The sequence below is a fragment of the Gopherus flavomarginatus genome, chromosome 7, assembly GCF_025201925.1.
Source record: "Gopherus flavomarginatus isolate rGopFla2 chromosome 7, rGopFla2.mat.asm, whole genome shotgun sequence".
NCBI classification, from domain to species: Eukaryota; Metazoa; Chordata; order Testudines; family Testudinidae; genus Gopherus; species Gopherus flavomarginatus.
In genome coordinates this window covers 80,483,298-80,627,476 of record NC_066623.1, presented here as the reverse complement: position 1 = coordinate 80,627,476, position 144,179 = coordinate 80,483,298, and the positions used below count along the sequence as shown (strand labels likewise).

The window sequence follows — 144,179 nt, the reverse complement described above, 5'->3', positions numbered from 1 at the left end:
AGTATGCAATAGTTACATGAAATGAAAATACTTTCCCAGTTGAAAATGCAGAGGGAATTTAGGCAGGCAGAATGTGCTTACCTAAACAGAATTAACAAGCCACATATTGTGCTGCACCTGGGAAGGGGGAGGGGCACTATCAAAGACCTGCTTATGTTTCCCTGAGTCTCTGCCAGGCTCGGAGCCCCACACTGGTGTGTGTGTGTGAGGGCTTCTCTAACCTGCACCAAATAGCAACGCTCCTCAAAGGATTAGCTTCCTGCTGGCAATGTGCTCTATCCCTTCCCCTTCCTATTCCAGTGGCTACAGAAACAATCAGGGTTGCACCCAGCCTCCACTTTTGCAGAGCTTATCTCAAGGCTGACAGAGTACCACTGGATCTTTCATGACCACAAGTGGTTGAGATCTTGGTTTTATGTCTCACATGAAAGGTAGCATTCTCATGAGCACACTGCTCTCTGAACACCATGCTTGGGCACTGTGTCAGTATTGACTCGGTGTGAAGAGTGCCATCTACTGAATCCTCAGCACCACTTCCTAAAACACTCAACGTTCCTTGGTGGTCTCTCATGATCAATGTACTAGCCCAGCCTCTTTAACTGGTGGTTAGTTTCTGGGTTCCATTATTACACAATTGAAAAACAAGTAGTCTGTTCTTTAAATGTATAAGATATTAGGAACTCTTTCCTTAGAAAGTTTAGCTACTTTATGAAAAAGCTATCCCTTTGCTTCTTGGAATTATCAGAATAGATAGAATATGGAGAGCAAGGATCTTTACAGATCTACGGAATAATTTTGAATAAACTCAACAAGAGGATAATTTTGAAATCCATAAATGAGAATAATTGGATTGAGTTCCTACACACACTAATATGGACACTGAATTTGAGGTGGAGAGACAAATCTCTTATTATAAACAATAAAACATTGGAAGTTGTCATTTTACACTTTTGCTGACTTTACAGAGCTGCAGCTGTCTTATGGAAAGCATTGGTAGACACTTTATTGTGGTGAAACAATTCTGCTTAGCCTATATTTTTCGTATTTATTTATCCTTATTCTGTATAAGCAGAGACATTTGCATTAAAAAAGTGTCTTTGTTTAAGCGTTCATCTGCTTTGCTGCTTATCATGCACACACTGAGAAAATGGGAATAGTGACAAAACACATTTCCCTCAGGTTAAGAATGCCCTCTGCCATAATAAACAGGATCAACCTGGTGATCACATCTGACCTAGTGCCCCACCTCCTCCTTATTGAGGCAGATTCAGTCAAAGATGTTGCATGAGATTGACAGGATATGACCTTGGGGGAGGGGGAACCCAGGAGAATTCAGGACAAATTGGAATTCTAAGTAATTTATTTGGCGTTAAAAAATATTACTCCAGTTCATAAAAATCTTCCCTCACAAGAGGTCCTCACACCAACACTGGAAATATTAATCTCCAATAACTGCACCAAAAAAAAACACAACACCTGATAGCATTAGATTAAAATATAATTTATTTGGGATGGATATTACAATTGTATACTTAAAGGGGAACCTCTACTACATGATCTTTGTGTTAGGAACCCAGACTTTGAAATTCTACTAGTGATTGCTGCACAGTATTTCTTTTTAGTTATTGAATAGATTGTACTGAATTAATTAAGAACCATTAAGTAAATATTATTTGTGTTGCGGTGACATCCTAAGTGCTGTCAACGCATAAAACAGCCCATGCCCCAAAGAATTTACAGTCTAAGAATTAATTCAATCTAATGTACTAGTTGTAAATAACAACTGTGCAATTTTTTTAAAGCTGACACTGGGTCTGATTTTCAGAGGTTATAAGCGCTTGCACAATTGCAGTTGAAATCAATGAGAACAGCTGGTGCTCATTATCCCAGGCCCACTGAATTTAGTACTTGCATTGCCCAAAGCACATCTTCAAAGTGTTTTAACTATTCTTCACAGCACACATGTGAGTCAGATAAACACTATTTCCATTTTACAAAGAGGACTGCATTGGAGCAAATTCAGCTTTGGTTTAAGTAGATACAACAACTGTTAAAGTTACTAGGTGCTGCATCTGCTTAAGCCAGAGCTGAATTTGGTCTAAACAAGTTACATGACTGGCCCTAGGTCACACAGCCACTTAGTTTTTAGATCTAGGGCTTGAACCTCATCTCTGAGTGGTGTATTAACCTAATTGTATTGCTGTTTGTTTAATACTTGGTCCACCAAGACTTCTAATACAACCCCCAAGAGATGTGTGACTCCATGTAAAAGGCTAGCGGTCTCTGCCCAGAACACTGAACCCTGTTAACATTCCCTTGCGGCATCAACATATTTTAAGTGGGTGTGACACTGACAGACCAGTTCAAATCAAAGCCAAAATCCAAGTCACTTGTGTGTGGATGTAAAAGAGATGTTAATGTTGTTGTCTTCACTTACCTATAACCAATTGTTTACTGTTGCATTATATTATGTATTCCCCATACTTAATTAACCCTAGATGTTTTTTCTGTGAGATCAAGAGTATCCATTGACCTTGGGTAATTGACTAATTCTTTGGGATTGAGAGTAACCTAATGTGAGGTGATTTTTGGTTTTAATAACCTTTCATCACAAAGTCTAGTTTCTCTGGGTGGGAAAAAATGCACCACAGAGCCTAAGGGAACTGTCTGTGGCTCCATGGTAAGACTAATATAGTAATCTAGGAGTGCAAGTGTGTTACTGGTTTGGTGAAATCTAATTATAAAACATACCACTAGTCTGGGATGTCTGCCCTTGTGTTTTTTGACAGTTTGATCTGAGATTGGCAATCTCAGATGTGAGCTACTCTAGATAGCATGACAGTCGGTTGTGCTGACTCATTGGTGCAAGTTGCTCACTACCTTCCCCAGGTGTAATGGAGGGCAGAGTGACTAAAGAGAGAGGATCGAGAGCAGGGGTCAGCAACCTTTCAGAAGTGGTGTGCCAAGTCTTCATTTATTCACTGTAATTTAAGGTTTCACATGCCAGTAATACATTTTAACATTTTTAGAAGGTCTCTCTCTGTCTATATAATATAACTAAACTATTGTTGTATGTAAAGTAAATAAGGTTTTTAAAATGTTTAAGAAGCTTCATTTAAAATTAAATTAAAATGCAGATCTTATCAGTTCAGTGTGATCCTTGCCTTTGCTTTTCCTTGCTGAGTTTTCCAATGTGTGCCACGCATTTGGATACTTTAAACTGCACACAGGCTTCTGAATGATCAGTTGTTAACCTCTCCAAACATTGGTGGAGCTGGGCCCCCAGACCCTGAATATTCCTGGAGTCTGGGCACCATGGGCCCATACAACTCACTGCCCCTGCCTTCCTCTGCTACAGGCTTCCTGTGTGAACTTGGGCCAGTCACTCAGCCTGTTTGGATATGTCTGCACTGCAGTAAATGGGCAGCAGACGGCTCTGGCTTGCAGGGCTGAAGAGTGATGTAGATGCTCAGGCTCAGAGAACCCAGAGAGAGTCTCACAGCAGCTACATTGCTATTTTAGTCCTGCAAGCCTGAGTCAGCTGACCCAGGCTGAGACTTTGTGCGGCAAGTTTTTTTTATCACAGTGTGGATGTCTCCTTTGTGCCTTAATTTTCCCCCTGTACAATGGGAACTGCCCTGCCCCGCATGGCTGCTGGGAGGGTAAGTGTCTTTAAAAATAGTGAATTGCTCAGCTACTGCAGTGATGGGGGCCAGAGAGTCCAGGGCTGGGCAGGACCACCAGCTTATATAGCCTGGTCTCCTGCATGTCATAAGTCATCAGCAACTGAAATTAGACCAAAGCTACAGAAGGAAGTTACAAGATTGCACAGTGCACTGCAAAAAAATGGAAAGCCATTTACAGATGGAACCCCAGGCCGGCAGCCGAGTTCCACTGAAAATCGGCTCGTGTGCTGCTTTTGGCACGTGTGCCATAGGTTGCTGACCCCAATCTAGGGCATGAGCTGAGTAGTCAGGAGGGGGGAACCTTAAGAGCAGCCAAACCTGAGGAGACAGCTTGAGCTAAACTTCATCTGTTAATTTCTTTTTTAATAAAGCCAAACTGCAGAAAGAGGTAGACTTTGTTTTAGAGCAGAATGGGAAAGCCACATACCCAATTCGCTATTAAGATTTCTAGTCTCTTGGTAGTTTAGCAAAAGGTGAAATAGGAGGCAATATTAATAATAAACCATGAATTCCTGAAGGACAGATATCTTCTCAACTAGGTCCTGATTCTATTCTCATTTTAGTCAATTGCATGACTATTCATTATAGTGAGAGCTAGGTTGATAATGCTTCAGAACAGTAGAGAGGAGGGTAACCAGAAATATAAATGCTATACGCCAAAGAGCATAATTTAAGGGCTAAAATAGCATTTAAGATCAACTTTTATATGCATACACACACCACGTTAGCGTCTGTCAAACTGCTACCTTAGTTCTGCATTTCTTGGCTTGTGCATATTCATAAATCTGAGTGCATAAAATGCAGAAGCTATATATATAAATGGTAGTGCATGATCAAAACTAAAGATAATGCTGAAATGTTAGCCCTAAATCATAGTAAGGTGTAATGACTCATAGTACACTAATAAACAATTTTCATAATGGCAGTCCATGCAACCAGTGCAAATGGAAAGAAGGGGATTTTGTGCATGACAATGACTTGTTGCAATCTTTGAAAATGAAGCCTGTGGCATTCAAAAACAATTAAAAGAAAACTAACGCTTTGCTCATCCCAGAAGTCTTCTTTCAAATGACAGTGCCAATTGAGCTTTCATATGTATTCCTCAATTCACCTGTGCAGGGGAGGACTTCTGCAATTTGGAAATGTGAGGCTACAAGTCACTTATGGCCAAATATGCATGCGAAGCCCACTCCCACCGGCCATGAGGCTGAACTTGTAAGATATATGAAGGGGCAGCAAGAGGCATCTTGGCTCTTAAACCACACAACTGCTCCAAGGAAGATACTTCAGCCATGTAGCAGGAACAGATATGAATGTCCCTTCCTAGCCCCACACAGCAGTATAGACGATCTGCTGCTTTGCAGATCCTCATCCCTTACTCTTCTAGGGAACATGGGCTGTATTTGGATTTAAGCTTCAGTAACTTTGGTTGGCCAAATGTTTAATGAAAGTTAGTATTAAAAGATGTTTGGAGCAGCTTTCTGGCTGTAGGACAATGGATATTAGGGTATGGTCATCCGCTTGCCCGGAGCTCTGCCCCCATTTCTCAGAGTTGCTTTCCTATTGTCGTCATTAACTCATTGTCATGAGGAAGTGCAGGAATGATTGGATGTGCAAGTGGTGCTGAGTCATTAATTATTTAATTAAACAATGGAGATACCTCAAGATATCCGTATGCTTACCAGCTCCTTATCACATGATAGTTCTTCTATCCTTTTGTTGAGAGACATCTGTTTGCTGTTATCAATTAATGGTTACAAGACACATTAAAGCTAATCTGGAATCTTCAATGTGACTTCAAGATGCCAGATCACTGGCTCTCGGGAGGGGGAGGGGCATGGATCAGTGTACATGTCATGCTCCCCATCAGTGCCTGTCCTGGGCCGTGTAAGCTAATGATCCACCCAACAGACCAAATTTGGTGACGAACTCTGGTCACATGCCACCTGAGGCATGTTGTGCATATGCTAAGAGTGGTTCCCTCAAATTACAGCTATCAGGCTGTAACACCTAATATGTCTTTGAAGATATCAGGATATCCCCCGAGGAGGAATAAAAGGAAACAGATCCCCACAAAGACTCTAATTATGGAATTGATGTGTCTTGCATTGATAACACTCAAAGTTGTATCGTGCCATCTGCCCTTGACCAGCCATCCAAAGAAGGAGAGGTGAAAGACTCCAATCACTGGCTAAGCCAAGCCTAAAGCCTTCACATGCAGGAGAGAAGCTTGGTTTCTTCTCTGAGTTGTAAAGCTTTAAAGTGCATCCTATCATTGATAGAAATACTGGTAAACATCGATTTTAATTCCAAATTAAGATCAAGTATGTGAGCTAAGATGTTGAGGAAAAGAGGTGAAAACCCTTCTGTAGAGCAATTTGAGGACACCTATTAGATTAGGGTGACCATATGTCCCATTTTCACTGGGACAGTCCCTTTTTTAAGCCCTGTCCTGGCCATCCCATTTTTTTGGCAAAAGTGGGCATTTGTCCTGTTTGCTCTTGCTGACATGATTGGCAAGAGCAAATGGGACAAATGCCCACTTTTGTCAAAGTGGAGTGCCCTGCAGGGTGGGCAAATGGTGATTCCCACCCCAGGTCGGAATGAGGGAGGCAGGGCTTGGGTGAGCAGCGACACCAGCCCTAGCCTTGTGTAGGGGAGCGAGCAGTTCAGGCCAGCTCCATTTGGGGGAGGAGTGGGGGCTTGGGGGAGCAAATTGGGCCAGCGCTGCACGGGGTGGGGGAGAGGCAAGTGACTTGGGCCAGCCTGTGCAGTGGTGGGTCGGGGGCTTGGGCTAGCTCCACTCAATGTCCCGTTTTCCCTTTGGGAAATATGGTCACCCTATTTTAGACAGACAGTGCGTAAGGATGTCTGTCCCTAACTGTTCCCCAAAGTAGACACTGACACAGAAGCTTATTGGTGGTTCATTACTCTGTATCTGCAACGCTTGTCAGGCTTTTGACATACTCACTGCACCTAACACACTGTTGTCATAATCTGTATCTAAAAGGTGTAAAGTAAAGTATCCATAGTGGTCCTGCAAATGATTGTGTGGTGTATATATGGGGTGTGGACAAAGTTATAAATATGTGCTAGAATTATGTTCTGAAGTGTCTGGGAAAACAATGCATAAGTCGAGTCTGCCCTAGCCAAAGACTGTGTATTGGTGTGTCTGACCAGCCTGGCAATCGGGCGAAAATAATGAAGAGAAATCTATTATAAGATAAACAAAGCTAACAAGCCAGGGAAAAGATAGCAGGAGAGAGACTTTGTCTGGGCTTAATTCTCAAAAAAACATCTCAAAGGTTTACTGGACCTATCAGAAGGGGAGAGAACCCTAAGTTGTCCTTCACTTGAAGGAACCCAAAGCACTGGGCTTCATGTGTTGGGTCCTGGCTAAAGGTCTTGCCAACCATGTTGCAAGACTATGGTGAGAAACCACTTTGAACAAAGGGCACTAGTTTGTCAAGTTTTAGTCTCAGAAACATATTTTTACTTTTGTTAGTAACTGTTTCTAACCTTACTCCTTATACTTACTGTCACTTAAACCTATGTCCTTTTCGTTAATAAACTTGTTTTTCTTTTACCATAAACCAGCTCAGTGCTTTGATCGAAGTAGATGGTGTATCAACCCCCGTTAAGCTAACATGCTACTGTCTCTTTAAAGGAGCAGCAAACTTGATAAGGTTTTGAGGGTGCCAAATGGGGCTGAGCACTACAGAGAAAGAAATCTCTGAGGAACTCAGGAATTGGGGTTCACAGTTACCTGGTGGGCAAGGTTTGGACTGGCAGAGTCCAGAAGAGTTTGTTGACAAGTCAAACAAGCTAGTGTGTGAGCTTTCTGGCATGTAGCTTAGCAACAACAAAGCTCTCATTTGCTCAGACTGAGAGGGGTAACAGAGTGGCTCACAGTTCTGGGACCCCCAGCAGATTGTCACAAACACTGAACCCTTAAATCTCTTGTCTGAACAGTACAATCTCTAAGTTAAATGAACATTCCCAAGTTGTTATAACTTGAGATTCTATAAATCCATTTTAAATCAGTGCAAAACTGCGAGTAAGATGCAGGCATGTTTAAATGGGGTAGGGAAATAGATTAGATAAGGTTCACTGTACACGTAAATTGCATCAAACTTTTGTTTCAGGGACAGAGCAGTCAAAGGATAATGCTGTCAAGAAATTCTTTTAAGAGCTGTACTTTCTCAAAAACAAGGCAAGGAATAGCCTCTGCCTCTAGCAGACTTTCAACTAAATACTTAAATAGATTCTCTCCTTAACGTTAAGTTAATTGTTTAACTTGTTTGTCATATGATTTAATTTCCAATTGTAGTAACTAGAGAGCCAGAAACATTGAACTGTTGACTTATTGATTATATTTAAATTATAATCTTGATTACGCTATTGAATTATTGTAAACTGGGTTAAACTTGTAAGTTAATTTAGCTCAGACATATTTTGCTTAAACTCATATTTGTTTTATAATTGCTTGCTTAATCTTTTAATACATTTATGAAGTTACACTGAACTGGTTCATCTCTCAAAACTTCAACACAGACAAAGTAACCTACACCGAGGAAAAAGGTGAAATCTTTAAAGATCATTCCTAAGCCCATCCTATAGTTTAAAAAACATCCTATTATTCCTCCACCCCTTCTCCTGTCTGTTCCCTGTGTGGTGCCATGCTGAGAGCATGGTTCCATGCTATGCAGGAATTGTGTATTGTCAGCTTGTCTCTCCCAATTCCTCTTTCAACTTGATCAGCACGATTCCACTGTGCGTGCTATGAAGGGACTTTCTGTGGCCATGCAGTTGAGAGCAGTATTTGCTTCCATTTCCCTGTACTACATTTTCTCTGTCTGTAAAATGGGGGGGAAATCATCTTTACCTGCCTCACAGAGATATGGTGAGGCTTAATTTGTGTTTTAGGAATTTCTTTGAGATCTTTGGATGAAAGGAACTAGAGAAGTGCAAAGCAATATTAGTAGTAGTTATTCATTATTGTACTGTTATTTGGTTAAACAGTTTAATCCATCAGCTCTGATATGAAAGAGGCTAATCTGGTATTAAAAATTATTTGGAATATATGAAACTTGGGAATCACTAGTTATACATTTCAGGCCAGGTATACACTAGAAAATTACAGGTAGGTCTGTTTGAACTATGTTGATTGGGGTGTGAAAAATCCATACCCACCTGAGCAGCATTGTTAAACCAACCTAATGTAAGCAGGGGAATGGTCTCGCTATTGTGGGGAACTTTCCTGGCTTCTGCGCTACCCCAGTGAAGTGGGCTAGCGAAAGGATCTGAGTCCTTGCTCCCATTTCCTTTACTCAGAGGCTTCCCTGCCCTTGAGGACTCCCCTTCCACTTTCCTGTCTGGCAGAGTTCTTGTAACCCCAACAAGGCTGGGCCCAGGATTCCTGGGGGGCTTGACCCCCAACCCTGCTGTGGTCACCTAAGACAGGGGCTAGGGTGTCCCCACTCTGGGGTACCCTCTCTGCACTGGGCACCTCCCTGACTCACTGATTATTCCATACAATTTAAAGCAAATACAAGTTGTTTAACAATTTATTTTAAAAAAGAATAAGGAAAAATGGGAAAGGTTACAGGAAAACACATCACCCCGCTCCGTGGCAGGGAACATTACAAACAGTGTCTCTGGACATCAAGGCAGTTCACAGTCTGTTCCTTGTAGGTCCCAGGCCTCTGTCTCAGGCCCTGGCTGTGCTGCAGGGATGCTGTGGGTTGGACACTTGCAATGGTGGTGGCCACACACCTCTGGGTTTTGGGACCCTTTTGGGACCCTTCTTCCCAGCATCAGCCCCCCGTCAGGTTAAGAACCCCCTCCCAGCCTGGCCTGCAAGGACCCTTGGCTGGGGGTGTTTCTGCACTGGGCCCTCTGCCCAAGGTCCCCCCCCTTGGCTGGCCCCAGTTGCTCACCACACCTGGCTCTATGGCTGCAGCTCTGTTCCCAGCACAGGATCTGCTCTCCCTGGGCTGTGTCTCTGGCTCTGTGGCTGCAGCTCTAGCCCCTCTGGATCTGGCATGGCTCTGCTCTCCAGCTCAGCTTGAGCCCCTGCTTTCTCCTTAGCTCGGCCCCATTCTGTCTGACCCAGACAATTCCAGCTCACACAGAGGACAGGACCCACCCTGGCCTTCTGTCTTCTTGATTAGCCTGCCCGCCCTGTCAATCCGGCTGACCTGGAGCATTGGCCTCTAGCCACTGTTCCTGGGGAGTGTCTTACGGTCCTGATTTCCCATTGACCCCTCCCCTTTTAGTGCTGGGAACTAGCAACTAAAACACCCCAACTGAATGTTAGTAAAGGAGCAACAGTTCCCTTACACTAAGTCCCTATGTAGGCAGCTCTTGGTTGATGGAAGAATTCTTCCATCAACCTGCCTACTGCCTCTCGGAGGTAGATTACCATGCTGACAGGAGACTCCTTCCTATCAGCATAGACGTGCTACAGCAGTGCAACTGTGCCAGAATAGCGTTTTAAATGTAGATAAACCAACAAGCTTTACTTTTGCTTTGAGTATAGAAAATACAATCTGACCCCAAATATCTCCCATTCAAATGTAAAGAAAGAAAAGAGACCTCTTCAGCCTGTAAAGATGTGGTAGCTGTAAAATGAACCACTTTAGAAAGTGATTAGTCATTTAAATGATCAAATTAAATGACACTGATTCCAAACCACTGACTTCTATAGTGCTATGTCCATGGTACACCAGATTGTGATTGCCCCGTATCTTTAAATTTATCATTAAAACAGCTGCTCCTTAGCTAACATATCTAGTTGTATCGCTATCATAGCATTATTAGGGATGGGTGGACTGTAAATAAAAATATCCCAAACCCTCACCCATCATCTAAATCATATCCTGATTTTTGGTGGATGACCTGTACACAGAATAATGAAAATACTTTTTTTTTTTTCCTCTCTGGATTTGAGTCATTCTCACAACTCGTGATCAGTTGTGGAGCTCCTACAGCAATAAATAAGATAAAGGATGTACTTGGCTTACAATAACATGGTGATATTGCATATTTTCTTTCTGCATTTATGTGAACCAAAGTACATTAGCAGCATATAGCATCCTGTTATGGAACTCTTAGAAGTAATATAATTAGTTTTATTGGCACGTCACAGTAGGAAGCAGGAACTTGATGATCTATCTGATAGCATATCTGATACTCTAGAAGAATTAAACAGTCTGCTTCAGAACCTTGTGATTTTCCTGAGATAATGTAGTTTTGGTGATTTAAATGTCGGCTTTTTCAGTCTTCTTTTGGTGCATAGTATTAAATTCAGGTACTGGGAATGAATGTTTGTTACCTTTATTAAATACCAGGCATTTACAGAGACACAGGAGAATAGATAAAAGCAGCAAAGAATCCTGTGGCACCTTATAGACTAACAGACGTTTTGGAGCATGAGCTTTCGTGGGTGAATACCCACTTCCTCAGATGCATGTCAGAGGAAGTGGGTATTCACCCACGAAAGCTCATGCTCCAAAACGTCTGTTAGTCTATAAGGTGCCACAGGATTCTTTGCTGCTTTTACAGATCCAGACTAACACGGCTACCCTCTGATACAGGAGAATAGATGTAATCACAAGAAAGAAACTCACTTCTGAATTTTTGTACCATATGTCTTCAAATTCCCATTGCTAACAGACATTGTACAAAACCAGAATTAGTAAAGGCACTGCTACTTCCTTTTTTGTCTTGAGCAAAGATGTGATCACAAAACATCAGTTGTACTTGAAATTTGGCTATGTACTTAAAAATGACCAGGAACTTTTGATTTGGATCAGCGCATGGGCCCAGAGGAGAGTCAGCTTAGGATTGCATACAGATGTGTGGAAGTGTCTTCATCCACATCTGAGCAAAGTTCTATGCAGAAACTATATTAAATTGCTAAAGGCAAGCAAAGCTACTTTGTTAGATAGTCTTAAAGTTTGTTTTGATCTGATGATGTCATTTGCATTGGCAGTGAAGTAAGGCAATAGAAAGCCCATAAGGACAGCATCAATGGAATTGATATTAAAAAGAACAAAAAGGGTAAAGTTCTTTACAAGTCTTCCATGCTTGTAAATGTGAGAGTTATTGCTGTGATAAAGGAAAGGGGCATGAGCTAATGCACTAGGGGACATAGCACTAAAATAAGCATACAATCCTGCTCCAGAAAGTTTGTTAAAAGCAACAATGATTATTAAACACAGTATTTGGGGTTTTATTGTCTGAGGAGCAAATCCTGTTCCTTGTCTCTTGGGGTCAGCAGGGCTTGCATCTATCACTGCCCATGCAGCTGAGGATGGAGTACTCTACAGAGCAGATCCACAGCTTGGGGTAAAAAATTCCTCCCCCAGCACAGTTCCCCAATACCTAGCTCAGCTATTTGCCCTATATGTGGGACTGGGATTGGTCCTCAGTGAGCTGTAATGATCACTATAGTGGCTGGTAAGGGGGAATTTGCATACAGAATAAAAGGGAGGAGTCTATGGGCAGGGAGCCCTGTGTAATTTCAGTTATCTGATTTTGCTTCTTGAAGATTCGGGGTGGTGGGGGAAGATTTGGCAAACAGAGATGAAAGTAGTGGGAAGCAGAGGAAAAAGTAGCCTGAGCTGCATCTGGCTAAACTAGTTCTTGTTCATCTAAATTTTCTGGAGGATTATTTCATGGATTAAGGATCCCTACAATGGACCTCAGTTTGCTTAACTCCCACTGATATTAATTCAAGTTCCACATCAGCTGGAGAATTAGGTGTTTATAAAAAAAATTAAATCTGATTACAGGTAGGATCAATTATAGTGTCTTGTACTGGTTTCTTGCCAATACCCTCTTCTACCTGGTATGAAGTGTTAATGAGCAGAATTTATACTAGTCTTTTTTTATTGCATACAGTTTGAGGAGTGACAAAATTAATTTTGTGATCAATTCAAAGTCACGAGGAAGTTATGAGACTTAAGTGACTTTTTGCATTAATTTTGTTCACCATAATAAATGACTAATAGGGAACTTCAGATTAACATTTTTTTTGGTATAAACAAAATTTGATATTTGGACTTGTTAATATTTTAATAAAACACCTACCTGATCCCTAAGCAGTGTACAAAATTAAAATCACAAGGATAAATATCCTTCATACAGTTAAAACACAAATTCCAGGAAGAATAAAACTTTACTGTCCATGAAGAGCAACTACAATACTGTCAGTGTAGAATGCAGATAACATTGTGAAATGTTACTGTTTTCTATTTTAACGATATATCAAATTATTCACTAATTACTGTTAGTATATTGTATGTTTAACAATTATTTATTTACTTAAAACATGCACACAGTGCTTAGCAAATAATCACTAATGTGGGTACTTTGCTGCACGATGTCAGCACTAAACTAATAATGATAGATAAAAATAAAGCATTGGTTAATATCCAATATGCAATGATCGTTATTTAAGTTGGTCAAAGCTTGGGCACTCAGAAAATAATTGAGATGGCCCTGTAAGGATTCAGCTCTTTCTTTTCTTATAAAACATACCTATCAGTTATCCATATCCAAATGCAAAATTCCAACCTCTGGGCATGTGAGTATGTTGGATGCACATGTCCACTCAGTAAGCTCAAAAAGCTTGTTAATGAGGGTAACTTGCCAAGGATCTCGAAAATGTTAAGTGATTGCCCTTCTAAAACCCGGAAAGGACCCACACAATGCAGCAAGCTACTGACCCATCTCTCTGCTATTTGTTGTCTTCAAAGTCCTTGTCATAAACAGATAGTTAAGGGTTAATGCCTCTTTTACCTGTAAAGGGTTAAGAAGCTCAGTAAACCTGGCTGACACCTGACCAGAGGACCAATAAGAGGACAAGATACTTTCAAATCTTGGTGGAGGGAAGTCTTTGTTTGTGCTCTTTGGTTTGGGTGGTGGTCGTTCTTGGGACTAAGAGGGACCAGATGTCAATCCAGGCTCTCCAAATCTTTCTGAATCAGTCACTTACAATTTTGAAACATGAGAAACAGCCAGGCAAGGCGGATTAGTTATATTTTTGTTTTCTCAACTTGTAAATGTTCCTTTTTTGCTGAGAGGATTTTATCTCTGCTTGCTGTAACTTTGAACCTAAGGCTAGAGGGGGTTCCTCTGGGCTATATGAATCTGATTACCCTGTAAACTATTTTCCATCCTGATTTTACAGAGGTGATTTTTTTTTTTACTTTTCTTTCTTTAATTAAAAGCTTTCTTTTTAAGAACCTGATTGATTTTTCCTTGGTTTAAGATCCAAGGGGATTGGATCTGGACTCACCAGGGATTGGTGGGAGGAAAGGAGGGGGGATGGTTAATTTCTCCTTGTTTTAAGATCCAAGGGGTTTGGATCGGTGTTCACCAGGGAATTGGTGAAGCCTTTAAAGGCTGCCCAGGGAGGGGAAGGTTTTGGGGGGACAAGAAGTGATCCAGACACTGAAATTTCTGGATGGTGGCGGAGTTACCAGATCTAAGCTAGTAATTAAGCTTAGAAGTGTCCATGCAGGTCCTCACATTTGTACCCTAAAGTTCAAAGTGGGGAAGGAACCTTGACAGTCCTATCCTCCAGCATATACCTCCAGATCTGGAGGTATATGCTCAGTGTCAATCAAGCTGGCTTCCAGAAGGGTTGAAGCACATGCAATCAAGTCCTAGCCCTCATTACATATGTAAAAATGAGTTTCAACAGAATTTGATGATGGGAGCTGTTGTCTTAGACTTGACAGCAGCCTACGACACAGTGCGGCACACTCATCTTCTGGTAAAACTGGCAAGAGCTCTCCCAACATGGGTGTGGACAATGTTGAATTTCTACTTCATGAGAGGCATTTTTGGGTACACATGGGACATAAAACAAGTGCAAAATCCAATGGCTTATCCCAAGGCTCCACGTTTGCAACCACCCTGTTCAACTTTTACACAAATGACTGACGATTGACTCGGTCACGCATGTTTATCTATACAGATGACATCTGCTGCAGTACCCCGTCATGGTCTTTCACTGAATTAGTGAACATCTGGAATGCCACCCTGGTCAAGCTGACAGATTATTGTAGTGGTTAGTGCCTCCAACCAAGTGTGACCAAGATGGTTTTGAGTGTCTTCTGCTTTTACAATACACTCACTAAACATGTGAGGGTTTAGTGAGTGTATTGTGAGATGTCCTTCTCTGCAGAGAACAAATGGAACATGAGGCAAAATCCCAGTCTATCTTGGTGTCACACTGGACCACTCTTTGACTTACCCTAACCATCTAAGAAAGACTGCTGCCAAAGTCAGGACCAGGAATAATCTAATCAGCAAATTAGCCAGTTCAACATGGGGTACAGGGGCACAGACACTTCTCACATCGGCTCTGGCTCTGTGCTGTTGCTCAGCGGAATACCGTGCCCCGTGTGATATCATTTGCCTTGCACTAAACTGGTAAACATCAAATTGAACTTGACCATATGAATAATTACAGGCACCCTGCGCCCCTTTTTTATTTCATGGCTAACAGATCTGAGCAACATAACTCCTCCATGCATTTGTTCCAGAGAGTCTACAGCCAGATGGGTGGAAAAATTACTCGCCAATCCAGGTCTCCCACTGTACATGAACATCTTCAGTCACTCCAGAGCACAATTTACATTGAGGTGTCCAGTGTGGTCTTAACTGCCAGATTGGAATCTGTCAGAAGCAACTCCATGGAATGATAAATGTTCAACTAGAGACATTTGGAATGGTTTCCTTCCTTGTCACTGATCTGACTGTTCGACCGCTGGGATTTGACCTGCCATGTCACCTTTGGACTCTGCTGAATAGGTTCCAAACTGGACAAGGAATATGAGCAGACAACCTCTTCACATGAGGTTTATGCAATAACTCACTTTGTCAGTGTAGTCTCCATCAGTCAATGGCATATGTTGTCAAAGCGTGTCCACTAACCAGACTTCATGGTGGCCTGTGACAAGTCCTTTGCCCGCCCCTCTTCCTGGGGCCCACTGGTTGCCCCAGTAAAGCTCAGAGAGGCTTCTAGTTATGCAGCACCTGTGGCTTTATTTACACAACGTTCTCCCACCACCAGTGTTATGCTATGTACAGAGCTTGTAGGCCTGATGATCTCCTCGCCTAAACAGAGTCTGCCCTCAGCCTGGAGACTGACCTTCCCCTAGCCATTCTGCCTTCTTCTGGCTGCCAGCAAGTCTTTATAGCCCTTGAATCCTCAGGCCCACAGGTGCAGCCAATTCTAAAGGCCAGGCACCAGGCTTCTCCCCAGCCCCAATCTATTTCCCCTGATTGGGGCCGGCTGAGCAGGGGCTAATTAGGTGCCTTTGCACCAGCCTTAGGGCCCTTCATTCTACTGATGAAGCTGCTGTCAGGTGGCATAGCAAGCACTGCAAACGCTAGAAGATGATGATGACCACTCAGTGTTGTTATGCACATTGATTGTTTGCAGGATCACGGCCTTTGTTTGTATTGCTGCTTCTGTAAGTATCATTTCACCTGGATTCTACTGTAGAATACTTCCATTAAAAAAGGGAAAATTAACATCTAAAGAATTTACTATTCAACCAAGTGCACAAAAAGGTACCACAGAGGAGTAAATTTTCTAACCAAAATGAAGAAAATAATTAAGTTTTGCTGGAAGCAAATGCCATTTAGTTGGTTTTATTATAAACATCTTACGGTATATGTGCATTTTTCAGCATGGAAATTGCTCTTTAGGAAGATCCTTCACTAATAGTATGAAAATTTGTTTATAAAGCCTGTAAGTTGTTTCTATAATAAGATTTTTTTAAATGGGTTGGAATATTGAATTAAGTTCTGTAGAAAATGCTTGAGGTGTAGCTGTAACTAACTTATGAATGATACATTATAAACGCTATCAGAAAAATTAATTTTAGTTTCCATCAAAGTAGTCTTGTATGGCTTTGAAGTGGTAAGGATGGGGTCCTTTATATTGCAATTTATATTGTCTCGAATACTTAGGGACAGATTCTATGCTTGTGGTCTGGCTGTTTTGTATTGCAGTACCAGAATAGCCTGGCTCTAAAGATGGATGAATAGTGTGACCAGGACACCTTATGGCTTGCTGCTCTTGGGCAGTCATGGCACAGAGGAACTGTGGATCCTGCAGAATCAGGAGACTGCAAAAGTGAGCTTTATGATACCTTTGCCTACATTTTCTGCATTTTTGGTTGTAGTTGAGTATCCTGCCTCTTAAAATTATAACCCTGAAGAATGTTTAACCAGTGATACCTGAGGACATAATGCACACCAGAGGAATCAAGTCAAAATCTGATTCATATTGTGTGTAAATCAAAAAGGTAACTGGGACAGCAGGTTGCAAGCAATAGTTAACATAATGACACTAGTCTACTGCGGTATTTTAGACTCTGTAATCAATACTTGGAATTTTTTACATTTATTTGCCCTCCAATGTAGGGGCAGATTCTGCTAAACTTGTTCACATTCAGATGGCTTTGGATATGGTATGTTCTCTCCTATCTGATCCAAGGCCTGTTGTGTCTCCAAAATACCAGCCAAATAGATAACGAGGTCTGTCTGTCTGTCCATAGCCTCAGCTGTGTCTTAAAAGATCTCCTGTAATATTAGTTCATATTTTTGACCCCATGTGTTGTGGTGATTCTGATCTGGGGAACCCCAGAGCATACAAGTAATCTACTCTTCCAGTGACCAGTTGTGTGACCTGGGGCTAACCACTTCAGTTTCTCAGCTTCCTCATCTGTAAAATGGGAATAATGATACTGCCATTCCTTTCTAAAGTGCCTTGAGATCTACAGATGAAAAGTACAACACCAAAGCTAAGTATTATTAATTATGGAAATTTGGCATTCAGCCCTAACTAATCTTTTCAATTCCTGTTCTAGCTTAATCCCAGGTAGAGAATGTTGTGGGTAACTATAGGCTTGAAGTTCAAAGGCATGATCTGCATCGCAGCCTCCAAGTCAACCACAGTTGGAAAAAGACACTTCATGCCACAGTTGTCACTTCAGAATCCGGGAGCAGCAAAGGATCTAAACAGAAAAGATATTTATGTTTTCTGTTGATATTTTGTTAAGACATATGGTTACAATGGATTTCCACTTGATTAAAATATATCAATGGCGTCACTGGTAAACTGGGAATTTGTGATACTGGGGAAGACAAAGATCAGTTGCTTGCTGAATATTCAGTGTGCCAAACTGCAGATACTGATGCACCTCCCACCCGGCAAATGGACGGCAACCTCATATTTTGAGTTATTGAAGCAGCATTCTTAAACTGTGCTGTAGAACAGATGTACTGCCTCTCTTTGGGAGATTGATGAGAATTCTGCTGTAGCTGCCACACTCCAGTGCAGAGCACTTGAGGGCATTTAGCATGCTGAGAAAGGTCAAAGCAAGACTACATCAGTCTCTGAACCTAAAAACTCAGAACGCTTTGTTACCTATTAGGATGAACGAACAAAAGCTGTATTTTGATGTGCAACATCCCAAAGAATTGCTTGACGCAGAAAAGAAATTTACTGCTACTTAAAATAAGGAACACTTGTCTTCAAACTGGATCTCTCAAAGCAAGTACAACAGTATAGTACTGTCAAGCTGCCTTTTTTGGCAAGAATGACTTCCTCAACCACTTGTATATAGCTTTAAGTAATTAAGCTTTTATATAAAAAATTCATACACTTGCTTTACTTAGTAATGAATTTGACAGTTTAAAATTAATTATGGATGCAGGATGAAATAATACATGCATTTAAAGAAGAGTACAGGATTATGATGCGTGCGCGCGCGCGCGCACACACACCATAAAACAGGTATCAAGCATTTTTAAAGGCTGGTGTGTCACATCACTCTAGATGGTACTTGAGGGTTATAATAATAGCTCTGTGTGCAGAAGATTGCAAGAAATCTGAAAAAAAACTAGTGTTGTCAGGGGACAAGGAAGATGTGCTCAAGAAAATGAGGCTTCAGAAGAGATACAAATGAAGGTAATATGCATCTTAAAATATGGGCTGAGAGTGCTTGCCCTCAGCACATCAGCGTGAGGCATTCTAGTCTAGTTGATAAGGCACTGGACTTGGAGTCAGGAGATCTGGATTCCAGGCTCAGCTCTATTACTAACTATGTGACCCTGGGCAAGCCACTGCAACTCTGTGCCTTTGTATCACCTCCCATGCTTTTTCTATCATGTTGTTGTGTTTTAAATTGTAAGATCGTCAGGGAGAGACTACCACTATGTTTTGAACAGAGCCTAGCACAATAAGGTCGTAATCTTGACTGGAACCTCAGCTGTGCTAGTTTAATAAGAATTATGAATAATCACTTCTGCCCTATTTTCACCTTTTAAGTATTTTTGTTTGACCATTAGCTGCTTTTTGTCTATCTAACTCATACCCACAAGTTTTCTTGTATTTTTTTTCCCTTTCCCATGCAGTTTAAGGACCCCATTCTAGACCCCCACTTCAGTACCTGTGGTGCAGTCTAGCTCCTTAAATCCCAGACAGTAGACTGCTAAACCTCTGCAGTGTTTTAAATCATTAGAAGATAAACCAAGTGTGTATCTACCAAAGCTACATTTAATATACACACATACAAAAACAATTTTTTTTTAAGTTAAGCAATCAAAAGTAAAGAAATTCCAGAATTAAGGTTGCTTATGTTACCTTCATTCAGCCTCCTTGTACATATTCTTTATGATGGTCTTTAATTACATGATCTCACACTTTTTTTTTCTACAGCACCCCAGTGTCATTCAGTGCATAAGATGGATGGTGCTCAGGGAAAGAATCAAGATTATGTACAAAGAAGAGTCTGATCCTGTTCTCATTTAAATTAGTGGCAAAACTCCCTCTAGGTCAAGCTCTTTAATCTCCAGCAACGAGTCAGCTCGGTCTGTTCCCCCTTGCTGCCTGAGTGCTAGTAGAGGACACAGAGCACAAGAGACAGGTTTTTTTTCTGCCATCATTTCTTGTGACCTGCATCACAGCAGCCCCATTTGTGAGAAGGAGCAATTGTAGGGAAATGCTGCCAGCTCCCTCAGCCCTGGCTACACAGGGCCGTCCTTAGGCATAGGCAGAATAAGCAGCTGCGTAGGGCCTCACACTGCCTGGGGGCACCACTCTCCAGGCAGCCCAGACAGTGTAGAAGCAGGGCTGCTGGGTCCTAGAGAGAGCCGAATGCAGCACAGTCTGAGGAATGGGATTGGCTGGGAAGGGGAGGGGGTGGGGGTGGGAAAGGAGCTCACCTGTGAGTGTGACTCTTTCCCCCCGGCTGAGGTCAGGTGAGGCAGGCTCTGTGGCTCTGGAACCAGTATCCTTTGTTGTCTCCCATAACATCCATTCTTCTCCCCCCTGCCCCACGGAGCACCCCCTCCTTTCTCCTTCCTCCCCAGGAGCACCCCTCTCTCTCTCCTCCCTCCCCTCCGTCAGGGCTAGGTTGGGTGAAGTGCTGTGAGGGAGGGGAGGCTGGCTGGCTGCTTGCTGAGGAATGAAAGTGAAAGTAACTCACTTCCTGGGCAGGCAGCCAGAATTGGAACATCACACAGGGTTTGGCTGGGGTTAGCCAGATGTGTGAAAAATCAGGATAGGGGATTGGGGTAGGGTGAGCAGATATCCCTATTTTATAGGGACAGTCCCAATTTTGGGGTCTTTTTCTTATATAGTCTCCTTTTACCCCCCACCCCCACCCATCCCTGTCCTGATTTTACACACTTTCTGTGTGGTCACTCTAGGTGGGGGTAATTGATGCCTATATAAGACAAAGCCCCAAATATCAGGACTGGCCCTATAAAATCAGGACATCTGGATCTGGCCACCCTAGCTGGGGAGTGCCTCTCCCCCAGACTGGCAGCTGCCAGCGATCCATCTCATCCGAGGGGAGCTGCACAGGGCAGGATGAGCTGCTGTGGCTCCATGGGTGCCCTGTCCCTGAGATCAGATGCTGTGCTAACTTCACCATGGTCCATAAGGCTGGTGGTGGTGCCCATTGGCGTGTGATTGGACCTGAGGGTTTGCTGCTGCTGTTGCCACTCTGCACCCCAAGAGGTGGATTTTGAGGTCTTGCAGTTTTCCACCTATCTCCTCCTCTACTGCAGCTGTTGGACCAGCGGGCTGGGGGGTGAGCCAAGCATGAAAGCAGTACTGTGTTGCCATTTAGATTGTCATTTAACAACTTTGTTTGCGAAAAATTCTTGCTAACAATCCTGAATCCAATTTTAATATTTTTTTAAATCAATATCTTAGCCAAAAACAGAAAATTAAGTTGTTGACAATTATTAGTGACAGGTTTGGTTTGAGGCAGGGAGTGGGCCAGTTTTCATCAGAGAAACAAAAAATGTTGACTGACTTTCCTATAGCATGTTACTCCTGATAAGAGCCCTCCAACAACTGTAATATGCTCATCTCCTTACTAGTGTATAAAGCAGGGGTCGGCAACCTACGGCACACGTGTCAAAGGTGGCAGTTGAGCTGATTTTTGATGGTATGCAGCAGCAGGCTGAGCGGTTTAGCCCATCACTGCTCTGGGGTTCCGGCTGCTGCCCTATTGCCAGCTGGGATACCAGCCATCGGCCCCACTCAGCACCTGATGCTGGCCTGGGGACCCCCAAGGAACCCCAGGCTGGCAGTGGGCTGAGCAGGCCAGCTGAACCACTCAACCTGCTGTCAGCCTGGGGTTGCATTCACTCAGCTGGCAGCGGGCTGAGTGGGCTGGTGGCGGGCTGAGCAGGGCCGATGGGGGGTTGAGTGGCTCAGTCTGCTGCCAGTCTGGGGTGCCAGCAGCACTCAGCCTACTGCTACTCCAGGGTTCCGGCTGCCAGCCCCTTGCCAGTCAGGAGCTCAGCTGCCAGTCCCACTCTGCCTCCTGCCACCCTGGGTGAGCAGAATCCCAGGCTGGTAGCGGGCTGAGGGGGGATTCGCAGCTGGGATCCTGGCTGGCAGGAGTTGGTGGTCAGAACCCCAGACCAGCAGCGGGCTGAGCAGGGCCTGGGAACCTTGTCTAGGGTTCCAGCCACCAGCCCACTGCCGGTTTGGGGTTTCATTTACTCAGCTGGCAGTGGCCTGAGCAGGACTGGTGGCCAAGACCTCAGATAATAACAATAGTTTATTTATATAATATAGACATAGAGAGAAACCCTCTACAAACTTTAAAATGTATTACTGGCACGAGAAACCTTAAATTACAGTGAACTTGGCACACCACTTCTGAAAGGTTGCCGACTCGACCCCTGGTATAGAGTGACCATATGTTGTACTAAGTTTCTCCTGCTTTTTTTTCCCCCTGTGAGTCAGTATCACTTTTGCCAGCCCAGAAGTTGGGCAGCCAATGTTTTACATTTTCACAATGTTTTCTCCAACTTTCATAAAGTAAATACATAGTTAATATGAGTTAAAAAGGCCAGGGACACTTCTTTGTGAAGAATCTGTACAGCAGATCATGCCCATAGACGATCCAGAAAAGAAATTTGAGGTTGAATTTTTTAATGTTGTGATGGATAAATCAGTATCTGCTATTGATGAAAGGTTTAATACCTTGCAAGTACACCATGAACAGTTTGGATTTTTGTATGACATAACTAAATTCAATGAAATAGGAAAACAAGAGCAACTAATGACAAAGTGCAAGAACCTAGAGAGCCTCCTGAAGCACGGTGATAGTTTTGATTTAAATGGACTTGAACTGTACGAAGAATTGAGTACACTGTCATCAATGTTGCCACATGCAAAATTGGTGATGGACATTGTACAGTTTATTCATACCCGCAAACTTGTTGACATATATCCTAATGTGTACATTGCCACTCGTATTCTACTGACAATTCCTTTAACAGTAGCATCAGGAGAACGGAGCTTCTCAAAACTAAAGCTCATTAAAAACTATCTCCGCTCTACAATGAGTCAGGAACGCTTAACTGGTCTTGCTATTCTTGCAATCAAACAAGACATGACTTTGTCTTTGTCATACGATGACATTATTACTGATTTTGCAGCCAAAAAAGCCAGAAAGATTGCTTTTAATTAAAAACAAATCTTTGTTTCAATACCTCTTCATATAAATTTCCAATAAAATTTTGATAAATTAAAAAAAATTTGCATCATTCTGTCATATCAGAATTTTTTCTATAGTGCTGCTTCTTTAGTGCTAGTCCATCAGCATTACAGTGTGCTTAATTAAGTTAAACTGGTTTTAATAACGTGAATGTGGCAAGTTTTCCAATACTGTAAGCTTATGTTTGTGTTGCTAAGAGCAGATCAGGTACAGGGGCACCAGTTTAATAATCTCGCCTAGGGCACCATAAATCCTAAGGCCGGTCCTGTGGCTACGCCCTGGTCAGTGCAGATAGTATCTTCAAAGAATTTAGAAGCGAAATTGCCAAATTCTAAGAAGTCTCTGCTGACAATGTGCAAACAGGTGTGTGTGGTTTTTTTTTGTTTTTTTCTTTTTTTAGTGTCTCATAGCTTGATGAGTATTTCCACAGAGATGGAAACAGGCATATCCCTGAGCCTGACACCAGCATGGCTTCCCTCCCCCTCCCCAAATTTCAAGACCCTGCTCCAAAACATGGAAGCACTATGGCATCTCAAGAATTTTTTAACATGGGCAAAATAATGTACTTTTCCTGACCTTATTCAATGAAACTGCTGAATTGCTTTTACTGGAAGAAAAAAAAATCGGCTTGAGATGCACACCCTGGATGGAAAATGGTTAAGTTTGAAAAAAAATTGAGCAACTGAAAACAAGACATTATAATGGAAAATGTAAGGCAATCGAGCTATAGGTATTGGTGTCTGTCGTTGGTATAAGGTAGCTATATCACTCTTTCCCATGGATAAACCTGTGGGAGAAAAAAATCACTGTGCACCTTCTTATTACAATGTAAGTGATGTTAATATGAGCTGTGACCGTATAGATCATTGTTGCAATCAGGGTCCTATGGTTGCACCAGGTCTTGTGCAGAGGAGGGCAAGTGGGGTGTCTATGGAAAGGTTGTAGTTTGCTGGTTATGATTGTGCTGTCTGTATGTATGTGTGATCTTTTGTATATGATGATATGATTACTGGCTATGTACTTGTATCTCAAGGTGTTTGACTCTAAGGGCTTGTCTACACTACAGAGTTGCAGCGCTGGTGAGGGGGTTACAGCGCTGCAACTTAGGATGTGTACACACCTGCACGGCACTACCAGCGCTGCAACCCCTTGTTTGCAGCGCTGGCCGTACACCTGGTCGAGCCTCGGGTGTAGAGGATCCAGCGCTGGATCACCAGCGCTGGTCATCAGGTGTAGACACTCACCAGCGTTTTTGTTGACCTCCGTGGCATAAGCAGGTATCCCAGCATACCTGAAGAAGCCTCTCTGGTAATCAAGCAAACTCCACTGCCCTGTGCTCACCTGACCCCTCCTTTAAATGCCCCGGGAAATTTAAAAATCCTCTTCCTGTTTGCTCAGCCAGGTGTGGAGTGCAATTAATCTATCAATCACTCAGCGACCATGCCTCCACGCACCAAACGAGCCCCAGCATGGACCAATGCAGAGCTGCAGGACCTCATTAGTGTTTGGGGAGAGGAGGCTGTGCAAACACAGCTGCGCTCCAGAAGGAGAAATTATGATACGTATGGGCAGATATCGCAGTCCTTGATGAGAAGGGGCCATGAACGGGACGCCTTGCAGTGCAGGGTAAAAATTAAAGAGCTGAGGAGTGCGTACTGCAAAGCCCGTGAGGGAAATCGCCGTTCAGGAGCTGCCCCCACAACCTGCCGCTTTTACAAGGAGCTGGATGCCATACTTGGGTGTGACCCCACTGCGAGTCCTAGGTGCACGATGGAGAGTTCACAGCAGGGAGCAGTGGGGGATGTTGTAGAGGACGGAGACAGTGAGGCTACTGGCGTGGAGGGAGACACCCCGGAGTCCCAGGACACATGCAGCCAGGATCTCTTCTCAAGCCCGGAGGAGGCTAGCCAGTCGCAGCAGCTGGAAGCTGATGTTGAGGAGGAAGCTGAGGATCGTGCTCGGGGTAAGTAGATTTCTATGTTTTGGGAGAGGAGGGTTGTGGTTATGGCTGCCTGCATGCATGCCTAAACGTGGAATTGCCCATTGATTTGCTCTATCACGTCTCTGTAATCTGCCTCGGTAATCTCTTGAAATGTTTCTGCAAGAGCTTTTGCAATTTGCTTTCTCAAATTGATCGGGAGAGCCACCGTGGTCCCTGTCCCGGTCAGGCTAACTCGTCCGATCCACTGTGCAGCGAGGGGTGGGGGGACCATGGCTGCACACAGGCAAGCTGCATAGGGGCCAGGGCGGTATCCACATTGCTGTAGAAGACCCTCCCTCTCTTCCCAGGTAACACGCAGCAGTGATATGTCTGGCAGTAGGAAACCCTGTTGAGAGTTTAGGGGTAATTGAGTGCAGGGCGCCAGATTCGCGGTTCCCCAGCCCATGGCGCTCTGTTTTCCCCCCCCCCTTCCCAACATGTAGGCAGCCCCGCGGTGTGCTCCCGTTTTTCCCACCCCCCCTCCCAGCACGTAGGCAGCCATGCGGTGTGCTCCGGTGTTCCCCGGCCCCCCCTCCCAGCAGGCATCCAGCCCCGCGTTGTGCTCCGGTGTTCCCCAAGCCCTCCCTCCAAGAAGGTATCCTTCCCCGCGTTGTGCTCTGGTGTTCCCCGACCCCCATCCAAGCAGGCATCCAGCCCCGCGGTGTGCTCTGGTGTTCCCCGACCCCCATCCAAGCAGGCATCCAGCCACGCGGTGTGCTCCGGTGTTCCCCGACCCCCATCCAAGCAGGCATCCAGCCACGCGGTGTGCTCCGGTGTTCCCCGACCCCCATCCAAGCAGGCATCCAGCCACGCGGTGTGCTCTGGTGTTCCCCGACCCCCCCCCTCCATGCAGGCACCCAGCCCCGCGGTGTGCTCTGGTGTTCCCCGACCCCCATCGAAGCAGGCACCCAGCCACGCGGTGTGCTCCGGTGTTCCCCGACCCACCCCCCATCGAAGCAGGCACCCAGCCACGCGGTGTGCTCCGGTGTTCCCTGACCCACCCCCCATCCAAGCAGGCATCCAGCACCGCGGTGTGCTCCGGTGTTCCCCGACCCCCCCCCCTCCCCATCCAAGCAGGCACCCAGCCCCGCGGTGTGCTCCGGTGTTCCCCGACCCCCATCCAAGCAGGCACCCAGCCACGCGGTGTGCTCCGGTGTTCCCCGACCCACCCCCCACCGAAGCAGGCACCCAGCCCCGCGGTGTGCTCCGGTGTTCCCCGACCCACCCCCCATCCAAGCAGGCATCCAGCACCGCGGTGTGCTCCGGTGTTCCCCGACCCCCCCCCTCCCCATCCAAGCAGGCATCCAGCACCGCGGTGTGCTCCGGTGTTCCCCGACCCCCCCCCCCATCCAAGCAGGCACCCAGCCCTGCGGTGTGCTCCGGTGTTCCCCAACCCCCGCCCTCCAAGCAGGTATCCTTCCCCGCGTTGGGCTCTGGTGTTCCCCGACCCCCATCCAAGCAGGCACCCAGCCCCGCGGTGTGCTCTGGTGTTCCCCGACCCCCATCCAAGCAGGCACCCAGCCCCGCGGTGTGCTCCGGTGTTCCCCGACCCCCCCCATCCAAGCAGGCATCCAGCACTGCGTTTCCACCCCCCCCCCCCCACCGTCAGGACGGCGTGAACGCGGACCAAAGAAACCCCCCCGCCCCCCAAGCAGCTAGCTCAGCACCTTCCTGTTCACTACTGTCCCTTCTTCAGGACACCAGATACCCCCTGTACTCATTGCTGATAAATCCCAGTGACCCAGTGGTCAATTCCCACTCCCAAGGGGAAATCGAGGCAAAACCACTCACTTCATTTCTCGCCATGACTTAGCTTGCCTGCCCTCTCTGTGTTATGTGAGGTATGTGAGAAGGATGCTACCAAAAGTCTCAAAAGTCCTTCAAACTGTGATAATAAACAATGATGCCTCTGTGTATTACATGGTTCTATCTCTGTTTTCTAGGGACCTTGACTACTGCAGCCGTATCACCGGCCTCACGTAGGTTGCAGAACTTGAGACGGAATCCTAGGAAATCAAAAGAGGAATTGATCAAGTCTGTTATGAGCCACTACAACAGAGAAAGTAGGAATACAGAGGAATGGAGAGAGAAGATATATGAATGGAGACAGAGTGTACATGAATGGAGGCAAACAGAAAGCAGGAGAAAGGAATTGTCTGCCAAAAAAAACCACAAAGCAGATGATAAACCTCCTGTCTCGCCAAACTGAGTCTTTCGAGTCTCTTGTAGGCATGCAGACAAATATGTACCGTGGTAATCCACAGCCCTCCCAAAGACCTCTTCCTTGTTCCCCAGTCTTTCCACAAAACAGCTTTCTCCAGCAGCCAGTTCCATATTATCCCCAGCTGCCCCCAACACCTATAAGATCACCTACCAGCCCTGATAACTATAATTCTTACCCTGTTCACTCCACCCCCACTGTTCTGCAGCATAGTAATGCTGAAGTGCAGCAGACAGTGAATATTGATCAAAATAGGACATATTAAAACCTGTAAATGTACAGTCCACCACCCCTACCCCTTTGCCTGTTATGTACTGTTTGTTGAATAAAGGTTTTTCTTTCTATTTCTTTCACTACGTTTTATTGTTGCTGGAAGTGGGAAATATTACACAGCAAGGTAAAGCAAAGCACATCAAATGCATCAAACATTACTGTTGGCTCTCAGCATCAAATTGCTCCCTTAAAGCACCCCTAATCCTTGAAGTCCTTTCCTGGGCCTCCCTATTAGCCCTGCTCTCTGGCTGAGCAAACTCATCCTCCAGGCGTCGAACCTCGGAGGTCCATTCCTCACTGAATCTTTCACCCTTCCCTTCACAAATATTATGGAGGGTGCAGCACGCGGATATAACTGCGGTGATGCTGCTTTCCATCAAATCAAGCTTCCCATAAAGACAGCGCCAGCGAGCTTTCAAACGGCCAAAAGCACACTCCACAGTCATTCTGCACCGGCTCAGCCTTTAGTTGAACCGGTCCTTGCTCCTGTCAAGCTTCCCTGTATACGGTTTCATGAGCCATGGCATTAAGGGGTAAGCGGGGTCTCCAAGGATCACAGTGGGCATTTCCACGTCCCCTACTGTGATCTTGCGGTCTGGGAAAAAAGTCCCGGCTCTCAGCCTCCTGAACAGGGCACTGTTCCGAAATATGCGTGCATCGTGCACCTTTCCAGGCCATCCTGAGTAAATGTCAGTGAAACGCCCATGGTGATCCACAAGCGCTTGCAGAACCACGGAGAAATACCCCTTGCGATTAACATACTCTGATGCCAGGTGGGGTGGTGACAGAATAGGAATATGAGTCCCATCTGTTGCCCCTCCACAGTTAGGGAACCCCATTTCTGCAAAGCCATCTACAATGTCCTGCACGTTCCCAAGAGTCACAGTTCTTCTTAGCAGGGTGCGATTAATGGCCCTGCAAACTTGCATCAGCACCATTCCAACGGTAGACTTTCCCACTCCAAACTGGTTCGCCACCGACTGGAAGCAGTCTGGAGTTGCCAGCTTCCAGATTGCAATAGCCACCCGCTTCTCCACAGGCAGGGCAGCTCTAAATCTCGTGTCCCTGCGCCGCAGGGTAGGGGCGAGCTCAGCACACAGTGCCATGAAAGTGGCTTTTCTCATCCGAAAGTTCTGCAGCCACTGCTCGTCATCCCAGGATTGCAGTACGATGTGATCCCACCACTGAGTGCTGGTTTCCCGAGCCCAAACGCGCCGGTCCACGGAGCTGAGCACGTCTGTTACTGCCACAAGCAATGTACTGTCTTCAGCGTCAGGCGATTCAATATCATCGTCTGACTCGTCACTCTCACTGTCGCTCTCACTCTCACTCTCATTTTGCAGCTGAAGGAATAGCTCCACTGCCAAGCGCGATGTGCTGGCAACATTCATCAATAAGGTCGTCAGTTGCTCAGGATCCATTTATAAAAAAAATAGCAGAAAAAGTGCTGTACAATTACAATGCTGCCACACTGCTCCGAATGTGTTCCAAAGCACCACGGGACGTTGGAACAGGAACAGGAAGCGGAAAGACAATCACACTTCCTTCCCCTTCCCACAAGCCACAGCGCCGATATGGGACGAGGTGCTCTGTGGGATAGCCGCCCACAATGCACCACTCCCAACAGCGCTGCAGTGTGACCACATTTAACACCACTTGCAGCGCTGGTTGCTGTAAGTGTGGCCACTCTGCAGCGCTGGCCCTATACAGCTGTACTAACACAGCTGTAACAACCAGCGCTGCAAAATTGTAGATGTAGACATACCCTAAGTAGCCTCAGTGAATCATTTGGTCAGCTTCTTGAGAAAGGACTGTTTTTTCATTAAGTGCCCAATCAAGAAACACTTAACTGACAATGGACTTTGGGAGATGCCAATCCACATCTGAGCTTTCCTGGGAACATTCAAACTAACATGTAAACAATGGCATCAGCCTGCAAAAAGCAGAATCATTCATGGACATGTGACTTGCCCATGGTGGCTACAGACTCCATCTGGTTGCTGTGATTTGGCACAGGAGAACAAAGGCGTTTCCACCCACAATAGAGAGAATATAAAAGGCCCTGGAAACCCCTCCATTTTTTTCTTCAGCTGTCTTAAGAAATGCCTTCTCCCCCCCACCCCTCAGAGATGCCTGAACGAAAATGGAACAAAGGACAGTAACTAAGGGGGTGTGAGTGATTGCTGGACCCAGACTAGGAAGGAATCCTGTCAGTGAAAGAAGCTTATTGGAACATTTCTAAGGGTGAGATTTAGCTGTATGCAGTTTCTTAGGGTATGGCTACATTTACAGTTTTGCAGCGCTGGTAGTTACAGCTGTGTTCGTACAGCTGTGTAGGGCCAGTGCTGCAGTGTGGCCACACTTACAGCAACCAGCGCTGCAGTGTGGCCACATTTACAGCACTTGCAGCGCTGTTGGGAGTGGTGCATTGTGGGCAGCTATCCCACAGAGCACCTCGTCCCATTTGGGCGCTGTGGCTTGTGGGAAGGGGAAGGAAGTGTGCGGGTCTTTCCGCTTCCTGTTCCAACGGCCCGTGGTGCTTTGCTACACATTCCGAGCAGTTTGGCGGCATTGTGATTCTGCAGCGCTATTTCTGCAATTTATGTTATAAATGGAGCCTGAGCTGCTGAGGACCTTGCTGATGAATGTTGCCAGCACATCACGCATGGCAGTGGAGCTATTCCTTCAGCTGCAAAGTGACAGTGAGGAGTCAGACGATGATATTGAATCGCCTGACGCTGAAGACACTAAATTGCTTGTGGCAGTAACAGACGTGCTCAGCACCGTGGACCGGCGCCTTTGGGCTCGGGAAACCAGCACTCAGTGGTGGGATCACATCGTCCTGCAATCCTGGGATGACGAGCAGTGGCTGCAGAACTTTTGGATGAGAAAAGCCACTTTCATGGCACTGTGTGCTGAGCTCGCCCCTACCCTGCGGCGCAGGGACACGAGATTGAGAGCTGCCCTGCCAGTGGAGAAGCGGGTGGCTATTGCAGTCTGGAAGCTGGCAACTCCAGACTGCTTCTGATCGGTGGCGAACCAGTTTGGAGTGGGAAAGTCTACCGTTGGAATGGTGCTGATGCAAGTTTGCACAGCCATTAATCGCACCCTGCTAAGAAGTACTGTGACTCTTGGGAACGTGCAGGACATTGTGGATGGCTTTGCAGAAATGGGTTTCCCTAACTGTGGAGGGGCAATAGATGGGACGCATATTCCTATTCTGTCACCACCCCACCTGGCATCAGAGTACGTTAATCGCAAGGGGTATTTCTCTGTGGTTCTGCAAGCGCTTGTGGATCACCGTGGGCGTTTCACTGACATTTACTCAGGATGGCCTGGAAAGGTGCACGATGCACGCATATTTCGGAACAGTTCCCTGTTCAGGAGGCTGAGGGCCGGGACTTTTTTCCCAGACCGCAAGATCACAGTAGGGGACGTGGAAATGCCCACTGTGATCCTTGGAGACCCCGCTTACCCCTTAATGCCATGGCTCATGAAACCGTATACAGGGAAGCTTGACAGGAGCAAGGACTGGTTCAACTACAGGCTGAGCCGGTGCAGAATGACTGTGGAGTGTGCTTTTGGCCGATTGAAAGCCCGGTGGCGCTGTCTTTATGGGAAGCTAGATTTGGGGGAAAGCAGCATCTCCGCTGTTATATCCGCGTGCTGTACCCTCCATAATATTTGTGAAGGGAAGGGTGAAAGATTCAGTGAGGAATGGACCTCCGACGTTCGACTCCTAGAGGATGAGTTTGCTCAGCCAGAGAGCAGGGCTACTAGGGAGGCCCAGGAAAGGGCTTCAAGGATTAGGGATGCTTTAAGGGAGCAATTTGATGCTGAGAGCCAACAGTAATGTTTGGTGCCTTTGATGTGCTTTGTTCTACCTTGGGGTACAATATTTACCACTTCCTGCAATAATATAATGTAGTGAAAAAGAAATAAAATCCTTTATTCAACATACAGTACATAAAAGGCAAGGGGGGTTAGGGTGGTGGACTGTACATTCACAGGTTTGAATATGTCCTATTTTGATTACTATTCAATGTCTGCTGCACTTCAGGATTACTATGCTGCAGGGTAATGGGGGTGGAGTGCACAGGATAAGAATTATAGTTATCAGGGCTGGTAGGTAATCGTACAGGTGTTGGGGGCAGCTGGGGGTAATAAGAAACCGGCTGCTGGAGAAAGGTGTTTTGTGGAAATACTGGAGAACAAGAAAGAGGGCTTTGGGAGGGCTGTGGGTTACCACGGTACATATTTGCCTGCATGGCTACGAGAGACTCGAAAGACTCAGTTTGGCGAGCCAGGAGGCTTATCATCTGCTTTGTGGTTTTTTTTGGCAGCCAATTCCTTTCTCCTGCTTTCTGTTTGCCTCCATTCATGTATTTTCTGTCTCCATTCATACATTTTCTCTCTCCATTCCTGTGTCTTCCTACTTTCTCTGTTGTAGTGAATCATAACTGATTTGATCAATTCCTCTTTTGATTTTCTGGGATTTCTTCTCAAGTTCTGCAATCTACGTGAGGCCGGTGATCCGGCTGCATTAGTCAAGGTCACTAGAAAAAAGAAAGAACCATGTAATACACAGAGGCTACATTGTTTATTATCACACAGTGAAGGACTATTGAGACTTTTGGTAGCATCCTTCTCACATACCTCACATAACACAGAGAGGGCAGGGAAGCTAAGTCATGGCGAGCAATGGGGTGAGTGTTTTTCCCCCGAGTTCCCCTTGGGAGTGGGAATTGACCAATGGGTCACTGGGGTTTATCTGCACTGGGTACAGGAGGTAGCTGGTGTCCTGCACAGGGGACAGTAGTGAACAGGAAGGTGGCGAGCTGCTGGCGGGGGGCGGGCTTTGGTCCGCGTTCATGCCATCCTGCTGGTGGGGGGCGGGAACGCAACGCAGGGCTGGATGCCTGATGGGAGGGGGGTGTGGAACACCGGACCGCACTGCGTGGCCGGATGCCTGCTGGGAGGGGCTTGGGGAACACCGGAGCACACCGCGGTGCTGGATGCCTGCTGGGAGGGGGGGTGGGGAACACCGGAGCGCACCGCGGTGCTGGATGCCTGCTGGGAGGGGGGGGTGGGGAACACTGGAGCGCACCGCGGTGCTGGATGCCTGCTGGGAGGGGGGAGGGGAGACTGGAGGGCACCGCGGGGCTAGCTACGTGCTGGGAGAGCGGGGGGGAAACAACAGAGCGCAATGGGCTGGGGAAACGCGAACCTGGCGCCCTGCACTCAAGTATCCCTAAATTCTCAACAGGGTTTCCTACTGCCAGACATATCACTGCTGTGTGTTACCTGGGAAGAGAGGGAGGGTCTTCTACAGCAATGTGGATACCGCCCTTGCCCCTATGCAGCTTGCCTGTGTGCAGCCATGGTCCCCCCACCCCTCGCTGCACAGTGGATCGGACGAGTTAGCCTGACCGGGACAAGGACCACGGTGGCTCTCCCGATCAACTTGAGAAAGCAAATTGCAAACACTCTGGCTGCAACTTTTCAAGAGATTACCGAGGCACATTACAGAGACGTGATAGAGCAAATCAATGGGCTATTCCACGTTTAGTCATGCATGCAGGCAGCCATAACCACAACCCTCCTTTCCCAAAACATAAAAATCTACTTACCCCGAGCACGCTCCTCAGCTTCTTCCTCACCAGCAACTTCCAGCTGCTGCGACTGGCTAGCCTCCTCCTGGCTTGAGAAGAGCTCCTGGCTGCATGTGTACTGGGACTCCGGGGTGTCTCCCTCCACGCCAGTAGCCTCACTGTCGCCTTCCTCTACACCCTCCCCACTTCTCCCTGCTGTGAACTCTCCATCGTGGTCCTCGGATTGGCAGTGGGGTCACACCCAAGTATGGCATCCAGCTCCTGGTAAAAACGGCAGGTCGTGGGGGCAGCTCCTAAGCAGTGATTTCCCTCACGAGCTTTGCAGTAAGCACTCCTCAGCTCTTTTATTTTGACCCTGCACTGCAATGCGTCCCGTTCATGGCCCCTTCTCATCAAGGACTGCGATATGTGCCCATACGTATCATAATTTCTCCTTCTGGAACGCAGCTGTGCTTGCACAGCTTCCTCACCCCAAACACTTATGAGGTCCTGCAGCTCTGCATTGCTCCATGCTGGGGCTCGTTTGGTGCGTGGAGGCATGGTCGCTGATTGATTGATTGATTGCACTCCACACCTGGCGGAGCAAACAGGAAGGGGATTTTTAAAATTCATGGGGCATTTAAAGGAGGGGTCAGGTGAGCCCTGGGCAGTGGAGTTTGCATGATTACCAAAGAGGCTTCTAAGGTATGTTGGGATACCTACTTATGCCACGGAGGTCAATAAAAACGCTGGTGGGTGTCCACACTTGCTGACCAGCGCTGGATCACCAGCGCTGGATCCCCTACACCCAAGGCTCGACCGGGTGTACAGCCAGCGCTGCAACCAGGGAGTTGCAGCGCTGGCCGTGCTGTGCAAGTGTGGCCACATCCGAAGTTGCAGCGCTGTAACCCCTCACCAGCGCTGCAACTCTGTAGTGTAGCCAAGGCCATTAGGCTTAGACTTGTGTGGTTTGTTTCATTTTGCTTAGTAACTTACTTTGTTCTGCCTGTTATTGCTTGGAACCACTTAAATCCTACTTTTTATACTTCATAAAATCACCTTTGTTTATTATTGAACCCAGAATAAGTAATTAGTACCTGGGGGAGCAAACAGCTGTGCATATCTCTCTATCAGTGTTACAGAGGGTGGACAATTTATGAGTTTACCCTGTATAAGAGTAAAATGAATTCATTTGGGGTTCGGACCCCATTGGGAACTGGGTGTCTGGGTGCTGGAGATAGGAACACATAAGTTGTTTTCAATTAAGTCTGCAGCTTTGGGGGATGTGGCTCAGTCTGCTGAAAACACAGCCCCAGGTCTAGTATGTCTGGCTCAACAATACAAGGTTTTGAAGTCCCAAGCTGGCAGGGAAAACGAGCTCAGAGGTAATCTCAGCACATCAGGTGGCAGTCCCAGGGAGGTCTCTGTGACCAAACCTGCCACAATAAGAATGCAACATCCATGAAAATAGTGCTTTGACAGCAAACAATTTGATTTTTGAAAATAAGACCCCTGTATTAAAATTTAAAAAAGACAAAATGCTCCTTTCACTCTCAAGGGCATGCTTTGTGGGCACTAAATGCAGAATCATTAAAGACACCTGCATTAGACATCCAATGTAAGAATGACTTCCAACCTGAGTGACTTAACCCATTCTGGGGTCAGATTGTGATCCCCTTTATATTGGTATGTGGGGCACTTATTCCTTGGGTTCAGTTGTACAGGAAACCAGCAAGTTAAGGAGCCACATTACTTGCAATGCAGGGTGGCAAACCGCAGTAACACTGACTAGCTCTGTCTCTAATAGTGAAAGACAGTCATTTTTGCAATGCTAGGATACATGTACCATGACTAAATAAACAAGACTAAGAACTATGCTTAAACATAATTTAAGATCAATTAAACGTATGGCTAACAGGAGTTCCATTAATATTTGACCAGTCAAAACACAATGGAGCATCCATGCTCTACATTAGGTATGGTGTAACAATGCTGGTTCTGGCAGGACCCAACTAAGCGTGCCAATTCAGGACACATTGCTTAAATGGGACAGTTATGGCCTAAGGCTGAGGTTTTTTCACCTCTAAGGCAAACTAAACCAGCCTGACAAAGAGGACTTTGGTCTTACCCCACTGGCAAACCACAAGTCACACAAGCAATTCCCTTAGACACTCCAGTTTCCCAGTATCACCACCAGTGCCACTCGTCATGGGGATGAATGGTTCTGAAAACCAACACCTCAATAAAAGGAAAAAGGTTCTCTCGATCCCAAAGAATCAAGCCCCAGATCTAGGTCAATATACAAATCAGATCTTACCCAGAAATCACGCTGTTGCCAAACCTTTAGAATCTAAAGGTTTATTCATAAAGGAAAAAGATATAGATGAGAGCTAGAATTGGTTAAATGGAATCAATTACATACAGTAATGGCAAAGTTCTTGGTTCAGGCTTGTAGCAGTGATAGAATAAACTGCAGGTTCAAATCAAGTCTCTGGAGTACATCCCAAGCTGGGATGGGTCATTCAGTCCTTTCTGTAGAGCTTCCATTTGTAGCAAAGTCTCCCCAGAGGTAAGAAGCAGGATTGAAGACAAGATGGAGATGAAGCATCAGCCTTTTATAGCCTTTTCCAGGTGTAAGAACACCTCTTTGTTCTTACTGTGGACAATTACAGCAAAATGGAGTCTGGAGTCACATGGGCAAATTCCTGCATACTTTGCTGAGTTATAAGGGGTATCTGCCTTCTCTCAATGGGTCAATTGTATAGCTGATGGTCCTTAATAGGCCATTAAGCAAGCTAGGCAGAGCTAACACCAACTTTTCTGGGATGTCACCCAGAAGCAGAGCATAAGTTTGAAGTACAGACAGTACAGAGACGATATTCATAACTTCAACTACAAAAATGATACATGCATACAAACAGCATAATCATAACCAGCAACCTATAACCTGGTCTTAGACACCTCATTTGACCCCCTTTAAACAAGATTTGGTGCCACTACAGGACTTTGGTTGCAACCATGTTCTAGATGGTCCCAGATTATGTCAATAACATCACAAACATAATTTAAGATCAATTAAACATATGACTAACAGGAGTTCCATTGCTATTTGACCAGTCAAATCACAATGGAACAGCCATGCTCTATATTAGGTAGGGATACAAACCAGATAATTTTAAAACAAAACAATTTCCAATACAATTTCTCCCCGCCCTTCACCTTCTCCCCCTACCCTTCAGGCGAGCAAGGCAAATTATATTTAAACTCAGTTTGGCTATATCTAAGTGATAAATCCAGTCTTTACAACTGTGTAGACAGTCTTTGTCATGCTTGTTTTGATGTCACTACATATCAACTGCATTTTGTAGAGTTAATTTAATGCTAAACGCAGGCTAGCACTTAAGGAGACATCATATGGAGAAAGGAGGTTTTACAGACTGCGTTAGTTAGGAAATGGAGAAAAAGGAAGGGACTTGACTCTGTGTCCTATAGATTGAATAAAGGATCAATTTTGCGTTCAGTACAATGGAGTCCTGTCTCCTTTTTATCATGATAGAACACAACACACTGTAGAAATGACTTTCAAATCCAACCTAGGCTAGATTTCAAGCACAGCTGCAAGATCTATTCCACTACCAATCTGCTGAGACATTAAGTTTCTTCTGACAGGGACAAAACAAACAGTGTGGATTAAAATATGTATGTGGTCGATTTCCCTAGCTACAGATGTTTGGTGAAACACATCCCACCCCCTGAGCTTGGTGCGCTGGTAAATTGTTCTCCCTTTCCCCTCCTCTTGTCAGGCCTAGTCATCAGTGTGCAATGTTTGTGACAAAAAGTCAAATCAATCTCCAGGCCTGAGGAAGGGGAACGTGCACATATGTCTTTCCCCCCTATCATGATTGTTTATCTTTTCAGGAAAATAAAGTATTAGGTGCACCAAGTGAGTGCACAGAATCAGAGTGCAAACAATCACACATAATGTTACACAAACTTTTAATATAACTTAATGGGGTGAAACTTTTAAAATTCAGCTTAGTCTGATTTGTGATTTTTCACAAGTCATTGTATGTGAAGCTGTGGTTTTCCTTATTGTACCCCAGCATGGAGTGGGAGGGGTTAGGATACGTTTCATAATGCCATGTGGTATGTTGGGGGTGGTGGTGGGGGTGTAGGGAGTGTAGGGAGCAGCGACCATTAAGTTCTCCAAGGAGTTCAAAGGCTAAGTCCAGGATTCTTGGCCTCATAGGTCAACGAAGGACTGCAGCATTTGGTTTGCTGTCTGAGTAGACCAGGGGTAGGTAACCTATGGCACGTGTGCTGAAGGCAGCACACAAGCTGATTTTCAGTGGCACTCACGCTGCCCAGGTCCTGCCACCAGTCCGGGTTGCTCTGCATTTTAATTTAATTTTAAATGAAGCTTCTTGAACATTTTAAAAACCTTATTTACTTTACATACAACAACAGTTTAGTTATATATTATAGACTTAGAGAAAGAAACCTTCTAAAAAACGTTAAAATGTATTACTGGCACGCCAAACCTTAAATTAGAGTGAATAAATGAAGACTTGGCACACCACTTCTGAAAGGTTGCCAACCCCTGGAGTAGACCCATTATACCCTCGTGCAATTTCTGCTCCCTTGTCCTGGTGCTGGAACTCCTTGGCCTTTTGCTTGTCCTCCCTGTCCTTCTCCATGCTCTCAGTCATATTTACCCTTCAAGCCCTTTATTCATGGTCTGATGCAGCACTGGCTTGTAGGATCTTGCAGAGTATGTCCTACCTTTTCTTTCTCATCCTCATCAGGGTCAGGCATACTGCAGGTGTGCAGGGGGCACCTTTAAGGACGCCACACCAGAAGCTGCTGATAAAAACAGACACACACATTAGATTTACAGTCACAATTAAAAGGGAAAGATAAGTTTCAAAACTCCCTTCCCTTATTCCCATTAATACTTTTAATAAGAAATGCTTATTGACACATCCACTTTGGAGTGCCTTGGCACAACACTATCTCTAGCACCAACCATGGTGAGTATGGCCTACCAGGAGTGGTGTGGTGGATTTTCTTTTGCATGAAGCTATAAAATTCTGGCCCCTGTTCTATGGGTATAAGTACAGGGCAATGGCAATGAATATTGGCACTATTTTCACAGGCAATGGTGATCTTGGCTCTCTCACTCCTGAGGGTCACAAAGCACAGCAAACACAACTGGTACTGGAACCCGGAAGCTCCCAGGGCCCATATGCCACTAGCCTGTTGGCTGAGATGGTGCCAGCCACATTCATCACAGAGTGGTATGGGAAAGTGTCCTATCGTGGAGAAAGAAATAAGGCCGATGTCCCTAGAAACCTTCCAGAAAGGACTGCAGAATATCTCCATGAAACTTTTATCAAGATTTCTCAGCAGATGCTGGCTATATTTCTGTTCGTTCTACCTCAAAATGAGCACAGGACACTGAATCAATGTGATTTATGTAATCCAACTGCCATAGTACTCTTCAGAAAGAAGGTAAGTGAGGTAATATCTTTTATTGGACCAATTTCTGTCGGTGAGTGAGACAAGCTTTTGAGCTTACACAGAGCTCTTCTTCAGGGACCTGAAGACTAGCTCTATGTAAGCTCTCTCTCACCAATAGAAGTTGGTCCAATACAAGCTATTACCTCACTTACCTTGTCTCTCTGGTATTTTGGGATTGACATGGCTACACCAACTCTGCATATAGTATTGTTCGAGAATTTGGCTTGAATTTTCTTTTTACTCTGACAAGATAAGATGGTGAAAAAACAGTCCCTTTGTTTTATAATATGGGGATGAGATGGGTGTCATCTTTAAATGGCATGGGGAAAGGAGGAGAGGAAGGAAAAGTAAATAAAATAATCTGTAAGGAAAATTGCCTGCACACACTTACCTAAACTCCCTTCCCCTTCATCAGTGGGCTCATCTGAGCTCACTTGACAAGTCTGGCTAGAGTTCTGTGGTGTTTCAAACAGGTCTTGGCTCATGGCATGGTAGGAGTCCCCCACTGCATTTCCGTACTCTTGCTCCTCCTTGCTGTTCAAGCCAGTGATCTCCATCTTGGGCTCCTCTGAGGTATCCATAGTGGTCCGTGGAGTGCTGGTGGGGTCACCACCAAGTATGGCACACAGTTCATTGTAAAAGTGGCAGGTCTGTGGGGCAGCATCAGATGTCACCCCTCAAATGTGGAGTTTTAAATCATGAGCAGAGCAGTCACTGTCGTGGGGATAGGGGCATTGTAGGAAGTGGCTGGAGAACTGTTTGTTTGGCGCTGGTCATACGGTGTCTACATTTACACTACATTTATCAAAGTAGGTTGAACAAGGCTCTATGCTGTTTGGGGAAGTTATTTTTACTCTATCACCATAACAGGATATTTATGCTGGTCACAGACAAATTTGAATGTAGACACATGCATCAGTAGGTTGATGCAAGGCAATTTTTGTGAACGTAACTTTGTAGTGTAGACCAAGGGTGGGCAACTTGTGAGCCGCGAGACTGTTTATTTACATTGACTGGAGGCAGCTCCCAGTGTCCGTGGTTTGCCATTCCCGGACAATGGGAGCTGAAGGAAGTGGTGACCAGCATGTCCCTGCCAAAACCATGAGATGGGACTCAGGAAATCATGGGATTGGCTTAAAAATCATGAGAATATTTTTTTTTAACAAAATGTATGTTGAGTTCTCTTTATTTTCCTGTTGGTTTTTGAGCCCTTATATTACCTTTGGTTTACATTTTTTAAGCTTTTCTCCATAAACACAAAGGTTAGAAACTTTTTTTTTTTTTCAAAAAAATGAAAGCTGAGATTTTCCCATAATCAGCCATCTCCAGGAGACTTGGATATAAGTAAAATATCAAATATTGCAAGACTCACCCTAAAACAGAGAGAGTTTGCAATACTGTGAAACCAAACATGCTATTAAATGGCCTTGTAGTGTAAATATACCTAGGTTAGATTTAGGCCCAAATCCTGCAATCTACAACATTTCAGGACTGTTGTAGCCATGAGGAGTCACAATGACTTCAAAAGGATCATTGACCAATAAGGCTAATGACTCTTACGTATTGCGCAACATGGACTAATCCACCTGCATATTGTACAATACAGGATTTAGGCCTTAATTTATATGTTCATCTTAATACCAACTAAAATATATTTGTTATCAGCTTTGAAGGAGAAACCCTAACCCCAACAGGAGTGTGAGCCATTGTGTGCAATCTTTAATTGCTTGGAGGGAGGGGAAGAATATACTATAGCAGGGGTAGGCAACCTATGGCACACGTGCAGAAGGCGGCACACAAGCTGATTTTCAGTGGCACTCACGCTGCCCAGATCCTGGCCACCGGTCTGAGGGGCTCTGCATTTTAATTTAATTTTAAATGAAGCTTCTTAAACATTTTAAAAACCTTATTTACTTTACATACAACAATGGTTTAGTTATATATTATAGACTTATAGAAAGAGACCTTCTAAAAATGTTGAAATGTATTACTGGCACGCAAAACCTTAAATTAAAGTGAATAAATGAAGACTCGGCACACCATTTCTGAAAGGTTGCTGACCCCTGTACTATAAAATGCTTGATGGTTTTTTTTTTTTTTTTTGTTCATCAGCAGTCTTAAGAGTGGTTGATATCTAGTACTAACTGCACTAGCTGTGATTATTATATTGTGTGCAATAACATGTCTACCTTTTCATTGCTCATGTTTCAGGGCATAAGTTAATAGTTCTCAATTTAAAACAGGAAGAATTTCTTTCCTCTCCTTTGGAATGCTGTTGCACAATTAGATGCATTATGAAAGGTAATAATTTCCTTTGAAGGACCCTGCACTGGCCAATTGGAGAGGCAGGATACTACAGAAGATGGACTATTGATGGCAATTCCTCTCCAAAATTACAAGAGGAGAAAGGCTTTAACTACTCCCTCTCTGGCCCCAGAAATGTGGAGATGTGGCACCAAGTTTGGACAGTTTCTTCCTGCAACAAGCGAAGCCTTGCACCAGGGCTGGAGCCTGGGGAATCCAATCCAAGTCTCCCTGCATCATATCTGGCAAGTTTCTCTTCTCAAGCTCAGCCTGGCAGTAGGGCTGAGGAGTCTTTCTCCAGCTAAAGGAGCCAGACTTTGAGGGAAACAGTCAAAAGAATTTCCCTCCAGAAAGTGGGCCTCCAGTCAGCAGGGCTGGGAGATTAATGTGACGTAGGAGATGGGCCTAGGAGTGGGCCTCGTGGGCAGCAAGGCTCGGAAACCACCTTGCTTGTCTTGCCTGCTTTGCCCCCCGCGGGGGGAATAGTTTGCCTCAGACAGGCAGGTGACGAGGAGCATCGCAGAAGCGCCAGTAGCTGCTGCTACTGAGCATGCGCACAGCGCACGGGCATGCCCAGTGACAGCTGAGGGAGCCCAATCTGATGGGGAGCAGAGCCTGGCACTCGGCAACCTTCGGCGGTTTCCGTGGGGGCCTGGCCGCCATTTTCTCGTTGCCTCTCTCCGCTCGCTGCCTGCGCGGCTCCCTGCCCTGCTCGCCAGCGCTTTGTCTTGTTCGGCGATGGACGGGTGAGTACCGGGGCGGTGGGGGAGCGGGGGCCGCTGCCGCGCCCGCCGGGTTATTGTGGCTTTCCCGTGGGGGGCTGGGCAGAGCGGGGCTCGCTCTCCCCCCCGTGGGTGTCTGGGAGGAGCAGGGTGCCCAGCACACCCCACTGAATAGCGGGGATTAGCTCCTGCAGACTCCTTGTGGGGCAGCTGGAGACCGACTGGGGCCAGTGAGGATGGGGGCGGTGGGGGGAGCTTCTGCATAACGCGGACTCAGATGCGGGGCTGGGGCGGGTCCGTTACTGACTCACCTAGGGCTGCGTGAGTCCTTAGCGCCCTGTTCATTCTGTGGCCCTCTCAGTGTGTGTGTGTGTGGGGGGGGGGTGCCCCCATTCCCGCCCTCTTTTATCCCCTCCCCCTCATTCGTGGGGTTAGAGGAAACGCTGTGAGCAAGACCCCTGCTTGTTTTGGTGCTGGCCAGAGGAGGAGGAGGAGCTGGCAGATGGCAAGCTCTTTTGTTTTCAATAGCTGCTTAATAGCCCCCTGGCTTTTTTTTTTTTAATTTAAGGTAGAAAGATGCCTTTGTGTATACTGGAGACAGGCAGTTAAAGCCCAAGTAGGGAAGGGTTTGCAGGCATCAACCATATGGGACAGCAAGGGCCTTGATTCCTGGCAAGGAGCTTGGGTACAAGGCCCTCTTTTCATTGGGGCTGGGAGCTGCTGTTGGTGTTTATAGCTACTGTCAGCATAAACACTTGTGTGTGTGCAGCATCTTACTGCCCCCATTTACTTGCCTCCCTCTTTTGAGACCGATTAAACAATCTCTTGTGTTTGTGTGATAAATGTATAATCTATTGGTAATGTGATTTTGAAGTCTTTTTATGGTTGCTTGTCAGCCTAATGTTGGTGTTACAAACCCTGTCTAAAAAGTCAATCCTTTGTGCTGCTCACAAATTGATACCCATGGAAGTGGCATGCTTTACTTATCACATTTTGTTTGTAATATTTTATGATATTTGTGTTAATTAGGGTAGCCTGGCTATATTCTGTTTTGGGTTGTTATATTCTGCCTACCCAGTGCTAGATCCTGCAAATAGATCTACATAAGAGCATGTCTGTGCTGTTGTTCCACATGGGTGTAGAGTGCCATTTGTAGGATCTAGCATTCAATTTGGTCATCTTTTTCAATTCAGAAATAGTATTAATCACTTTCTGCCCTGAACTGTTCTGTAAGGATCACTGTTAAAGAATGAACAGAAAGGTTATCTTATGTACTACATCTGTCCTTAAATCCTCCTATTCTCACCCTATCCATTATCCCACAAAGTCCAGAGACTTCCTCTTCAGACTTCCTGGCATTGGCCAAAATGGATATCTATCAGACTCTGGAAGGAGGAGGCTGGATGGGGTGGGTTCTCTGACTGTGGGACCTAATTTCTCTCACTTCCTAAGTCCCATGTCCAGGCAGAGCTTCTTTGGAAAGTGTTCACTGACATCATGGACACCTTTTGTAGCTGTGTGTACTCTCAGGGATTCTTTGTTCAGTGTGCTGCCTGGATGTCTTCTATTGAACCTTTGAACCTATTCCCATTCCTGTTTTGTTTCTTTTTGACTCCTCTCCTCTTTTGAGGGGGCAGTCTTTGCTATTTTAATTTCTAAATACTAAAGTTAATTAAAATCTATTAAGAGTTCAGTTTTATGGGGAAATCATATTTATTTTGAGTCAATCTGTGGATTGAAAACTCAGACATGTTTCTTACTATTAAGTCAGGTTTCTTGTTTTCTTTACAGCATCGTCACTGATGTTGCAGTTGGCGTGAAGGTAGGATGTGAAGCTAGCTGATGATAAACTGGCAACCTGTTAATATGATATATGTTAATTTGTGGAGTTGAAGTGAGCTGTAAGATTTTATTAAGTGATTGTCAGCTGACATTTTGTCATCGAGATATGCTTTAATAAACAGAAAACTTTAAGTTGGAAACTGACCAGAAATGGGAGAATCTGTTATCAAAACCAGTCACTTGGATTGCAGATGATATAAACTTATTCTAAAGATTAGTCTCTCAGAAATAACGTTTGGGCAACATGCTGTTCTCACTGCTGCATGATGGCCTTAAAAGCTGATTTTTTCCCCCTCTCCCTACCTGCAAAAAACTCCAAATAGGTATTCAGTTCTTGTTGACCTCATAATTGGAGCAGAATATGGGAATGAAGTTTTGACCTGCAGATCTGAGAGCAGAGGTTTGCTGTTTTTTTGTTTTTTGTTCCTCCCCCTCAACTCACATTTCTTCACTGAAAGTTCTCCAGTTATAAGAATTGTACCATATAGTTAATTTCAGTTAGCCCTCTGATTCTTTCACTCTTGAAATGAATGTTGCATTTAAGAATCAGATCAATACTTCATAGGAGCTGAATGCGACAAAAATATAGTTAGCATGAAGGGAACAATGGCACAGGGCTGGCCTTGAACTATACAGACAATATGTTGCCATAGGTGCACAATTTATGAACAAATGAGAGTTTTCTAATATTTGTATATTACTTGTTGAACAGCATATTTGGGATTATGGAAGTGAACACAGCAAAATTCTTTCATTATGAAGTAGACTCTTGAAAGTAGCACCCCATAAAATAAAGTTCCAGCTGTACTAGAAACAACTAAATTGCACAATTTCAGCACTTTAACCCCTGTCAGTATCAGTCTCTTAGGGAATGCCCTGAATCGTGTGGACAAGGGTGAACCAGTGGGATAGTGTGCTTGGACTTTCAGAAAGTCTTTGTCAAGGTCTCTCACTAAAGGCTCTTAAACAAGCTAAGTAGTCATTGGATAAGAGGGAAGGTCCTCTCATGGATAAGTAACTGGCTGAAAGATGGGAAACAAGGGAGGAATAAATGGTCAGTTTTCAGAATGGAGAGAGGTGAATATTGGTGTCCCTGAGAGATCTGTACTGGGACCAGTACTGGTCAAGGTATTTGTAAATGATCTGGAAAAAGGGATAAACAGTGAGGTGGAAAAGTTTGCAGATGATATAAAATTACTTTAAAATAGTTAAATCCAAAACAGATTGCGAAGAGTTACAAAGGGATCTCACAAAACTGGGAGATTGGGCAACAAAATGGCCAATGAAATTCAGTGTTGATAAATGCAAAGTAATACATATTGGAAAATATAATCCCAACTATACATACAAAATGATGGGGTCTATAATTAGCTGTTACCATTCAAGAAAGAGCTCTTGGAGTCATTGTGATTTTTTTTCCCCTGAAAACATCAGCTGAATGTCCAATGGCAGTCAAAAAAGTTAAAAACTTTAGAAACCAGTATGAAAGGGATAGATAATAAGACAGTAAATATAATGCCACTGTATAAATCCATGGAGTGCCCATAGCTATTGTGTACAGTTCTGGTTGCCCTATCTTGAAAAGGGTATCTTAGAAATGGAAAAGACGGAGAAGGGCAACAAAAATGATTGGGGTATGGAACAACTTCCTTATGAGAAGAGATTAAGATTGCACTGTTAGTCTGAAAAAAAAGGCAACGAAGGTCTATAAAATCATGAATGGGGGTAGAGGAAGTGAATAAGGAAGTGTTGTTTATCCCTTCACATAACACAAGAACGAGGGGTCACCCAATGAAATTAATAGGCAGCAGGTTTAAAACAAACAACACACAGTCAGCCTTTGGAATTTGTTGCTAGGGGATGTTGTGAAGGCCAGAAGTATAACTGGTTTAAAAAAAGAATTAGTTAAGTTCATGGAGGATGGGGCCAAAATGAGTCGCTTGGGATGACTTGGAGCATGGATTAACATCCCAGTTTGCAACTGTCTCCATCCCATAATTGTATTTGTATCCCATAACTTTTGTGTCTTTTTTTCCAAAATCCCACAAACCCACGTGTCCCTCCTTGCTCTCCACTATCTCAGACAGAAGCATGAAGCCTGCACAGTTCTGCACTATTGTCAGGAGCATTGCAAGCACAGGGTTCACGATCCTGTAGTAGTTGCAGAGCTGCAAGAAGACCTGAATGGGTGGGTAGTGGGGGCATAATGATTCCTTGGAGGACAGATTGTCAAGGGACATAGCAAGAATCAATTGAATGTTGTTGGTGTGCATGGAACAGATGGAGATGGTGGAGCACCACTTCTGGACCTGAGAAACAAGCACTGACTGACTGGTGGAATCGCATCGTAATGTAAGTTTGGGAAGATGACCAGTGGCTGAGGAACTTTCAGATGTACAAGGCCATGTGCCTGGATCTGTGTAGGGAGCTTTCTCCAGCCCTTTAGCCCAAGATACCAAAATGAGAGCTGCGCTGACAGTGGAGAAGTGAGTGGCACTCACAAGTGGAACACCTGATTGTTACCTGTCTGAAACCAATTTGGGGTCAGGAAATCCATGGCTGTTTTCATGTGAGTGTACAGAGCCTTTAAATGCCTCATGCTATGCAGGATTGTGACTGCAGTGTGCAGGACATACTGGATGGCTTTGCAGCTGTGGGGTTCCTGAACTGTGGTGGAGCAACAGATGGCATGCATATCCCTATTTTGGCACCAGAACATGTTGCCACTGTATACATTGGTAGAAAGGGCTCTTTTCTATGATTATGCAAGCATAGATGGATCACTGGGGGATGCTTCATCGACATCAATGTCGGGTCCAGGAAGGTACATGTCACTCACATCTTTAAGAACACAGGACTGTTCAGAAAGCTACAAGCATGGACTCTTTGCCTACTGGTGGATTGCTGCTGTCAATATTGAAATGCCAATCCTTTGCTCCCCTGGCTCATGAAGCCATAGATTGGTCACCTTGACAGCACCAAGGAATGATTCAGTACTGGATCAGCAGGTATTGAGTGACAGTTGAATGTGCATTTGGTCATTTGAAGGGTCGCTGGCGTTGCCTACTCACAAGATTGGACCTCAGGGAGAAAAATATCCCACAGCTGACTGCTGTGTCCTGCCTAATATCTTTAAAGCAAAAGGGGAAAAGTTTCTGCTGGGATGGAGGGCAGAGGTGGAGTGGCTGCCTGCTGAATTTGAATGGGGCTATTAGAAGAGGTGAACATGGAGCTGTACAGCTCAGGAAGGCTTTGAAAGGCAATTTTAACAGTGAGTGGAGTAATGTGTGGTGATGTAGTATGCTCTATCTGGCCCCGCTCTTTTGTGGCCTGGTAGGAATTGTGTGGTGATTACTGTACATGTAGGAATAGAACATTGTCAACTCACCTTTGCCATTGGGAGGTGAACTATCTCAAATTCAACAGGTTAATTATTAATACTTAGAGGATTTTCTTGCCATGCTCTATTATGAGGAGAACATCACCAGACATTTAAATTGTTTTATTTAACTAAAACAACAAGCAGCATAATATTTTAACAAAATAATCATATGCATTTTTGAATTTAGTTAAACATTCAAGTTTTTTTAAATCAGGTTTGGTTTTGTTAAAATTGTTTTAACTAAAGTAGTTAAATGAATTAAAAAAATTAAATAGACTATGTCAGCCAGGTCAACATGAGAAACTTAAAATATTGGCTTCTGCAGCTAACTCAGTCGTCTTCACCTTAATTTTCCTGTTTGTTCATAATCTGGAAAAGAAAAACAAGCTATCCTGCTTTTTCAAATCCAAAACAATTTCTCAATTTGGAATGAATTAGTCCAAAGAGAAAAAATATTCTTTCTACACTGACAGAAGAAGCTACTGCTGTTTAAAGTGAGATTATCACTTCAACAGTCTCTGAATCCAAATGCTTAAGTGACTTCTGCTGGTGAAAGTGACTTTCTTTAAAACATCATCAGCAAATATATATTTCTTGAATGGTTCACCCTTAGCTCTGAAGTTTATTAGTTGGTATTATGGAGGGATGATAGCTATCACATGGACATCCAGCAAACTCCTCTTCTTCAGCAGTTAAGGGTTGACCTTGGTACGGAGTATTGAGAATATTTGCAAGAAAATGAGCTGGAGATAGTGCTTGTCTCATTTTGTTTTTTTTTAATGTTTGTGATTTAACTGTCATTCCATATTTCTCTCTTTAAGATCTCACTCAGTTCCTTCCAAATTTCAACAGCATCAGCAATAAAACAGCTATTTCCATGCATTTTGTTCATGGCTACAGAAATAGGCTTCAGAGTACTCAGCATGTGTTCAACATTGGGCTTAAGAGAAAGGTTGAGAACTTTTGACTGTGACTGTGAACAAAATCGTGAAAAAAGTAGATGGCACTAACTGTCATCAGATTAGGCCAGTTCTTGATATAGTGCTCAAAACAGTCCACTACTGAGTTCCATCGCACATCTTGTGGGAGAGTTAGCGTGGTTCCTCCCACTTTTTTCAGAGCGGCTGCTGCAAAGTGGTTGTTACGGAAGTATTTTGCAGTTTCAACAACATTAACCTTTATTTCTGCAACACTGAAGTCTTTGGCTAGGAGGTGCATCAAATGAGCACTGCAACGGTATGTTATTAGCTTGGGACTCTCTTCTAAATAATTTCTTCTCATCTTGGCTGCATTTTCAGCATTGTCTGTGACCAAGCTGCGTACTAGACATTTGAATTTTTTTCCAAGTTCGTTATAGCTTTTACTGCTACTTGTAAGTATTCTGCTCTATGTGCATTTCCTGATGTATCAATTGTTTCTACAAGGAAACATTCCCTTCTTCCATTATCACACAAGCACATACAACAGGATCATTGTGGACGTTGCTCCACCCATCAAGACTCGGGTTAACAGTTTTACTCTCTCTGGCCGCGGTTCACTGCTCCAGGCCAATGGGAGCTGCTGGAAGCGGTGGCCAGTACGTCCCTCAGTCCGTGCCGCGGCCAGTGGGAGCCGCGATAAGCTGAACCTACGGACGCGGCAGGTAAACAAACCGGCCCTAGCTACCAGGGGCTTTCCCTACACGAGCGGCGTCCCAATTTTGGGAAACGCTGCCATAGAATAACAACTATATATTTTTCTCAAACATGAGAATTCAAGAATAGTCCAGAAGGAAGACAAGCAGTCCTTAAGAAAGAACTATGAAATACAAAAATTTACCAACCTGAAGATCCTGTGTGTTCAGACATGTTCCTTTCATCATCTTTAACGCAACTTTCTCCTGAGAAGGATCATTTCTCATGATGTTGTTTCATTTGAGTAATCAGGCCTTGCATTTCTTTGTTGCCCTGTTTGCATTTTGCACGCATGCCTGTCTTACTCACAGGAAGAGGAACTTCATTAAAATATTTCCAAACTGGGTTTCTTTTCCGGCCTGCTGCCATTATAGGTTTTCCCTTCTAGTGAGAGAATGGTATAGTAGATCACAAATCAAGGCTACACTCAGAAAGACCTCAAAACTTCTGGAATATGCTGCTCAAACAGTTTCGCCTTTGTTTCTACTGCCTGTCCCTCACTTCTCATATTTATCTCCAGGCTTCTTCCCCTTGTCCAGATCAATGTTGGGGGCAGAATAGAACTTTTTGAAACTTTGCATATTTAGAGAGAGGTAAGAGATTGACTCTGTGTACACAAATTTGCAGAGGGACAATAGGGTTGAGGTCTGTTATTTCTCACTTCTATATATTATTTATTTATTAAAAAAATATCTTTGTTGTTAACAAGTGTTTTATCTCTGGAAACACAAATCCAGTTTGAGAACTGCAAAACTAAGCATCTTTGATGGTGTTTTCTAGACCAGTGCTTCTCAAAGTGATGGTCTGCAGACTGGTGCCGGTCCACGAGCCATCAGCTGCCAGTCCGCAACGAGTTTCCTCATAAGAGCGTCAAATAGGATAATAACATGGCACCTGTCCCTTGCACATTGGGGAAAAAAAAAATTGCTGGTCCCCCACATCAGATAGCTTGAGAAGCACTGTTCTAGACTGAGCACTAAGTCCCATTGGGTAGATAGAAAGATGAACCTAAATAATCTATACAGAAGCCCCTGGAACTCCATAAAATTGGGTCCCTAATCCATGCACTGTTGGAACTCCTTAACAAAACTTTTCTTAAACATTACATGAATATATTCTCATACTATAGAATTAGAATTTATAATCCCTATTCCATGAGGAGATACATTATAGTTTAAAGGTATCTTTATTAAAACTGTCTTTAGATAAGATGCTTTTTGAGGGGGAAAAACGTATCAAAAATCCAATTTTAAATTTAAAAAAATAATTGATTTTTATCCACCCTGGTATTTACTGTTCCCAGAAGCCTGAAAGGCAAAAACTCTGTGGGCTCTCCCCCTAGGTGAACTCCTAGGCAAACTCCTCTGTTTGCTTCTCCTCTGTTCACTGCTCACTAGGTTGGCAGCTGGCTGCCTTTTATAAGGCTGCTGGCTCAAAACAAGTTACCCAGGTTTGAAGCCTCACCTGGTTCACACTTCAGTCAACCACTCAGGACTCACCAGGAACAAAGTTCTCCAAGTCACACTTTTCAAACAGGCATGCAGTCAAGCAGTTCCTGCAGTTAGCAGCAGTCAAACATAGCCAAACAAATGGTCACAGCAGACAGACGCTCAAATCTTCACCCCACCAGCTCACAACACAGCCCCTCTAATGCAGCATCTACCTCAAAAGCACTGACCATAGTTCCTCTTGGATGGTTCCCAGACAATTTCCCTGTTTGCGGCTCATCCTGAGTCCTCTTCTGTCTCCTGCTTCTCTGGCTCAGATGCTCCATGGGTATGGTGGAGGAGACCCTGAAGGCTGCAGTGGCAGCAGCTGCAGATAAAACATATGGATGTACTATTGTCTGTGTAGTCACGATGGAAAGTGACATTTAAGATGCAGAACTCACTCTCTTTGCTCCCCTAAAGTTTTAGGCACTATATTCTCAGTTCTGCTTGGGGTGTTTGTGCACCATGCCAGTCACAGCACCAGTCATGGTGAGTAGTGCCCCCACCCCACGCTAGAGTTTGGGGAAATGAGGAAAGAATTATTCGGTTGCACGAATCTAAAAGTATAGTGTAATGACACTGAATTCTGGTTCTGTTTTCCACAGGCAGGAGTGGCTTTAGATCAGGAGTGAGCAAACATTTTGGCCTGAGGGCCACATCTGGGTATGGAAATTGTATGGTGGGCCATGAGTGCTCACAAAACGGGGGTGGGGATGAGGACTCCAGCTGGGGATGCAGACTCTAGGGTGGGACTGGGGATGAGGGGGTTGGGGTGCAGGAGGGGGATCAGGGGTGCAGGCTCCGGGCGGCACTTACCTCAAGCTGCTCCCGTAAGTAGCGACATGTCCTCCTTCCGGCTCCTATGTGAAGGCATAGCCAGTCAGCTCTGCACACTGCCTCATCCACAGGTGCCCTCCCTGCAGTTCCCACTGGCTGTGGTTCCAGCCAATGGGAGCTGTGGGGGCGGCATTTGGGGCGGGGGCAGTGCAGAGCCCCCTGGCTGCCCGTACACGTAGGAGCTGGAGGGAGGACATGCTGTTGCTTCCAGGAACTGCGCAGAGCCACAACATGAGTGGAGCAGGGCAAGCTCCAGACCCTGCTTGCCGATGGAAGCTTGAGGGCCAGATTAAAATAGCTGACAGGCTGTAGTTTGCACACCCCTGTTTTAGCTGATATCTTACTCCTGCAGGTAGATCAATCAAATATTTTAATTTTAGCTCCTTGAAGAAATTAAGTCTATATAAATTGTATATTTATGTATAACCTATGCATCTAATTCCTCAAGTATAAGTATTTTAAAAATGGATAAATCAGAAATTTGTATTTCACCTGGCTTCTTTATAACCAAAATTCAGATGGCTTAACTACTTTATATTTCATACCTGAGAAAATACTGCAATCTTCTCATTACAAACTTTCCATTTCTCTCAACTGTAAAATCTTGGCTAATCAAATATATAAAAATTCAGCCTGCCCCAAACCATGGTTTTAAGGTATTGTCTTCTGTACACAAATGATGACTTTTACCTACCTGAGCAGCAGTGAGTGCTAGGTGAGAGAGTTAGGGCCCTAATTGAACTAATTAAAGGATAGTCTGACAACCTCTATGCTGTTAAGGACAATGGAAGTCTTGGGGAAAACATCAAGCTGGAGTGGAGGGAAATGAGCCCATCGTTGGGACTCTACTTGTAGATGATGATGATGTATTCGCTCACACTGAGGATTCCATTCTGGGGGAGGGAACCCCAGTTATTAGGAAGAGACAGGTAATAGTAGTAGGAGATCTGATTATTAGAAATATAGATAGTTGGGTTTGTGATGGTTGTGATGGGAGTCCGAATGGTGGATTGTCTGCAGAGAGAAGGTTGTGGATGTCATGAGGCAATTTAGGTGGATTTTTGTGATGTGCTGGGGAAGAACCAGTGGTCATGGTACATGCAAGTACCAGTGACATAGGAAAAAGTAGGAAAGAGGTCCTGGAAGCCAAATTTGGGCTACTTGGTAAAAGATTAAAGTACAAGACCTCCTTGGTGGCATTTTCTGATATGCTTCCAGCTCCATGTGCAGGACTAGTTAGACAGGCAGAACTGCAGGATCTCAGTGTGTGGATGAAATGTTGGTGTTTGAAGGAGGGTTTTAGGTTTATTAGGAACTGGGGAACTTTTTGCGAGAGGAGGAGCCTATCCTGGCAGAATGGGCTTCTCCTAACCCAAAAGGGAACCAGATTGCTGGCATGTAAAATTAAAAAGGTCGTAGAGGAGGTTAGAAACTATGAGCTGAGGGAAAGCTGACGGGTGTGTAGAAGCACACAGTTTAGAAAGAGACATCCCATAGAGGGAGTATTTATTAAATGGGATATTCTATGTCCCAGTAAAGAGTAGGAGGTAGCAGCTGATGATAAAGTACAGGTAGGAACTGAAGAGAAACAGTCAAATGAAAAAGAGTTCCCTTTAGTTACATCACATGAAAGCAGACATCTAAATATTAGCAAATTTTATAAGTGCTTGTTTACAAATGCTAGAAATCTAAATACTTAGATGCGTGAACTTGAGTGCCTGGTGTTAAATGAAGATACTGGTATAACAAGAATCACAGAAATTTCGTGAGATGATGAAAAACAATGGCACAGAGTAATACCAGGGCACAAAATATATAGGAATAACAGAGTAGGTTGCACTGGGTGGGGGGGAGAAGAGGAGGAGAGAGGTGGTACTGTATGTGAAAGAGAGCATAGAATCGAATAAAGTAAAAGTTTCATTCATTCAAGACAGTACCATAGAATATGTATAAGTAGAATTTCCATTCTTAAATAACAGTATAGCAATAGTAATTGCTTAATCAGGATGGTGATGGTGATTGTGAAATGCTCAGAGAGATTAGCAGTTACAAAAACAGAAAACCCAGTAATAATGGAGGATTTCAGCTATGCTCATACTGACTGGGTAAATGTCACCTCAGGATGGAATGCAGAGAAATTTTTGGTCCCCATTCATGACTGTTTCTTGAGGCAGCTACTTCTGGGAACCCACAGGGGGAGAGGCAGTTTGTGATTTAGTCCTAAATGGAACACAGGATCTGGTCCAACGAGTCAATATAGCCAAACTGCTCAGTAATAGCTACCATAATATAATTAAATTTCACATCCTTGTAGGGGGGAAAATACCAAAGAAACCCACCACAGTAGCAGTTTAAGTTAAAAAAGGGGAACTACACAAAAATGAGAGAGCTAGTTAAATTGAAATTAAAAGGAACAGTTATGAATGAAATGCTTGCATGGAAACTATTTAAAACACCATAGCAGAAGCCCAGACTAAATGTATATCCCAAATTTTAAAAAAATAAAAAAAAAATACAGTAAGAGGACCAAGGCTAAACAATGAAAAGCCGGTTAGATGCAAAAAGACACACTTAAAAAAATTCATAATCAAATCCTACTGAGGAAAACATAAACTAGCAAGTCAAGTGTAAATGTAGAATGAGGCAGGACAAAAAAGAATTTAAAGAGCAATTAGCAGAAAACACATCTCCTTCGTATCAGTGCACATAACAAAATTCATGTGGGTTGGAGCCGAGGGGTTCGGAGTGTGGGAAGGGGCTCAGGCTGGGACAGAGAGTTTTGGGTGCAGGGCTCTGAGGGCTCCAGCTGTGGGTTCAGGCTCTGGCGTGGGTCCGGAGATGGGCTCAGGGCTGGGGCAGAGGCTTGTGGTGCAGGGGTGTGAGGGCTCCGGCTGGAGTGGTGTGCTCTGGGATGAGGTCAGGGATGAGGGGCTCAGGGCTGGGGAAAGAATTGGGGTACAGGAGTTGAGGGCTCTGGGGTGGGACTGGAGATGAGGGGTTTGGGGTGCAGGAGCGTGCTTAGGGGCTACAGCTGGGAGAGAGGACCCCACCCAACTCTCTCTCCCCGCAGCAGCAGCACCAGCAGCAGTGGGCTGGCGGGGGAGATGCCTCTCCCTGCCACAGCAGCTCTGGGGTTGGGGCTGCAGGATAGGCTCCCCTTCCCTATTTGGGCTTCCCAGCCATGGCTGGGTCTGGGCCACTCTGGTCATGCTTGAGGCTGGCCCGGGCTGTGCCACAGCAGAGTTGGGGCCAGAGGAGGGGCGCCCTGCACCCTTGCTGCACCAGATTGTGGGCCAGGCTAGGTTGGGGCCGGGGAAGGGATGCCCGGCCATGACCGGTCCCCAAACAGGTTCCTTAAGCACCTGCGCAGTACTAAACAGGCTGCTGCGTGGCCATGCAGCTTACAGGAAACTTAGATGAGAAGTGAGGAAGAGGGAGAGGACTTATAGGAGAAATGAGGACACATGCATGTAATGTCTAATTAGTTAGAGAAAGACAAGTGAACTTAAAACAAATTACAGCAATGAGTTACCACTTGTTGGTGGAATACAGAGTTGTTGGGCTGGTCTACGCACAGTTCTTGTCCTGATTTAACTAAATTGTATTTAAATCAGTAAAAAACTGTGTATAGACAAGTCTTTTGTCTGTATGGTGATGTGGCAGGGATGAAACTGGGGAGTTTTGTAGCATGCCAGTGAACCTGCATGGAATTTCTTTTGGACTATAGGTAGAATGAGAATGTGTATGGATGTAACTCATATTCTTGGGGCCCTGGCCTTGGGGAGTCTAGTGATACTATGTTGCTGTACAAAGTGAGTTGGTTTCTGTTAGTTATTTTTGGAGCAGATTGGGGATATTGCTGTTTGAGGTCAGTGTGTAAGGTAAGATGTCTATACATAAATGCACTTCCTCTTCACTAAATAAGCATAAACCAAATATATGCATGCTGTATTTCACTAAAACTTCATCGTGACAACAGAATATTAATTAAATTCATATCTATCTATCATGCAAATTGAAATCTGTAAATGAGTGCTTATTGTTCTGTGCCCTCTCCTTCCCCCCAATGTACTACCTCAAACTCTTAGTATTTTCATCCCTGGAGACAATGTTTTTTTTTAAATGCCTGAAGACACTTTATATTTTGGATTTGCAAGAAATTTACCCTGAAGAAGAATAACTCAAGCTACTGGAATGGTAGTCACTGATTATTTTGAACACTTTTTTTTGAATGCTGCTACTCCTCCATCATACTGCTAGTTTTCAGTTGCCTGCAGATGCTGTTAGAAGCTAAGGGTACATCTACACTTCAATAAAAAACCTGTGGCACCAAGTCTCAGAGCCTGGTCAATTGACTCAGGCCAGCTGTGGCTCTGCTGTTTGCAATTGTAAACATACCTTGAGTGTTTCACAGTGATGTTATGCTCATGGTTTGACATGTGTCCCTAGGCTGAGACTAACTGTGGTAAATATACAATGTAACTAAAACCACCATTTAACATTTTTTCTGTTTTCTTTCATCACAGAAAAAGTGTCCTATTCTCTACCCCGATATAACGCTGTCCTTGGGAGCCAAAAATCTTAACAAATTATAAGTGAAACTGTGTGAAATCGAACTTGTTTTGATCCACCGGAGCGCTGCTTTACCGTGTTATATCTGAATTCATGTTATATCGGGGTAGAGGTATACGTATCATCGGTGAATCAGAATCTCTCCCAAGAGTTAACAGCATTTCTTTTTTAATTATTATATTCCCTCCACCTGTTGTAATTAAAAACTGTTTAGATATTGTATCACAGTAGAGTAGATGATGATGCTGGCTCTTACTACTATGTTTGAAGTAGAGGGATAGTTTTGTTCATTTGTTGACTATTTTTAGTAATATCATTCACTTCGTGTTTTGTTTATTTCCATTGTCAGAGGAGACTACAAATTTGAGTGATGCTTTTAATAAACCTTCTTTAACCCAAGCAGATCTGTTACGTTAGGTACAAGAATCGACTTCCGAAAAGTTTTTCTCTACTTAGGAGTTAATAAAATATTGGGCAGACAACTTTTGGATATATATATATTTTTAGACTTTTAGAAATTTTTTTGACAGGTCCTCACGAGGCAGTTAAACTTGGTAGCTGCCAAGTTTTCAATCCAGTAATAGATTTTAAAAATGTTTGCGAATTGGCTGCTTATTTCTACTCTTTGCTTCTTAAATGTGGAAAGAGATTTCTACTAGAGTTAAAATATATTATTCTGGAGATGTGGGAAAAATAGTTGACAGTAGATTTTTTGCCATCCTGAATGGTTTCATGGTTAGACATTAGAGGATTTTGATGACTTTAATGGCCTGATAAAACTGGGAGAGTGTGTAACATAACCTGTGACATTCAGATTAGACACATTTTCAAAGTAATGCGTGTTGGGACAAACCATTTTGAAACTAATTATAATATGGATACTAAATTAGTTGCAACATTTAAAGCAAAGATCTAAACACTGTGGCTAGTCATTGCACTTTCTTCCTCCTTTTCTATAGGTTTATCGTATAATTTTTGAAAATTAAAAGATTTGATTGTATTTGTTGTGCAATGGTATTATACACAGTTAAACATTCCCTACATTCCACTTCTTTTAATTTTTATATTTCAGATTTACAGTACATGAAGCAATTTATGCTTCTGAAGTTTGTAAATTGCTTTTGGGAGTTGCATATTGAAGGCTTAACTTGGCAGTCAAATCTTTTTTTGAAAATTTGGTCCTGTGTGAGGAATCTCACAGTGTCACTTTTACACATCTGCTTTTCTGGATAGAACCACACTTCAAATATTTTTCTTCACACTTCTGGTGAAAGGCTGCATTGAGGGGGACAGGATGAGATAGGAAGGACAAAACAGAATTTGTCTGCATGAGCGAGGATTATTTAAAAGAGGCTGGGTCTAATATCCTCCATGTTTAAGTTGTAAATTAGGAGTTCATCAAGTAGTTTGTTTGTTTAGTACAGAGTCTTCCCTTCGTAGGGTAAATACATAGGGTTAGTGGTCTGGCTGTTACTTAAGACAGATCAGGATTCCATGATTTTAAGAGTTGTTGCTTTGCCAAGACTGAAATAGCATCCATCTTTCCAAAACAAAAAGAAAAAATTATGAGACTCTAGGGACTTGAAAGCCTTCTAGACTCAAAATTGCATGTGCTAGATCCGGCACTGGTAGAGATTTGGCCTGTGTGTCATCTATTTTCAGGCCTGAGACTAAGCAGGTAATTGCCCTCAAATGAAGCAATGAAAACAGAATCTGGATATATCCAGGTCAGTACAGTGAGCAGCATGGGAATTCCCTTTGGATGTAGGGGAAGGGCTGTGTCTGACAAGCAAACTGAAGTCTTAAATATGCAGTAATATTATATTACACGAGTTTTTTTGAGAAACTACCATAAGTTTTTTTTTTAAACAACCATGTATAATCTGTTTAATTGGTAGTAAAAATAACAGAGGTATTTTTTTTTTGTTTTTTGTTTTTTTTTTAATGATAGCTGCCATCACTAGTTTTTTTTGTCCATTGCAAACAGAGGTAAAATATCCTTCTCTGGAAACGTATTGGTGGGCTGACTGCACAGAAGTGCAGGTATTTTTTGAATTCAACCATCTTGTCTTCCATGATTTTACTTCCATAATTTTGATGTCAAACTATAATATCCTCTCCTTAGCAAATATTGGGGTAGTAATTTAGATCTTCAAAGAGAAAGAGAGAACATTTCAATGAGTTCCATCTGCCACATTTCAGTCATCTTTGTACTTGAGAACAGTCATATAGAGTGAATAATGGAAAGGTTCCATAGCTTCTCTGAATTGGCTTTCAGTTTTGCCTGTTTTAAGTTATTCTTTTGATCTAATTAAAAATGGTTTCCTCTGACAGTGACAAGGCTTATTGCTGTTTCATTTTATTAAATTTAAAGTCAAATCATCTTGCCAATTTGAACCCCAAAATGTCTAGAGCAGAATCTAGAATCAACAAGAGTGTGAGGCAAACTAAAATTATTTAGAAGTAGTCTGTTTAAATAACTTTGAGAACTAGTGCTCAAAACTGAATAAGCTTAGTGACTGTAATAGCTTGGTGTGTTGTCTAGTATGTTGCAGCTTTTAGATATGGGATACTTCAAAATGTGTTATATATTCTAATATTCCTCTTCATATTCCTGTGTGTGTACATATATAATATATACACTAATATTACAGTTTGGGCTTGATTATATGCATCCTGGTATAAGCATACTACTTAGTATTGTGATATCCTCAGATTAGTTTAGTATGTATTTAGAATGAAGAACTATCCAAAATATATAGGATGCTTTTCAAACAGAGGTAGATAATATCTGCCTCAAGGACAGCACAGTCTGAAACATCTTGATTATTATAAAGATTTCATAAGTAAAGCAGTTTGTGGTCAGTACTCAGAATGGAAACAGAGACTCCATGCAAAGTAATATTTGCTGATTCAGTAACTGGCACTCACCCTTTTTAGTAATGACCCAATGGCCTGGGTTAGTGCTGAGGGCATTGGTGCTAATGGAGATACCTTTGAATTAAGACACAAAACGGAGTTCCTAATCTCTTTTGGATATAAAAAATCCAGTAGCCTATTAATGATGCCATGCAAAGGAAGGGAGGTTTATGCCCTTTTTAATTCATTTTGACTTATGAGGAAGGCCTGAAAGATTTAAAAAAACACACAAACAAAAAATCCTACTTGTTTTACATTAGGCCTCTGAGTGTTTTTTCTATCCTGGAAGGAAATGAAACCTGATCACTGGGAGGGGAAGTATATTTTTTTTAAGTACACCTCTACCTCAATATAACACGAATTCGGATATAACATGGTAAAGCAGTGCTCCGGGGGGGTGGGGCTGTGCACTCCTGTGGATCAAAGCAAGTTTGATGTAACGCAGTTTCACCTATAATGCAGTAAGATTTTTTGGCTCCTGAGGACTGTGTTATATTGAGGTAGAAGTGTATTTAGACTGCTTCAGACTAATTTTTAACACCTATTTAACTCAAATGCTTGGGGGGAAAAGATCCCTCTTTAAGGATTCAACACCAAATCTCCTCTGGTATCTGCATTCCACATTGAAATCATCCAAAAAGAAGACTAAGAAAGAACAGACTTGATGTTCTTCATATTTTTATGAAGCTTAAACCAAAAAGAAATCCATCCTCCAACAAACAAAAAAATTGTTTTCAGCGTTCCTTTATATATTATAAAGAAGTGCAAAACACAACAGTCTGCTTTGAACTTTTTCTAATAGGAGTGCTAGCCCTAGCACTTTGGTCAAATTCTAATTTCAGTATTTGCCTGAATTCCCCATTTAGTTTCAGTGGATATTAACTTCCTATTTTAAAATATTTTGTTAAGTTGTGCGCTGTTGGACAGCTCTTGTGGTCCCTGGAGATTGCATTTCAGATGTGGATGAAGTGATTTTGTGTATGGAATTATTTGACTTGAGGGATGCTATGTAAATATACTGTATTGTCTAGATTTTAATTTTTTAATTTACTGTCACTTTCTGAAGAGGGAGAATCTGCCAAATCTTATGTAATGTTCATTTAAAGCTCTCTGAAGGGATTTGCCCTGTCAAAGTGATAGTTTTAATATCAACATTAAAGATGACAAAAATAGAAGGGAAAAAAAACTTTTACTGTCTTTTTCTTTTTAGAGAGGATCTGACGAACTTCTTTCAGGCAGTGTTCTCAATAGTCCGAACTCTAACATGAGCAGCATGGTAGTTACTGGTAAGTGTTCCAGAGGAGAAATCTAACATTATATCTCAGAATCTTTTCCTGTTTACAAGGGGAAAATAGTAAAATTAAAATAGTAAAAGTAGATTTCATCCTGTTGTACAAGAATAAATTGTTGGCATGCACCAGACTTTAACAATCCTGTATCTATATTGAAACACTCAAAAAATATTTGAACGAGTAAACCAATTAAATTAATGGAAATTTACAGATGATGAAACAATTCTTAGGGCTGGGGAACTGGATGGGACATGAAAGAAATTAAACTTTTTAATATGGAATAAGTTATACAATTCTCTTCAAACTAAGGAGTGATACAGAGCAAACAAAGGCTAACAGGAACTGCTATAGAAATTTAACTTTGTCATGTGTAGGCATCCACATGTCTTGGCATCCCTGCTGGATTAGCCTGTTCATTTCACACTAGTGGAGTAACTTTATGAATAATTAAAATTCTAATAACTCCTCCGCTAGACTGCCACAGCACTAGACTCTGATCCTAGTTTCACTGCCTTAGGATGGAAGCAGCTTTAGGCTCACAGCAGCACTTCAGTGCAGCACGTGTTACTGTTCCTTTGTCAAACTGCTGGGGACTCCAAATAAATTGGCTTTTCAGTAATTGAAACCTGTTCCTCTTTCTTTTATAACTTCCTTACAGCTATTTCAGAGTGTATCTGTCAAAGGAGCTTTGCTCAGCCTGCTGTTTTGGCACACCTACCACTTAGGTCTTTCATTCTGGTGGCAGAGTGGTTTAGTTCATACCTCTAGTCTGTTAGTGGGTGATCTAAATAATTGTAATCAGAAGACTTAGCTCGCCACTTACTGTGGTAGGTGAATTCTCCACAGCAGTGCAGCAGGGTGATCTAGTAACTCCTGCTACCAGTGGACCATATCAGCAATAATCCTGCAGTAAAAGATGGTGCTTTCCTCCCTGAGTGCTAATGACTGTGGCATAGCTTTAAAACCACTACAGAGATCCTATAAATTATTTTTATATTAAAGGAAGATTTCTGGATACCAGTGCTTTACCCAGCTCTCCTAGTTTCCTTTTTGCTTCTGGACAATATTCCTATTTCATTTCTAGGTATCTTTGGACACAATAATAGTATGCTTGAGTTAGAAAGTGTCCTCCTTGCCATCTTTTCTTTATAGTCTTTTCCAGCTTCTGGGAAAAACTATGATTCCTTCTCCCCTGCTCCCAAGCTTTCTATGCATCAGGACTAAATCCATGTTATTTAATCGAAGATTCTAAACAAAAAAGCTATATTACTGTCAAGTTCTACTGCTACATTACAGTTAATGTGATTTTTCAAATGAGCCAATATTAAAACACAAATTTGAGAGAAATAAATTAGTTTAAATTGACTGCAAAATGGAAATGTTTCTTTCTTCTCAAATTGATCCTTCTTCCCAGGCTTTTATAGGGGCCGCCAGCTGGTTGTGAAAGACTTCATTGTACTCAGATGGAACAAATGCACTAAAGAGTTTTGTTGAAAAATATTGATTTTCCATACTATTGGGCTTTAAAACAACTATGGTCAAGATTTTAAAATGTGATTTGAGTATCCAACTTAAAACACCTAATAGGGCTCAGTTTTCGGAGAAATGGGGTTTCGTACTTTGAGAAAATCAGAGCCTTTCAAGGTGTCTCAAGGTAGGTCTTCAGAATCATTAGTCACTTTTGAAAAATCTTAGCCTATACTTTTATTTTACAGTCAAACTAGCCACAAGTTTCAATGAACTGAATAATCTTAACCGGAACTCTTCTATAATGCCCAGATCCGTTGCCCTTTCTAATGGTAATAATAAATATTGGAAAAAGAGGAGGGAACTCTAAAAGAAATATAAGAATCCCTAACAAAGATGTTCCTGAATGCAGTAATATAATTGTCATTTTCAACGGGGAGTCTTGAAAATATCCTTGGATAAAACTTTCAGGAATTCATCAAAACATAACCTGTTTCCTCAGTCCAGCTCTCTTATGAGACATAAGCCTCTGAACAGAAAATATTGACTAACTCCCACATCTTGTCTGGTGAGATCTAATGGACAATCCTTCCAGCTGTATCCAGAGCCAGGAAATATTTTTCCAGCTTTGCAAGTGAGAGGTCAGTACAGATTCTTCTTCAACCACTCATAATGTAAATGATCAACTAAGGTATAATTAAGCCTAAAAGGAAAACCTAGCATTTTTCTTATTCAGATTCTTGACCAAGACTACTTAAGGCTTATAGGTTCGAAATGTCATTTAAAAAATGTATTATAGGTCAACAGACTAATAGGTTCACCTCTAATCTATCTTCTGGCCTCTCTGCCATTGAATTTATATATATGTGATAGTATTGACATGAGTCAGAGTTCTGCTATCACACTCAAAGCATCATGACTATGAAGCCCTTATAAAGAGAAGATATAATCCTTGATCACTCTGTTTGTAAAGGAAGCATGATTTGGAACAGTAGCTACTCCATAACACTCTCGAGAAATGGCTCTGCTTCCCTCTTTTGCACTGTGTAGTTCTCAAGAACTTCTCTTTCTGATTTGTCCTGGTCTTCATTTTCTACTATTCCTGGGAAACAAGACGTATTTATGACCTTGTCACTTCTGTCATCAGATTCCATAATACTGTCTAAGCTGTTGTCTTCATAGAATAAAAGAAGGAAGAGGGCAATTCATATTTCTGTAACCAGGATATGACCTATTTGGTGAAAATGCATCTGGAAACAACTTACCTTCACACAGCCCAAAAAGTCTACCTACCACTAGTGCTACCCCAACAGTGATTCATAATAAAGACTTTTTTTTGTTTGTTTTTTTTTAAAGCCTTCTCTCTCCTTTCTTCCCTCTCTGGTCCTATACTTTGTAAAGCACTGAAAAACATTTTTGTAAAAATAAAAAATAATTTCACGACAAGAAGCAAAAGATCAGATTATTTTTCACTTAAACTTGTCTAAGATTTTAAAGTGGGATTTTCAAAGGAACCCAAGGGAATTAGGCATCCAGCTCCCATTTAATTCAGTGAGACTTGAGTACCAAATTTCCCTAGTCTCTCTTGAAAGTTCCATTCATAATTCTCTTCAAATAGATGGTGAATGATACGGCAGATAGACACCTTCTCTTTCCTTCAAGGATTTCTGTACGTTAACCTTTTCTCCTATTTTTTCATATTGTCTGGGTGATTTGCAAAATAAAACGAGGTAAAGAATCTGTAATTCTTATTGCATCATTATTGGCCTCACAGGCCATCATCATCCACGATCATGAGGACATATTTGTGGGAAAACTTCAACATTTCATTCTGACCTTGGCAGGTTGAAACTAATAGTTTAGAATCTAAGAGAACGGATCTGGAAACAATTCTGTTAAACATTGATAAACATTCTGCAGTCAGAACATACATAAGGATTTGGAGTACTTGGCTTCCAAAGTACACAACCTTTACCAAAATAGACTTCAAATCAAACACTCTAATTTATGTTCCTTTCAGAAAGGAATTCTTCCTCAGTTGTCCAGAGGTCCCGATCTCTCTATTCCATGTTATTTCTGGTATCAATACTTTTACAGCCTTGCATTTTCTCAAAGCTGTGTGGTGTTAGGGTGCAGTCGTCAACCCCAGAAGTGTTTTCTATTTCACTTAAGCTATATATATTTATATCAAAATTAGTTTTTACGAGTCATTTGTGACTCCTTTGCATGAAAAGTCCATAAATAACATTTGAGAAGAAAATCCTAGATGCTTGAATAGATTATTTTAAAGGTGAAGACAAGAACTAACAACTGCTATGTATTCTGGAAAGCAGTTTTGTCTTTGCTTAAGATTAAAGGTCAGGGCTCAGAGTTTTTCTAGCAATAGTTGATGACATCATTTACACCTACAGCTGAGAGCTGCACCCTCAAAAGCACAGATTAAAACTATTGGAGTAAATGTTGTCCTTCATCATTTCTGAAGCTGATGTAAAATTCCATTCTTGTTTTCTATTTTAAACTAGTTAGGGTCAGAAGTCTTTGGAGAGCCTGAGCCTCCTTCCAGTGTTTATGAAATCATCCTTTTTATATTGATGTATGGCAGATATTGACTCACTGAAAAGTATTCCAAGCAAAGAGAGATTAAATGGGACTCTGATACTCTATGAAATGGATCAGAATGGAAACAGGAAAATATACCTCTACCTCGATATAATGCTGTCCTTGGGAGCCAAAAAATCTTACCGCGTTATAGGTGAAACTGTGTTTATATTGAACTTGCTTTGATCCACCAGCGTGCGCAGTGCAAAAGAGGGAGGTGGAGCCATTTCTTGAGAGTGTTTTGGAGTAGCTACTGTTCCAAATTTGTGTTATATCGGATGGCGTTATATCGAGGTAGTGGTGTATTAGAATTTGACCTCAACTCTGTGTATTCTGCAGGGCACCAGTGTCGTCTAGGTCATAAGTCCTGCACTAACTGATCTTAAACTGGTGTCTTTAACAATATGCTTCCCTATGCTTTTCACTAGGCAACTAGGAAAGCAGATGTTGCATGCCCCATAAATACTTTCTTAACTATGTACTTTGCATATGGTGAAAAAAATTGCTCTTACTTATTCTAAGGTTTAACTATAAAACACATTTATTTTCTATAGAACAAGGAAATATGCATCTCCTCTGTGGTGTGCTATTTCTGTGCCAAATTTAGTCTTCTGAAACTTTATTCCTTTCAACTGTAGGGCTGCTCAATAAAAATTGCAGAAATATTTTTATGTATGGAAAAGTATATCTGTTTTCTAGTTCCTTGTACATGGAAACAGACAAACTGTGTTTCCTGAAATCTGCCAAATCTTACCTCTTTTCTCACTCTCTCTTCTCCCCCACGCAAAAATAAAATAAAATAAAATAAAAAATCATCAGTGGGCAGATACACAGAATGGAAAATTTCAGCCTGAGGGGATTAAAGTTCCTGAAAGTTGAGTGACTGGAAACAAGGGATTGGAATGGAAACAGTTACCCAACGTTAACTGTAGTAGTGGCTGCTGCTGCTCCTATAATCCAGTAGAAAACTCCATCAGTGCAGAACATCTGAAAAAATGTATTGATATTAAACCCACTAAAATTTGGGGAATTAACAATCCAGTGTCTGTGGTAACTTTTAACTCTGTCTCATTAGAAATATGCTTTGATAGATATTTAATTGCATTCACAAAACACTTAACAATGTGGCATACAAGTGATCATGTATATCTTAAAATATGGTTTAACAATGCTAATTTAACATCCCTTACAAGAAGAGGTGCATTGTTATACATTGAATGAATTTATATGTCCTGTTTTTATAAAGCCATAGCTAAACTGGCAGTGGTTAACAATAAAATGTTATAAATACAAATACTTGAGTAACTAAGTTCACAACTAGTAATTTTTAATAGTATCTGCTGGAAGTTTTAAAAAATTACTACCCATCCTAAGTTTTGGTGATTATATTGACCAGTTTATCATTATGTAGTAATGTAAATTGACATTTATGATTATCATACCAGTGGGCTTGTGCATATATGTGCATACATTAAGCTCACAAGCAAGAACAGTTTAAAAATAAGCTTTATGCTTGAAAGTGTGTTTTCAGTGGAATCTAGCTTAAACATCAAGAATTGTAATTTTTTTTATGAAACCTTGTATAACTGCAGAAGACAAAAACCTAAACAGTAAATCTGGAAATGAATAGTTAAGGGACTTACTGCTTTATAATGCTACTTAACTCCTCTTTATCCCACCTAACTTATATTGCACACTCAACCTTAATTTTGATCCATAACATTGTAAAAATATATTTAAAGTTCAAAATTCCTATATTAATAGTACTAAATCATATTTAGAGGAGCCATTTTCGATTCACTATAACATACCCACTGTTACTCACTACCAAAATCCCTACCCACTTGGTACTACACAAAACAGAGATAAAAATATAGACTTGCAGCTTTTATGTCACTGTGTGTGTAAAATCTGTGTTCTTGGCTTAACTGGTAGACATTTACCTTCTTGAGCCAGGAATTCTGAAACACCCCACATTCCACTCCTGCCTAATAAACAATTGTATAAATTGCTGGCCATCTATGTCTTCTTGAAGCTGATCTACAAACCCGCTACCAGTTATTTCTTTAGAGCAATTGGTAGAAACCTATCCTATGAATCTGAAGGTGTGGCGTCAAACCCTGTTTGTGGTACATGCTGGAAAAAATAGTCTCTAATTATTTGATTGCATACTATCATAATGCATATTCTCAAGAGAGCAAAATTGAGGTTATATCGGTAACTTTAATTTTGGCATTTCCCATCTTTGAGTGCCTGACTTTAAGAATATTAAGATTGCATATTTTGTGTTTTGAAATATATCCAGGGGATCCTCTCTGATTAGCATTTATTTGGAAACAGTAGAAGGGATAGGTTCTGTGCATCACAACTAGGTGGATTATCTGTGCCTTGGATTTCTCTGTTCTTGTTATCTTGACATCTGGTAAATTGCTCAATCAGACACAATTTTCCTATAATACATAGTTTATTAATTGTGAGTATTCATTTTAATTCATTATGTAATATTAAATAAATCTAATTATCAGGTTAATTAAACAATACCAAATAGCATAACAATTGCTTGTAGCTCTTTTAATCTGGTAAAATGGCAGTCTTTGTGTTTAGCTGACAGTCACAAAATAGGAGGACATTTCCACTGTGTCCCAATTTATATGATTTTATGTTTGTCAAAAGACTCATACCGTGAAGATCAGCTCACTTCCATGTTAAATATAAAACAGTTAAAGTAAGGAGAACAGTTCATCAGGATTTAAGCACATAATGTTAATCCATAAAATTTACATGTGAGATTAGTTGGGTTTTTTTTAAAAGTACTTAATTTAATTTTTGTTTCTGTGGCTGACTTTAGGAGTTGTCCCTATGTGGGTTTGCAAATAATCACACACACTTACTCTTACTTAACTGTGCCTAATAAGGAGAGAACACTAGACCTTCTAGGAGTGTTGTCCTGCTGAAAAAAATAAAATCGAAACACGTGATACTTATAGAAGATGATTTACATTGTTATGGTTTCTTGCATCTTCAGGAAGCTAATAATGATTAGCCGGTAACATTTTCAATACAGCTTGTTAATGTTGATGGAAATATTAGAAGCGGATTCCTCGTGGCTATCACATCTTAGATTTTACAAGTTATTGGACTCCTGCCCCTTGGTTGGTTGCCAGGCAGGGAATGGAGAAAACTTAGGCCTTCTTGGCCCGGATGGACTGGCATCATATAGCCAGAAGCAATATAGTCTCCTTTTCCTCCAGGTCTTGAAGATAACAACCTGGCTGGTTCCTCCTCACAAAAACCTATCTTCTTTGGCAAGTCAGAATGTGGCACTGTCACTCTGAAGTCACTGACATCACCAGTGGGGATTGATTGGGTCAATTTTATGCAAATGAAGAACTTTTGGAAAGTCCCACAATTAGTTTTTATTTTATTTTGGAAATAAATGGGCAGTCAGTCATTCTACAGAACAGAAAAGTATTTTGTGATGCATGCAGGTAGAGTCCATCAACTTGGGGAAAGTTGACTTTAGATTCTCTGTCAACAAGATCACCATAATTTTAAAATTATTCATACATACTGGACCTTCCTTATTTCACAGTTGTTGCTGTCAGTTTAACTTTAGACAGCATTTTTTATTCAAAAATCTGAGTGAAAGGTAAAACTATCACTGTAAAAAAGTCTTTTTTTTTTTAAACGAAATTCCCAGTTGTTGGTACAGTAGTTATATAGGCAGTGTTGTGATTACAAGTGGATGCCTTAACATATTGCTAATGGTCTGTGAAGATCACCAGTTTGACTCCATCCTGGCTCTGTAGGAACTTAAAATTACCGTATAAAGAATGTTGCGTGACTCTGTGTTCCAACTTCTAAATCATAAACTTATCATTGTGCTTTTTACTGACAGATTCAGATAAGCCAGGAGCTGTATGGGCAGCTATTTACCTGTAAAGAAAGTAGCTTCAGATCAGATTGAGGCATGTTAGCAGAGCAATGTATATGAGAAGCTTACCCTGCCACTGTGCTATAGATAAGCAGAGGACTTTGTTTACCAGGGCTGGAAACTTTTAGTAGTGCTAAATCTATATACATTTTTTAAGATGAAGTTTATAGTTATATGCACAATATTGGTAAATATACACATTATTTAATGGACTGATTTACATGGTGTTTGTGTGACCATGACTAAGTGTCCCTAACATTTTCCCCCAAATCTGGCAACCCGAAATGTCAAGTGACTCTAAAAAGTGTTTGTACATTAAAAAGGTGACTGTAGTGACTCCATAATGAAGTCTGCAATGAGATTTGAAATGGTAGGGGAGATTAAATCCATTTTCTTATATGTTCGGCATTTCACTACTGAGCTTGGTGTCAACACCCCTTCCTAGACTTAAGATTGAATTTTCAGGAAAGTTGAAAGTAAATCTGTTCACTAGCTCAAGTTAACAATCAAAAGTTATTTTCTTTTTGAAATTTAAACTTAAAGTCTCAGCTCCTTTTCCCTTTCCTCTAAGTCAGTGGTTCCCAACCTTTTCTCTGCCATGGCACACCTTGAGCTCCACGGGCTCATCCTCATTCTGGCTGTCAGCTGTCAGTGGATAGGGGACGGGCAGAGGTGACGACCTGTTGCTCACACAGGAGGGGAGGGGGGAAAAGAGGGAAATTGAGCTCTAATTGCTCTGCCCCTGGAGGAGGTGGTGCAGTGAGGCAGCTTCCCCTTTCCCCTCCCCCCCTTATTCTCACTTGCAGTTTTTCAAAAAGTTCCACAGCACAGCTGTTTGGACATGACGGCACACCAGTTGGGAAACATTGCTCTAAATATGATAAGTGTCTTGGATGTGACACTTAAAACTTCAGGTCCATATATCTCTTTTAGATATAAACTAATTATGACGAGATCCCCGAGGTGCACCCAGGGACCGTGGGACTGCTGTGCCGCCATAACTCTTTCCAGTCTGGGCTGTCTCTCAATGCCTTGCTAGTGACAAGCAGCACGCACCTCCAGGTGCTGTGATCATTCAGCACAACTGCATGTAGAGCTCCCGCAGCCCAGCTAGGTTGCATGAATGCTCCCTGAGCCACTCATGAATCACACAGAGAAAGGCACCAGCCGAATCCCCCCAGCTCCCAGCACTGCCTCAGGGATATATCATCTTGCATTGCTCAAGTTGAGCAGTACAAATTTATTAATTGGTTTACCAGTGGAAAGTGGATATACACCAGCCTTTGCAAATCTGAGCACATTTGACACACACTTCAGGCAGATTCGCTGGTAAAGATAAACAGTAAAATAAGTTTGACTACAAAAGATAGATTTTAAGTGATAGGCAAAAAGTCAGAATTAGTTACCAAAATAAAATAAATACAAGCAAGCAGGTTAAACTCTCAATTCTTAGATTGGGCAACATCTAGATTAAGCAATTTTTCTCACCCTACTGGATATTGCAATTCATTGTACACGGATTTCACATTGAAACCAGGGTCAGTCTTCTCTGTTGGAGTCTTAAGTCTTCTCAGTGTCCTTGTTGCTTGCAGCATAGGTGGGAGCAGGGGAAGCCAAGCATGTGGCCACTGTCTTCTGTTTTATACTCTTAATCCATGTGCTTGTAAAACACAAGTATAGGCATGTCTCATGGACATTGCTGAGTCTCCAGGCAAGGCTGAGCAATTCCCCTGGTGTGGCCTCATGCAGGTGAGTCATTGCATTGTCGTTCCCTTGCTGGACAGTGGCCGGTGATGTCTGTTCAACAGCACCCACCTTGCTGTTGGTTATCTCCCTTGTCAATCTGGGTGCCTCCCAAACCCTCAGCATATTTTAGTGAAAACCATGCACCATTTTTATAATTTCAAATGCATTGACGATACACATAACCTCTACCCCGATATAAGGCGGGTTTGCATACAAGGCAGTAAAGCTCTGAGACACTGCTCTGAGCAGCGTGTTAAGGGTGCTGGACCAGGCCCGGGCTGAGGGGTTCGATAAGGGGCAGAAGGTCTTGGGGGGTGGTCAGGGGCTACCCCCCAGGGTCTGGGGGGGCAGGAGCTGTGGGAGGGCACTTTTGGGGGCCCCCGCAGTGCCAGAGTGGCCTGGGGGATTAGCGGGGGGCCGGGAGCAGCTCGCTCTGCTTCCCTCGCCCCAGCCCCAGCCGTGTTGCTTGAGGGAGGGGACTTAGGGGAAAGGACCCCCTCCCCACACTCAGCGCAGCGGCGGAAGCTGAGCAGCCTGGCCGCAGCCCGCTCCACTCTGCCAGCTCTCAGCCGCAGCACTCTGCTTCCGTCGCTGGTGGGTATAGAGGGGCGTCCTTTCCCCAACCTCTCCGCACTCACCAGCCCGCTCCGCTTTCCTTGCCCTGGTCCCAGCCGTGTGGCTGGGGAGCGGCTGGGGAAAGGTCCTGCCTGGCGGGACGTGGATCACCACAGCTGGGAGCTGGAGGAGTGGAACTGGCTGGGGTTGGGCTGTTCCGCTTCCCGCCACCAGTGAGTGCGGGGAGGTTGGGGAGTGTGAGTTGGGGAGGATGCCCCCCCCCCACTCATCTATAGCAGGAAGCGGAGTGATGCAGCCCCAGCCCACTCCAGTCTGCCGCATCCCAGCTGTGGCGCTCCACTTCCCGATGCCAGTGAGTGCAGGGGGGAGGGCATTCTTTCCCCAACCTCCCCGCACTCTCCGGCAGTGGGAAGTGGAGTACCAAGGCTGGGAGGTGGCGGAGTGGAGCGGGCTGGGACTGTGCTGCTCTGCTTCCCACCGCTGCTGGTAAGTGCCTGTCAGGGGGCGAGGTGGGGGGTAGATAGGGATTGGAGCAGTCAGGGGCCAGGGGTTGGGTAGGAGGTTAGATCCTGGGGGTGATTGGGGATGGGGGTCTCTGAAGGGGGCGGTCAGGGAACAAGGAACCAACAAGGGCCAAAGCAAGTTTGATATAATGCGGTCTCACCTGTAACACTGAGATTTTTTTTGTCTCCCGAGAACCGCGTTATATCGGGGTAGAGGTGTATTTAGATATGATCTGCTGAAAGACACTGTTCTAACCTTTCTCCTGATATCTCACATGGCATGCTTTATATGCAATATCACAGTTATATACAGATGAGGAGTATGGGGGTAACAAGATGCACCCCCAAAGTATAGCAGGTCACACTAATTTTATCTAACTATTAGATATTTGCATTGTTTAGTTTAAACTTGTAATAAATGTTATGGTATTAATCATGGTCAGTTATTTTAGTTATGCTTAATGAATTTTCACTAGTGACTAATTTTTTCTATATCTTAATTTCAAGCAGTAAAAATTCAGTTTTCATCTAAAGAATAGCTAACTCTTTAGGATATCTTTTGAAGACTTCTGTGTGCAGTATTAATATAATAACTTATTTTCACAGTTGCCTCATTCTGGGAACCTATTTGTACGTGGCAGAGATCCTATTCCCAGTTTCAGGCTCTTTATCAGACCTATTAAAATTAATTATCCATATTAAGAAATATGCTAGAATAGTTAATTTACAGTCTTAACAGGGTCATTTAATTACGCAGCCAGTATAATACAGATGTTTGTAACGTAGTGCCTGACAAAATTAATGTTCATGTTTCCATTCAGCTGAAAATGTGAATCTTGATTTATTCAGACTGCTGAATACGGGGGAGAAAATCCAAAATTTGACTCTCTTGTCCTTTTCTGTGTGAGGAGGTCAATTAGAAGAAATTGAGGTTATTTGAGTTCATCAGTTGTATCTGTCAGATTTTAGCAATGAACTAATATCAACTGTTATATTTGCAAGAGAATTATAGTTGGTAAATTGTAACTCCTCAAGAGAAACAATAGGTGAAAATAAAGTTTTTTTTTTAAAAGATAAGTATTCTTCCACGGCATAAACCTTGCCCAAACTACACAGAAGTTGCTGCGGACCTAGGTAATGGAGGCTGAGCAAATATGGGTAAGGGAACTGTAGGGCATTCACTGTAGGAGGAAGAAAGAGGAAAATGTTTGTTACAGTGGGTCATTTGTATCACAGCATAGCAAGGAGATGTCTAATTTTTTAAATTTAAATTTTCAATTACATCTCAGTTTTTCACAGTAACGTTAAATTAAGTTGCCATAAGAAAGTTTTACTGATGGATTACATTTTTGTCTAACATAGATTGCTCTGACCTCAAACACTTACAAAATTGCATTTTTTTAATGCTGCCACAAAAAAGAAGTGACAATTCATGCTGGTATTTTTTTTCCCAAATTTAGCTATTTCCAACATGCAGTTGGCCCATTGTTTATTGGTTGGTATTATCCTGGGCTTTGGGATTAGCTGTTTTCTTTCTAAAGCAGCTCTGACTTTTGAGTTGGCTCCAGGATGGTCTCTGCAGCCTGTATGATTGAGAGTCACGTGTTCTGGATGATCTGTCATCTATTGGTTGCATTTAACATGGCTTTATTGAGGATATGTATGATTTTTCTGTTCTTTGGATCTGATCCATGACCCTCTTGGTTGCTTAAAAGAAAGCTAAGTGGTTTTTTTTGCCCTTTATAGGAATTATCAATACCTTGCTAAAGGAGTGAAAGGTCCTGACTATTCTTAAACAGGCAACTTCAAGAACTCAGTTAATGCTAAATAAATAGTGTTTCTAATCTTTGGGAGGGTTTAAGCCCCAAGGAATCTTATGCATCTAATATACATATGCTACTATTTTAAGTCTAGCACAGCCATCAATCTCTTAAATTGTTGCTGGTTATTCACTATCTTGGAGTTCTGTGTATAGATTTGGAAAAACGATGACAGTACTTTTGAGAATGGGTGTATGTGTGTGTTTATTTTCTTCAGTGAAATTCCAAGTGATAATTTTGTTGTCTATTGTAGAGATTACTTTTAACTAACAGACTACTAAATGGTATGTAACTGAATATTGAGTACATTTTACTCAGAGAGAACTTTGGGATTTTCCCATCATGTAGATGTCTTTTGAAGGTGGGATTTGTTTGGAATTGGCAACAGGGATAATACTAAACAAATAATTCAGTTTAGTAACAATGATCATTTGGATGATCCTTTTGGATGATGCTTTTCCACAGCGAGTGGCCGATATTTTTCCTTGTGAATGAACATTAATTTTTATCTTCTCCAGAAAATAGCAGTGGGGGAGGAGCTTAAACTGAATAGGTTTTTCAGATCTGGTAAAAGTTAAATTTAATGATAATACAGGCCTGTAGGCAATCAGCTATTTAAAGTGCCAAATACTGTAATTGTAATTTTTGGCAGAATTGAAACACTGACATTTGTCCTGGCTTTCCACTATTTACTACTTAGACTGTTGCACCAGGGAAGACCTTTTAGGCTTGTCTGTTGTTTCCTTAATCTATCTGTGATTGAGATGAACCACAGTACATAATTGCTACAGCCATTCAGTGGTTGATTACGTAGGTATACCATTATTAAATGACTGAACATTTTCTAACAATAATTGAGTTCACCTTCCAGTGGCTTTGAGCTTCTGTTTTTTCATGTATTAAAATGGGATCATCATTCCCTTTTCCCCCACATATATCATTAAACTTTATCTCCTGTTGAAAAGTATCATTTAAAATGGTAAGTGAGAGACCACACAGAGTAAGGTGGAGAGGTTTCCTTCAGTGCCAAATGCTTCTAATAATAGTTTTGAAAACTGAATGAATTTCATATTTTCAAACTCAATATTTTTATTTTGAAAGTTCCCTTTAATATGTACCTTGTAAAAATTTACAAAGGGCAGAGTTATTCAATCCATGACTCATATGAAACACATTGATTTCCGCTGGCTGGCAAAGAGAGGGAAGAATCAAGACATCACTGCTTTCTGTTAGCAGGTGTAACTAGAATTTTTGAGAAACTGCATGTTTTATTATCTGTTGGCACTCCATCCTTTTCCATGAGATGTAGAGTAAACTGCTTTCTGTTGTTACATGCAACACTCTCATCCATTTGATGAGCTGAGATGGAGACAGCCATCCATTTCTCACTCTGAGCCATAAGTTAAAGGGAATCTCTGTTTTCATTTTAAACAATCAGCAACTTGGAATTTCTCACAAGAGTATCTATGCAAAGATAAAATGACCATTATAACAGTTTATTTTTATACTTAAGACTCTAGATATAACTGTAATATGAAGCAACTTCAAAGTGTGGGGAGAGCAATCAATCATTTGAAAGGCTAAAAGTTTGTATATTGGGTTTGAAATCTAATCTTAAATTTACCCTTCCATTTCTACAAGATCAATAAAAAAATAATTAAAATATGCACAAAATTAATGTTAAAATAAAATTATAATATTTCCTTTAATACAGTGTTTCAAAGTGTTTTGCATGTAGCCTTGTAGATTTGTGAAGTACTAGTTGGAGATAAGGGAGTATGGACTGACCTCTCATTTGTACTCCTGAGTCCCATATTTCATTTTCAGTCCCTGATTTCGTATTCCTTAAAAACAAACAAAGTTAGTTTCTGGCTGTTCTGGTTGTTAAGAGAGCCTTCAGAATGAGACATTTTTGTAACAAATGAAGGGATCTCTGCCTGAGTTTGCAAAGAGCCTGAAATGAAACTTTGAGGTGTGAACTGACCTATTCTTTTTTATCAGTGCTAACTCAGGTGCCAGTAATAGTAGTTTAAATGTTAGCATTGTTAATAATGTTACTGCTTATTAAAACATTAAAGAAAGGAGAAAACTATGTATGAAAATCTGAGTGCTTGCTAAACAACAAGCTCTTTCATCCTACTGCTAAATAATTTAAAGGTACACCTCTACCCCGATATAATGCAACCCGTTATAACACGAATTCAGATATAACGCTGTAAAGCAGTGCTCCAGGGGGCCGGGGCAGGGCTGTGTACTCCGGCGAATCAAAGTAAGTTCAATATAATGTGGTTTCACCTATAATGCGGTAAGATTTTTTGGCACCCGAGGACAGTGTTATATAGGGGTAGAGGTGTACATTGGATTGTTTGATGTAAAGAAAAAATTTCCACTTAGAGGTAACAAATATAAAACAATCACTAGTAAGTAAAACTATTGGAAACTTGAAAATCTTCTTCCACTTTAAAAAATAAATAATTTTATGCAAACATTTCTTAACATCCCATATTGAATATACTCTTTTCTTTAATTAAAAACGTAAAGATGTATTGTAAGATGTAGCTTAATTTAATAAAAAAATTAAATTATGGGTATTTTTTAACACATGGTAGGACTGAAAGGAGCACATTAGTTTTCATTTTCCTGAAGTTTTCAGAAGTTTGACAAATGCTGTGTATTAATATAGATCAACAGTTTGCATATTTCTGCATAAATATGATAACTTGGCACATAACACATATGAAGTCAAATAATGCTCCCTGGAATTACTGTGCGTGAAGTGATACTGAATGCTTTCCGTAAAAGATTTTGGGCCCTTAGAAACCCACATTACAACAAGTGTAGCAGCAACTCCCTGCTGTTCAGACTGAGAGAGCCTCTTTATGGGCTGGCATAGAGTCCACCCATGATGCATAAACCCCATCTGTCAATGTGTCAGAATAGCTTTTGTTCACACAGTCAGGAAACTAGACTCAATAGTACATAGTCATAATCAGTCATAATGAAACAATGTAACTTGATTTTTTTGCATTTTATTATAAAATGTCTTTTACGCTAATTTTCATAGAATAATCATTAATTTTTTTTAAACTTGCTTAATTTTAGGAGTTTTGCCAGTTTAATTTTTATTCATTGAAGGGGAAAAAAAACTACAAATATTTTTCTTAGCTCTGGTATTACTGCTTGTCCTATTAATGAATAATTCTCTGTATAGACACCAGAATAGCTCCTGGCCCCAGTTGAAAGGTGGAAAGATTCCAGAGCTCGGGCAACAACCCAAGCTCAGTAGTCTCCACAGCAGTGAAACAGCCCCACAGCCCAAGCCCTGTGAGCCCAAGTCGACTGCTAGGGGCCAGGCATGAGATTTTCTTTGCTGTGTAGACATACCCTATAAGGTCAGGGGCAAAGCATCTGCTACTGTGTGGATTCTTCCTTCCCACTCCGTCAGTGGGGGTGCCACTACTGGACTACTGCATCCAGTTCTGCTGTTTACATTTTAAAAAGCATGTTGAAAATTGAAGAGGGCGCAGAGAAGAGAGAGAAACAATTTGAGGCCTGGAAAAATGCCTTACTATGAGAGACTTACGCTCAATCTGGTTAATTTATCATAAAGAAAATGAGAGTGATATGAGGTGTAAGTGGATAACTTTTTGTGCCGGAGGTCAGATTCTGATCATGATCATGATGGTCCGTTCTGACCTTAAAGTCTATGATTAGTGTATAAGTATTTTCACAGGGAGACTATAAAGTACTACAAGGTTCTTTAAGGTAGCAGAGAAAGGTATAACAAGAACGAATGGCTGGAAGTTAAAGCTAAACAAATACAAATTAGAAATAAGATACAGATTTTTAACAGTGGAGGTTCAATGGGACAAACTACCAAATAAAGAGTAGGATTCTCCAGCTTTTGATGTTTTTAAATCGAGACTGGATGCCTTTATGCTTTAATCAAATATGAGTTATTGGGCTCAGTATGGGGATAAATGAGTGAAATTCTATGGCCATTTTATACATAGGGGCAGACTAGAAAGCCTAATGATTCCCTCTGACTTTAATATATGAATATAATGCTGTAGTTATGACTGAGAGGCTACCCTCACTGCTCTGAAGAGTTGAAGATGGTGGACTTCTCCATTCTCTTCCCTTCATGGAATTCTCCGATAACAACTCTTATTACTCAGGCTGGGCTCTGAGAGGATTTTTTTACATAAGTGCCTGCCTATTGATTTATTCTATGGACTTGTTTATCAATTACATAGATTTGTCTCTGGTCCTCTGGCACCACATTTGTTCTCCCCAAACTTTGTCATATGACCTCTGACAGTTTCACAGTTTCATCTGCTTGTTAGTTCCTTTAGAAATTGTAGGTAAATGTTAAATGGCTTTGCTGACATGAATGAAAGGGTGCATAGCTCACATGGTGACTTGAATATTTAGCATCAAGTACAAAGTGCATCTTATTTGAAAAGTTTGCTTATGTAGATATTTTCTAAAATATTACTGACCTGTAAATATGAAATGAAGTTTAAAAATGTCTTTCAGCCAATGGTAATGACAACAAGAAATTCAAAGCAGAGGATAAAATGGATGGGGCTCCTTCTCGTGTTCTTCATATCAGGAAATTGCCTGGTGAGGTGACAGAAACAGAAGTTATTGCTTTAGGCTTACCTTTTGGTAAGGTAACCAACATCCTGATGCTAAAAGGAAAAAATCAGGTATTCTTGTTTCAGAGTTCCATTTATAGTACAATGATTAAGTATTTTCTAATTCCAAATATACTGGTAAAAGCTTACTAAGATTAATCCAGATGTAATGGTAAATAATTAAAATGAAAAGCCTTGCATTCTTTTCAGTTTGCATTCCTCTTTCATGTGCTCCATACTATTTCTAGTCTATTTTATATTAGAAAGCAGTGAAGGGCTAATAGTTCAGAGCAGATGACACTCAAAAAAATATGGCTTTCAGGCTAACCATTTAAGCTAACCTCTTCAAAGGTATCATTTTATGTGCACAAACCCCAGTTTGCTAAACTGGGCAGACTTAAAATGGTGTCTTTGAATATATGAGGTTTATTTGCCAACTACAGACCCATTTCAGAGAGCTTGGTTTTGTTTTTTTTGTTTTTGTTTGTTTGGGGTTTTTTGGGGTAAAACATGAAATCTTATCAAATCCCTTTATTATGTGAATGTGTTTTATTCTAGCAATACAAAGTGTAAATAGTGTGTAAATACTATATTATTATTATTATTATTATTTTATTATTTTTAATTCTTGCATTATAGGCTTTTTTGGAGCTGGCAACAGAAGAAGCAGCTATCACTATGGTTAATTACTATTCCGCTGTGACACCTCATCTTCGTAACCAACCCATCTATATTCAGTATTCTAATCATAAAGAGCTAAAGACTGATAATACACTAAACCAGGTATATTTACTGTTATGGAGTATAACAAATGCATACAATAGCAAATTAAGCTTAGCATACATTCAACTATACACTATGTAGCCATGAATGTATTTTTATATAAACCAAACTTTATTTCTGATAGCTGCAGTTTATTGTAATATATAAAAGACATAGAGTCTGGAATTGTACATGTTGCAATTACATGTTAGAATTTTATTAATGTATTTCATGGTTAATTGTTTCTAATTAAATTTTGAATATTTTCATAAAATCAGTCTTAATATTGACTCTTGGTTTAGAAGTTACATGACTAAAACTTCAAGTTTCTTGGTTCTGGCATTTGAGAGTTCAGTACCATATGGAATTGCACCATCACTAATGCAGAGTCCTACTCTCAGTGTTTTGAATCGTAAATTCGATAGTATTGATAACCTCAGTTTGTTTGGTCTGCTCTTCTCACTGGACAGTTCCTGAAGAAAAATTCATTAATGATCACCCTGGGAAAAATGTATTCAGTAACTGAGAATTTTGTTGTTTGATCTTGGATGTGTATAGAACCGGCTATTCTTTCAAAACAGTTGTAATACATTTTTTTAATAGAACACGGAACTGTTTCAACGATAACATAGCAGGGGCAGTAAAGGTCTTCGTAGTATTTGAGGTTGCTGTATCCTACAAAGAATAGGGGAAAGAAGCATTGACCCCTCACTGTTGAAATGCTAATATCTTCATGTTCATTTCTTGTGTTCCCTTTTCTATCAGACTAATTCTGTCTGTTGTGACAATCTACAGTTTCTATTAGCTCTTGTCATACTTAAGTCATTTCTAGTATAATAGTGTGTTAATGGCAATTTTTTTTTTTATTGTGTCTTTAAGAGAAGTTTTCTGGAAACCCTTGGTGGTTGTTTTTTTCTTTCTGCTAAAATTAAGTTCAGTATTAATTTCCCTATCTGTCAGTACAAACATACTAGATCTTTTGAAGCGCTGAGTATTCTCCTATCCATTAAAGAAATACTTTAGATTGTCCATTTTTAAAGTGCCAGCTGTAAGAAATGGGTACTTAAAGGTAAATAGAATGAAATTTGTAAAGGGAATGATAAAACATGATGCCAGCATGGGCAATAAGTGGTGGATTCATGTACAACTTTAAACAATAGGAACACTATCAGTCACGTATTTGCCTTTCATTTTCTTTGGGGTCCTGCCTGCTTCAGTTAACCATCTTCTGCTCTGATGTGATGCTGTCTGCCTTTTCGCAGTATCCTTGCTTTCATAACACTTTTGTTTTAGCACTAAGTTGGCTCAGTCTTGCAAGCACCCTTATTTTATCCTTTTTTTATTTATAATAAATTAATTGACAGTACAGTGCTATAAATATTCTGTGACATCACCAGCATGATGGAGAAATGTACAGAGCAGGAGCCAGTTGGCTATGATGGGTGTGGACAGTGTAGTAACCTGCTGGGAAGACTAAAAAGGAGTTATTGGCAGGTCATGTACAGAATATCCCATTGTCTGGTCTAGTGAGGCATTCATCACATAATTTTGTTACCAAAATTTGAAAGTTACATTTGAAAGCTAGGCAGTTTCATTTTTAAAATGGTCCTTTCCTTACATTCGAGACAGAGAAATGCAAAGAAAGTGAGGGTCAGTAGATTCATTGCAACGATGAAATATGAAAAAGGTGAAAAGTACAAACGGTTAAGCTAAAGGGATGAGAGAAGGATCTGTAATTAGAAAAGATGGGGTACCTTAAACAGCCAAGTTTTTGAACTCAAAGTAAAAACAAGTTGCATTTATGACTCTGAATTTCCCAGGATTGGTTGTCAGCAACATGGTTATTTATGAAAAAGTCTAATCACATTAGGTTTATACCTGACCAAAAAAAAAACAGATGTAAAAGTCATTTGAATGTTTCATGTCATTTTAATAATTTTGTAAAGATATTTTGTCCTAAAAGACATGTAAACAGAACAACAAAATAACATTAAAGTTCGGATTCAAAACAAACATTTTTTACCTTGTGTGCTGCAGTACCTAGGCACAAGTAGGTGAGTTAAGAACAGAATGACTGCTGTAACTGTGCATCTCCTTGATTGTCAGTTTGTCAGAATGAAATGTTTTAATATAGACTTTATATTTTTATAAGCTTATGTATTATGATGTTCTTAGGATCAAAGGTGAAATAGTCAAATGTGGTAGAATATTATGAAACATTAAAAGAAATCAATTTTATATAATACTTCATAAGTTAAATATGCAGCTGATTTTTGCCTATTCCAATATTACATTTTCTCAGACACCTTCAAAGGTAGGGTTTCTGTACAACTATTAAAAATTAAACTGAATTTTTTTCCTCCTCCAAAACAATCCATTGTTCTTATAATTTCTAAGCTGTAGACCCTACACTGCAAATGCTTATTCCAACAATCATGCTTGCTTTGCTATGCAGTGCCTTTGACCTTAGTGGAATTAAGTGTAAGGAATAAGCACACACTGAAGAAAGTGTGTGTTTTCAGGCTCTCATGTAGAAAGCCAGATCAGACAAATCCTTACTTACTTGAATAGTCCTGATTGAGCTTACTAGTATGAGTAAGAGTTTGCTGTGCAACCTAAGGACCAGAACTTGCAAAAGCTTCTTCTCAGACATACATTTTAATTGACACATTACTACTATTTGCTTAAAAATTAGAAGAAGACTGAAACAATGAAGTAACTCAACCAAATGTTTGAGTTGCTTAAAAATGTGTGTTTTATGTGTTTTTAAAAATAAATTAACATTGTCTTCAAAATACTTTTGTCAGAGTAGCATTAACTAATGCTTGACATGATACAGTAAACTTTCTGTCCCAAGTAGTGTTCACCAGGTCTTTTTTTTCTTACTTTCCATATTCCTTAATTCGTTTCAGTGTGAGGAATATCATGTAAGTTGTGGCATCTGCAGTTGTGTATTGTCTCTGGTATACCTTTTAGAATATTCAGTATGCATTCATATGTTGGTGATTGATTTGATTTTTCCTGGCATGCACACTTTTGTCTTTTCTATTGTGTATTGTTTTACTACTTAAAGGTACTGTAATAAAACATATGAAATGAAAACCCTCTTTTCTGCATTTTTCCTCAGAAAATCACCTAGCCCTTTTAAAATTTGATCAATTGGCAATAGAAGTAGTTATGTAGATGTGTGCTCTTGTTGTTACTATGTGATTATCCTAAGAATTTTTAAAACTGTACTTATTGCTTTAAGAAACTCTTGGTATTTTTGTTTTTTAAAGAGGTTGGATAATACAGACTGCAAGTAGTTTGCTTATCTGTGACCACTTCATTCTGACTTTTTGTTCAGTTACTGTGTATTGTTTCATTAAAACGCAAATTGGAATATTTTTAAAGTACCATACTTGCATTATCTTTTCCTATCAGAACCTTTTGCTTAATATTTCACTATTGTTTTGGTTAACTCTAATATGAATATTGGAAATATTAAAAAAAACTTCAGTTATTCAGTAAATCACATTATGATTCTGTAGTTTTGTGTTTTGTTGTTTTTACTCCTCATTGTAACCTGTGGAAATAGTCTTCTGAAATCTCCCAAAAGCTCACTTTTGTCCTACTAGCACTATACTTGCTGCTAGAAAGGCCAGATATTGACTTCATTTGAAGCCACTTCCAGTTGTTCAGTAAGAAACAAATCATTATTTTCAGCATTACTGCCTTCTCCCCTGGTGGTAGATTATGGTGGTTTCCATTATACTTCCCTAATTTGGCATTGCACTTTATTGTCTAGATCTAGTAGATAGTTTAGTTTTGCTGCCATGCCACTGAAGGAATATCTAAGATGTTTAGCTTTCTATTGTTACGTCAGTAGGTATATTTTTGAAGAGGTGAATTTTCATTGTGTCAAAGGTAACTGAATATGTATTGGTAGTAACAATATGAATATATCTATAAGCTTCTGAACCTTTTTTCTTTAAATATTTTGTTTATAATACATATTTTTTTCTTTTTATTTAGCGGGCTCAAGCTGTTCTTCAGGCAGTAACAGCAGTACAGACAACAAATACTCCCATTAGTGGAACTACTGTTAGTGAAAGTGCCGTGACTCCAGCTCAGAGTCCAGTACTTAGAATAATTATTGACAATATGTACTACCCTGTAACCCTGGATGTTCTTCACCAAGTAAGCCAGTTGTCTATGTAACTTTAGTTTATATGTTTTGTAATAAATTTCTATACATACAATCTTGTTATTTTTGACAGATATTCTCTAAATTTGGTGCTGTGTTGAAGATAATCACATTCACAAAGAATAACCAATTTCAAGCTTTACTGCAATATGGTGATCCAGTAAATGCACAGCAAGCAAAATTGGTAAGTACAAAATTACTTTTGGGCTAGTGATATCCTGCGGTGATGGAATTGTTATTATTTGTGCAGGGTATTACTATGACACTGATTTAACTACACATTCTTTTATTAAATCTGAAGGCCAAATGGTATTTATACAATTGCTCTAAACTTGCCTAAAAAGCATAAATAATAAGCAGTTTACTACATCCAAACAGTAACAAAACATTTATAAGCATTTGAGCAAGAAATTTACAAATGGGCTAAACCCCAGGATACTTACATCCATATGAGTTCCAACATGGTTATTTAGCAATGAACCCTTAAAGAATTTATTTTTTTATACCCTTCAACAAACATGTAACATCATTGCCAATTACTAACTTCAGATAAAAAACAGTTTGAGACAATTCATCCTTAGTTCTAGTCTTAATCCACATAAGATTTACAACCTCCTTTCTTCCCAAATCCTTTCCTCCCCTCCTCCTTGCTGACAAGCAATTTTTCCATTGCATCTTGGTTCATGTAGGCTTTAACACCGGCATGCAGGGGAAGGCTTATGCTGGCTTCTTTTAAGACAGATTCCTCTTGTCTTATTTAAAACCATCTGCAGTCCCCCCCTAAACATCAGAGGCCTTCTTTTTAGAAACTTCACCTTATCTTATTAGCTATTCTTTGAACCAGACATCCTCTCTACTTCATTCCTTCTGGCCTTATAATTTAGTATTTTCAAGGCCTGCCTTCAACTTGCTTGTCAGGGCCTTTCTTTACAGCACGTGTATTCCTTAACCAAACATAAGCTAACCCTGATTCTTTAATTTCATATTTATCCTGTGTGGCTTACAAGAGATATTTGAAAAATGTGTTAGTGTAAGACATTGCTAATTTTAGCAATGTCCTAAACTCTTCCACTACTTTTTAAAGAGAGTAATCTTTTTCATACAGAGATAATGTATACCCTAATAATTGTTGTTTTATGTGTTGTGGTAGCACTTATAGGGCCCAATAAGATATCAGGACCTCATTGTGTAAGTAAAATGAATGAGTAGAGTTTTTAGTGTTCAAGTGTTAGATTAAAAAAAAAAAATCCTTTGAAAAGCCAAAATCTGTCTTGAGCAACACAGACTGTGCCAGCTAAATTGAAAATTGACTGGAAAGGAGACAAAAGAGAACAAGAAATGACTTGCCCTTATTTAAATACATTTGAAGTACATTAGAAGTAAGAAGACTGTGTGACTAGGCCTTCTAAAAAACTAGTGGGCTGCCTGGGGGTCAGTTGAAAAGCATGATGAGATAGTGAAGTTGTTAAATGATTTTTTCATCATTCTTACTGTAGAAGATAATGGGAAATTAATTTTCCAGTGGCACACTTCAAAGGAAATGAGAATGTGACCTTACAGAAATTGAAGACTTAGTAAGAAAGTTAAAGAGCAATTTGAAAAACTCAAGTGATGTAAGTACTTGGAAGAGATGGTATTTAGCTGAGTGTTGTGAAGAAAATAGTGAGATATTGACAAGGGTGTGTGCTAAGAAGTCTCTGGCCCTATGGAACTTCACTCATTCAGATAGCATAAATAATGAAAAATGCATTCCTCTACCACTTGTTTTCCAGGAAAATGTCATTTCCTCTTGGAATAGAGTCTGGACATGCTGATCCATGTTTTTATCACCACCTCTGGATTGGATCATGATATCTGCAACTGAAGTGAAGTGAAAAAACACTGAGACAAGACTCTGGTGTACTCTAAGCTATCATGTCTCTTTTAGAGGAAGGCTTCTGGACCTTGCAGATGCTGACATGCACAAAGTGATACTTTTCAGTCACAAACATTGTCTTAGGGGACATCTACACTGCAGTTTGACATCCAAGGCTGTCCCATGCTAGCTGACTCAGGCTCAGGGGACTTGGGCTAAGGGGCTGCTTAATTGCAATGTAGATGTTTGGGCTCAGGCAGTAGCCTGGGCTCTGGGACCTTGTGAGAGGGCGGGGACCCAGAGTTTGGGCTCCAGCCAAGCCCAAATGTCTTAGCCTGAGCACGAGTCTGCTGGCACAGGCCAGCTGTGGGTATCTGATTGCAGTGTAGATATACCCTGAGATTTAGAGAGGAAGAGCCAGTTCTCTGTAGTGACATTGGGACTTGTATGAGTGTTTGAGTATTTTAATGATAGTATTTGGGGCCTATCTGGAGCCAGGCTGGAGTACATATGTCTCCCTTTCCAGATGATGGGCTAATTCAAGGATACTGCCATGTAGGAGCCCCCAAAATAGTTTGTCAACACCATGGTTCTGGCATCCCAATCTGAATTCTTAAGTTCCAGGATGTCCCTCAGAGACCATTTGAGGACATCATACTTCTAATAAGAAGATTTGTCACAGCTGGTCATTTTGAACCATACTTATGAGTGTTAAAGTTGTCGCTAACTAGATACATAGTACTTGTGACATATCTGTATTTGGATAACCTCATTAAAACTTAAATCATAGTGGAAGCAAGTTCCAGAGGGACTTTCCCATCCCATCTGAATTATAACTTCAGGGCAACTCTACCCTGATAGGCTATGGATGATCTTCTGGTAGGGCTAGATTTCCAGTTTTAACTAATGTAATTTTATAATGTGTAAGAGATGTAGTCACCCTGGAATGGACTCAGGATTTTCAGACATTCAGAATCCTAAAGGTGATCTTTTTTAAATAGGCTATTTAAAAAAATATATAATTGGAGATATACCAATCTCCTAGAACTGGAAGGGACCTCGAAAGGTCATCGAGTCCAGCCCCCTGGCTTCACTGGCAGAACCAGTTTTTGCCCCAGGTCCCTAAGTGGCCCCCTCAAGGACTGAACTCACAACCCTGGGTTTAGCAGGCCAATGCTCAAACCACTGAGCTATCCCTCCCCCTTATTATTTCTGTAGAAGCAAGCAGGGACCTCGAGTGCAGCTTTTGTGGCAGGAAGCATAGTAGATGCAAAAACAGGCTTTCTCTTGGATTTCCCATTTTCCTGGAGAAGAACATATGCTACAAGTGGTCTCTGGATCAAGAATTTCTCCATATGATACCAGTAGATGACCATATTTGTCAGGATCTCATGTGCATACTGCCAATGTGGAGTGTCCTGAATGCTTGTCCATCAGTACCTCTGCTCTCACCAGTACTTGCAAAGATTCTGGCCAATCTCAGCAGAGATAAGGTTTCAGTATTCTTGAAGGTGCCCCACACTGTTCCAAGCAGTTACAGTTTTCATGTCTGCTGCAAGAGGTTATCTTGTTCTCTTTGCCTTACTCCTGGCAAGAAGGAACTCCTGAGGTTCAGTGTTCTTGAGTTATGTGCTTCAAGTTGTTCTTACGCTTTTAGGCGATTACAGAAGGAATTACAGTTCTAAATTGAAAATACAAACAGGCACATATGGATGCTTTTAAAGGCCCTCCATACATGCCTGACTACCTTCGTCTTTCTGCATTAAAGTCCAATTGCATTTCTCTGAATTTGACAACTCTTTCTGCCCATTGTAAAGCAGTTGAAGGTAAGTCTTCCTGCAGCCCATTGTCGTCAGATTAATATGAGGCTTCACACATTTGACACTCCTTTCCCCCCCTCCCCCCAATTTTGTGTCAATGTTACTGTGTTTTGGACATAGCTAATGATAGCTGATATTGAGCTATTTCTCTGCCTGTGAGCTCAAGATTTTTATTTTTTATGTGGAAAGTAACTTTCCTGGTGGCAGTGGCATTAGCTTGCTAAGTGAGTAAGCTTTCAGCTGTAATAACTGGATCTATCTTATACAAATATCAAGAGATACGGTTGGTATTGCTATTTCATCAAATATTTCTTCCAAAGATGGTAACTGAATTCCTCCCTGTTGAGCCAATCATTCTCGTGGCACTTTTTATGTATTTGCATGTTTCTTTTAATGAGGTCTTTCTCCACAAGCCACATTAGAAGGCTTTTGGGATTCTACGTGTAGCAGACAAAATTTGTATCACAGGTACCATATCTAAATGGCTGGCAGACTGTATTTCCTATTGCTATTCCTGTCACACCTGCAGCCCACCCTTGCACAGTTTGTACAGTGTGAGGCAAGGCAGTTTCTGATACCAGCCTAAATCTTTTTTTAATTTGACATATGCAAAGCAGCCACATGGCAGCAACCATCATACAAAGCATTGTTGCCTAGATTCAACTACAGTGGATGACGTTTCCGTCCCTCAGTGCTGTTGAGCCAGTGCCCACACACTCTCACCCTCTATTAGTTTTGTTTCTCTTCAGGCATCTCACATTTGAATTGGCCGGTTTTTGAAAGTTAGAATATTGGTCATTTGTCTATTTTTGTGTGGTGCCTATTATAGTATTAATTCTTTTATTTTGAGACATCCATTGAGTCAGAGTGAGAATCCTATAGGGGTAATGCCTTTCTAAAGAAGAGACAGAGTGAGAGGAAGAATGTGTGTGTCTAATTGGGTTTTTTTTTCCCCAAAGAATATTTTTTTAGCATTTTTTGTGGTTAATTTTTTATACCTGTGATTAGTTTGAGAGGTCTTGATTTATCCTCCACAATTAGAGAGATGACTAAAAGATTCTAGGAAATGAGGTAATGGCAGTTTGTTGGACCATGATCAGTGAGAATGGCTTAGGTGGATAATCCTGCTGTTAGTACTGCAGTCTTTGAGCACTCAAATGCTTTGAACTTTGGGAAATTCTGCCTTGTCTTGTGCTGGGAGCAGAAGACCCAAGGGTAAGAATTCTGTGAAATAATAGTTTCAAAAAAGAATTCCAAGTGAGTAATTTTTCATTGATAGCACAATGGATATTAGCAATCTAAATGAGAATTTGAAATGATCTCATTCTTTGCTTTTAGGAAAATTTCAATGCATAATTGTTTCAACTAGTTATAAAAAATGAAACTTGCCAAGAATTTCCTAAAAAAAAAAAAAAAAAAAAAAAAAGGGGGGGGTAATTAAGGAAACAGGCATCAGTCAGCTGGACTATCATGTGACAGATTTCAACACAGTATTTGACTGTGGCCTTCTGTATTTGTATTTGGTGAGTAGTGAGGACCTCATAGAAGAAATGATTGTAGGGGGCAACCTTGGTTTGAGCAATCATGCGCTAATTCAGTTCAAACTAAATGGAAGGATAAACAAAAATAGATCTGTGAGTAGGATTTTTTATTTTAAAAGGGCTAACTTTAAAAAATTAAGGAAATTAGTTAGGGAAGTGGATTGGACTGAAGAACTTGTGGATCTAAAGGCAGAGGAGGCCTGGAATTACTTCAAGTTAAAGTTGCAGAAACTATCAGAAGCCTGCATCCCAAGAAAGGGGGGAAAAAAATCATAGGCAGGAGTTGTAGACCAAGCTGGATGAGCAAGCATCTCAGAAAGGTGATTAAGAAAAAGCAGAAAGCTTACAAAGAGTAGGAAATGGGAGGGATCAGCAAGGAAAGCTACCTTATTTATGTCAGAACTTTCCGAGACCAATGCAGGTTCGAGTAAGGATTTGATTGAGAGAGGAAAATCAAAATGAAAACAGATTGTAATTCAAAACCAAGTGATTGTTTATTAATTCGGAATGAGTTGCAACTTGGGCTGGGGAGGAGCACTTTTACCAACTAACAATACTATCAGGACAAGAATATACACACAACTTGAAACAATCTATTTACATCCAACGACAAGAAACTAAGCAGTCTATAATCAACTGCTCACTAAAAACCAGAGCAGATACACAAACCAAATAAACTGTACACGCATTAATTGAATACTATAAAAATACACCAGCTAGCCACAATAGCAATTAATACAACAATTTGACTCTCATATACTATATACACAACTTGGTACCAGGGAAGGGAAGAAGTTAAGCAAGCAGAGTATCTACAGAAATTAAAATGCACATACTACACTCCAGGCGCAGCTGACCAGCAGTACAGACACGAGGACATGGCGAATTGGGGAGGGGAAGTGATCCAAAGAACCAAAACGACACGACACGAGCCAGCTAAATCCGGAGGAGACCTTGGCTGGAAGGGTGATCAGGCCTTCCAGCTAACACGCGGATACTCCTGCAGATTTTGGCACGAGATGCAGTTTTATTTGGACACTCTTACTCGTGTCAGCATCTGATTGGTCCCTAGCTCCTTCACCAACCAGGTTCCGAGCTGGTGCCCTCTACGTCAATAGGAACTGCACCCGGCAGACTACTTTTGCACACAGCCCTATGCTTTTACACACAGCACCAACTTGACCTTTTGACCGACAGAAGATTCGAGAACAGGCACGCTGGTATTTTTGCACATGGCACTGGCCTGACCCTTAGGTGACCAGGGAAAAGAGTGGGAATAGGCACATGGCACTATGGTGTAGCACACAGTACCAGTGTGACCTTTTGACCGACAATTGGCCAAACAGACGCCATGTTTGAGCATAGGCTTTAGGGCTGCGACAAGAACATGTAGGGATAAAGTGAGAAAGGTCAAAAGCCATGTAGAGTTGGACCTTGCAAAGGGAATTAAAACCAATAGTAAAAGGTTCTATAGTCATATAAATAAGAAGAAAACAAACAAAGAAGAAGTGGGACTGCTAAACACTGAGGTTAAGGTATGGCCCAATATCTAAACAAATACTTTGCCTCAGTCTTTAATGAGGAGCTTATGGATAATGGTACGATGACAAATGGGAATGAGGATATGGAGGTAGATATTACCACATCCGAGGTAGAAACCAAACTCGAACAGCTTAATGGGACTAAATCGCTGGGCCCAGATAATCTTCATCCAAGAATCCTAAAGGAACTGGCACATGAAATTGCAAGCTCATTAGCAAGAAATTTTTAAAGAATCCTGTAAACTCAGGGGTTGTACTGTATGACTGGAGAATTGCTAGCATAGTTCCTATTTTTAAGAAAGGAAAAAAAAAATGTGATCCGGGTAACCACAGGCCTGTCAGTTTGACATCTGTAGTATGCAAGGTCTTGGGAAAAAATTTGAAGGAGAAAGTAGTGAAGGACATTGAGGTCAATGGTAATTGGGACAAAATACAACATGGTTTTACAAAAGGTGGATCGTGCCAAACCAACCTGATCTCCTTTGAGAAAGTAACAGATTTTTTAGACAAAGGAAACACGGTGGATCTAATTTACCTCGATTTCAGTAAGGCATTTGATACAGTTCCACATGGAAAAGATGGGGATCAATATGAAAATTGAAAGGTGGATAAGGAACTGGTTAAAGGGGAGACTACAGTGGGTTGTACTGAAGGGTGAACTGTCAGGCTGGAAGGAGGTTACTAGTGGAGTTCCTCAGGGATCGGTTTTGGGACCAATCTTATTTAATCTTTTTATTACTGACCTTGGCACAAAAAGTGGGAGCGTGCTAATAAATTTTGTGGATGACACAAAGCTGGGAGGGCTTACCAATGCAGAGAAGGACCAGGATATCATACAGGAAGATCTGGATGACCTTGTAAACTGGAGTAAAAGTAATATGATGAAATTTAATAGTGAAAAATGCAAGGTCATGCATTTAGGGATTAATAACAAGAATTTTTGTTATAAGCTGGGGACACATCAGTTGGAAGTAACAGAGGAGGAGAAAGACCTCAGAGTATTGGTTGATCACAGGATGACTGAGTCGCCAATGTGATATAGCCATGAAAAAAGCCAATGTGGTCTTGGGATGCATCAGGCGAGGTATTTCCAGTAGAGATCAGGAGGTTTTAGTACTGTTATACAAAGGCACTGGTGAGACCTCATCTGGAATACTATGTGCAGTTCTGGTCTCCTATGTTTAAGAAGGATGAATTCAAACTGGAACAGGTACAGAGAAGGGTTGATCCGAGGATGATCCGAGGAATGGAAAACCTGTCATATGAAAGGAGACTCAAAGAGCGTGGCTTGTTTAGCCTAACCAAAAGAAGGCTGAGGGGGAGATATGATTGCTCTGTATAAATATGTCAGAGGAATAAATACCAAGGAGGAAGAGGAATTATTTAAGCTAAGTACCAGTGTGGACACAAGAACAAATGGATATAAACTGGCCATCAGGAAGTTTAGACTTGAAATTAGAGGAAGTATTCTAACCATCAGTGGAGTGTTGTTCTGGAACAGCCTTCCAAGGGGAGCGGTGGAGGAAAAAGACATATCTGGCCTTTAAACTAAGCTTGATAAGTTTTTGTGGAGGGTATGGTATGATGGGGTAGCCTAATTTTGGCAATTAATTGATCTTTGACTATTAGCGGTAAGTATGCCCAATGGCCTGTGATGGGATGTTAAATGGAGTGGGATCTGAGTTACTACAGAGAATTCTTTCCTATGTGTCTGGCTGATGAGTCTTACCCACATGCTCAGGGTTTAGCTGATAGCCATATTTGGGGTCAGGAAGAAATTTTCCTCCAGGGCAGATTGGCAGAGGCCCTGGGGGCGGGGGTTTACCTTCCTCGCAGCATGGGGCATGGGTCACTTGCTGGAGGATTCTCTGCCCCTTGAAGTCTTTAAACTATGATTTGAGGACTTCAGTGGCTCAGACATAGGTTAGAGGTTTGTTATGGGAGTGGGTGGATGAGATTATTTGGCCTGCATTGTGCAGGAGGTTGGACTAGACGTTCATAATGGTCCCTGCTGTCCTTAAAGTCTATGATTCTATAATATGTATTTAATAGAATCACTTATTAATCATATATTGGTTTAATATGAGCACAATTTTTTCCAAACAAATAATAAAACTTAACCAGTTGTGAAAACATCCACTATTACTCTCCTGTTTTAAGCTCTTTAATTAGAGCTTATTTAGTCATGAGATTTGTTGCTGGGAAGTACAGAAAAATAGTTCTTATTAAGAACCATTGACATTCAATGAAAAATAACACTGATGTGGCTTTCTTTAAACACAAATAAAATGTGAAAATTCATATGTAGATGTACAGTGTTTTAGAAACCTAAAAGGGCCTGATACATGCATCAACCCCATTTGGAATTAGAAAAATACATAATTCTTTGAGTTGATACAAACATGTATTCCACTTAAATGTGTGCACCCTTAGCACATCTGAGCTGGAGAATTTTGCCTAGCCGTACTGGTAGAGGAGCGTCGCTCGTGTCTTGTGATCATAGCTGCTGCTCCTGGCTGTATGAGGCGGCACCACCCCATGCCCCCTCAGTTCCTTCTTACTGCTCATGGCCAGAGTTGTCGCTGTGTGTGGTTCCTAACTTCACAACCTCTCTATTTCTTAGTGACCTCTCTAGTAGTATACAGTTAATTAGTACCCTTGGTATAGTGTTAGTTTTAGTTAGCTTTAGTTTAAGTACTGTATATACTTGTTCATGAGCTGGATTTTTTTAGTAAAAAAGGGAAGCATCAGAGAAGGGGGTCGGCTTGTGAACGGCTATAGAGAGGGAGAAGTGGGACACAGCCCCTCTCCTCCCCAATAGGAGCAAGGAGAGGCAGCACAGCCAGAATGGAAGCAGCGAGGCCAGAGTCTCTCCCCTTCTGGCCACGCTGCTCTCCCCCTGAGTGTCTGAAGCAGCTGCAGCTCCGGGGCTGGCTTAGGCTGTGGCCACGCCTCCTGGCCTGGCCCGGCCCAGGCCGGCTGTGCTGCCCAGCCTGCCAGAGCAGCTCCAAGCAGGCCAGAGACATCCTCCCCGGCCCTGCCCAGCTAAGGTGGGAAGGAATGAGATGGGGAGAATGTGGGGGTCCCGGGCTAGGGGTGGGGTCATTTTGGGGGGTGGTCACAGGGCTTACTCCCCTGACCCCCAGCTCCCCCCCCAATTTTCCCACCAGTTGCTGTCCCAGCCCATCAGGGTAAGCTGCTGGTGGGCTGGGTGACACTTTGTTTACTTAGGTTTACCTCCATGCCTGCGGACACTTGTGGTAAACAAACCGGCTCGGCCTGCCAGAGGCTTATCCTGATGGCCCAGGAGCCAAAGTTTGCCAACCCCTGAATTATAGGGTCGGCTTACGAATGGGTCATAAAAAAATTCAATTTTTACTTATCCATCTTAGGGGGTTCAGCTTATAAACAAACCAGCTTATGATTGAGTACATACGGCATTTCTTTGGTGATGCCTTCGCCAAAACACTGTCCATCATGTGAGGGGACAATTCCCAACAACAGTCCCCATGTACAGTACTTGCTGTGCTTAGGCGAAGCCCACGTCAAGGATCGGTGTTTGATTTTCAAATCATTCACAAGATGGACTCAGGTGACATGGGAGCTTTGTCTAAAGCAGCACCTGCTCAAACAGGCAGTGCAGCTTGCTTCGGAACCAATGACTGTGTTAGATCAGAGCTTGCTCTCAGGTTCTGAGAGTTTTATCACTTCCTGGTCTGGAGCTGGTACCTTTCCAAAGAGATGGAGGAGTCCCTCCCCATTGAGTGTGGCGAGGAAAAGGTCACATGAGACTGATTAAGGTTGCTCCAGGTTGAGTGGGGTCTTGTCTTTCCAAAGAGACGCAGCCTGGTACAGTGTGAATCCTGGCATGCAGGAAAGTGCAGGACCTGTCAACCACTCCTTGGTACCATTCAGGGATGATGGAGATCCTGTACTGTTGACCCTGGTTCCGACCCCTGCTTCTCGATCGCAGAGGTTCCACTCTACATCTTGCTCTAAGATGAAATCACTGGCCAGGTCTGTGGTGGTGACAGTTGATCTGCCACAGGCCCAGGCACCAGTGAACCTTTCCCTTGAAGAGCATCCAAAGTTGTCCCATCAATCCTGGAGTAGCATCTGTCACAGTTAACCATTTTATCTTCATCCCCAGATGATTCCATTGTGCCTGGCTCTTCCACTCCTTTGGTATTTGAGTATTTCAAGGCATACCAGGATCTTTTGCAGTTCATGGCTGCTTCTCTGGGTATTCAAGCAGAGTTCCTGCAGGAGAATACCCATAAATTGTTGGATATCCTGCAGCTGTCTGCCCCTGTTAGTCCCCCTCCCTATTAGCAATGACCTCTGAGTGCCTGCTAAGTTCTCTGAAGCAATCCAGGTCAGTACTGCTTATTGCGAAGCACATGGAGAAATGCTACTTCATTCCAGTGCAGCAATTTGAGGGTTTTTACTTACATCCAGCCCCAGATTTCCTGGTTGTAACCGCTGTGAACGACAGAGCCCGACAGAGCAGATGTACGTCAACTCCCAAGGATAAGGATTCTAAATGTATGGACCCGGTGTATCCCCTGAAGCCCCAACGGAGGAATTTCAAGCATTTATCACCAAAGACTGGTTGGTGGCTAAGACTTTGTTGCAGTCCATGTTGCATCGCAGAGTGATGGCCTCAGCGGTGACCATGAGAGGGGCTTCCTGGCTGTGGAATCTGCGTATTGCTCCCCATGTGCAACAGGCCATAGAGGATTTGCCCTTCAATGGCTGAGTCCTTTTTTCCAAACAGACGAGACTCTGCTCTCCTTCAAGGACTCTATGGCTACCCTACAGTCCTTGGGGGTGTATTTGCTGGCAGTGCAGAGATGTCACTGTGGTGGTAAGCAGCGGCATCATCTGTAGCCCACATCTGGGCAGCCTTTCCCTCCTTGAGACAGCAGGACTACTCCAGAAAGGGGCATAGGTCCCGGAGGAGGAGGCATTCTGGTTTTGCCAGTCGACATACTTTTCCCAAGAGCCTTCCATGTACTCATTTTCACTCCTTGGACCAGAGCTGTGTTCCGGTCATGGCTACCTTCTCCCTGCCTGCTCCATTTGGGAACAGACTGGCTTGCTTGCACAGTGCTTGGATCTCGATCACCATTGCCATTTGGATTGCAAGCATTGTCAAGTGGGGCTATGCCATCCAGTTCCTTTGCATCCTCCTCCCCTCTCCTTCCCCATCCCTCTTCAGGGACACCTCTCATGAGATGCTGCTCCTCGAGCAGGATTGCTCTCTGCTGGCTTTGGGAGTAGTGGAAGGGATTCTGCTGGAACACCAGGGTCAGAACTTCTATTTCTGGTACTTTCTGGTGCCCAAATCCAAGGGAGGGCTAAGATTCTTGACCTTCATGGCCTCAACAGATTTATCAGATATGTGACATAGCCTCCCCCGTTGTCTTGGAATGACTGGTTGGCTACTCTGGACCTTCAGGATGCCTATTTTCATGTGGCAATTTTGCCAAGCCACAGAACATTCCTTTGATTTGTCATAGTGGAGCACCATTTCCAGTATGTGGTGCTTCCCTTCAGCCTGTTGGGTTTTTACCAAATGCATGGTCATGGTGATGGCATACCTCAGGAAGGAAGGAATCCATAACTTCCCATACATGTATGACTGTTTACTGAGGGGCAGTATCCAGAGAGGAAGTCCTTTTCCATGTCAACACTACATGCACTTGCTCAAACATCTGGGACTCATCCTAAACATCAGAAAGTCAACTTTGGTTCCCATTCAGAAAATTGAGTTAATTGTCGCCCGTATAGACTCTACGAGTTTGAGAGCATTTTTGTCAACTGACAGTTTTCAGGCAATTCACCACCTTTGTCTCAGTCCGCAGTCTCAGCCTTTCACAAGAATCCAGATGTGCCTGAAGGTCTGTTTGTACACAGTGGTCCAGTTTGCAAGGTTGCATCTTTGTCTCCTTCAGATGTGTCTCAGGACAGTTTACTGTCCAACTCTTCACTTGGAGAGATTGGTCCATCTTCCTCCACTGGTCTTGGTCATATCGTAGTGATGGACACTTCCGGAGGATGTTTGTCAGGGTGTTCACTTTGTCCGGCCCTTACCAACCAGTTCTCTTGTCACCGATGCCTCCCTGATGGGCTGCGGAGCGCAAATGGCGCTGCTGAAAAGTCAAGGTCAGAGATGCAGGCCTCACTGCATAACAGTGTGCTGGCCCTTCAGGCCATCTACAATGTCATGCTTTTCTGGACCATATTGGGCTCAGTGGTTCACATACCTACAGACAGTACCACCACAATGTATATGTGAACAAGCAAGGGGGAGCACACTCCAGGATGCTGTGCCAGGAGGCAATCAGATTGTGGTAATTCTGCACTTACCTAGGATCCAGAATCATCTTACGGACCATCTCAGCAGGAATTTTTTCCTGAGTCATGAATGGTCTTTGTAGACAATTGTCCTCTGTCATCTTCTCAGCTTTGAGCATTCTGGCAATTGACTTATTCTAATCTTGAGGGTACCTTAGTCTGGAATCCTTATCCTGTGCTTTCCATCTCAGGTGGCAGTTGGATCTCCTGTAAGCTTTTCCCCCAGTTCTGATCATCCCACAAGTCATGCTCAAACTGAGGTTGGATCGGGCCACACTCATACTTATTACCTTGGCATGGCTGAGGCACTTCTGGTTCTCTGACCTTGTCGCTCTGTCAGTTCAGCCTTTCATATCCCTTTCTTTCCATCCTGACTACTCACACAGAAACATGGTTGCCTCTTATATCCCGTGCTCAGCTTCCCGAATCTCATGATGTGGTTCCGTCATGACTAAATGAGGAGGAAGTGTGATGTTTGGTGGCTGTTTAATAAGTCCTACTCAGCAATAGAAAACCCTCTACCAGAATGGCCTGTCAGGCAAAATGGAAGCAGTTTTCATTGTGTTTGCTGGCCTGTGGAGTTCAAGATGACCTGAATAGAAGCCAGCTGAAGTAGTTGCTGCACCTTCAGCTGTTGGGCCTTGTGCTTAGCTCATTGAGAGTATATCTGGCAGTGATATCAGCATTTCATCCTCCTATTCATTGAAGATCAGTCTTTTCCAATGCCAGGGTAGCAAGATTCTTAAAAGGACTTTGTCTCCATGCTCCAGTCTAAGAGTGGTCTTCCTGTGGAATCTTAGCACGGTCCTAGCAGCTTTTAATGAGGCTTCCATTTGACCCCTTGGCATCTTGTCTGTTTCTGCTTTTGTGTCAGAAGACTTTGTTCCTGATAATAATAACATCCATAAGGAGGGTTGCGGGCACTGATGACCTCCTTATACACAGTTCTCTAAGGACAAAGTGATTTACTACCACACCTGAAATTTTTGTGTTAAAGTGGTTTCTCAGTTTCATTTGAATCGGTCAGTATATTTACCTATGTTCTTCTCAAAGCTGCATTCATCTCAATACATTAGATGTCAGGTGATGTCTAGCCTTCTATCTGGACAGGACTAAACCATTTCTTGATTCTCCTCACCTGTTTGTGTCATGTGCAGATCATATGAAGGGGCAAATGGTTTCTTCGTAGACAATCTCTAAATGGATAACATCCCATATCAAGACTGCCTATGAAAAAACTTTGGCTATGCCTCCTCAGAGGGTTCAAGCTCATTTGATGAGAGCCCAAGCAAAGTCAATAGCGTTCCTCAGTGCTGTCTCAATATTGGACATTTGCAGGGCTGCTATATGGTCATTCATATACCGGTTTATGAACTACACCTGTCACATTGTCTGAAGTGGCTCACCACTGCAAATTACTGTCTCAGGGCTGGCTGTCAGAAAACGAGGGCAGACACCCCAAACGGGTTGTACTATAATTAGATTACACCAAGCCAGTAACAAATGTGAGCTTCTAGCTCACTATTCCAGTGTTACCATGGAGTCACAGACAAGTCCTGTTACCCTCTCCAGCCTATCTTGCCAACCAGACAAATTGAACTTTGTGATTAAAGGTTATTTAAACCTAAAATCACGCCACATCAGGTTTCTCCCAGTCCCAAGAGACCAGTTACTCACCCTAGATCAATTGGTACTCCAGACCTTTCACCAAACACAATGGTCACAGTCAATTCTGTAGTAAACTGCCTATAGGTTTATTTGCTAAGAAAAAAGAATGAGTTATTGAGAGGCTAGGACAGGTAAAAAATAACAAGTGCAGTTTGTAACTCCAAATGGTGGCAGTGACGTAATAGACACCAGTTTCCCAAAAGTCTTTCAGGGCTACCCGGAATAACTCTGGGGAGCTCCGTTTTCTCATTCAGTTTTTCTGCCATGTTAGAATCCAAACAGTCTAGAGATACAGGAGCCTTTCTTTGAATTCATATCTATATCTTCTCACAGAAGCCCACCCTCCCACAGAGCTGGGAGCGCAGACGGTAGGGGGACCCATGCAAACGCTGGCAGCCAAGGCCTGCAGCGGAGCTGGGGGCTGGGACCCCTGGCGCATGGCCAGGAGTGGAGCTGTGGGGTCTGGTCCGGGCCCCAGCTCTGCCCCTTCCCCTAACATTACCCCGCACCCCCTGGGGGGCACACCGCACAGATTGAAGATTTCTGATATACATAATGGCCACTTGCTTAAAATTAGCTTTTTCTGTTAAAGCCCTTAAGTCCTTCATTAGCATTTCACAAGATTTCTTTGATGTGTAATTTAGTTGCAAGAGTATTTGCCATCTAAATGTTTACTATTACATTATGATAGGTATAGATAAGTGAAAACAGTACAAGTAACTTTCCACTAGTTTCAGTGAAGTTTAAACATCTGAATACATACTATACATTCAGCAATTACTTTGATCTATCCTAATAGAAAGTAAATTGGCGTGAATACACACTTACATCTAACAATCGCTTTTGGGTACTGCTTGTGAGTCACCTAAATGGAATACATGGCTGCATGTACTCAAAGAAGAAGAAATTGTTAAAGATGTGATGCAGACGTGTATTCCACCACCCATCCTACGTCCCCTCTGCATTGGAGTCTAGTCTCTGGATGTTCTTTGCAAAGGAACTGAGGGAAGTTGAAGCAACACCATCTCATATAGCCAGGGGAGGCATTATAGCCACAGGGCTCGAGCACCATCCCTTTTGAGTACTGCTAGGCAAAATTCTCCAGCTCCGGTGTGGTGGGCACGCACACACCTAAGTGGAATACTGCTGCATCACATCTCGAACCACAGTAACAGTAAGAAATTGTTTGTTTTAAAAAATTGTCTTAAAATAGATCTTTTTCATCTGTCTTTTAAATGTTGATGCTGCTTTTGTTTAACAGTAGAACAAAAAACATTCTACTAGAACACTGCAAATACTGTGATCCTCGACATAACCTCTTTTTACACATTATTTTAATGCCTTCTATTTATTCTTCTGTGTCTCTCTAATGCCTCTTTAAAAAGAATGCTTTATTGTGGTTTTAACTTTTGGCAACTTTACAGTATATCTGCATTAAACCTGAGTTAAATACCAAGCAGCATGGAAAACAGGTTGATTCAGTAGATCTGACAAACTGGGTCCCAAGTTTTACTGCACTAAAATGCTACTATAAATCTCCAGGTATTTTGATATGCAAAATTTTTCTAGGTAAGGGAATTTCAGAAGCTTCCAGGAATGACCTTTATGAGCTACATAATATGTTTAATCTTAATTGGTTTTTAAACTAAATAACTTTAGTTTAAATTTACAAAAGTGTGCTCACTTTTATCAGACTTCAGCAGTTGTGACCAAGCTATATTGTATATTATTAAATACATTTTTCCTCTTTCAGGCATTAGATGGTCAAAATATTTATAATGCTTGCTGTACCCTACGGATTGATTTTTCCAAATTGGTGAATTTAAATGTGAAGTACAACAATGATAAAAGTAGGGACTATACTCGACCTGATCTTCCATCTGGTGATGGGCAACCGGCATTGGACCCAGCTATTGCTGCAGCATTTGCAAAGGAGACGTCACTTCTAGGTATGATTTTAAATTTTCAAAACACTTCCCTCCCCATTCCCAATTAATCAAATGCAGTCTTTTTTATTATTAATCACTGTAATTATTTAATGTTTATATTATGGTAGAGCCCAAAGATATATGTTAGGGTTGTTTTCAGTTGCAGTGTACAATTGTAGTAAGACAGACAGTTTCTGCCCCTGCAAACTTACTGTATAAATAGATAGAGAGAAACAAGAATAGGACAGAATATACACATTATCAAAAGTTTTTGCCTAGTTACTTACATTTTTTAAGTTTCCCTAACCCATCCTTCCTTTTGTTCTGGTGTCAGTCAACTTCCTCCACCGTTGGTGACCTAAAGTATCTTCCTTTCATCTGGCCACCTCATGGCGAAATCTTTGGGACTTGATATTGGTCTTGTTAAAATCAAGTAAGCTTCTCTATTGACTTCAGCAGGAACAGGATCTGTGTCCTTATTGGCATTGTATGCAGGTGATGACATTTTGGCTTGCTTTCCTATATGCAGTGTCCATTTTCTTCAACTAAGAAAGATGATTTGCTTTTTCTATTAAAAAAAAAATACCAAAGAAATAAAAGAACAGATGACAAAAAGGAGACCATGTATACAAAGAAATTCCATCTTAGCATTTTATTTTTCATAATTACTGATTTTTTTTCCTTTATATAGATCAGCACTATTATCTCTAGCGCTCTGTTATGCAAGTTCAAGAACTGATAAGATATTAGAACCCATCAGAAGAATCAACTGAGATTCCCTGAGCAGTGCATAGATAAACATTCATAGCATCTAACCGTCTTCTTGTTGTTGGTAGAGGCAGTGCATTCAGTACTTACTGTACTTATGCTTTGAGAGAGAGAAAATTTTAATACACTATCTTTTTTTTTGTTTTATCATTTTAATTTGGTATCAACCCTGTAAATTTCATGATTATATAAACTAGTAAGCTTTACCCAGTTCCTGTTCTGGATGTCCTTTTATATTTTGAAGTTTTAGGGTTCATTTTGTCAGCAAAGTTCAGGTTGGATTTAGAGATTTTTTACAAGACCCAATGAACGGTGTTGTTTATTTTCTTACCCACTTATTGTTTGTTTCCTTTGGAGTTAGGAAGCTAGAGGGAAGGATCAGCCATTCATGTAAAGTGCTGCATTCTGTTTTGACAGTCAGTAAATAGCTTTTTGAAGTATTTGATTATAGGCAGAGCTGACAGCACCACCTATTACTGAGGTTGTCCAACACTTCTGATTTCAGTTGCTCTGACACTGTTGTCAGTTGTACATAACTTAGCCAGACTTCAATGATTTGGGCTGATAATATCCATCTACCTAATACTGAATGTTGTTTTTTTTTAAATATTCAGCCAAAATGGCTCAGCCATTTCTGAGAACAAGGCATGGGGAAAATACATTTGTTTTCCCCTTGTTAAAAAAGTCAGGTGATCTTTCCTTTGAGAAAGTTTTTAGTGCTCCACACCCCCACTTCAGAGCAGGGACTTGAAATTTGACAGGGGATGATCTTTGTGTCAGGGATGTGTCTTTTGCCATCACGGTGAAAATCTGCCCAAATTTGGCCAAGTCGTGAGCCTTAAAAAATCACAGTTCGCACATAGACTCATAGAGTCTAGGACTGGAAGGGACCTCGAGAGGTCATCGAGTCCAGTCCCCTGCCCTCATGGCAGGACCAAATACTGTCTAGACCATCCCTAATAGATATTTATCTAACCTACTCTTAAATATCTCCAGAGATGGAGATTCCACAACTTCCCTAGGAAATCTATTCCAGTGTTTAACTACCCTGACAGTTAGGAACTTTTTCCTAATGTCCAACCTGAATCTCCCTTGCTGCAGTTTAAGTCCATTGCTTCTTGTTCTATCATTGGAAGCTAAGGTGAACAAGTTTTCTCCCTCCTCCTGTTGACACCCTTTTAGATACCTGAAAAACTGCTATCATGTCCCCTCTCAGTCTTCTCTTTTCCAAACTAAAACAAACCCAATTCCTTCAGCCTTCCTTCATAGGTCATGTTCTCAAGACCTTTAATCATTCTTGTTGCTCTTTTCTGGACCCTCTCCAATTTTTCCACATCTTTCTTGAAATGCAATGCCAAAAACTGGACACAATACTCCAGTTGAGGCCTAACCAGCGCAGAGTAGAGCGGAAGAATGACTTCCCGTGTCTTGTTTACAACACACCTGTTAATGCATCCCAGAATCACGTTTGCTTTTTTTGCAACAGTATCACACTGTTGACTCATATTAAGCTTGTGGTCTACTATGACCCCTAGATCTTTTTCTGCCATACTCCTTCCTAGACAGTCTCTTCCCATTCTGTATGTGTGAAACTGATTGTTCCTTCCTAAGTGGAGCACTTTGCGTTTATCTTTATTGAAGTTCATCCTGTTTACCTCAGACCATTTCTCCAATTTGTCCAGATCATTTTGAATTTTGACCCTGTCCTCCAAAGCAGTTGCAATCCCTCCCAGTTTGGTATCGTCCGCAAACTTAATAAGCATACTTTCTATGCCAACATCTAAATCGTTGATGAAGATATTGAACAGAGCCGGTCCCAAAACAGACCCCTGCGGAACCCCACTTGTTATCCCTTTCCAGCGGGATTGGGAGCCATTAATAACTACTCTCTGAGTACGGTTATCCAGCCAGTTATGCACCCACCTTATAGTAGCCCCATCTAAATTGTACTTTCCTAGTTTATCTATAAGAATATCATGCGAGACCGTATCAAATGCCTTACTAAAGTCTAGGTATATCACATCCACCGCTTCTCCCTAATCCACAAGGCTCGATATCCTATCAAAGAATGTTATCAGATTAGTTTGACACGATTTGTTCTTTACAAATCCATGCTGGCTATTCCCTATCACCTTACCACCTTCCAAGTGTTTGCAGATGATTTCTTTAATTACTTGCTCCATTATCTTCCCTGGCACAGAGGTTAAACTAACTGGTCTGTAGTTTCCTGGGTTGTTTTTATTTCCCTTTTTATAGATGGGCACTATATTTGCCCCCTTCCAGTCTTCTGGAATCTCCCCCATCTCCCATGATTTCCCAAAGATAATAGCTAGAGGCTCAGATACCTCCTCTATTAACTCCTTGAGTATTCTAGGATGCCTTTCATCAGGCCCTGGTGACTTGCAGGCATCTAACTTTTCTAAGTGATTTTTTACTTGCTCTTTTTTTATTTTATCTTCTAATCTTACCCTCTTCCCGTAAGCATTCACTATACTAGACATTCTTTCAGACTTCTCAGTGAAGACCGAAACAAAGACGTCATTAAGCATCTCTGCCATTTCCAAGTCTCCTGTTACTGTTTCCCCCTCCTCACTGAGCAGTGGGCCTACCCTGTCCTTGGTCTTCCTCTTGCTTCTAATATATTGATAAAAAGTCGTCTTGTTTCCCTTTATTCCCATAGCTAGTTTGAGCTCATTTTGTGCCTTTGCCTTTCTAATCTTGCCTCTGCATTCCTGTGTTATTTGCCTATATTCGTCCTTTGTGATCTGACCTAGTTTCCATTTTTTATATGATGCCTTTTTATTTTGTAGGTCACGCAAGATCTCGTGGTTAAGCCAAGGTGGTCTTTTGCCACATTTTCTATCTTTCCTAACCATCGGAATAGCTTGCTTTTGGGCCCTTAATAGCATCCCTTTGAAAAACTGCCAACTCTCCTCAGTTGTTTTTCCCCTCAGTCTTGATTCCCATGGGACCTTACCTATCAGCTCTCTGAGCTTACCAAAATCCGCCTTCCTGAAATCCATTGTCTCTATTTTGCTGTACTCCCTTCTACCCTTCCTTAGAATTGCAAACTCTATGATTTCATGCTCACTTTCACCCAAGCTTCCTTCTACTTTCAAATTCTCAACAAGTTCCTCCCTATTTGTTAAAATCAAGTCTAGAATAGCTTCCCCCCTAGTAGCTTTTTCAACTTTCTGAAATAAAAAGTTGTCTGCAATGCAGTCCAGGAACTTATTGGATACTCTGTGCCCCGCGGTGTTATTTTCCCAACATATATCTGGATAGTTGAAGTCCCCCCATCACCACCAAATCTTGGGCTTTGGATGATTTTGTTAGTTGTTTGAAAAAAGCCTCATCCACCTCTTCCACTTGATTAGGTGGCCTGTAGTAGACTCCCAGCACGACATCACCCGTGTTTTTTACCCCTTTTAGCCTAACCCAGAGACTCTCAACACTTCCATCTCCTATGTTCATCTCCACCGCAGTCCAAGTGTGTACATTTTTAATATATAAGGCAACACCTCCTCCCTTTTTCCCCTGTCTATCCTTCCTGAGCAAACTATACCCATCCACACCAACATTCCAGTCGTGTATATTATCCCACCAAGTTTCAGTAATGCCAACAATGTCATAGTTGTATTTATTTATTAGTACTTCCAGTTCTTCCTGCTTATTACCCATACTTCTTGCATTTGTATATAGGCATCTAAGATACTGGTTTGATCTTGCCTCCCAGCTTTGCCCTGACCCTCCTTTCTCTCTGCCATTATAGCCCATGCTCCCTCCTGTTTCCAACCCATCTCCCAGGTCTTGTTCCCCACTTACCTGTGGGGTTTGCTCACCTGTCCCCGTCGAACCTAGTTTAAAGCCCTCCTTACTAGGTTAGCCAGTCTGTGCGCAAATAAGGCCTTTCCCCTTCTCGAAAGGTGAACGCCATCTGTGCCTAGCAGTCCTTCCTCGAATAGCATCCCGTGGTCGAGGAAGCCAAAGCCCTCCTGGTGACACCATCTTCGCAGCCAGGCATTCACCTCCACGATGCATCTGTCTCTGCCCGGGCCCTAACCTTCGACAGGAAGAATCGAAGAGAATACCACCTGCGCTCCAAACTCCTTAACCTGTACTCCCAGAGCCCTGTAGTCACTCTTGATCTGCTCAGTGTCACACCTCACAGTATCATTTGTGCCCACATGGATGAGTAGCATGGGGTAGTAGTCAGAAGGCCGGATAATCCTCGACAATGCCTCTGTAACATCTCGGATACGGGCCCCTGGCAGGCAGCATACCTCCCGGGATGATCGGTCAGGGCGACAGATGGGTGTCTCCGTCCCCCTCAGCAGAGAGTCTCCAACCACCAATACCCTACATTTCTTATTATCAAAGGTGGCAGCAGACCTCCCAGCCTTAGGGGTACGAGGCTTCGCCTCCTTAACTGTTGGGGGTGATTCCTTCTCTCGTGTATCAAGAAGAGCATAACGGTTATCTATTACCACAGCAGGAGGGTTTGCAGCAGGGGTGGAGCACTGCCTGCTGCCAGAAATAACCAGCTGCCAGTGTCCACCCTGAGCCATCTCCTCCTCCACTGGTGTGTCAGTAGTCCTGTGAACTGGGACAGCTACGTCAGCTGTCTCCACATGGATACTGTCCAGGAATTGCTCATGGATATGGATGTTCCTCAGCCTAGCCACCTCCTCCTGTAGCTCTCCTACCTGCTGCCTGAGAGATTCCACCAGTAGGCACCTTTCACATTGGATGCCACCCTCAGCCTGGATATCAGTAAGTGGAAATTGCAAGTTACAGTCTTTGCAAGCCCACACCAGAATCTGGGTAAAAGCATCCATGCTTTGGTGCTCTGTCTGGCTACAGGCGCAGGTGGAGGAGACAGAAGCAGTGCTGCCACAGTTGTTGCGGGTCTTCCTCACCATCGTAAGCCTCCCTCTGTCAAACTTTCTCAAATTCCTGTTCAGAGACTTCTTAGATTTTAGCAGTTAAATTTTTTTGGAATGTTCCTACCCTGGGCTTGCTCCAGCCTGGGGCTGAGCAGGACTTCCACTGCAATTGCAGCTCTGGACTGCTGCGAACCATGCCAGGTCCCTGTCTGGACCCCTGAGCTGAAGGTAGGAAGCCTGTCCCTTCTGTGCTGTCAATGTCTCCCTTTGTGGGTCCAGGCAGTATGGAGTGAGATGCTGCTTGATTCAGATGCCATGTAGAAAAGATCTGGACCTGTGCGGGGTGGGAGGAACATAGACTGGAACGAGGAACCTGCGGGCGAGAGTGCAGAAGACTGAATTTTGACAAGAACCGTTGGAGGGAGATTGGGACTGGGAACCAGTAGGGGTGGAGAATGTGAATGGGGGAGCGAGAGGAGAGAGATTGGATGAGGAGAGGCAGGGAGCTTGGAATGACTGGGGAAGGAGACTGAGAACAAAGAGCTGAGGGTTGAAGTGGGAGAAGTGGGAGTGGCTGTGTGGGGACACTGGGACCAAGGCAGACTGGAATGGTGACACAAGGACTTGCTGGGCAACAAGACTAGGGGTAGGAGAGTGGTTCTCAGCCTGCAGCCTGTGCACCACTTGTGTCCCAATCAGCACACAGCTGCAGCCATTTGACATCCACAGGACCATATAGTAGGTAGTATTGGATGCGACCAGGTGGTATTGGATGTGGCCATATAACACGTTGTGGGCTGTGTAATGGTAAATAGGTTGAGAACCACAGGGCTAGAATGGGAAGCTTGATAAGTGGAGACGGACTGGTTACGTGAGGAGAATGGGACTGGGATGAGGAGCTAGGTTAAGGAAGAGACAGGACTAGGACAAGGCCAGATTAGGGAGGATTGAGCAGAAGGATTCTCACTTCAGGGAATGGGCAGAAGACTGTACTCACTAGTGCACAGTCTATTCCAGAACCTCTAATGGAACCTCAGACTGCTGAATCTCACCATTCGTTTGCTGTTAGCAAATATCTGTGATTAACCACGAAGAACCACTGTGCATCCGAAGAAGTGAGTTGTAGCCCACAAAAGCTTATGCTGAAATAAATTTGAGTCTCTAAGGTGCCACAAGTACTCCTGTCCTTTTTGCAGATACAGACTAACACGGCTGCTACTCTGAAACCTGTCACTAGTAGAGTGTGTGTCTCGCTCTTTTAATGTTAATCCACATATCATATAGAGGAGGACAGCCTGCTACTGCTATAAATTACTCTTTTTGCTCAAGAGGCAAAGGTCTGCCCAGCTTTGCTGATAACCCGTTTGGAGGTCATGTGATCAAATTTCTGTGTCTTCAGTTTGTACATTTTAAAAACTAGCAAATTACACACACATGTAAACTCTGCTAAAAAACATTACTAGGGTTGCAAAGTCAAGTCAGAGGTTAGGAAATGCAGAATTAAGGTTATCTGTGCAATCTTAATTTGGCCTTCTTGTGAACATGCATATGATGGTCTTTACATGATCACATACCATTTTTCCATAGGGCTTCTGTCTTATTCTGTGTACAAGATGGACCTGCTCTGGGGAGGAATCAGGGTTGTGTAATAAAAGAGATGGAAGGTGTGTAATGAATAAGAGAGGGGATTGCAGGACCAAAGAGGATGAATGGGTTTTATGGTTAAAGCAGTTGAATGCTGCCTTGAGAATTGGTTTATATCCCTTCCCCTGCCACGGAGTTCCTAGGTGGTGCTGGGCAAGTTGATTTGTATAGGTTCTGAGCACTGACACCTGCAATTAATCATTGGGAGCTGTACTTTGAAAAATATAAAGTGATACAGAATGCTAAATTCTCTGAAAAAATCCGGTTCAAGGAGTCTCAAATTGAGCACCCAAAATTAGTGAACACTTTTTTAATTTCTCTATGCTTCAGTTCCCCCTAGGTAATATGGGGATAATAACCCCTCATTTCACAGTCTGTAATGAAAATGAATGTGAAGCGCTCAGATACTGTAGTAATGAGTGCCATAGAAAAGCCCATGAGGAAATTGATAATTCTGTCTTTAGAGCAGGGTTTAATTAGTGTACAGTAAAGAAGACATGCGGGCACACACTGAACAATGAGGAGAAAACAAAATATTGAAACTACTCTTTGTGAACACTGTCCATTCTGTGCACTGAATAAGGCATTGATGTAAAAAGCGACAGAGTCTTGTGGCACCTTATAGAGTAACAGAAGTATTGGAGCATAAGCGTTCATGAACAGCATTATCTCCTGTAAGTGTAAACAAACTTGTTTGTCTTAGCGATTGGCTGAACAAGAAGTAGGACTGAGTGGACATGTAGGCCTTAAAGTTTTATATTTTTTTTTTGTTTTTGAGTGCAGTTATGTAACAAAAAAAATTCTACATTTGTAAGCTGCATTTTCACGATAAAGAGATTGCACTACAGTACTTTTATGAGATGAATTGAAAAATACTATTTCTTTTGTTTATCATTTTTACAGTGCAAATATTTGTAATATAAACAATATAAAGTGAGCATTGTACGCTTTGTAGTCTGTGTTGTAATTGAAATCAATATATTTAAAAAAGTAGAAAAACATCCAAAAATATTTAAATACTTTTCAATGGGTATTCTACTGTTTAACAGTGTGATTAAAACTGCGTTTAATTGTGATTAATTATTTTTAATTGTGATTTTTTTTAGTTAATTGCATGAGTTAACTGATTAATCAATAGCCCTATTACAAATAAGCAAGGTGCTTTATAGAATATACAAATACAGGATCCCCATCTGAGGAGCTTACAATATAAGTATTGTGACAGGGTCAGGCCAGATGGCTACAAGAGAGTGGTCGAAGATAGATACATTAGCTCCAGGTTAAACAGGTCCCTTTTCGCTGGGTAAGATAACAGTGACTATTCCAGAACACTCAGGAACTTTCTAGAAGTAATTAAGGCAGACGGACTAATTAGGACACCTGTAGCCAATTGGGAAGTTACTAGAATTAATTAAGGCTAATCAGGACACCTGGTAAAAAAGGCTCTCTACTGTGGAATAGACAGGAGCCACACATCTCGAAGAGTGCAAGTTACGGAACAGGTAATTATCCTTTACTGATTTTACAAGAGAAGTTGTAATTCGTAACCACATGTTGAATATAAGGGTTGAGTCCTAATAGACACTTCTTCAACAGTTAAATATAGTTTTAGCAGTCTGACTAGCATTAAAGTCTATGAGTAGAGAATCTAAAAATATATGTAAGTGGAAAACCATTCTATCTATCACTCTACATGTGGTTTTACTAGGACATTGACAAGCTCTTTTTCATTTGGGAATGTGTTTTTATATTATTTGCATTACACTAATGCCTAGAGGACTGAGATTGAGTATCCACTGTGCTAGGTATAGTACAAATACATATTAAGACATAATCCTTGTCCCAAACAGGTAAATCTATAAGTATGCAAGGCAGACCAAACTCATAGGAAACTGAAACAGAGTTATTGAGTTTGCAGAAGGTCACTAAGGAAGTCCGTGGAAAGTCTGGGACCTGAACCCAGAACTTCTGAGTCCTAGTCTAGTATGTTAACACGAGCCTAGTGCTACTTTTATGTTTTTTAGCCTAATGTAAACAGAGTTTCTTCTCTATTTTATAAGGTTTTAATTTGTCTAATGATTCTAAGCTCTCTGATAAAAATGTTACAGTTTACAAATATGCTCACCATGTAACATATACGTACACTTAAAAAAACATTGATGTGCTGGGCCAAGGTATACTTTAGCAAAAAGAGCTGATAAGATTGCATCTCTAACAGCAAAAAACAAAAACAGCCCTCATCCCCCAAAATGTGTTAGCTGTAATCTAGAAAGATTAAATACAGCTATTGACCAAATTCATGAATGCAGGGTCACTGTGTTGAAATAATTTAAGATTCGCTCCATATCATGTATACTATTCTGTTGATTAATTACCAGTGCATCATTCTACAAATTGATCATGGTTTTTATCAAAATATTTTTACCTGATAATTCAGAATAGCCAGCTGTAAATAGCTACAGAACAAGGATCCCTTTTTTCTGTGGATGTGTAATTTCTCTGAACCTTCTAACCGATGAAGTCTCTGTACTATATAATCAGTTAGAAACCTGATATCCAAAAAGATAATCCTGGCCCTGACAGATGATTATTCATTCATATACTACATTCTCTGCTGTGAAAGAACAAGGTGATCAGAAGTCCTTGAGATTGTAAATTGGATGTTTTTTTAATGAGCCTTTTATATTTTGAAAAAAGGAAAACTCATTAATGGACAGAAAGGAGTGTTTTCAGGTGAATTGTCAAAAGCAATAGTTGTTCCTTTGGAGTGGCATAATATGAAAAAAAATAACACAGAGGGAAAATCCTCTATATAGGGAAGATCACTAGCTGTGTTCTGATATGTAAGCAGTTATATCTGATCAATATCAGTATAATCTATATTCCAAGATACAAACTGGAGTTAAGGCTTATTGTATATATCAGGGGTTGGCAAGCTTTCAGAAGTGGTGTGCCGAGTCTTCATTTATTCACTCTAATTTAAGGTTCTGTGTGCCAGTAATACATTTTAACATTTTTAGAAGGTCTCTTTCTATAAGTCTGTAATATATAACTAAACTATTGTTGTATGTAAAGTAAATAAGGTTTTAAAAATGTTTAAGAAGCTTCATTTAAAATTAAATTAAAATGCAGAGCTCCCCCCCGGACCGGTGGCCAGGACCCAGGCAGTGTGAGTGCCATAAGTTGTCTAGCTGTGATATATAGTAATGTAAGAGTAAAGTATTATAATGATGTTGTTATTATCCTCCATATAGGTATTACAAACTTTGGATATTCAGTTAAGGTTAAAATTAAAAGAAATTCAGACACACTGTAAAGGCATCCAGACAACCTTAACTCCACCCTGTAATGATGTTGTGCAATAACCATACTGTTATAACTAATGCATAATAGCGTTTGTGGTCTCAGGTTAGTTAAACTTATTTTTAAAGACATTATATATTTTGTTACTAGTATCGCTACAGGGCAAAGTTCCCTAACTGATTTTCATACTTTAACTTTTTGGGGTTTCTTTTAAGGGTAACCTTAACTGTAAATATCCTGGGTTTGTAATGCTTGTTTGGGGGATAATCTGAACATCCCAGTAATGCGTTTTCAACCATTGAATTACTGATATGTACTCTCAACTTTCACTCCAGCTTAACATAGTTCTGATTTGGGAATTTCCTTTTTATTTAATTAAAATGTTCAGGTATGAACACTAAACAAGAATGCCAAAGAGAATGTTACAATGTGATATTTCTAATGATTTGAAGATGTATATTATAAACCTTCACTTTATTCCAACTTTTAGGACCATTGTCCCCTAACACCTATATTTCCCTTCCTTAGTCACACACCACTTCCTCCTCACTGTTGTCCTTCACATTTCTCTGTTCACATCCACCCTGAGTTCCCCTTCCTAACCTTCCTGTCAAGTCAATATGGTGTAGAGAGTAGTTATTGAAAATAATTTTCATTTTTGCTGTCATTCTGCATAACTTGGGTACTTCAACAAGGACTAAAGAATAATGTTCTGCGGATAATTCCACAAAGAAGGGGCTGGATAGGGTGTCATCGTATTCCGCAAAGGCAGTTTGGCTTCATGTACATTGTTCCCAATAGGAGTTGGTGGCCATTTTGAAAGAGGGAACTGTTCGCCTCATTCCATTGAGAAAAATAGTAGATAGTAACCATTTTGAAAGAGAGCATTTTTGTGTAATTATCGGTCGTAGATTAGCAGTACCCTCAAACCCCCCCCAATTAATCCTAAAAAAAAGTTTTATGATATAGCCAATTTCAATGAGTTTTACATTGAAGAATCTACCGTATTTTGTTGTTGAGATCATTGGGGACTTTAAAAAAACCTATTAGAGCGCTACATTTCTTAAAGATTCCATTATTTTAAATTTTAATGCAAATTAATTCATTTACTTGTAAATTCTCTTAAGTCCTTCTGTATTTAAAGAGTGAGTGCTGTGAGGGCGGTGCCTGCTGGTGGAGGCAGCACATGGAGCTAGGAGCTGAGGGAGAGGAGCTCCTGTCACCTATTCATGGAGCCCCTCCCCCAGTAAGCACCTCCTCGCACCCCAGCCCTGAGTCCCTCCAAACCCAATCTTCTGATGCTGGGGGCAAGGGGGCCTGAGACTGCCCCAGCAGCCGCTGCTGCAACTGGCTCATGGGCTGCCTGAGCTGCTCAGGCAGCTCCCAGGCCAACCACAGGGGCCACGGAAAGTTGCGGCATCCGTGACCTGCATGACAAACACGGTGCCTTACTGATGAGACTGCTAAAAATGATTTGATTGTTATTGCTTAGTTTATTTGAAAAAGCTGTCCAGTAGGGTTTGGACTGACAACTGCTTACCTACCCTGGCCAGATTTGAACCAGGGGCAATAGGGTGTATTTGTATTCCATTATCAATCCCCCACATCATCCAGATTCTAAATACTAAATATTTATTTCCCTTTCTCCTCTAGACTGTGGCCTGGAGAGGGATAGCTCAGTGGTTTGAGCATTGGCCTGCTAAACCCAGGGTTGTGAGTTCAATCCTTGAGGGGGCCATTTGGGGATTTAGTTGGGGATTGGTCCTGCTTTGAGCAGGGGGTTGGACTAGATCAGTGCTACTCAAAGTGGTGGTCCATGGACCCGTGTTGGGCTGTGAGTCATCGGCAGCCAGTCCGCAGCGAGTTTCCTAGAATGTAAGTACCAGAAGGGTCATGCTTGGCAAAAAAAAAAAAAAAAAAAAAAGGGAGGAGGGGGAGAAAAATAACAACTTAAATAGTGCGGACTGAATGGGGCCATTGGCTGGTATCCCAGACTGGCAGCAAGCTGAGCGGGGCTGGCAGCTAGGACCCAGGCTGGCAGCAGGCTGAGCAGAGCTGGCAACTGGGACCCCAGTTGGCAGGAGCCAACGGATGGAACCTCTCAGCCCACTGCCAGCCGGGGTCCCAGCCACCAGCCCCGCCCAGCCCTCTGCCAGCTGAGTGAATGGAGCCCCAGGCCGGCAGCAGGCTCAGCGGCAGCCAGGATCCGCAGCCTGCCATTAAAAAAAAAAAATCAGCCCCCCTGCCACCTTATGGTACCAGTCCCTGGCACATTGGAAAAAAATTGCCAGTCCGCCACATCAGATAGTTTTAGAAGCACTGGACTAGATGACCTGAGGTCTCTTCCAACCCTGATATTCTATGATTCTTGTGCCAGTTTTACCCAGTAAAAGCAAAAATAAGGTGTTTCTTTTATTGATTGGTCTAAATCATTAATAGGTGCAAATTTCAAGCATATCATTCTTCGTTTATAAAGATCATTAAAAGAGAGTCACCTTTTTAGAAAAAAACTTGCTTTTATTTGGAGTGTTCTCCTATAGATTGATTCATTTATCCTACTCCCTGTTTGAGTTGTAATTCTATTTTATTCCCGAGAAACCTAGATCTTTTTAAATTGAAAAAAGAATTAATCATTGAGAGGCTATGATGTGCTATGCATGTCCCCTGAGACACATGCTTTAATTGTTTCCATCTGAGGGGTTCTAAACTTTGTAATATAAGCTTTGCTAGTCAGCTCTTGAAGGTGCATATGTGAGGACACACGACTTAAGAATGTGAATCTTTAGAGCAGAGGTTCTCAGGACAAATTTTTTTGGTGGCTTCAGAGTGCGGCCACCAACTCTTGCTGATGGCCACTCAGACAATTTTTCCTAAAATGCTTTAGGAAAAACAAATAAATATGCACATATACATGTCCAAATCAGTGTAATTTATTTATTGCTAGCTAGTTAAGTCTGTTGTGAAAAGCCATATTAACAAACATACAAGTATCGCTTTTCACAGCAGCCTTACTTAGCCCTGTCAAGCCTGGGGAGAAATTAAGCCCTGGACTGGGGGTGAGGGGAAGCAGGGGGGCCAAGGGCAATGAGGGAGAATTGATGGGGGCAAGAGAAGTAGCAGGGGGCTGGAGCTTGTAGCCCCGCACCCTGAACTCAGTGGCTGGTGGATGGAGCCTAAAGCCCTGCAGCCAGAGCCTGCTGTCCCACTACCCCAGGGCTGAAGCCAATGCCTGAGCCATTCAACCCCTGGGAAGGTGGGGAATTCATCTGCTGCCTGCTCCTCTAGTGTTGTGCCCCAGCAGTCTTCAGAGGGTGGAGCAGGGCCCTACTGGCAGCCCCAGCAACCAACACCAAGGCATTCTGGAGCAACAGGGAGGAGCAGAGGCTGCTATTTTGTCCCCCATCCCATCACAGCCCAGGAGGCTGTGGCTGCAAGAAAAGCCCCTGGTGGGTGCATGTGGCCCCAGTGGACACATTTGAGAAACGGTGCTTTAGAGGATACAGCCTTTGGAGAACTTCCACTTCAGGTCCTGGTAAGCTGTGCTTTTGTATTCTGCTTTACAATGCTAATTGTTAAGAACATTATAAAAATGCAGTCTTCTGTTATTTTCAATATAGTAGTAGTACACAGAAGCCCCAGTCAGGATTAAACCTGTATATTTAAGGTTGGTTAAAGTTTTGTGGAAATACACAAACATCATTTCTAATTAGAATCATGGTTATATATCTGTTCAAAGAGGGGAAAAGGCTCTTAAGTAGTGGTGAAGGACTTTACTTAGTAAGAATATATAGATGAATATTGGTAGTTTCAATTTGCTTCTGTTTATTCTTCCATTGAAGGTACTGATATTTTAAGTATCACCTCAGCAACAAATTGATAACACAACACAGCATTTTGACATGAAGCGATTGATATGCAGTAATAGGCAATACAAAACTAGAAAAGATAAACGCAGCTACGTATTATTGTATATGTTATAAACTGCATACATGGGTGTATAGGAATATGTTTTGGTATGTGTTAAAGAGTTTCCAGCATAAATTAGGAATGGCTGCCTTGTGCAAATGACAAATCTATAAGGTGAGTTATGCAGTTGATCCCAGAAGAAAGACGTTGTATCATCTGCACAGGGGTACAAAAATAATATTTTAAGACTGTTTTAAAAAATATTATTGGGACTGTTTTTTATCCCTTTACCTGTAAAATATCAGTTACTACGTTTCTAGCTGTAGAGGGCTCAGAGGGAGCTATTAAAAAACCTCTAAAAATGGCTTGAAATAGCTTTTCCATGCTTAAAAATGTTACTTCTAGTCCCCAAAGGTCCTGAAATAGTAAGTGTTAAGTCTCATTGGGAAGCAGAGCTTCCCAATGGTACAAAGCTGCTGTTTCTCGCTCCTCCAGTGATTCTTTAGTGTCATGGTATTTTCATAGATAAAAATGGCCAACGTTTAAACTGTGCTAGGCTTCACGTGGAAAAAGTTGTGCAGTGGGCACATGGTATTGTGCCCCTTTGTCTTGTGCATCTTTCTTGAATTTTTACTATGCAGCTAATGTATGCATATGTGACCTTCTTTAACTATACTTTTTGAGCTTACCGAAAACAGACATGAAAAATGGGTATGTACAATATAAATATCTATTTCTGCATATTTTTTTGTCTGAATTAAATTTTTTCAAAATGTTTCCTAGGGAACAAGTTTTATACATTGCTCTATTTCCTCTTATTTACATCACAAAAATCGGAAATACTAGTATAATTCAGAAGTATACTTAAATCAACTACTACTATATAGTTAGCAAGGAAAGTAAATGTATCATTTTTATGGCTGTCACAAAAATGTTCTGGCTCTCACAATACAGGGAGTGGTAAAAACATTTAGAAACAAATTTCATATTTGAAGCCCATAGTTCACCTCCCTATCAGCCCCTCCACTCCTTGGAACTATATTACAAATATCAAATTTTATGACCAAATTACTTCAGTCTTGAATTAGTTGTACAATAGAATGCACATTTAAATTGCACAATAGGATAAATGTATTTTGTTCTCTAAATGTTGATGTGCATCTGTTGTCGTTTGCCAATTATGAAGTAAGGGATTGGAGAGGGAATGTCTCAGAGGAGACCAGGATAGTGTAAAACCGTGTGTAATTTGCAGAAAAGACCAAATTAGTCATTTCTTCCTTGTAAAACATGTAAATAATGAACACAGGTGAAAGCTGCTTCGAGAAATTTAACTCATGCATCTATCACTGGCCCCAGATTATACTAGAGGAATTACCGTACTTAGTTTTTGATTAACAAATGGTCTCTCCTGACACTTCATCCAACTTATACAACAACTGATCTTAACAATCAGTGTTTTCAACATTAAAAACATAACATTTTATTGTATTTAAACTTTTTTCTGAAATAATATTTATTTAAAAATTGGCTGTGAGTACTTTTTTTTAAAAAAAAATACAGTTTTGATACTGTTTTTGAGGGGACAGCATTATGGGATTCAGTGTGACTTCCAGAAGACATTTTCTCATCTTGCAAGCAAAGATGTTTTTTTCTGTCTGCTCTACAAACTTTTATGAATGTTATGTTATTTCTGGTTTGTAGCTTTGAGGGATGAGGGGTTCATATTATCTTCTTCCATGGGATATGTGAAAATTCGGAAGTATTGAATAGTGTTCAATATTTTGGATATATTTTCATTTTTTCGCTTATCTCAGCCTCTTTAATGGCTGGTTCTGTTGCTCTAATACAGTGCCTAATATCTGTGCATTTCTTCTGTGATCCAACAGCAGAACGTAGCTAGTTAAGGGGAAATCAGTTAATTGCAGAATGCCTCTCTGCCCTTTACTATTTGAAACATTCAGGGCACAACTTTAATTATGACCTTTTGGAAAACTTTGGCACATCATTTTTACATCTAACGTACTTTTCTCTTATTTATTGGTACATTTGTATATAGCAGTGTAAATTTGCATGGCCGTCAACTGTGGAAAAGAAAGTGAAAAGTGGATTTTGAGGAATATAGGAATTGCCATGCAGAACTACCAGTGGTCTATCTAATCCTGTATACTTTCTCTGACAGCAACCAGTACTATATTTCAATGCAAGATGATAGACAACCCTCATTATGGACAATTATACAATATTGTGTTTGGGGGGGGGGAGTCCTAAACCCCAGATAGTTAGTGATTGGCTTATATCCTGAAGCTTGATTGTCCATGTACATGTACTTAGCCTCTCTAATATAACTGGATGTTCTTGTTATCCATAAAAATGTCTAATCCCTTGTTGAATCCCACTAAACTCTATGCATTGTGCTAAAAAATAAAGCATTCTTATTGTCTTTAAATGTGTTACCCTTAAATTTTATTAGATACCTCCTTCCCCTTTTTCTTGAGTTACAAGAGGGACTAAATAGGATTGCCTCGTTAACCTCAGTAGCATTCATTATTTTTTATACCTGTGTTATGACACTATAGACCAGTGTTTCCCAAACTTGGGATGCCGCTTGTGTAGGGAAAGGCCCTGGTGGGCTGGGCTGGTTTGTGTACCTGCCGCATCCACAGGTTCAGCTGATCATGGCTCCCACTGCACTGGCCGTAGTTTGCTGCTCCAGGCCAATGGGGGCTGCAGGAAGCCACAGCCAGCACATCCCTCAGCCCATGCTGCTTCCAGCAGTTCCCATTGGCCTGGAGCAACGAACCGCAGCCAGTGGGAGCCGCAATCGGCTTGACCTGTGGTCGCGGCAGGTACACAAACCAGCCCAGCAGCCCGCCAGGAGCTTTCACTACACAAGCAGTGTCCGAAGTTTGGGAAACACTGCTATAGACTAATATCTTTTAAAACTCTTCTATTTTGAAAATCTTTTCACATCATTAATTTTAATTGCCCTTCTTTCAACCCTTCTGTATCTGTTTTTGACATGGAATTACCAGAACTGAACATGTTTTCGAAGGGAGAATATAACTTTGATTTATAAAAGCAGCAAAGAGTCCTGTGGCACCTTATAGACTAACAGACGTTTTGGAGCATGAGCTTTCGTGGGTGAATACCCACTTTGTCGGATGCATGTAGTGGAAATTTCCAGGGGCAGGTGTGTATATATATGCAGGCAAGAATCAGTCTAGAGATAACGAGGTTAGTTCAATCAGGGAGGATGAAGCCCTGTTCTAGCAGTTGAGGTGTGAAAACCAAGGGAGGAGAAATTGGTTTTCACACCTCAACTGCTAGAACTGGGCTTCATCCTCCCTGGTTGAACTAACCTTGTTATCTCTAGCTTGCTTCTTGCTTGCATATATATACCTGCCCCTGGAAATTTCCACTACATGCATCCGATGAAGTGGGTATTCACGCATGAAAGCTCATGCTCCAAAATGTCTTTTAGTCTGTAAAGTGCCACAGGATTCTTTGCTGCTTTTACAGATCCAGACTAACACGGCTACCCCTCTGATCCTTTGATTTATGTAATGCCATAAAATATTTTCAGAATTAATGTCTATCCCTAACATTGTTTTTGTTGTGTTTTTTCTTACCATTACTACATAACAGTTACTGGCTATCCCACTCAGTCACAATAAATTAATATTACATACTTAGCTAGTCCTTTTGTCCAGAACAATAAAATCTCAATGTGTTAATTATTTATCTCTCATAAATTCCCCTGGTAAAAGAAACATGATTAATGAGGTGGAGCACGGAAATTTTACTTACTTTATGTGAAAGAAACTTTGTAACCACATTTATTTTACACCTCTCCATTTTTCTTCGTGCTGCAATAACTATTTTTAGTAGTGTTGGGAATATTTTATTTTATTATTGACGAGTACGGTCAAATTAGCTTCTCAGTATTTACTCACTATCTGAGACAGGAGAATTCTTCTGCCTTTCCCTTATTTTTATTTTTAAACAAAATTAACTCCTCAGGGAAAGAAGGGAGAAAACTCAGTTCTCATCTGCAAACTAAAGATTTCTATTTAGATGGGTTAGTGGGCCCAACTGGTCAAGGTTACATGGTCCTGAGTTAAATATTCATTTATCATCATCATCATCCAGGCATCAGAAGACCACAGAGTGAAATCTGCAAGGCCTAGTGCAGTAGTAGAAAATAGCATACAATAGAATAAAGTAATAAATAATTCAAACAATTATGATTTTTGTGCTAGCCTTATCATTTTATTTGTTGGAGACTAAATAAAATGTACTTGTACAAATATGTCTAATTTAACTGTAAAAAGTAGTGCAGGCATAGCACAGGGGCACAATTTCACAGGATGGTGGGGAAGGAGTGTATCCTAGGGGGGCAGTATACTCACTAAATACCCAAGGGATTCTACTGGGAAAACCCATCATAAATTAATACTGTCCCTGCACAATGCCTTAGGCCTTTTTGGAGGGGAGGAGCTGAAGTGCAGGTGGCCATTGGCAGCTGAGTTCCTGAATTAACTTTGTTAGGAGGCAGAGAGACTAGGGAGGATTACCACTATGGAGCCATGTCTCTGGACTGAATATTCCTATGTCTTCATGGCTAGAACTTTTTTTCCCCCACTGAGCCTATTACTATGGGTAATATGTAGGCTACTCGATTTGCCTTGCTCTGCAAGGTTGTAACCTAGCCTAAAGCATCAAGTTGAAGTGAAGAAAGTAACTAATACCAAAGCGTAATATAAAGGAAATATAATGGTGAAGATAACTTGCATTAATATTTAGTTTCACTGACTTGACTGGTATATTCCAGCAACAAGATTAATTAAGGTCCATCTAGCCCAGTATCCTGTCTTCCAACAGTGGCCAATGCCAGGTGCCTCAGAGGGAACGAACAGAACAGGTAATCATCAAGTGATCCATTCCCTGTCGCTTATTCCCAGCTTCTGGCAAGCAGAGGCTAGGGACACCATCGCTGCCCATCCTGCCTAATAACTATTGATGGACCTATCCTCCATGAATTTATCTAGGTTTTTTTGAACTCTGTTATAGTCTTGGCCTTCACAACATACTCTGGCAAAGAGTACCACAGGTTGGCTGTGCGTTTTGTGAAGAAATACTTCCTTTGTTTGTTTTAAACCTGCTGCCTACTAATTTCATTTGATGACCTCTTGTTCTTGTGTTATGAGGAGTAAATAACACTTCCTTATTTACTTTCTCCACACCAGTCATGATTTTATAGACCTCAGTCGTATCTCCCTTTAGTCGTCTCTTTTTCAAGCCGAAAAGTCCCAGTCTTATTAATCTCTCCTCATATGAAAGTGATTACATACCCTAATCATTTTTGCCCTTTTCTGAACTTTTTCTAAACCTGTAGATATTATTAGGGAGGATTTTTGCTGTAATCTAAGAAAAAAAGAGCAAGATGTGTGCTTCACAAGAACTACATTTGATTGAAAACAAAATGGTCTTTAGAGAAGTGAACTAGCGTATAAAGTGCTTTGAAGCAAGAAAATAGCGAGAACTTTGGTTTTTCTCCTTATATTTATTACTGATCCATTTCACTAAGCATTGGAAAATACGAATTGTGGAACGAATTTTTTATAGTGTAAATACAGTATTTGAACTTCTAATTTAGATACTTTTAAATGACTTGCTTGTATTTCGTAAAATATGCTTTATTTTAAAATTAGGGCTTCCTGTTGCAGCTGTTCCAGGAGCGCTGAGTCCTTTGGCTATTCCGAATGCTGCTGCTGCTGCAGCTGCTGCTGCTGCTGGCCGAGTGGGTATGCCTGGAGTTTCAGCTGGTGGCAATACAGTCCTCCTGGTTAGCAATTTAAATGAAGAGGTCAGTGAAACTATTAACTCTTCTTTTCCTTTATTTTTAATCACACTTCATTTGTAAATGTTTTTCATTTTTTTGCACTTGCCTCTATTTTCACTTGCATACTTTACGATCAAAGTATTTTTTCTTGTTTTTTGTATGTCTAAATTAATTTGGAAACTATAAACTTTATATTTTTTCTATTATAGTTTTGTTTTCCTAGGTAGCTAACAACTTAAAATAGCCTTTGATATTTGGCTACCTATTTTTCCTAAGAAAAATATGGTAAATACTGCATGTTTGGCTTTCGATTTGTAACTTAAATATTTTCACAAAAACAGCAAATGTATTCTAATTTGTAGATTATATTTTATGTAAAGTAGAATTGTGTTTTTCTTTTCTAATTATTTGTTGCTTCATTTCATGCTTACATGTCACTGCATTTTTAAAATCTTAATTTATGTGAACTGCTCTAACACGTTTTTCTTTGAAGGTTCTCCCAAAGATCTTGACGAGGCACTCTTCCAGTCTCTCTTAGTAATTTTTTCTTTGCAGTTATTATTCATTTGTCTCCAAAAACATTTTTCACCTTAATACTGTTATCTTTCTTGCTAACTCTAAAATCTAAGGGGTTTTATTTAGTTTGCATTTTTACTGTTTTGTACAATTTTTTTTAATTGATGTGAAAGCTGGTATGAAATGTGGGAAGTTTGATGTATCAGTTTGTCTAGTTGGAATACTTGTTTCATTTTTAACTGGCCTCTGTTAATATGATTCATTAAGCTTATTTATCATTTTGTTACTATTTTCTCATTCACAGTCTTGCATGTTAAAATGTTTGGATCAGAGTGCCATTTTGAAAGATTTTTGCCTGCATTTCATACCCAGCCATGCTTATGCACTTAAAGTTCAAAGTTTAAAATTTCTATTGCATGCTTTTTTTTTTTCATGTTGAGATGAAATGCTGTAATTTATTCTTTGATATGGATGTACTTTACCCATATTTGTCTTGGGTGACTACATTTTACTCAGTTTTTTTCTTGTACAGTACATAAACCAACCATTTTCTGACCAAATTCCTGCATTTCCTGTGTACTGACCTATATTTTATTTTTTTTTGTTCCCCACTTCCTTTTTTCTTCTGCATTGCTGTTTCCCTTCCCCATTTCATCCTTCTCCTTTTGTGTTCACCTTCCCTTTCCTTGTCTTTCCTCAAATTCCCATGCCCTCCCCTGTCTTATCCTTTATTTTCCTTATCCTTGTCTACGTTCCCTGTCTCCATTCCCTGTGTTCATGCTTCTGTGCTTGAACAAAATGTGTTCCTCGGACCAACTTGCCCCAATTAACCGCCTTGAACCATGATCCATGACCACCTCACCATTCTGCGGGAACCACCCTTCGTTATGGATGATCTGTTCATCTCCGCTCTTCCTCGACTCTTCTCTCTTCTTGTCTTATGCTGCTTGCTCTTCTCTCCTTCTAAAGATGGTTACGCCCCAAAGTCTGTTTACCCTCTTCGGTATGTTATTGTTAGCACTATACTTTTATTATTGATTTAATTTTTGTTTCACCTTAATTCTTATTTGTAGCTAGCACTTTTGGCTTAAAGTTGAATAGTAAATCTTTTGCTATTTTTCTTTTGCTGTTTAAAAACTCTCCATAGACACAAGATTTTCTTTTAATGCATGCTAATATATTTTGCATGGTCTTTAATTTAATATCATTCACATAGCTTTTGAGGGTTTATCAAAAATTTATTCTTTTCAAAATTCACTATTCAAAATCTTGATCTTCTTTATTCATTTGTGTGAATGTTGAGTTTGAGTGGGTGATCTTGTTGATGTCTGAATGTTTCATTGATATGTCAAGATGTGCTGTTTAGTTAATTAGACTTAAAATTAATTTTTCTTTTGGATTACCTCTCTGACTCCAAAAAAGGTGTTTATGGGGATGTGCAGCGTGTGAAGATTTTATACAATAAGAAAGACAGTGCTCTAATACAGATGGCAGATGGGAACCAGTCACAGCTGGGTAAGATTAGATTCATTTATGCCTCATTTAAATCTGTAAATTTAAGTATTTGAAATCATGTTGTGGAAATTCAAATGAACATGTTCATATTTGTCAGTCTACTCTTATTCTAGTTTTTCTCAGATCCCAGACTGTCCATGAGACATGAAAACTTATTAAGCAACCCATTTTGTATTCTAAAAAGTATGTGGGAATGTGCTGCTTTATGTGAACAGAATAATAGTAGTGTTGGAGGAGAAAGAGGTGTTAATTTATTTTTTGAACTAAACATTTGCTCCAAATTCTAATTTAACCCTATGGACATCAGTTTGCTACTACACTGGCCATATCAGCACAATAGCACACACAAAAATACCACAATTAAATCAGAAGAAAAGTTTGATCATAATACTACGTAGTGGTGTACATGTTGTTTAGTGTCATGGTGTGCTTTTTCACCTGGAATAAATTATTTGTACCATTCAAATAACAGAATAAAATAGGATTGTGTTTGCATGTTTGTTTTACTGAATACATGACTAAATATAGCAGTGCAGTTTTGAAAAATTTACAAACTAACTTTGAAATGGAATTATTTTTCACAATGTTGGCTGAAATCAGTGATTTAATGAGAGAGTATGTGCCATCCTTGCAGGGTTTTGAAAAGTAGTATTGAATTTAATAAACTTTTCTTTTTCAGCCATGAGTCATCTTAATGGACAAAAAAATGTATGGAAAGATTATTCGAGTTACCCTTTCCAAGCATCAGACAGTACAGCTACCTCGAGAGGGACTTGATGACCAAGGGCTCACTAAAGATTTTGGTAATTCACCCTTGCATCGCTTCAAGAAACCTGGCTCAAAAAATTTTCAGAATATATTCCCTCCATCTGCAACACTTCATTTGTCCAATATTCCGTAAGTATTGTATGACAGTACGCCAGCGGGATTCACAAGCCATAAAATACTAGATCCACTAATAATTAATTCTTACGTTTTTTGTATTTTGTTTTTCTAGACCATCAGTGGCAGAAGATGATCTGCGCACACTGTTTGCTAACACTGGAGGAACTGTGAAAGCATTTAAATTTTTTCAGTAAGCAAGTTTTCCTTGAATCCTTATGTTTTTAACAAAAGATTGATTTCATATGTTTTAACAGAATGTCTTGAAAAAATACTCTTCTGTAGAGAAAAGAGAAGTTTTTAGGCCCGTATTTAGTATTGGTTGAGTTCCTAATGTTGTTGTTTTGTTTCAGAAGAGATCACAAGATGGCACTTCTTCAGATGTCAACAGTGGAAGAAGCTATTCAGGCTTTGATTGATCTGCATAATTACAATCTTGGAGAAAATCACCATCTGAGAGTTTCTTTTTCCAAATCAACAATTTAAAATGGGAGATAAAAAATGAAGGTGTATCGCATTGTTCAGTGTTGTCACCTATTGACTGTTCAGGAGAGTGGGGACCAGAGTTTGACTTCTGTCTTTCATCATTCCTTGGTTGTTATCCTTCCTTCTTGTTATCATTCCTTGGTTGTTTTAAAAAAAAAAAAAAAAAAAAAAGTTCATAAGAAAATAAAAGCAGTGATATTAACTGTTGGTTTTTCATCTGTTGTTTAGGGAAACATCATTTTGTTTAAAAGGGTTTCAAGTTAAGCCCACAATTTTTCAAGTTAGTTGACATACGTGCCTTAAAAAGGAAAACTAGTGTTGCTAGTAAAATGAATTTGGTTGGCTGGGGCACAGTGTTATATGAGAATTAAAATGTATTTAGGCAGGGGTGTGTAAAAAGGTTAAGGTTTTTGTTTCTCCTGCTTGGAATTATTTTATTACTTATTGGGTTGTCACATACCTTTCTTTTTAATCAGATAAGATACATTACTTTGAAAGATTAAAACACAACATATTTTATTTCTGCTACTTTAACTTTTTTTGTAAATGGCCTTCTATATTTCATGATTCTGGTCTAGATTCAGTTATGAATGTAGGCATTAGAGAAAATTAACAAGGTACAGAATATTAATTTCTTAAAGGAGAAAAAAGTGATTTCTGTGTTTTTGAGCCTTATGTGGAAAGCATTGTGGGTAGAATCTTAACCTTTTTGTACACACTCTTGTGGGACGTATCATATAAATGTCAGCACTAAGTAATGTCTTGTTTGTGGTTGAATATTTTTTGTAGATGTTTTTGAAGTTGACATGACTTATGTGCATTTAAATATATATTGCCATCTTTAGTTTGTAATTAAGATTTGGAATATGGTTGTGGATTTCTGAGCATGTGCAGACTGGTCTAGCTAGTTCAGGAACTGGTGCATGTATTTTTCAAAGATGAAGAAAGTGTACTGTGAACACTTGCAGGAAGGTTAATTTTGTGGCAGTTTTTTAAAACTGACAACCAGGTGGGACCAAAGTTTATGTGCCTTTAGTCTTAATTTACCTTGCATTGTAATATTCAGTTTTAATAAATCTCTTCAAAATATTTTGTATTTAGAAATCGATCTGACTTTACTATAAACATGGCTCAGAATCTACAGATCAAATTATTTTGAAAACAGTTCTTCTGTCAATCTGAACTGTTCAATCTGATTCTGTTTAAATGACCAATACTTTTTGAAATTGATGTACTTAGTTTCAAGATTCATAGATTCTGTTATCTATGTAGAAAAAGGTCATGTATATTTTCTATTAGTTAAGTTTTTACATCTTTAGAAATGTAAAATTCAGTATAGTTTGAAAGCGGCACAATTAAAAAAATAATTTTCTAACAAAGTTGGGAGGTTTGACAGTCGTTTAATTTCATTTTGTGTGTACTCTGCTTACCTCTGTAGCATGCTCAATAAACACTTCTGTAGCTCTGTATTCACCTTTTCTGTCTTTCTCTGCTGCCTTTTCTCTCTTCTCTTCTTTGTTTTCCACTCCCACTGTGCTTCTGAATTCATGTTTATTCTCTGCCAGGGTGGGAAAAAGAATAATCATAGTAATAATTTTACAAATGTATGGCTTTCTACCATAAGTAAATCTGATGCTGTGAAAATACATCAGCTCCTTATATTTAGAAAGACAGTAACTACTTTGGAGGAGTACATGTATATTACACGTTTCCCACCCTGTTATAACCTAATACTTTAAGAACAACTTTTGTTGTGGTTTGTTAGTGCTCTTTTTCCTCTCTCTTTTCTGTTTTTAAGTAGATTTATGCACTAATAGATCTCTCAGGTTTGCCATGCTGTCTTGCTGCAATTCCATCTTCCATCTTTTGTGTCTGTTAAAGATTTTCTACTAATCATAAAATATTCTCATGGGTTTAAAAAAAAAAACAAAAAAAAAAAAACCCCAAAGTGACCATGTTGCTAAAACAAATATTAGAACAATGAATGGACCATATTATAGATGCTGATTTTTTTTTTCACCTGTTCTGAAAAACATTCAAGAAAATTCTTTTGGCAAGTTAGTTTCTACACATTTCTTTTAAATTGATTTTTCTCCACATAATAAATGTTAATTTCTCTAGGTTAAAAATAACTTAACACATTTAAAGAATAACTGTATAATTCTGAAGTTCTGTATTGGTAAAAGTTATCAAGGTTCAAAACATTTTTTGTCACTTCTTCAATACAGCTACTGTAGGTTTATTGATGTCAGATTACTTTGTGACCTGGTGTCTGTTCTTTAGGATGGCTGTATAATCAATAACTATCTGTCAAATATTTAAAGGTTACCACATAGCCTAGAGGTCTTGCATTAGTCTCCACCATACTAAATACAAATGAATTGCATTGAAATCTGCTTGGTCAGGAACACGCCCTAAGTATGGCTCTGAAGTTATGCTTCAGGTATTGCAATCATCACCCAGACTGAACTACAAATAAAATCATTTCAACTCTGAAGCTTTGTGAACCAATTTAAAGCTTTGTATATTACAAAGTCTAAACTACATGCCTGTTGTAGACTAAAAGTCCTTCACTTTTAACAGCATGATATCCCCTGTATTTTTAAAAGCAGAATTTTAATGAATTAGTTTGACAGCATCCAGAACTAATAAATGAGATTTTGACTAAATTTGTCTTCTGAATGCATGTTAAAATGTGCTTAACTCTATCTGAGGAGAAATATGAATTGAAAGCTACCATTCCTAGTATTCAGCTCTTGCTGAACTATTTATACTTTGAACCATCTGTATCAGATAGCTGTACATTGAAAGTTGTGTATATAATGTAGAAATAACTTTACAATATGTGCATCTGGTGAGATGTTTACAAATTTAGGAGTGTTTTTATTTGTTTAATTGAACATTGCCAAACCTATTATTCTAAGAATAGGTAGCTTTAATTATTTTCTCAAGTTGTTAAGTTCTGTTACAAAAACTCAATCAGAAAACAATGTATATTGAATTCTATTTGTTATAAACCCATTAACACTGATTATGAGGCTCTGTTTATATACATTTAAATTAAAAAATGATGGTCTTATAACTGCCATAAAGGTGTTGTCTGTAAACTCAATGAAGAAAATCACTGTTCAGTTCTTGACTAGCTTGAATTCTCTAATAATAGATGTCATAGACAATTGCAAGGTTATTAATTATAGAAATATATTATGGTTAATATTTCTGTAATTGGGAAGATAATCATCAAAATAACTCTTTACTGCATTATGCAAAAAACAACAAATGAAACTGCCTTACTGTAAAGAGTGAAAAGTAAAGATATTTGTTTAGATAATGCATAGATTAAATGTCCTAATTGCTGGAAGAACTGCTGGAAGACTGAGCTGACATTATCTTTCTTACATTATTATCTAAATTGTATAAAATGTTGATAATTTGAAAAATCAACATTCATAATTTTAAATGTAAATTATTCTTAACATATAAAGAGGTTTGAATAACTTTTTAGACAGCATACAAATAATGTGGTACCCACATAAGCTACCATATTAGAACTTTCCAGTTCCATAGGCATTTTTGATATTTTAAAATACAGAGATCTTGGCTTTGGAATATCTTCTTTAAAATAGCTGTAGTATGTTTCCTTTATGCAAAAAAGTCATTTCAGATAGCTCAAGAACTTTTCTGTGTAGATTAGTTGATTTCTCCATCATTTGGCGAGGAACCTAGATTAATTTGCTAAACAACATTGGACTTGGAAGGATGGGTCCAAAAGTGGTTTCTTCTTTGTCCAGTAGTGAAATACTATGAATTTATGTATGAACTAAAAAAAAAAAACAAAAAAAAAAAACAGAAAACCAAAAATTGTGGCAAACGTACTCCCTTTAAATAAAGATTTTCAGCATTCTTAAGTGATGGTATTTACTCTGATTTTAAAATATGTACTACTAACACATACTTCAGCTCTTCAGGGGAAGTGACCGATCTCCCTTGTTTTGTAAATTGCCATGTCCATTTATTCTGCTATATAATTTTTTAAGATTAAAAATCTTAACCTTAAGATTTAACTGTCTGGCTATAGATGTTGCAATGTTACATTGCAAACCAACACTAGTTTAAGAAATAAAGGAAAAACTCTTCTCATTCTTATTCTGAATGAACCATATAGATACAAATTTCTTTAAATAATGGGGATCTAAAAGTCACAAATCCCATGCTAAAGTACAGATCTGGTCACAAATATATAACCAGCCATTTGAAAAAGGTACTCTTGGTCGTCAGGTTCAACAGCTGCTACATATCCAGGCCCAAATGGTGAATCTCCTGGATAATAGAGGGGTGAATTGTCTCAATAACAGAACCCTATCCTCCCATTAATTTTGTCTTGCCCCTCAGGGCTTTCACCCAACCCAGCACACCTCTCTTTATTCTTGTCCAAGTACTGGGGAAAAAGGACATTGAGCCATATGACTTTAATGAAATTGAGACAGAGCTGTGTTTCATCAGCATACTTATTCTGCTGCGGCCCAAATTTTCACTCTAGCACTCTCAGTAGCTTCACATACATGTTGAGATGAAACAGCCTTCCTAAACCCCATGTGAGAGTTTATTTATCCCTTTTTGTCTATCACATGGAGACTATTATGGCTTCATCCCTAGATGATTCTGAACATTTAGATGAACTGCTGCTCTCTTGATGCCCAACTCTTCCTGCCAAGAGTGGTTTTTCCTGTGCTAAGAAGAGCAGTTCCCGTCTCCCTTCTGTGGTTTCAGATTTGTAGTAGTGCTTATTTCATCTTTTGACCTTAAGACTATTGTCAGCTCTAAAGCAAAAGGTTTTCTTCTTCAATGGAGGAGTGGCAATGATCATTCAAATCATTTTTGAAGTTAAGCATTTTAAAAGAGGCAATCCATCTAATGTAATTAGAGGTGACCTGGAAGATGGTAATCTGGAGGAAAGAGGAGATGTTTTTTCTAGTGACTAGAAATGTTCAGAGAATTTTCTGGCTCACTTGCTTAATCAGGACTACTTAGATAACCAGTTCTCACCATCATCATGACAAATCACTAAGGGACGTGACCTTACAAATTGACCACCACTCAGGTTGATCTCTGGCAAGATGTTGAAGGTGCACTGATTGTATATTCAGTTTATATCCATCACTGGCAGTTTAGTCAAGTCACCAAAGCTTTTAGTGCCCTTGTGATTACTGGGTGTGTAGCAGCTTGTCTTGGCTGAAGCCCATAGGCTTCAGAATTAGTTTTCCATATTTATAAAATGTCCATACCAAGACTGAAACTGTGTAGATGAACTGGTAGTTCCTGTGTTCGGCTTAGAATATTCTAGTTCTTTTTCGAGTGTTTGCTCTCATATCCATTCCATTGTAGGTTTGTGTGCTCACCACATGAACTGGTGCCAGAAGATTTTCCCTCAGTGGTATGTAAGGGACTGGCTCTGGCACCCTCTGGAGTGGCTCCTCCCACCCTGAGTTCCTTCTTACCGCCAGTGACGGTGGTGGAACATCTCTTGCTTTGGCAATCCTCGTTCTTAATCCATTGAAACGAACCTTTTTCTGAAAATAGTTAAAAGTTGTTAGTAGTTTCTCTTAGTGTAGGTAGTTAGTTTAAAGTTAGTCCTGGACGGGACTCAACCTAGAGATGAGGCATGCCCCAATCCCCAGTCTTCAAACCCTGTGATTGCTGAAAAAAACTGATTTCCATCAGCAGTCCTCATAGTAGCTGTCTGAGGTGCCTGGGCGAGACTCATATCAGTGACAAGTGTCAGATCTGCAAGAGGTTCAAGCCTCGGACAAAGGAGGAGTGAGACATCCATCTCCAGGTGCTCCTTACAGAGTCAGCGCTAGCACCGGCACTGGAGCCATCCAAATCCAACTCTGCTCCTAGTACCACGGCATTGGTACAAAGCACTCCACTGGTGCCATCTTTGGACTATAGCCAATCCCTCTCCCTGGCACCAGCCAGGAGGCAAAGAAAGGCTGGGAGGGGACGATTGCCGACATCCCATAAAGTGAAGGAGACGGCCAGAGGGGATCAAGGACCCGCAAGAGGCGGCTCTTCACCTTTGTGTGGGAGTCAGGCCCCAGCTCAAGTCAAGTAGGTTAGCCCATCCCGAGACGCACCTGCCACTCTGGACAGTGATGCGGGACATCGACACTCAAGGCCCCGCAGGCAGCGCAGGACATCTTACTGTTATCGGTGCCAGCCACGGTGGTGCCCTGTTCTAAGGACAAACCTGCCATGGAACCTTTCCAGCAGTCCCCATCTATGTAGCACTGCCCTCCTCCTCAGGGAGTCCCACCAGCGGTCACCTGCATGGAGCTGCCAGGCCTTGGACATAGAGAGGCCAGCCCAAAGGAGCCCTCACCAGTCTCCGGACTAAGGGTACCGCTCACTGGGTTCAACATGCAGAGCACTGGCGACTTAGTGCAGGCCCATAGAGATGCGCCCATCCCTGCAGCCCCGATATCAGGGCCAGCCTAGCCATTCCCCAGCACAGCTCTGGGGACACAAGCCAATGGTCCCGAGAGCCTCGCCACTGGAGCACAAGTATGGGTTGCCGCGATCAGGTCCGTACTCCCTACCTTGATGGCCAACTCGCTCCTGCTCCTGCTTGATGAACCGGTACTGTTCAAGAAGCATGAGGTATCAATCGCTGGGCCACCGTTGCAGATTCACCAAGCACCGTTAGTCTCCGGGAGCTTGATGTGTGGAGTCATCACTTTCAGACAGAGCTGGGATCGGCACTGTTGCAACCAGGACAATTGATTGGCACTGTCCTGGTCTCCCATATGTGGTCCCTCCTCTTTGGACTCCAGTACCGAGCAGGAATCCATATCCCATTGAGATGCTTTTCCAAAGGTGGGGGGGCTCCATGAGCAGACCTGTTTGCCACCAGGCAGAACAGGAAGTACCAGCACTTCTGCCCTCTCCAGGGCTTAGGCAGGGACTCCCTCTTCAATGCCTTCCTTCTATTATGGAAGGGGGATCTGATGTACACATTCCCACCAATTCCTCTGATCAGCAGAGTCCTAGCAAAAGTCAAGAGACAAGTAACGGTCATCATGATTGCCTCGGTGTGCTCATGAGCCTGGCTGTGGTACCCCATGGCCACTGCCCAGCTGTCTGGATCTCCTCTCACAAGACCATGGGCAGCTTCTGCACCCGAACCTTCCTTCTCTCCACCTCATGGCTTGGTTGCTGAGTGGCTGAACCCTTAGGAAAGGGCCTGCTCCAGCCCGGTACAGTAAGTCCTCTTGGAAAGCAGAAAGCCTTCCACCAGAACGACTTACCTGGTGAAGTGGAAGTGGTTCTCTTGCTGGGCGGAGGAGCATAGCATTTTCCCGACGTGGTCGTCTGTGCAGTTCATTCTCAATTACCTGTTCCACCTTAAGCAGCAAGGCCTCACGCTTTCCTCCATCAGGGTGCTCTTAGCAGCAATATCAGCTTTCCACCAGTGGGTCCAGGGCAAATCGGTGTTCTCACATGAGCTGTCCATCCGGTTCCTGAACAGACTAGAGCAGCTTTTCGGGCTGGGACCCAATTCTTCAATGGAACCTCAACCTCATTCTTTCAAGGCTCATGGGACCTCCCTTTGAGCCACTGGCCTCCTGCTCCCTTTCACATCTGTCATGGAAGTTAGCTTTCCTTATAGCTATTACCTTGGCAAGGTGAGTCTCTGAGATTAAGGCCCTCACTTTGTAGCTCCCTTACACAGTGTTCTACAAGGATCGGGTCCAGCTGCGACCCCACCCAGCGTTCCTGCCCAAGGTGGTGCCTCACTTCCACGTTAACCAGGATATCTTTCTCCCAATTCTCTGTCCAAAGCCACACTCAATTGCGGAGGACAGGCTGCAGCACACCTTGGATGTCTGCACACCCATGCCTTCTACCTGGAGCATACAAAGGCCTTCCGCAAGTCAACCCAACTCTTTATCACAACCACGGACAGGGTATTGGTATCCTTGCAGAGGATCTCTAGCTGGATCGCCTTGTGTATCTGGACCTATTATGAGTTGGCGCAGACTGAGCCACCACCTATACTAAAGGCTCACTCAACCAGAGCACAAGTGTCCTTGACAGCCTTCCTAGCACACGTCCTCATCCAGGACATCTGCAGGGCCGCCACATCATCAGTATACATGTTCACAATGCATTATACCATCACCCAGCAGGCCAGAGATGATGCTGGATTCAGCAGAGTTGTGTTGCAATTGACACGTCCATGAACTCCCAGCCACCTTCGGTAGCACTGCTTGAGAGTCCCCTACAATTTAATGGACATGAGCAAGCACCCGAAGAAAAAAAAAGACAGCTACCTGTTTCGTAACTGGTGTTCTTTGAGATGTGTTGCTCATGTCCATTCCATGACTTGCCTTCCTTTCCCACAGTTGGAGTTTCTGACAAGAAAGAACTGAGTGTGGGCAGAGCCAGCAGCACCCCTTGTACAATGCCATATGGGCGCTACTCCAGAGGGCGCCAGAGCCAGTCCCCTACAGAAACGCTATACCACATTATTGAACTTTTTTGTCAATGCCATTATCTTCCCAGGGGTGCTGAGACAGCTCATCAGATCCCACAAACTTGATATACTGAATCAAAAGGCTGATGAAATCTTATAAAAAGCACTATGCATGGCTTATTAAATTTAGCCATCTTCTCAAAAAGTTGTCTCAAAGTAAAGATCTGCTCGACAGTGAAACAACCAGGTCTAAAGCTGCACTGAGTACCCTGGCATTATTGATTTGAGACATTAATACAGAAGTGAAGACTTTCTCTGAGCCCTCGTCCAGACTAACCCGCGGCATCGGCGGGTTAAAATCGATTGCTCGGGGATCGATATATCGCGTCTAGTCTGGACGCGGTGTATCGATCCCCGAGCGCGCTTACATCGATTCCGGAACTCCATCAATCCGAACGGAGTTCCGGAATCGACGCGGAGAGCCGCGGACATCGATGGCGCCCCGTCCAGACTGGTGAGTATCTCGATTTTAGAAATTCGACTTCAGCTACGTTATTCCCGTAGCTGAAGTTGCGTATCTAAAATCGATTTTAATTCCTAGTCTGGACGTGGCCTCAGACTAACAGTGGTGTAATACCCTCTATAGTTGCTACATTTAGCCTTTATCACCTTATTCAACAGATGCAGAATAACCCCCTTCTTCCAGTAATGAGGGATGATAGTAGTATGCCAAATGGTCTGGAAGAGCCTATGCTGCAATGGAGCAAAACTCATTTGTTTTCATCAACTCTGGGGTAATGTTACAAAACCCTGGTGCTTTTCCAGGCTTCAGCTTATGGACTCTGATTCAGATCTCTTCTTGGATGAAGGAAGATGCCTCTACTGGAACGTCATGGCATACTTCAAGTGGAAGAGAGACTTCATGAGGTGGACAATTGAGGAGTGTCTTGAAATGATCTCATTAATGCAACTGATCTAGCAAACTTTGGCTGACATTGCCATCCGGATTCTTTATGAAACAAGCTGGTCCCACCTTCCCCTGTAAAGACTGCCAAGCTGAAGAGAGGCTAAGGAGACCATGTTTGGTAGCAGTCATTCTAAACTGGTCATCTGATTTGATTCGTAATCTTGCTTACACAATGACTTGATGACATTCTGAAGTCAAACTCAGTCAGCCTTTGCTTTTGCTCTCAACAAACACGTCCTTGAATACTTAAATTGTAGCCTTGCTTTTTTCTTAGCTCCGACTGTTGTGAACATACATCTCCTCAGTGTTCCATGGATGATGTTTGAAGCTTTGATGCTCCAGTACTGAGCTGGCAGCAGTGGTAACTTGAAACAACACCTTTCCACATCAGATGATGGAGTGAGATATCAGACTCTAATGCTTCAATGGCCGTAAGCAGAAAGACAACTGCCACCTTGGGTGTGATAAAAGTTTTTCATGGAATCATACTAATTTTGGCTTTCTTTGAAGTGGGAGGTGCTCTTTTTCCCTCCAGGATCAATATGTTCTATGAGTGATCTATAGAATAACTATAAAGGTGTAAAACAAAAACAAAAAAAGTTGGGGCTTTTTTATAGAGGAAAAAGTAGTAGTAGTAGTACTAGCTACACTAAAACTGACAGGTACGTCACTATCTACTGAGGGAAAAAGGAGAAGTGAGCTCTGCTGCAGATTCTATCCCAGAGAAAAGATGGTAGAGAAGGAATTGGGGGGGGTGTTCATACTGCACAGCACTATGTGTACGTTCTGCGAGAAGGGGGAGGTGCACAAGTGCAGCCCGACAGACACTGATGATGATGATCCCAGGCACAGGGAGCACTTCCACACCTACAGTGGAGCATCCATAGGGCCACACATCTCGAAGAATCTCAGTTACTGTACAAGGTGAATAAGCTCTTCACATCATGAGGATGTTTACACTGAGGTCACCATCTGAGACAATCTCGTCAATTGTTCTTGTAGCTGAAAAGGCCATTCTTCTATCCTGTGTATTGGTGGCAAATGTAAAACTGGTGCCTGGAATATTTGAATGTTGTCTGAAATAGCTAAAGCAATCCTTGTCAAACAGATGAAAAGCCTGAATATTGAGATCTATGCTTTACATAAAGTAGGACTAGCCAAGAAGTGATGAGAAGAAAGTTGAAGACTATATTTTTTTGTTCTCGGGCCACCCAGATTGCTTCAGCAAGGGGTAGCTGTTGTACTTTGACCCAATGTCCAATGGGCATTGCAGGGCTGGCTGGTGTTACTGAGAAACTTATCAGTGTAAGATTTTGTACCAGCTATGGGCATCTTACCATCATTGCAGTGTATGTTCCCACCAAAAACAAAGCCAATGATGTAGATACAGATAATTTTTACCAGCAACTACAGTCAGTCTTTAATGAAACTCCAAAAAGATGTCATCCTAATCCTGGGCACATTTAATGTACAGACTGGAAAGGATAATGACACCTGGGCAAGTATGTTCAGGAAGTTTGGTATTGGGCAGAAGAACAGGAATGGACAGCAACTGCTGGAATTTGCCACTGCCAGTGACATGGTGAATGCTGACTCACTTCTGCATCAACCAAAGATTCATAAGCAGATCTGATATAGCCCAGATGATTTCACCAGGATTGTTGATCATGTCCTCATTAACAGTCAGCAATCATGGATGTACAAGTACAAGAGGTGCTGAACTTCACATTGACTCTTGTTTCCATGAACAAAAGTATGCCTTTGATTTCAAAGCCAGCCAGTTAATGAGCAGAAATTAGTCCAAGAAGTGGTGGATTACTCAATTACATTTTTTTAAAAGTGAAAACAAATGTGTTTACCCCACACTCTTTCTGTCAGCAAGTCCAGAGTACCATAGTTGTTCTAGCCCTCAAGTAATTTTTGGATAGCCAAGAAACTGATCGCTAGCAGAGAGAGAACTCCACTCCCTAGAAACTGGAGTGGTTTAGTATACAATTAACCACTTCATCCAAGATTTGAAAGGCAACACATGGAGAATCTAGTAGGAGCATTCTATCACTATGACAGACTCATAGACTCCAGGACTGGAAGGGACCTCGAGAGGTCATGGAGTCCAGTCCCCTGCCCTCATGGCAGGACCAAATATTGTCTAGACCATCCCTAATAGACATTTATCTAACCTACCCTTAAATATCTCCAGAGATGGAGATTCCACAACTTCCCTAGGCAATCTATTCCAGTGTTTAACTACCCTGACAGTTAGGAACTTTTTCCTAATGTCCAACCTAAATCTCCCTTGCTGCAGTTTAAGCCCATTGCTTCTTGTTCTATCATTGGAGGCTAAGGTAAACAAGTTTTCTCCCTCCTCCTGATGACACCCTTTTAGATACCTGAAAGCTCCTATCATGTCCCCTCTCAGTCTTCTCTTTTCCAAACTAAACAAACCCAATTCCTTCAGCCTTCCTTCATAGGTCATGTTCTCAAGACCTTTAATCATTCTTGTTGCTCTTCAGACAACCAAGCATCAGGTGTTGAGAGCAGAGGCTTGCTGGTAAGGCATGCCAAGTCTTGCAGGCAGAGGAATTTTCTGTCCCTAGTTACCACCCACATTGTTAGGGTTCTTAAATCTGGAGGGGACTGTCTTAGCTAGAGCAAAATTTATGTAGGGGAATAAGAATGGCAACTGTCATATCTCTTAACTTTCCACAAATGGTTAACTCAGTAGATGCAGTGGTAGCTTCTTACTTGTACAGCTCATAAGATGCCTGCCAGCTAATATGCCATCACTAGTTCTTCAACCATGGCCTTTCTGTCATCAAATTTCCTGAAAAAAATTATTCCCAAACCGTCTTCTGTTTTCATTTAGAAAGCTATACTTGGGCTCTAGTTCCTGCTACCAAATAAGGAGATATATCAAATGTGTTATGTAAAGCCTCAGCTCAAATGCAATTGTAAGATCTGTAAATGGTATCATTAAATTCTGCAACCTTTTTGCAGACTTTGTAACCTCAGTTTTTGTTAGCATAGCCTTTTAAGTTTTGTAACCTTTGCAGGCTCTGTGGCCTTTTCAGGTTGCCACTTTTATGAACCTCCAAGCTTTGTAATATCCCATCCCTCAGAGAGAGTGTGAACAAGGGAGTGTATGTGAGACTGGGCGGAGAGGAACTGCAAGGAGATAGGAGCCCGGACACAGGAGACAGGTGTTTCTGATATAATCTGCCCTGAGAAGGCAGTCATGAAGTGCTGTAAAGAAAAGAAGAACCTGTATGCATGAAAGGAACTGGTCTGGGAATGCTTCTCGGTGATGTACACAGAAAGGAAACTCAGTGTACATGACAGGAGCCACCCAGTTCCAAAATAAGAGGAAGAAGGCATGCACACAAGCCCCTGCTTCTTGACCCTCTCAGCAGCCTGGATTCGTGACCGCAGACGCACCAGATCTACCATGCTTCGGCTTCTCGGCCTCCATGCTGTCTCCGGTAACTCTCTGCTTGTGTAAGTGTGTGGGTGCATGAGGGTATGAATGCAGTGAATGTGTGTGTGTATGAATAAGCTCCATCTCTTTTCTATCTGACCTAACAGCAGCATTGTAATAAAACTAATACAAATGTGACCCTGGGTTGGTTTTTAGGGGAACCTAGGTAACAAAATGGTATTCCCACAATGCTCCATCCTGGGTCCTGTACTATTCAATATTTTCATTAACAACTTGGATAATGGACTGGAGAATGTGCTTATAATAATTGCGGATGACACCAATCGGGGAGGGGTTGCAAACACTTTCAAAGACAGTATTAGAATTCAAAACCACTTAAACAAATCAGAGGATTGGTCTGAAATCAATAAGATGAGATAAAGATAAGTGCAAAGTATTACACTTAGGAAAGAAAAATCAAATGGAAAACTACAAAATGGAGACTAGCTGATTAGGCAGTAGTATTGCTGAAAAGGATCAGGATTATAGTGGATCAAAAACTAAACATGAGACAACAATATGATGTAGTTGCATAAAAGGATAATATTCTGCTCTGCTTGTCACTGGTGAACCCTCAGCATGAGTACTGTGTCCATGTCTGGTAGCCACACTTTAGGAAAGAAGTGGACAAATTGGAGAATGTCCAGGTGAGTGCTACAAAAATGATAAAATGTTTAGAAAATGTGACCTGTGAGGAAAGCTTAAACTGGTCATGTTTAGTCTTGAGAAAAGAAGATTGAGGGGGGTCGGGGAACCTGATAGTCTTCAAATATGTAAAGGGCTGTTATAAAAAGGATAGCGATCAATTGTTCTCCATGTCCGCTGAATGTAGAACAAGAAGTAAGAGGCTTAATCTGCAGCAAGGAAGGTTTGGGTTAGATGTAAGGAAAAAATTTCTAATGATAGATTGTAAACCATGCTTCTGATTATGTTGGCTTCCTATCCTTTGAGAAGTTCTCTGCTGTCCCTCTACCTTATTCACTCAGGGCAGCTTAATGTCTCCATCAATGAGATATTAGCCACTGTACTCCCTCAGGCTTTGAGAGGCTTCCTTCTGAGCTCCTTTGTCCCCCTCCCAGTGTGCTCTTTGAGGCCACAGAGTTTAATTTAGAGGAAGGTGGCAGGAAATGGACCTGAACTCCACTATTGATCCATGCCTTAAGGTGGGCACCTTTCCATGCACACAAGGAATCCTGATCTGAAGTGTCTCATTCTCTGCAGCTGTCATTTTTCTTTGACTATCTGTAAATGTGGATTCCACACTTGGTGTGCATTCAAAGGAATCTTTTAATCAGCAGTGTTCATTGGAATCCTACATGTCCTGGCACCCCCCTCTCCACAGGGCATATAGTCTGGAGTAACCCCAACTGCCACTCAATTCCTTCTTATTGCCTGTGACAATAAGTTGGAGCAACCTCAGTGTCCTCTTAGTTACTGAAGCTCTACATGTTACATAGTTGCTGTAGTTACTGTACTTTATTTTTAATTTGTTATGTTTTAATTAACTTAGTGCATGGGCTGGTGTCTGCACACACACATAGTAAGAGGTAGGCTTAGTTCTGGTACCAGAACTAAATTAAAAATCCAAATTTTATAACCTATCCATCTTGCAGTGCAGCAATTCTTTCGAATGATGGATATATTGTCTCTTTTGTTTAGAAGAAGGTCATAGCACTGCAAAATGTGTAAATCATTTCCAAAACACATCCAAAAGGCCAGAGAGGTGCACTTAAAGTGGTTCCTGATGGAGAAGTCTGAATCTTACATTTCCTCCTCAGTTCTCCCAAGGGAAGTGATTCCTACTTCTTCAAACCCTTGCTTTTTGAGTTCTCTATCCACAAGAAATATCACTTCAGGATTTCAGAAGTCAGAGAGCTCATTCATTATCTAGGAGTTCAAAGGCAATCTCAGATACCTTTGGAGCAGTCTCTTACCTCTGCTATTTGTGGAGGGAAAGGAGCACAGCTCCATGTCTATTTCTTGGCACTGCTCCCTCTTTCTGGTACCAAGCAAGAGAAAACCAGAGTCATCACAACAGACTGCTGAATCTGCAGTACCACATTCAACACTGACTCCTGTACTCATCCTGCACAGAGCAAACCATTCTCTTCTGAATAGCCTATTCTCTCCTTGCTTTATTCTCAAGTTTCTCTTTGCATGTATCCCTGGAAGCTCTTCAGTTGGAGGGGAAAGAGAGGACTGACTAGGGTTTATATCAATAGGAGAGAAATCTCTCAACAAAAAGTATTACCAGGAAGTAATTTTCCCTTTTGCTATCTTTCCCGCAAGTAGCTACCCTAAATTCTGAAGTTTGGTCTGACTATTGAAAATTCCTTCTGGCTAGGTTGCTGTAGATGGCAATGAGATAATTTCTTGATTTTTTTTTCTTCAAGTCCCCCTATCCCAGCCCAGACATTCCAGTCTGTTTCCTTCTTCAATAGAGTTGATGCTATCTGAATATTTCCTTATGTGATTTTTTTAATAGACTTTTTAGTCAGCAAGTTTTGCACTGAGCAGAAACCATCTATCCATCCATCTCCCTCTACGAAATATCATGAAAACTCAATTTTTTTCTTTTCACCATCTGCTCATGATACGACTTATGTCAAATGGCTGAATTAGCATACAGAGGGTTTTGAAAAATAAAATTAGCAGTTTTGGTTTTGCCAATACCAATGTAATACTTAAATAAAACGAGTAATATTAAAACACTAGTAGCAGAACAAGAAATTGGGAAACCTTAAATGCAAAATGAGAGATTGTAATTACGTAGCACAAATATGACTGCACCCTAAAGAATGTCCATATATATATAGAGAGAGAGATCTTAGAATATAACTGTATAGCAAGATCAAAGAGATGTCAAGTTTTAGAAGTTACAACAGGAGCTCTCAAGGCTATAATTGAATCTGTCATGCACTTGTTAATCATAAACATCCAAGAAGGCAGGCCAAATATTATGGGAGGGCACTGACACTTTCATGGCATTGAAATCTAAACCTTTCAAGAGGGACAGGTTCATTCAAGATGGTTTATAAATTCCAGGGCCAGAAGGGACCATCATGATCATTTAGTCTGACTCTGACCTCCTGTCTAATACAGGCCATAAAACTTCCCCAAAATTATTTCTAGAATGTGTCTTTTAGGGAAAAAATTCTGATCTTGATTTAAAAATTGTCAGGGATGGAGAATCCACCACAACCCTGGTACATTTGTTCCAGTGGTTAATTACCCTCACCAATAAAAATGTATGCCTTCTTTCCAGTCTGAATTTGTCTAGCTTCAATTTGTGGCCATTGGATTGTGTTATCCTTTTCTCTGCTAGATTGTAAAGCCCATTGTTAACTATTTATTCCCCATGTAGGTAACTATAAACTGAGATCAAGTCACCCTTTAACCTCTTTAAGATACCTGGGGCTTTTATCTGAACCCCCTTCAACATCCTTCTTGAATTGTGGGCACCAGAATTGAACCCAAGATTCCAGCAGTGGTTGCACCAATGCCAACTACAGAGGTAAATTAACCACTGTACTGCTAATTAAGATCTCCTGTTTATGCATCTCAGGACCATATTAGCATGTTTTGATTTTTTAAGTCCACAGCATCACACTGGGAGCTCATGTTCAGCTGATGATCCCCTAATGACTCCCAAATATTTTTCAGCATCACTGCTTCCCAGGATAGAGTCCCTTATGCTGTAAATATGGCCTACATTCTTTGTTTCTAGGGATACATATTTACATTTAGCCCTATTAAAACACACATTGTTTGCTGCACCCATTTTACCAGGCTATCCAGATTTAGTGACCTGTCCCCTTAATTATTTACCACTCTTCCAATTTTGTATCCTCTGCAAACTTTATCAATTATGATTTTATGTATTCTTCCAGGTTATTAAAGATAAAAATATTATAGAATAGGGACAAGAATCAATCCCTTCAGGATCCTTCTAGCAACACACCTGCTTGATAATGATTCCTCAATTACAATTATATTTTGAGACCTATAGCGAGTTTTTAACCCATTTAATGTGTGCCATGTTAATTTTTATATTCTATTTTTTATTAAAATGACATGCAGTACTAAATCAAACACTTTACAGAAGCCTAAGAATATTAGATTTATACTAAGCGACAAAGAGTCCTGTGGCACCTTCCAGACTAACAGACATATTGGAGCACAAGCTTTTGTAAGTGAATACTCACTTTGTCAGAAGCATGTAGTGGAAATTTCAGAGGCAGGTTTAAATATGCAGGCAAGAATCAGTCTAAAGATAACGAGGTCAGTTCAATCAGGGAGGATGAGGCCCTCTTCTAGCAGTTGAGGTGTGAACACTAAGGGAGAAGAAACTGCTTTTGTAGTTGCTAGCCATTCACAGTCTTTGTTCAGTCCTGAACTGATGGTGTCAAATTTGCAAATGAACTGAAGCTCAGCAGTTTCTCTTTGAAGTCTGGTCCTGAAATTTTTTTGCTACAGAATGGCTACCTTTAAATCTGCTATTGTTTGTCCAGGGAGATTGAAATGTTCTCCTACAGGTTTTTGTATATTGTCATTCCTAATATCTGACTTGTGTCCATTTATCCTTTTTGGTAGAGACTGTCCAGTTTGGCCAAATGTACATAGTAGAGAGGCATTGCTGGCACATGATGGCATACATTACATTGGTGGATGTGCAGGTGAATGAACCAGTGATGTTGTGGCTAATCTGGTTAGGTCCTGTGGCGGTTTCGCTGGTGTAGATATGTGGACAGAGTTGGCATCGAGGTTTGTTGCATGGATTGGTTCCTGAGTTAGAGTGACTATGGTGCAGTGTGTGGTTGCTGGTGAGAATATGCTTAAGGTTGGCAGGTTGTCTGTGAGCAAGGACTGGCCTGCCTCCCAAGGCCTGTGAAAGTGAGTGATCGTGTCCAGGATGGTTTGTAGATCACTGATGATGTGTTGGAGAGGTTTTAGCTGAGGACTGTTGATGATGGCCAGTGGAGTTCTGTTGGTATCTATACTATTACTTTTATACGCCAAACTTGTAATCTCATCCAAAAAAAGAGATCCAGTTAATTTGATGGAATCAATTTTCCATAAACACAAGTTGATTTCCATAAATGACATTATTCTCCTTTAATTCTTTATTAATCAAGTCCTGTATCAACTGCTTCATTATCTTGCCCAAGATCAATGTTGTGCTAACTTGCCTATAATTACCTGGATTACCATGAGTCTGTTTATCTTTTAAAAAAATGGTACTACATTAGCTTATTCATGGTTGAACATTTCCACTTCAAATCCAGTTTGGTTGGTTAGTTGTTTTTCTGTACTAGACTTGCTATTATCATTAACAACTTTGAATTGATCAGGAATAACTATGGATTCTCTAGATAAATCAATAAGTATTAAAAATTAGACTGGATATTTGCAATTATTTGTGTTCTAAGATGATGCACAATGTCCCTCTTATGTATCGACTCAGTTATACCTAGTGGTACTCCTTTTGTCTCTTAAAAATCTGAATTTTGTTTATTTTTAATTTTATTTCAAATTTTAGTTGTCATTTTTTCCAGTCAGGAGGGCCACAGGCCCTGCCTGGTATCAGGGGAGCCTGTGCCAAGATCCCCAGGTTTTAGGCTTTCTGCAGCCTGACCAAAGTTTATGCCTGTCAGTGACCATCATGCACTTTCTCAAGTGTTTGGAGGAGGAACATGTTAGAGATGGATGCTCCATTTGTCATGGTTTCAAGACCAGAACAAAGAAGCTGAGGGAGGAGCACTTCCATTACATCTTGATGGATGCCATCAGCATTATCCACGTAGGTGTTGTCGCATTATGGAATTTATTTTTTCAGTTTGTTTTTTTAAAAACCTAGGAAACTACACACACAAAAATAGCATTAAAATTGAATTGGCCACTATATGATGAAGGAGAAACAGTACGTTTTAAATTTGCTTATTCAAAAATCCAGGGAATACTTGTTATATTTAGGTTAATATTTAGAAATTTTATAAATGTCAATCATACATCTTGTATAAACATTTAAATAAATGCAAAGAACCTGGTGGAAGGAATTGTTCTTGAACACTAGTTTTGGCATTGTTTCTACAAAGATGCTTGAAAAATGTCTTTCAGCTGTATACCATTGCTTCTGTGTAGGTTTCCTGCCTTGTTAGCTGAGATTTTTTCATGTACCACTCATTGTCCCCAGGGGGAGGGGGAGAGAAGACAGCTGCTTTGCTCTTTATTCCCCCTGTTGAAAGTGTCTGGACTGTTTTCCAGAATCTCTTAGTCTTCCCAGTTTAGATGCTCCGTGTAATGATAGTAGGAACCTGGGAGTGGAAAGTTGTGTTTACTGTTGTTTAAAAAGTCTCCAGGATCTCTTCTTCTGTTATAATAGCAAGTTGGCAATAGCTTTCTCCCTACCAAAGACAGAACAAGCAGAGAAATGTGCTCCAATGCATATTTCCATAAGGAAGGATATGATTTGATGCAAATACTCTCCAAATTCTTCTAGTTGTCTTGGAAACAGACCAGCTTCTTAGCTCAAAGCACTATATACATCATTGCAAAAGTTCTGCATCTGTTTTAACTCTTCTAAAAACAGTTTTTTTTTAATTCCTGGAAGTTTTTAAAAAAGAAAATGTATGTGATATTTCAGGAGAAACAATAAAAACAAAAGGCTCAGATGGATCAACCTAATTTTAAGACCAATTGCCAGTTTCTCCTTGCTCTCTAGAACATTTTCTTTCAGTTCCTTTCTGACCACATTGAGCTAAGGACCTGCTCCCCATCAGAGCTGCATCCATTTAGGCCAGTTCCAGCATCTACTCCCCACTACAGATTTTGGTTTCAGTTTGGACAGTGTTTCTGTATTGTTTGATTTGATCTTTTCCCTTATAGTTTCCCAGTGCTCTGGTTTGGCTTCTCACAACCTCAGCTTCCTTCAATGCTTATACCTGCATGAATGAAATAATCTGTGAGCTGTCCTTTTTTGAGGCAGGGAGGGATTCATAGCCACTGCAACTCATGAGGGTCATTGGCCTCATCATTTTCTTCAAGCATTGACAATCCCTAGTGTACTCAGCATGTTAATGTGAGCCTCGATGTTTTTCATCATGCTGTGTTTTCTTGGTCTCAGTGCTTAAAAAGTTTCATATCTGAATCATTCACTTTGGCACCTTCCATGAATCATGAGATTTTGTTTCTATGGTCTTGTCTCATGTCTTCTCTTCTAGATATGACTGAAATATGTTCAGAGGTGAAGTCCTTAGCTTATGTCTTTGTTCTCATAGAAGATGTGCAGGTTTCAGAGTAGCAGCCTTGTTAGGCTGTATCTGCAAAAAGAACAGGAGTACTTGTGGCACCTTAGAGACTAACAAATTTATTTCAGCATAAGCTGTCATGGGCTACAGCTCACTTTTTTGGTTCCATTCTATGCATCCGTAGAAGATGTGCAGATTCCCATGGGCTATCTTCCACTATTGCTTAGTAGCCAACTAAGACAGTGAAAAAAAACTATTCTCTTGCTTTCAAAAAGTATGAGCTGTTTCTCCCAGCATTATATTTCCAAGCTGAAATTACTAGAGAGTGATGACTTTCAAATTCTCCTGTCACTTAGAACTGTAGACTTCCTCAGATCCTTTGGAGTTTAGTCACATAGATAACGTGTGGGTTTTGTTAGGTGAGCTTTTCTGGTCTTAGGTAACTCAACTCCTAACTCATCTTTGAATATGAATGTGCTAGTGTTGTCGAGCTGTTACTGCATTAGTATTATCTAACTCTGAGAATTCAAACAGATGCTATCCTTAACTGCAGTGAAAGATAGAGTGTAATGGACCTTCTGCGTAGCCCTATGGATGAAACAACATAGTTTTCACATTTTATGGTAATATAACTGTCCCTGAGCAAATCCTCAGTATACATCTGTCCATCAGGAATTATAAAGATTTGAGGATTTGTTTTCTTAGATTTTGCACTAAGAGTTGTATCAAAAACAAAATAACTCACTAGTATTGTCAGAAAGACTGGAGGTGTTTACTGATAGTTGATAGTTCATTTAATTTCCAACAGAATCAGAACAATGTTGATGTTTGTCTGCAAATGTTTTAGGGATACTTGACAGAAATGGTCTATAGCTATTCCTTCTTGACACCATTCCCATATAATAACTGAGAATTATTTTCATACTGGAACCTACCTTCCATTTGTCAGATTGGATAGACATTTACATCTGTGTGAGATAGAGGCTTTTGCCCTCCTGAAGGATTTTTCTCCTCTGAACTAGATGTTCTTGGGGAGAATGCTCTTAAACTGGTCCTTAGCCTTTAGCTTCTATATCTGGTATAGTCAAGTCTGCTATCTGCTCTAAGGCTTGAATTTCTGCTAACACAGTGGAATATATTTCTATTTACAAAACTAGTTTTCAGTACACACCTTACATTGCTCTCATTTTCAGGACTATTTGACTACTATTCAAAAGTTGGAATTCAGTCAGCCCATGGGATCTTTAGAAGAGAGATAATTACTTACCTGTAATTCTCCATCTCGGGAGATGATATTTGATTGGATTCCTAATCAGAGTTGGGGGGATGGCAATAATATTCCAGTGCTTTTGCTTTTTCTTGATGGCCTCATCCTGCCATATAAATATACTTTTTGTGTTTATTATATTTTGAATTTGCAGAGATCAGCTTCCTTCTCATCAAGGAATTGAAACAGAGAGTTCTATAAGGTCCTGAGGGACTGGCAATTGGTCTCGGAATGAAGACCTCTTTCTCGAAGGGTCAAATGTCTGTGGCAGCTGAGACAGTTTTGGCCTGTTTTGTACTAGGCAGTTGAGACTTAGGGTTTGTCTATACTGGACATTAAATCGATGCAGCTGTGATCAGTGCAGCCTCATCGATTTAGCAGGTCTGGTGAAGATGCTACGAGTCGATGGGAGCGTCCTCTCCCATGGACTTCAGTACTCCATCTCCATGAGAGCTGGAAGGTAAGACGTAGCGCAACATAGACACCATGTTAGGTTGATGTTAGCTACGTTGCTCGCGGGGGTATTTTTTCATACCCCTGAGCGACATAACTTACATTGACTTAAGCTGCAGTGTAGTCCAAGCCTAAGGAGCAAGAATATATTAAAATGAGATCTGGAGAAGCAGAATTACAGATAGGTAACTATCCCATGCAGATTAAACTGTTTATTATTGTTGTTTTATTTTATTAA

The 144,179-nt window shown here is 41.4% G+C and overlaps 1 protein-coding gene across 1 annotated transcript; it reads left to right on the top strand.

Moving 5' to 3' along the window:
- The first annotated feature begins 41,063 nt into the window (after positions 1-41,063).
- Positions 41,064-122,149, top strand: PTBP2 (polypyrimidine tract binding protein 2). Its single transcript, XM_050960970.1, is given in 15 exon segments — positions 41,064-41,380; positions 43,148-43,178; positions 59,282-59,357; positions 76,547-76,719; positions 77,287-77,430; positions 81,424-81,588; positions 81,669-81,779; positions 98,134-98,329; positions 118,527-118,681; positions 120,143-120,176; positions 120,596-120,688; positions 121,368-121,390; positions 121,392-121,585; positions 121,686-121,763; positions 121,924-122,149. Coding segments are annotated over 15 exon segments (1,614 nt in total). The 5' UTR covers positions 41,064-41,372; the 3' UTR covers positions 122,057-122,149.
- Positions 122,150-144,179: the final 22,030 nt, after the last annotated feature.